Raw genomic sequence first — 122,981 nt, 5'->3', positions numbered from 1 at the left:
ACACACCCCCATGTGCAGGATGAGTCATCACCAATTCTAGGAAATGAAAAATACCCTCAGGAAGACATATTTTTTACCCTTAGTGGGTCAGAAATTGACCTTTAGTTCATATAAAGGGTAAGATCACATAATTTCGTTGTGACTTAAAAATCATTCCACTTGATCACTTAATTATTTAAGTAATTTATTATCCAAAATTCTCTTTTGGTTAAAATTTTCAACATGTTATAGATTAAATATTGATTCATGAACAAAAAAAAAAAAAATGAATTTATGGGCTAATCAAAGTAAAGTACGCAGTAAAAGAGACGAGGAGGAGGAGGACGAGGAGGAGGGAGGGGCCTGAAAATCTGGACATGCCCCCCAGTGCAGGATGACTCATAAACATTTCTAAAACTGTTTTTCAGGAAATAACAATATAACTCGAACAAATAAGTCGAAAATAACCTTAGGAATACTTGAGAAAAAAACCTCAACAACATTTGTGGTCCCTGTTGGTTCAGAAACTGGCAAAGAGTTAATATATTTGAATCTAATTTATTTTTCAGTGTGGTTGATTTTAATGGATTAATAGTCTACTTGATACATCGGTTGATTTTTTAAAATAATTTATCAACCTAAATTTAACATCAGGGTTTTAGTTTTCCGTAGCTCATAGATAAAATACTGATTTAAAAAAAAAATAAATACTGGAGGAGGATAAGGAGGAGGGAGGGGCCTGAAAATTAGTACACGCCCCCTAGTGCAGGATGAGTCATCAACATTTCTAAAACTGTTCTCCTGAAACTCTAAACTACCCCTAGGAAAACCTTTTTTGTCCCCGTTGGGTCAGAGAGTTAATATTTAGTTTAAGTATAAAGTATAAAAATAATTAGATTTCATTGCAACTTGAAACCAGATATAAAAAATCATTAATGTTTTTTCAGTAGGGTTGATTTTCCTTTTTAAATCGTTCTACATGCCTTTGTGCCTTTGTGTGCATCACTTCAAACAGGATTATATTAAAGTGTGTTGAGGACTTTGGCTCCATTCACAGAATCTGAGAGATGTACATAGAATCATAAAAGTGTAAAAACACTATTAGGGATTTCTATGGCTCATGCAGAGCAAAGCTTCAGCAGAAATAGACTCTTTTGTGGCCAAACCTTCAGTAGCCAGAGGGGAATTTTGCAGAGTGGACGGCGCAGGTCATGAGCCATTGTTGCATTTTGGTGTGAAATTGCTGCGTCGATGAGGGCAGGTAGGTTGGGAGCGGAGAGGCTGGCTAAATGTACTTCCAGCAACTCCAACGTTCAGGACGCTTGTTTGTTTCTTCTTGTGGCAGCCGCAACTGGAGCGTCGGAAAAACAGATGCCGCCGGTTTGATTATGCAGAGTTGGAAGACAGAAACGTTCCACAGCCTGCAGGCATCTCCGTGTAAAATGGAAACATCCATTGATTTCAGAGCACTTTAATTACCACAAAAGACTTTTGTGAACCTCCTGATCAAGGCTTTCACATTTTTGAGCTGTAAAAATAAATTCTTTAAGTGTATTACTTGGTGTATTGTGAGGGAAAGGACATCCATTATTTCCATAGTGAACAACGGCGTTCAAAGTTTTGACGTCTACTTTGAAGAACTCTCTAAAGGACGTCCTTATCCCCAGACCACACTGATTGATCCAATTTTCTCATTAATGCCCCTCGCCCAGGATCTCTCAAAGACCCGCATACCCTCGCCTCGGTAGGTGAGCGATTTTTCCAGACAATCTCTCATAAGAAAGGTTTTTGTTGCCGGCAGCATCTTTGGTCTCACAGGTAAAGAACATGTGAGCAGATCAAGAGCGCTGCAGACCACGAGCGCTGTCTGCCCAAAGTCCTTTGGCAATGTCTATTATCCCGGTTTCATCAGGTCAAAATCCTGTTCTGGAGATCAAAACAGGCTTTGAAGGCTGAGACGGTCTTTTGATGTTGCAAGAAAAAAAAAAAAAAAAAAAAAAACTCAGGGATGACCGAAGGTTAACCATTCACGTCTTTAAACCAGTGGTTAAGAAGGAGGGGAGAAAGCACTCGAGAATTTCTCTACAGTGCTCTGGGGACAAAGTCTCTCTTTGTACATTTTATTATTCTTTTCATGGAAGCTGTCATTTATCATAAAGAAAAAAAAAATGAATCGACGCTTAATAAAAAGGGACAGTTCAAAGGTGCTGTTTAGGAATTTTCATAGGAAAATGTTAAGGCGCACCTGTTTGATTGCAGAAAGTACTCGAAGAAGCATTTTATATTTATATTATATCCACAGAAATCCAAATTATAGTAATTAAATAGAAAGTTTAAAAAGGGAAGTCAGGACCTTCAAGCATTGTTACATTGGTGGAAACTGGTAATTCTATTAAATATGTCTTAATCGATTTTTGCATTAGTGTTAGGAAAGGCTGAATACAATGAGATCTGAGTGGATCGTTCAAACACCTACAATTTAAGGTCGGATTTGAAAATGTAGATCATTTCTGAATAACCTCATGCTACCTTCATCACGATCTAATCAGAGCTCCTTCATGGATAGTTCAGGTGGAAATGACACTTCCAGTAAAACCTTGATTGTGGGGAGTTTTAAAGGTCGGGTCCACAATGATTTTGATCCTGCATCCCTGCTGCGCATTTAGCACTGAAAGGCTATTGATACATGTGGAACTCTATATGACCTTCATAAAAAAATCTATATATCCACTATCTGCTGAAATGGTCTAAGGTTGGAGTCTTCACAGAAAAATACAGCCTTAATTCCTCAACGAAATCAGGCAACCTTAAGGGCCGTGACACACCAAGCCGACGGTTGTTGGTGACCATTTATGGATGCAGCTTTGGCGGTATGTCACGCACCATTGCCGCCAGTTGGACCCAACAATGTCCGCCTTTCAGCGCGTTCAGTCCGTCAGAGAAGTCTCTTTGATTGGTTCGAAATGGAGAAAGAAACAAACATTTGCCGATGTTAGACCGTCGGCGAGCGTTTTGTTGGCGCGTCATGCACCGCTGGCGCTAGCCAAACCCCTGTCGGCAACATCGATGAAAGAGATCAGCTCCGATTGGCGGTTCGGTTTCGAGAACCAGCATACGAGAAGAAGGAGGAAGTGGCGAAAGTAAGCAAAACGACAAAGTTCAATGAGGCTAGCTATGTACGACGGTTTGTAGCTCTTCCTAGCTTCCTAGTTAATATTAGCACTTCCCGAAAGACTACTGCCACCTGCTGGTAGAAAGAGTTAGTTGCTTTGAACTTCGGCACTGGCCTTTATTGCTAGTAGTTCTGTCATATCACCCTGGTTTTGATCAAGTCTGTTTTGATCTGAGTCTGAAACGTTGCCGTGCATGTCAAGCCGTGCAAAGACTCGCCACAAAACAATAAGATAAGTACACTGGTGCACAGCTAGCTAGGCTGAACCTTTTGGGTCAATGTGCATGTCACAAGCCCCCCTACCCGACTGGGAAACTGCCTCACCAAGTGTGTTCAAGTGCAGCTTTGTGGTTTAGAAGCAACCAACGCAAGGCTGTGTCACAGTTGGCCTTTGTTGCTACTAGTCCTTTAGCGTCAGTTTGGAGTGACCACACCCTTACACTCAATAGAGCACCTAAACAGGCGACTGATTAACGGCAGGAACCTCGTGTAATCTGCGCATGCACAGCTGGACGTTCACAACAGAGTCACCACAGTCCGTCTGAATAAAACATGCCTCGTGAAATCAGTTAACGGGGACTTTTCCGGACCTCGTGGGCGCACATAAAAGTTCTACATCGCTGATAAACAAAATTAATTGCCCTCTCTCACTCCCCGAGTTAATTGCCTCCGGGCGTTTCATTGTACAGCTTAGCTCTGTGTTTGTTTTTAAATTATTCATTCGTACAGCAAGTTATCACTCTCCACGCTCCCCTCCTCCCCTCTCGTCTCTCTCTCTCTCTTCCTTATTTCTCTTTTCAGCTCTTGTGATTTTCTTTGCCGGCCTATTGCAAAAGGTCCAAGGTGAGCGGTGGTAGAAATTTTCTGCCATGAATAAACCATTTCATGGCCTCTGTCATCGGCACTATTAAGCAATTACTGTTTGAGTCGGCGTTGCTAATATGCCCTTGTGCACCGCCACGAGAAATATTTTTACATCACCTCCAGAAGTGGTCAGGCTGAGACATATTCTAGCGGAATGGACAAAACGACAGTGTGTTGTGAATTATCTGCTCTTATTGTGGGTCAAGGAGCTCTTCCTCATTCTTCACCTGTTCTACAACCCCGCCGCATCGGGTATCAGGTTGCAGGGTGTCTATCTTTTATTAAAGATTTCTCCAGCAGAACCGTCTTCTTGCACATACCAAATTAGTCCACGGCCGCCTTCTGCATTCTCGCAGCGTTCCAGCGTCGCACAAAGCAGCCTAACTGAATAATAACAACAGCAAAACGACACAATTTACGTCCTGTGCTAATTGGCTTGAGGACAGGTGCTAAAGAAGAAAATTACTGGAAAAGAAAAAACGAACAGAATGTGAGTGTCAATCTCCTTCAATCAATATCGTTTCGGCAATAAACCTCAAAGCAGATCTGCTCTGTAAGGCAAGCATTTCCCTTATTTTTCAAGAAAAAGTCAACAGTGTCAGTCTGTGTCTGTGTGCCAGTCTCTGCCTTCAAATACCACAAAAGCAGGAACGACAAAAACAGATAGAAAAGAAGCCAAATTCAGCTATCCATCTCAATTTACTCCACCGGCTCCTCTGTTCTCTCCTCAGCTCAGTGAATGGAGACAGAGTATTTGCATTTTTTTGTTTTTTTTTTTCCCCCAGCAAAGCTCAGCTTATCCCTTGTTTTCTCAGTCTGCAAAACCATTTTCAGCAAGAGACTTGTGCTACAAACGAGGGGGACGGTCATGGAGACGCATCAAGACGCTGAAAAGAATTTCTACTAGAAACAAGCCTTCACCCTCACGTACAGCTGCATGAGCCCACAAAAAAAAAAAAAAACTTTCTGCATCTTCCACCTGCATCGTTTATGCTCTGTTTGGGTGCACCCCGCAGGGCTATACCGTCTACGTTAATTCCCGCCGCTGCGTTATTACGCCGCTCCCCGAGCGTTGGTTAACGTGTTGCCGTGGATTTCATGCTGTTACGCCAAATTCCAGCAGCGGGGAGCAACCCCGGGAGCTGAATCCAACAGCAACTAAAAGTGCGATGTGATCGGAGTTGCTCACAGATCTGAAGCCGAGTGGAAAACAAAAAGAAGATTGTGGACTCATTAAGACTTCAAACAAGCTGAGCTGCATGTCCAAAAACTTTCTGACCCATTAGCTCATAAATGAAGCTGTTTTTACATGAGATTTTAATCTGTTAATCATCTCACGGCACATTAGATTGCTCTTAAAGGCTTATCAGAAGTGGCAACTGAGGCATTGGCCTTCATTGGCGTAAGTTCGGCACACAACAGTGAGATCAGCACAAGAGGTCATTGGTGCACTGCTAGCTGGGCTGGATCTCTTGGGTTAATGTGCATGTCACAAGTCCCGCTACCTGACTGTGAGACTCTATCATCACCTGTGCAACCTTGTGGTCCAGAAGCAACTAACATGAGGGGGCGTCACAGTTGCCCTTCGTTGCCAGTCGTCCTTTAACGTCAGTTTGGCGTGACCACACCTTTACACTTTACACAAGCTAAGCTGCATGTTCTTTTTGACCTATTATCTCATAAATAAAACTATTTTTAAGCAAGATTTTAATCTGTTAATCATCTCACGGTTTATCAGAAGTGGATTAAGGCCAAATGTTTGCTGCAGTTTGGACGTAAAAAGCCAAACTATTGCGATCTTTGGCGTTGCTGTCATACTTGTCATACGAACTTATCAAACTGGTGCTACGAAGATATTTGCAGAAACAAGACTACACGTTGTAGCTATTGGTTGGACAACCCAAAATGTAGGCTACTCTTGTACAGTTGTTGAAAAGAACTTCTTTGAAATGGAGAGAAAGTGTTTTTTTTTTTATAAAATCGGTTGATGCCGGATCACCTTGGAGCGATGCATTGATTGCAAACTGAAGACAAGTGCGTGTCTGTACCCTTCGTGTTGGTTGAATACCCAAAATCCTTCACAGACGGGACACCAACGCCAACACCATAAATCAGCCTTCGTTTTAGTTTTGGAGTTCCAGCAAACTATTTGTCTCCGTGTAATGAGCCATGTCCTTTGGTACAAATGCTAACACAACAGCGGCGCAAACGCGGAGGAACGTCGTAATCGGTCCACGAGTTTGCCGGACAAAATGTGACCCGGCAGTTTTCGTGCAGATTCCAAGGACGAACAATATGGACACGAATCGCAGGGGGTATCAGTTAAAACATGCTCAGTTAAACACTGCAAACAAAGAGGCAATCATTGCATAAATGTTAAGACTTCCTGGTGTTAAACAAGCTGCTGTTGCAGGGTGAAGCATGTATATTATATTAAACAGATGTACTCCTGCAGACGCTGGAGTCGTGATCATGTGGTGAGAAGCAAACACTCGGAATCATCCTTGTAGACGCTTGCTTCTTGCACAAACCGAGCACAGATCGATTCAGCTCCAGGGGCTTTGACCTTTCACCCAAGACGGGCAATTTCCATCAAAATAGAAAAAGCAATAAAGGGCAAAACATGGCAGGATAAACGGTGAGGTATCTGCATCTTGTCTCACAAAGTATTTAAACTTCTCATTTGGCCGCTGCAGCCCACCAGCGTCCATGTCTCGGAGTGATTAATGGTTGCTCGTCGTACCTCACACTCACCTGCGTTCAGCCGCTTGATTGATGGGCCTGCGCGCCTGACAGATGGACAGATGTGACACGGCGGAGCGCCCAAGCAGAGAGCGACACCTCGGTGCCGCCACCATCAGCAGCCACTTCCTATTTAAAGAGGACAGGAAGAGGAAGTTACAAGAGTAGTAAAAGAAAAGAATGGCTGTTTTCAAAGTGCAAATGGCTCGGATTTAGTTTTTTACTGTTGTGAGCTGGTCAAAACGGCAACTGCTTTAACATTTGGGGGGAAATATTATTGAGAAAATGTGAAACAAAAGTGTCTGGTGGCCGCGTTTATGTGCCCTCTGAGGCCTTGTTTTTCCTATGAAGCTTTTGATAGGAAAGGCTTTGCCTCGGGGCTTCCCGGTGACTCAGTTGGACTCAGCGCCTGCTGTACAAGAGCAACATCCTAAGTTTCTAACACTGGACCCAAAACCAGATTCAGGAGGAAGATGAGCTGTGATAAAAGAGACTTAACTTCAAACGGACCTTGAGGAAGGAAGGAAGGAAGGAAGGAAGGCAGGCGGGGTAACCACGCAAAGAAAATCCAAGGAGGAGTGAGAAGGCGGTCGTAGTCTTAGATAGAAACAGGGGTCAAACCCGGGGAGGGGAAGAAAGGACTGAAGACTAGAAAGCCGCAGGAGAGGAGTGAAGCTTTGAGCTAGCCAGGAATCAGAGGGAAGCTCACTGCAGCTGAGGAGCAGGTGAGGAGGCAGGTTGAAAGGTCAGCTGACAGGCAGGGGAAGTCAAAAACACTGAGGGCCACTAGTGGATAGGAAAGGTAGTTTGTTAGGTTGTTGTTGCAGAAGGTAGAGAAACAACTCCAGAGAACCAAGGGAAGATATTCCAGATTATTAACAGAGTAAAGTTGGTCGCTAGTGGATGTTTAAGGGTCTGGGTGGTCTTGTATATACCCTAAAAGAAGCAGAACATTGCAAAATATTGCTAGTGCACAGATGGAGCAAGCTCTCCTTTCATAGAAAATCATCTGGGTTCACCCAACGCTCCACTGTCCACTCTCAATGTGGTGGTAAGAACCAATCCATCAAATCATTTCAAAGTTGGGAGCTGAGCCATGAGGGAGAGCTTTCAATTGACCAGTTGTCTCAACGCTAACCTATGGTCATGAACGTTGGGTAGCCACTGAAAGAACAGCATCGCAGTTCCTCTTTAGGGTGTCAGCCTTAGAGAGCGCCAAAAATAAGCTAGCTGAGGTAGTTTGGGCATCTGGTGAGGATGCCTCCTTGGTAGCCTCAAATTGAAGGTTGACCAGGAATGGTCAGCTATGAAGAGACATCGCAATGGACCTAAAATTTGACAGAGAGATGACATATCTTGACTACCCTGAGAACATCTGAGGATTCCTTGTGAGGAACTAGAAGTCCTTGCTAGGGAGGGGTACATCTCCTCGTCGCTGCTAGACACTTCTTGTGGGTACGCCCCTTAAGAATTAAAATATGTTCTGAAATGTTCAACATAAAACTTAGCTCTATGGTATTCATTGTGCTAATGGTACGTGTAGTTTTGCTGCATTGGGTCTTTAAAGCTCTGAGATCCATCATTTGCGTCATCACCGCGCTGCAATAAAAGCAGAAGCCTCATGAATAAATCATTTAAAGTAAAGCATCAAATAGCTGTATTGTCTGGGAGTTTATAGTCGAGGAACTTGTTCAGGCTGACTGAACAAACTTACACCTGCTTCACGTTAGCCGTCCTTAAAAGAATAACGCCCTGACAGATATGGAGCAAGGCGGAACATTAGCCCCCGTGTCTTTATTTCCATCTATTTTTAAAGTCTTATTTAGAAGTTTGTGACACCGCTTCTCCAGCTTCGATCCGTTTGCGTTTGAGCTACCAGACAGAAGCAGAGACAGAGAGAGAGGTGGGGGACTCTCTGCAGCTGAGGTGAAAGTGGTGGTTTCTGCAGGAGCGCAGACAGAGTCATAAATCATATGTCTACTAATGGCAGTTCCAAATGAGCCCTCTCATCAGACAAGACAAGAGCCTTGCTTTGTGTGCTACATCAGGCTCCGCTATAACATCTGTGCGCTCTCAAGCAGCGTGCACGAGATGTGTGTCGCCCTTGTATTCATTAGGAATTGTCTACTGAGCCCTAACAGTTCAATTTGGAGCGGATCTGAAGAGCTGCCTGTGACAAACAATCAAGAGCATGTCCTCCGTTGGTTCTTCTTCTTCTTCTTGCCAAAAATTCGATTTTCAAAGAAGAAAAAAAAAAAGCAAAACGGTTAAATGCGTTGCCCCGGTCAGAGCGAGGGTGAGGGCTGCAAGTGCTTTCATGGCAAAATGAGGTTAATCCAGCAGCTGATACAACGCCCCACTCTGAGAAATTAAAAGTCATAGTCTGCGGCTTGCAAGACCATGCATGACACAATTTGACGTCCAACCCCAGAAAAGGGTCAGTGTCTCTTTTCTGAGTGCCAAAAAAAAAAAAAAACATTGAATGTTAGGCCTTTGTTCCATTTGGCAAGCGTATAATGGAGTTTGAGAGGGGTATGCCGGTGCTGTATGGAGATAGGGACTGAATGGAGGAGAATGTAATTACTATACCTGTCTAAGCAACAATGGCTAACCACCTCTGTCGCCCCTCACTCCACTCGAAGAAGCCGACAGCAAGTGCTGTTGGATTTGTTGGATCACAAAAGCCGCCCTTGCTGCGCCTCCCAAATCAGTGTCTTACTCGCCAAAGGATAAAGAAGTCCTCTTTAAGAGTGTGTCTATCTCCGTGTGGACTTTTTCTAACGGTTAGAGATGTGGAGTTTTGAGTGGGCTTGTCTTGTAACCGTTAGGTAACCGTTTAAATAGTGAGCCATTTGATTGCTTGTATATTTTAGCGCAATCGTTGACTTGTATTTTGAATCCATTGCATATTTTATTCTGGATCTGCTGCACCTAAAAGAAAATGTGAATGACTTAATTAGATGATCGTGAGGAGACTGTTTATTTTTCATTAATGCTAAAGCTGTTGTGTGATTTGATACGTGTCAGCCATCTAGTGGCGACTGGTGGTATTGCAACCCGAGTTTCTAAAATAAAATGCGAATAACTGAATTAGATGACTGTGAGGAGACCGTTTACGTTCCATTAATGCTAAAGTTGTTGCCGTTTTGTGTGATTTGATACATGTCAGCCATCTAGAGGCGACTGGTGGTATTGCAACCCGAGTTTCTAAAATAAAATGTGAATAACTAAATGAAATAATTGTGAGGAGACCGTTTATTTTACATTAATGCTAAAGTTGCTGCCGTTTTGCGTGATTTGATACATGTCAGCCATCTAGTGGTTATTGGTGGTATTGCAACTCAAGTTAAACTAAGTGTATCAAGTACTCATTTCAGTTTAGACTTGATAATGTGAGTACGATCTCAGCATCACACTTGCTAGTGCCTTTACAATCCATTATGGGATACCTGGCTGTCTCAAGTCCACGCACGTTACCTTCTGATGCAATAAAACGGATGGGGCAAGAGCATATCTAGGCATTTGCACTGCACGTGGCCAGATGATGAGAAATTTCCACTAACAAGCCTAACTAATAGCCACTAAAAACTAATTTAAACTGTCAAAAGACTTATGAGGGAATATAACTGAGGTTACACACTTGATTGTCCTCTGATTAAGACATTTATTGTGCAACTGAAAAGTGATTCTTTTAAACACTTGGCTCTCTGCTAGAATTTATTTTAAACTATCGTGGGTTTGACCACAGTTGGCCGCACAAGGTGAGTTTTGTGCAGCTTTTACCTTTGTCATCTGGTTTATTTCATGCTACGCCTCCTTAAACCCTAGTGAGCTGGGTCATAAGTGCGACCGAGAGAGGGATGTTATGTGTTTTTTAAAGGCCGATCTGGGGCTCAGCCTGCGCAGTCTCTTCACTTTGCGGCTCGGTTTTATCTGATATGTCAGCTCGGCCCCCACCCCCCTTTCTTTGTGACTGGTGAGGGAGCAGCAGAGAATAAGGTGCTCCCCCTCCAGGCCATGGTCATGATTTAGTGTGAGATGAGATTATATGAGTCTTTATTTAAATATGAAATTGCATCATTAACTATGCCTCCCGTCCCTGCGTTGCACGAGAAGGACGAGCCGCTCATCAGGTGTCACCCCCCACCCCCCAACCCTCCCACGACACTCCAAACAGCCAGTTGCATCGTCGACACTTTGCGATTAAGCGGCGTGATGAAGTGGAGGGGTAGCAGGATAATACGGGTGATGTAACTTCATGAAATATTAAGCAGGATCTTAATCTGCGAGCGCTCTTGTCACGTTCCCTGTGATGTTAAAAAGCGCTCACACTGAATGAAAGGCCAAAGCGGAGGAATTTGAAATGGAAAATAAAATCTCATAGCTGCTTCAGTCAGCACTTGGGGAAAAAAAAAAAAAAAAAGGATCAGGACCAGATGCTGCGGCTTGGCAGGTAAAAACCACTTGTCTTGTAAACTCGGAAAGAGTTTGGCTCCACAGTCCAAGTAGTAGCTCGGTGTTTTACAAGATAGTCAGCGATCACAGATGGTCCAAGTGCTGTCTGCTGGCACGTGCAGTCAAACTCTATCTCTTTTACATTTTAAGAGTTCTGCTTATTCCCTTAACACATCCAACGGGCGCTAATGCGTTTTATAAAAAGACACAGCAGCCGTTAGATGGATCAAATAGGTGACATTTCAATAAGCTCTTATCATTGAGCCTCTCTCTGACTGCAGCTCCTCGCCATAAAACCTTTTCTTTTTTTTTCTTTTTTTTTATTGCCGCTTTGACTCATTACAAGATTGATTTCTTAATGCAGCAGGTGAATTATGCTGCCGCGCGGCGAGGAGAATGATAAAGCACCCCTTATCCCCGTGTACTTTATTTAAATACAGTTTTGACAAACCTCGTTTGGCTGGATTAAGCTGCAATTTGGAGTTTAATTTAGTTTTTGGAAGCCCGAGGAGCGCGGCGGAGTCGGCCTTTGCTTCATTCTGCCACCAGAATCAAGAATTAAAGACAGACTCTGCTACGGCTGCTGTGTAGACAAATCGTTGCTAATGACGCCTAAAGTGATTGGTTCAATGGGTAAATTAACAGCAGGTGAACAAGACACCGCCAAGATGCAAGCTACGTCGCAAGCTGCAATACCACCAGTAACCACTAGATGGCTGCCAGTTTTTGCTAATAACTAAACCTAAAGGAAACTGGATTTTCTTGAGTTTTATCTTAATTACTTTCTCCCTTCCATGATGTCTGTGACTGACATCGCTCGAGCATGCAGATACATGACAAGCAAAAGTTTATTTCAATTTAGACCCAGGTTCAAACAGTAGGGGGACAAAGTCAGCAAGGGGTTATAACTAACTAAGTGGACAAAGTGCTGGATCCAAGTGTAGAAAAAAGCGTCACTTACGAGGCCACCATTGGTTGTTGTGCTTTCTTAAAGGGGAACTACTGTTTAATTTGCTACTGCTATGGTTCGTCCACAACCTCAGAATCAATCAGTCAATCTACAGACCCTAGATGATGATAACAGCTAACTTTGGACTCAACGGGGAATATATTGGTGAAATGAACGGGTTTCGTGGCAGATAATGCGTTATTTAGAGGCTGTGTTTTGGTGCCCCATTCACTCCCACTATATGGATATACACGGATCTAAATGTCTCCTGACTGACTACAAATTACACAAAAGTTATATGGGTGAGTAAACGATCGTATTTTATGCCAGAAATAAGGTCCAGGTTGTAAAAAAACAGTAGTTCCCCTTTAAGTTGCAGTCTGCCTATCAGGGCCGAGATTAGCAAGACATCACAGACATAACAGCGTCTGTGAGAACGCCTGTGGATGTCTAAAGAGTTGTTTTGAAGTCTCCACATGCACCACTTACTGTTATGTTTGTGAGTCGCGGCAGCCAGAACGCCCGACATCCTGATTCACCTGTCAAAGAAACAACACGTGGAATAAAATCTCAGAACATGGAATAACACAATCCTCAAATTTGCATGATCGGGTCGAGATTTATTTAAAGTCTTTATCTAACAAAAGAAAGTGCTTGTCTCGAACAAAACTTTAAAGCAACTTAACGAATTTTTCAAATCCAAACTTGCACCAAAGTGCTGACTTTTTACTTGACAGGACAGTTTCCCACCTTCTGGCAGCCATCTGCACGTAGCCACAGCGCTATCGGCTTGTTAGCATCCTTGCAGAAGCTGGAGGTTTCTTGCTCGAGGACACGTCAGCGAGAGAGGACGGGGGACTTGAGTCTGGTTCCCTGTTTTGAGAGACAAGAGCCTGTTTACCCGCTGGGCCACAGCAGAGCCGCTTCTCGTTTTTTTATTTATTTATTTTTATTTTTTGCAGTTCTTGCAGCTTGAGAAAGTGTCAAGCAAGAACAGATTTCTTTTCATACTCTGGCCTTCCTCGTCTTTTAGGTGACAGCTGCTGAGTTGACACATGTGCATCATGCTCTTAAGCATAATCTTAGCCACGACAGCAGCGCTGACGGTGCACAGACACAGAGGACACCCGGTGGATCTTTGTGACTCTTTGTGATTGGCGAAAAAAGATATCAAGTGGAAGGACCAAAGCAAAAGCAATTTTCAGGAGCTGAGGGGAATATATTGAGGTCAAGTGAACTTCATTCTTCGCCCCATTCCCTTTACATGAAGTCTGGTCTCTAACACATTCATTATATCTGAACAGCAGACCCATAACAGCTCGTCCGTCGCCCTGAATACTGATTTCCTGAGCTCCCGTGATGTATTCATGCAATAGTAATGTTACATGTGGTGGTCTCACCACGGGGGTGCTGTCAAAATATAAAGCCTATTTCCTTTCCCTTTATTAAAATGAATGAGTGTGAAAGGCCGTTTTTACAATTGTCTGTTTTACTCTGTGATTTCAGTCTAATCTGGCGATGTTTTAACTTTAAAGTCAGAAATAAACAATCGAATGTGCTCATCAAGTCACAAGGAGGAAAAAAAAACAGCTTTGAGGCTTTAAAATGAGAAAAAAAAATAGATAATTGCTCAGATTTTGAGCCGTGGGAGCTTATTTCCATAAGTGTTTACCAATCCTTGAAGAGCCCTGAAGAGCCCTCGACGCGTCCCCCATCACACCCAAACACTCTCAAAGACGGAGAAGACAGGACGAGAGCATAAGGTAAAATGTGCCTGGATGCATGATTTTACAGCCCCGCTTTAATGTCTGTCTGCGAAAGGCATCTCACTCCCTGGGTTTATTGACCAGGCCCTCCCTGCCTCGGCTGCAGCGGCGGCCATCAGATCAGCCATCCTTTGCTTCACAGTTTATGAACTTCAAAGCCGCGCGGCCAGAAGTGAGCCGATGATGGACTGCGGGGACGTTAAGGAGAGATGGCAACAGAGCCGAGGCTGTTTAATTCCAAATGAGGGGGATGACAAGGCATCCTGCGAGCGGAAAGTATGGGTGGGTAGTAAATAAATCAGAGCGGTGGCACGCCGAGGCACAAGGGCCTGTGACGCTCTGTGAGTAATAAGTAGGAGTTCCTGATCGATACATACATTTACAGGGAAGCCAGCGAAGAGGAGGGGTTGTTTGTGTCTTGCATGGAGAGTTTTCAGCATGCTGGATGCTTATAAGTATGAACGTGAAGCGGCAGTAGAGTGGTGTTTTTCAGTAAGTCGTAAAAGAATAATTTCCCCTTGGAAATATTTTGAAGTTGGAAATAGATTTTTACTGATCCAGACAGAAATGAATGGTTTGATATTTTGGATCATAGTTCCTTAAGTTGCTTAGGGTACAATTTAACAAAAAAAAAAAAATATGCCTAAAAAAAACACAGAAAAACTCGGAGGTTTTCGAGTTTGAGGCTGCAGTTCCTCAAATGGCCACTAGATGCTGGCTCCGAAAGTGAGTCAATCCCTAAAGACCTCCATACTTAAATGCACAACTTTACAGCAGAAATAAACATGTTTACAGCCTGGTAAAAAACAAAAATTTCAAACAACAAAACAAAAAAAACATTAGCCAAGCGACAACTTTCAAGTTTGAAACTGCAATTCCACAAATGTCCACTAGAGGCTGGCTCCGAAAACGAGTCAATCCCCGTAAAACATAAATATGTTCATAGCCTGATATAATTTCACGACAACTGTACGAGGGTGAATCTTTATATAATCCCATGTAAATTATATTAAATCTTAAAAGTTATGCATGATTAAGGGGCGTGGCCTCTTTGATTGACATGTAGCCATCGTCTCAGTTTCCCTCAGCTCCTCTCACACTTTGCATATTTGACCATTTCTGGATTAGCCAAGATGGCGATGGCCAAAGTCACCCACGCTGAGCTTCAGATTTCTTCTGGGTAGCTACGCCCAGTAGCAGTTTGGTCCTAGAATTGTAAACATCAAGCCGGAGGCAACAAATTGTTAGCTTAGCATAACAAAAGTTTAAAAACACAGGGAAAGAGCTGGAGTGATTCAGTCCAGAGGCAACAAAACCTCCCTGCCGTTAAAAGGTCAGTAATTTACATATAATATCTCATTTGTTTCCTGTCCTTATGCTAAGCTAACCCCCTTCTGGCTATAGCTTTAAATTTGCTTTGTAGATATGAGTGTGGTATCAGTCTTCTCATCTGACCCTGGGAAAGAAAGCTAATACGCCGATTCCCCTAAAAGCAAGTTTCTGGATAAACAGAAAGCCTTTGTTGGCCCGGGTGTAGATTTAAAGTCTCCAACAGCTTAATGGCTGTTTGTTCTACAACCCAGTCTCTGAATTTATTATTTCAAAAGATTAAATTCTGTGTAATTTTTCCCACAAAGCAAAATAAACTTTTAAACATCCAATTTCTTATAATTAGAGGAAAGTGCTTTGATAAAGCATGATGCATGGGAGATACTGAAAATCCCATCAGCCTAAACCTCTCCAATAATAATAATAATAATAATAATAATAATTGTGGGTAACTCAGGGGACAAACACTGGAGGAAAGTTTTATAACTAATAAACACCGCCGACATTCAGAGTTGGACGCCAAAGATGTGTACGTGTAATTTTGTCCTGAATAAATTGACTTTGTCGTAAGATCTTGATTGCTAATTTCAGCCAGACAATTGGACAACTGGAACCGAGGGACCTGTTGCACGCATCTCTATGACGATTGTCAACGGTTTGTGATGAATTTAATGAGTCTAGTCTTTGTGGAGAAAGATGACCTTCTAAAAGGACATTGCCAGATAAAAAAAGAAAAGGAAAAGAAAGGCTTTGTCTCTGCTCGAACAAAATAACAGCAAACGTCGCCTCCGAGGTCCAGACGCTGATGATAGGTTTGATCTACCTGGTGGCCCATGCACAACCACAACAACCACATTCCGACTGAACAGATTGGCTCTCATAAAAAAATAAAAAAATAAAAAGTTTCTGTTGTCAGCAATTCACTCCTCGCTCTAAAAAAGCAGAAAATTTACATCCCGCACGAAATGAAGTGATGCAGAGGAGCAAAAGGTCCTCTCACATCTCTCTTCACAACGCTTGCGCTTGCAGTGCTCATCAACATTACGATCTAATCTGCATAAGCATATTGCACTTTGATACGCCGACTGGCTGCGTGAGCCATTATGTTTACTATTAGAGAAAAAAAAAAAAAAAAGGCTAACAGCTTTTGTCGCCGCCCGCAAAAACAAATCTCACGCCGCCGACAAACCGCGTCCGGGTCAGGTCTTGAACTGAAAGGAGTTGACTGTTTGCTAAACGCCCCTCCTGAGCTGCGAGCACACAGCGGTGCAGCCTTAACTGGGAACAGCAGGCCTGTCGAGCTTTGAGTTTCTCCACGTCGTTGAAGCTGTGTGAAGTGCAGTTAGGGCAATTCTGCCGGAGTTTGGATGGTGACAAACAATTAAAGTGTGTATTTATCTACTCTGAAGTAAGCTTTAAGACCTAATCAGACCTAGGTGACTACCTAACCGACACTTTTTTATGACCAGCACATCTAACTATTACACACTTGTGTTTTCTGTTTCTGACAATGTTACCCAAGGTCTACACTTATACCTTAGCAGTACTCAAAGTGCATGAGTGCATTGTCAGTAATGCGTTCTCGTCTGTACTTGTTTTTCTAGTGGACTTGTGAAACGTTGCCACTCGCCGTCCAAGTACTGCTCCAGTTCGCAGCATGCACCTGCACCAAGTACAGTCCAAATGCTCAGATGTGTTCTTACCCGTTTTATCCAGGATGCATCAGGAGGTAACTTGTGTGGGCTAGGGACAGTCAGGTATCCCAGAATCTACTTACTCTCAGGAGTCCTTAGGTACGCTACTGTTCCAATGTTGTCTGCACTGTACTTCAGAGATGAACGTGTCAAGTCCAAGCTACTAACCACTATCAATAAGCACCCACCGTCTTGCCAAGGGCTTCTTTTGGACTGCGAGCAGACTATATTTGTATGTACTATTTCGCTCTGAAGAACAACTGAAGGCGGCAAAACAAAGATTCTTGTATGGTTGAAGTTCTGGTGGCGTACGTACACAGCCGTTTGCCAAAGAGCAAACTACTTGCCGGCTTGCAACGCCCAAAGGCAACCAAGAAACGATTGGAGGAGACGATACAAGGCTAATTAGCTCTAAGTTTGTTCGGTTATTTCCGCGTTTTCTATGTGGATTGCCGCATGGCGCTAGAGAGATGTAGCATTAGCTTTAGCTTCACTCTTCCAACCCAGCATGGCATCAGAGTTTTTAACCAAGTCAAGGAGATAAAGGGGATCTACCGTTTTTTTTTACAACCTTTTTTACAATCGTTTACTCACCCATATAACTTTGGTGTTATTTGGAGTCATTCGGGAGATAGATGTAGATCAGCGTATATCCATATAGTGGGAGTGAATGGGGCACCGAAACGCAGCCTCTAAATAATGCATTATCTGCTGCGAAACTCATTAATTTCAGCAATATTTTGTTAAGATACGCTAGTGCTATTCCCCGTTGAGTTTGGAGTTACCTGTTATCATCATCCGGGGTCTGCAGATTGACCTACTAACTTCTGACGTGGAAGGTGTCATCTCTGAACGCCGCACGCACCCGCGACAGCTGGTTTGTTTATCTGTAATTTATATGAATAGTAATTAATCTACAGACCCCGGATGATAATGCGTTATTTAGAGGCTGCGTTTCGGTGCCCCAGTCACTCCCACTATATGGATATACGCTGATCTAAATATCTCCCGAATGACTCCAGATAACACTAGAGTTATATGGGTGAGTAAACGATCATATTATCAAAATAAACTGTAACTATGACGTGCATGAACACCAATATTTGACAGGCAGTGGAAGGGAAACTGAGGGGATTCATATTTAAGATATTAAGTTGTGGCGTCTTTTTTGGGCTAAAATCATTTTTGGGGCGAAGCTACTACGACTACTTCCAGCTCCCACACAGTGTGAAGCAAATCTAAACTGATGGACCCGCTGGAGTGGAAAAGGGTGTTAGCAAAGCCACAGTCTGATTAAAGACTCTGAGATCCCGACAACTGCCAAGTGATTTTCTATTCAGAATTTCCAAACCTAGTTTCAGAAGGAAATCAACCAAGTGGATAACACCAGTAAAAAGTCCTGACTCTGGAGGTCATTTCATGGGTTAGCTTTCCACCCACGCAAGCGCCAAGTTACTGCACTTCCAGAGGACGCACAACAGCCTCACCACAGCCCTGTTGTGATTCTTCTCAGGCGATGATTTCAGCCTCTCCTCACCTCCTCTTTTCTGTAACAACACCAGCCGCCGATTAAACTCAGCTCCGAGAGCAGTTTTCCTTTGGAGCACCCACGCTCAAATTACTTTTGATTTGCTCATTTCACATCTGGCCTCGCGGTATCGGGTTCACAATTGGATTGGATTGCGAGGACCGGCCACTGGAACGGTTCCTGAAACATCACAAAGAGGAACGCAGGTACCTATTGATTGAGATGAGTGCAGCTGTCCGATTGCAGGGCCCGCCTCGCCGCTGTGAGCACCGAAGTAACGATTTGCCCCTCCAGTTCCCCAGGAAAGTTTCTGCGCTGAAACATTTATGATCTTTTTAATTTGAAATACACAAGCTGTCATTGATTTTATTCGAGCTTGTGACCTCATGTATTTCTTTTCTCTGCAGACATTCCCCCACCAGGCGGCTACAAACAAGATCTGGACTACTGTACACACTAGACTTCGGGGAATAGGGAGTATTGCAGTCGCCGAGGCTTCATGCCAAGGGATAAGGAGAGTTTATTTCCCAAAATGTCAGTCTCAGTGCAATGACTTTATCGCCTGTAGGTCCTAAAATCTTGGAAAGTTATATTATTTTTCTCATTATCTCTGTTTATCCATCTTTTATTTGGGGACATATTTGCAGCTTATGGCTTCCTATTACTAATTTCTAAAGCATGCAGTGTGTGTGCAAGTGTGTGTACTCTAACTCAGGGAAAATTCATAAATGTGTGGTTCAATAAATGTTGTATTTTGAAGGGGTTTCACCTTTTGCAGTATACATTTATTACAGTACAAGAGGACAAGCTTTTAAAGCTAATGATAATAAGCCTGCTTGCTCCTCATGTGAGTCCCCGTGTCCAGGGTCTGAACTCTATTTTATCTGCCAATTTGCAACGTCTTTTCGTTCCCCCTTCTGCTTCCCGATCATTTCTTTCTCTTCACAGCCCTGTTTTCCGCTGCTGTAAATAAATCCAATTTCCGAGGCCTTCCGGTGACTCCGGTGAAAAGCCAAAGATGAAAAGTGTGTCTTCGACGCACCTTGTTAGATGTCCTTCCATTTGAGGCGGCCTACATTTTGGGGCGATGTGATTGCGAGGATTAGACATGTGGGGTCGTGCGTGGTCGCTGAACCACGTGAGCCTGAGCGAGTATTTACGCTGTCGAGTGTTGGGAGAAACCGACGTGTGGATCAACTCCCTTTTTGGGCAGATTTACTCTCCATCTGTATTTATCAGCACCTTCAGTACCTTTCCAGCCAACTGTTTGCTGCTTCTTGTCAGTGTCAGAGCTGTACTTCCCTTAGCCTGTTGCTTTCATTCGACAGCGGTCCTCTGCCTTCATCTGCTCTCAGCAGCAGAGCTGTCCACCGCCCACATTCATCATGTAAAATAATGAGTTCCCATTTCATCTTGATATTTTTCAGGGCCGTGTTAAAAAATCTGCAACTGTCTCTGCATACTTTTTAGTTCCTTTTTGGAAGATGTGAACAGAGGTCAGTTGTAGTTTAAACCGCACTATTATTATCTGTCTTTTTATACAACTACGGCTTAAAGGGCAAGGCTATGAAAGCTCCTTTTAGCCTCTTTTATCTCTTTATATCTGTGTTTGGTTTTAAAGTCTGCAAAGATGTCATTTCAGTCACTTTACCTAATTTTCAGGAAGCCATTTGAACATAAAAACTGCTCCGGTCAACCGATTTTAGCACCTAAGCACAAAGTTAGCAATTAGCCAGTGAGCTTTTGGCGGTTAACCAGATAGACACTTGTTGAAATTTTACTATTTTGTTTAAGTTTCTCATAAGTAAATCGTTGGCAGTAATTTTAAGGAAAAAAGACAGTTTTGATAAACCTCTTGCATCCATTTTATAAACTCACTTTAAGCTAGCTCCAAACCCTAGCAATTAGCTAATGAACACTTAGCGCTAAACCAGACAAATATAAGGAGTCCAAAACTTTACTGCTTTGTTTCCGTCTGTTATTAAACTTTGAAGTTCTTTAAAAAATACAGCTCTGCTCAAGCCAATTCTCACCAATACATCCATTTTGTAAACCCGCTTTAAGCTAGCACCAAACAAAGCTAACAAAAGTCGGCTACTAGCTGGAGACAGTTTAGCAGCTAACAAGGCAGGCTTTAGTTGAAATTAATTAAAACAGACGTAGAAGACATTCATTAGTGATTCTGAATGAAAGCTAAAGTTGCTAACATGTTAGCCACAAACAGTGACAGTGCAGTAGCAATGTGTTTTGCACTATAGTTGGCTAGGCTGCAAAAACAAAGGATGTTTTACGAGTTAGCAAGACAATAAAGTTGCTGTTTTTGAGAAATAAACTGCTTGATAATACAGTAGTATTACATTTTAGTATTTTAAAGAGTTCAAGCTCAATGGTGGGAGTTTTATTTCATATACTTGACTTTTATTTGTTTATTAGAGCTTGAGGTGTTGGTGCAGGACATGGACAAGTAAATGTCTAACGTGAATTAACCGTAATCTGAAATTTAAAGCCATTAGGAGCCCAAAGAGCGGTGTGGATAAGTTATATAAAAGACAAATAGTGGATGAGGGATCATATCTTCCTCCATGTGCTCCAGCTGCCCCGCAATACGCTCGCACTTGCATCATCCCGGCTGCAAATCAGTCGGCGACTTTGTTGGTTTTCACCTCCTCTCTCTCTCTCTGCCCCCTCTCTCCCGAGTGCAAAGCACTCGCAAAGCAGAAACGCTTAAAAACAACTACACCGTCGCTTCGAAGAGCACAAAGACGACTGACATCAGAGCGTTGTCGGTAGCTGACAGGTCCCTAATGATTTCTTTAGGCTTTCCTATCCTCCACCGTCTGCTAGCAAGTAATTACAGCAGCCCGACTCAGACCTTCACCGGCAACGGTATCTCCTGTAAAAGTCACACTTTAGATTAATCTCACTTGCGTGCACGCTTGCACGTTTAAAGGCAGGTTAGACGGAGATGAGTACATACACCCGGAAGGACGCTCGCTTCTTCATGTCATCATCATACACAGACACATGGCAGCGTTTTCTCACCTCCATAAAACGCCCTTGATTCCTGTAAGACACCCTCTCTAATCAGCAGCTCTGTTGGGTGCATGAAACAATCCTTTCCCTTACGTCTCGGGGTGAGAATACGGCGCATATTGAGGCGTCCACAGATGTGCTTTAATTAAATCTGTGCAGCACGGACGACCTGTTGAGGCCCGGTATTAAACGCGGAGACGCAATGGAGAGTGAACCCCCACAATCTGCCGATATATTTAGGAGGCAAAATAGAGGTTTGCGCGACAGCTGGCGGCGTCGGACTAATGGGCGTGATGGGCTTATCTTATCACGAGTGCAAACTTGAATCAACTTTGCAGAAAACTGTGAATCCTTTCGAGGAATAAATTTGCCTCGGCGGCGCGCAACCTCTTGACCTTTAACCGGATAAAAACAAGAGCAACGCGAGCAGATTTACATTATAGCATCGAAATAGCACAACACATGTGGAGATTGTTATCCGGGTGGACGTCGGGAGCACACCTGACCTCCTTTTCACCGGGAAGGACGGACTCTGCGAATGCACAAAACCTCGTGAGAGTCAGAGAGAGAGAGAGAGAGAGAGCGAGAGAGACGGTGGGGTGGTTATCAAGAGAGCTTACAGTAATCCTGTTGGCACGACAACGTGGACGGTGGAGTAAGCAGCAGGCATTATTAGATTAAATGACACTGAGATCGACCCGCCGACAGGACAGCGGCTGCTGGTGGGAGGCCAAGCGACTGACGCAAAGTTGAGGCGAAACAATATCAGGTTTGTCCGTATAAACAAGAGACAGCGGCACTAATTCTCCATTAAACTACAACTCAAACTATGAATGGAAATCTACAAAGATGGTTTATTATAATAACTTCTGAACTGCGGAGCCCTAAAAGCTTCCCTTTAGCAATTTATTAACTCTGTGAGTAGGAGTGAAAGGGAATTAATTTGACTCTTTTTTTTTTTTTTTACTTTTAAAAGCCCTGAAGCAAAACAGAGCATTCATGCAGTCAGGTGTGGGGAGCGTTGCCGTCAGTCCTGACAGTCAATCATCCGTCGGTCAGATTTGTCTGCTGACGTTAGCTCTTTAAAAGGAAAGTGTTCCTGGCTGAGACAAAGCCATGCTCGCATCCTCGCCCTCACATCGTCCCGTCACTCAAAGGCCTCGCCCTGTTACTCCACAGATACCGCACCTTCTCTCTTTATCTCCGCTCGTTTCTTCCCCAAATTCCACCCATATTGTCCTCCTCTATCCTCTATCCTCTATCGCTCCAACACCTCATTATCCCTTATCTGCTTTTTCTTATTCTCTCCCCCGTCCTTCTAATCTCTCCCTCTCCTGCATCTCCTTCTGCCATTTCTTAACCCAAGCTTCTTTATCTCGCTGACCTCGCCGAAGCCTCGCATTGCGCCCGCGCCAGGTGCGCCCGCGCCAGGTGTGGATCAGAAATTATATTACAATGCGACACCAAAACAGGTCCGCCGTTAGCACAGCCGAGGGCATTTGCAGACGAAGAGGCGCTAGGTGGCTTGGGCTCGAGTGCTTCGCGGGGCAGGTTCCTTCATTTGCACGGACTGTATTCGTCGCCGCCGAATTGCTTTTGCGTAATCGAGACCGAATGTCGCGCGCTCTGAGGCCAGAGAGTTGTTAAAATGTAAGAAATGAGTTCCCGGAGCAGAGAGTGGCATCTTTGAAACCAAGAAACAGAGCACATTTGAGGGTTTAAAAAGATTAAGGGCCAAATTTCAGAACTGGACAGCCTGATTAAAACCATATGGACCTATTAAAACAGAAGATATTCTAGCTTATATCGTATGAATCCAACATTTATAATTATTTGTCCACTTAAATTTATTTAAACCACGTTATTACACTTAACGCAAGCTTTGGTGGCTGCAGAAAGCTGCAAGATTAGACCAAAAACATTAGTTTCTGCTATTGAGGAATAAAAAAATAACACTTTGATTGCTTGCAAAGGGGTCAGAAGTCCACATTGCTTTGTATGAAGTGGCCACAGATCAATATTGTATGTTGGGCACCTCCGATCAGCTGATATTTACCCATAGTGTGATATGAGAGCTCAATAAGGCCTGACCCTGTCTGGTCTAGGCATCTCAAACATAAACACAGCTGTTTTTTTATTTTTTCACCCTGTGTCATATATGTCTGAATATCTGCTCCTCTTATGATTCCACTTTCCTTCCCCTGCTTGGTTACGCAATGAGCCGTCACATTAGAAAAAGCCCGGCGCTCTTTTGTTGAAAACCAGCCCCGAACACGTCATCCCCGAGCTCAGACCAAACTCAAAAGATGCCATTCACTCCACATAAACAGCGAGGCTCGCGGTCGTTAATAGTGTCACAGCATTCCCAGTCGTCTCGTCCGGGGGAGATCGCCGGTGCTGCATTGCCCTCTGCAGGCTCCGTTGATAAATGGCTTGCAGGGTGACAACCAGAGCAGCAGCAGTGATTCCCCACGGATTCGCTACCCCCCCACCTCCCCTGCAGCTCACGAGCAATTACCTGTTCCCTCTTCTATCCAGATTTAAAGACAGACGCGCAAACAGCAAACCGGAACATGTTCATTAGTTGCTCTTTATTTAACCCTCTGGGTTTAAAGGCAGGTTGCAGACAACGCGGCGCGCTGCAGGCTTGTTTTAAAACTTGTTACAAGATGGTGTCTATATGGTAGTGTGTGATCAAAGGCAAGAGACGTACAGTGATAACGTATCATTATATGATGCCCTAATGCTACTCTCTCCTTCAGATGTGGGTTTTTTGTCTTCTTCACTGCCTTTTTTTAAAGCCACAGCGACCAGCGATACAGTATGATGTGTGATACTAGCATCTTAAACAGATGCCAGAGAGATATACCAGATGAACCGACAGCTAGGGATGCTCGCAGGTATAAAAATATTCCGCCCGAGCGTCTTCCCAAGATGTCCAGGCTGCAGCTGTAAAGAACCAAAAAACCTGAACAACACATTCCCCCAGCTTTACTGAAAAGATCAGAATATCCACAAACTGACTGGCCTCAGGATTGAACTCTGCATGCAGCCAGTGCTTCCAGCTGCCCACGCGTCCTTGAGTGAGACACTGAACGCCTTTCTGCTTATTTATTATAAGCCGCTTCACAGATAGGAGCCTTGGCGCTACTCGTTCGAGGCGTGATAGGGTGCGTATAGGCGCATATACGGAGCTGTGGGAGCCTGGAGGCTGGAGCGCTGCCAGTGTTACTAAATAATGAAATTAGACGGTCATTTAAAATACTACAAACATATTGTTAGTACTTGTTCCGGAGAATATCAACCAGATCAACTTCCTCGCCCACAATCTCTTTGTGGCGGAAGGTTGATCTGGAGTCTCTCCGTTGGGAAATGATCACGTTCCAGCAAAGATCTGCCAGGCCAATCAAATCGTTTGGGCAGGGCTTTGTTCGGTGATGGACGGAAGAGTAACAGCGACTGAGCGCCATGGAGTTGAATTTGTTTGCACAAAACGGCTCTGATTAGTTTGAGGACTATCTAATTGCTTGCAGAGTTTGGCTACGTCAGGCTAACGGCAAACTACAAACATCACACTGAGGTTGGGTCCTTTAGGGACTGCTGTAGTTTAAAGTTTGTCAGCCCTTGGGGGCCCCCTACTGGCCTGCGGTGTGTTTTTCATCAGCTGCCATCAACACGCTTAAAGGGGAACTATTGTTTTTTTACAACCCGGACCTTATTTCTGGCATATAATGCGGCCGTTTACTCACCTATATAACTTTTGTGTAGTTCACAGTCCTTCGGAAGATAATAAGATCAGCGTATATCCATATAGTGGGAGTGAACGGGGCACCGAAACGCAGACTCTAAATAATGCATTATCTGCCAATATTTTGTTATCGCTAGTGCTATTCCCCGTTGAGTCTGGAGTTACCTGTTATCATCATCCGGGGTCTGTAGATTGACCTACAGACCCCAGATGATGTCTTCTGACCTGGATGATGTCATCTCTGAGCGCCGCACGCACCCGGCCGGCTTGTTACCTGTAATGAACGAGTTTCGCGGCAGATAATGCGTTATTTAGAGGCTGCGTTTCGGTGCCCCATTCACTCCCACTATATGGATATATGATCTAAATATCTCCCGAAGGAATACGAATTACACAAAAGTTATATGGGTGAGTAAATTACCGTATTTTATGTCAGAAATAAGGTCCAGGTTGTAAAAAACAATAGTTCCGCTTTAAGACTGAAGGCACAATTTGATAAAGTTTGGCATTAAATAACGACTTTCAATGACTCTGTTTATCACGTTATGTTGTAATTACACATGAAGCGGAAGCAGATGTGAGGGAAGAAACAAAAAGACTTGAATACATGATCATATCAACATTAGCTGCTGTTAATTGAGGTCATTTTTTTTTTTTGTACACTAAAGGAGACAATAACAACATCACGCCAGCTCCACTTTTTCTTCCTCTCTCTCGGCTCTAATTGCTCTGTGGCTCCAGCTGGCAGACAGACCGATGCAGAGGTGAAAACCAGGTCACGCTCTCAACATCACATTCAGGAAACACACCAGCGGAGCAAAGCCGATTTTCTCATTTTCCTCGTGATTTGCTTGCTTACCCGTTAATCCCGACGTGGCGAAGGCTCCTCTTGAGGACGGGGCGTCGATTCGTGTGCGACACCTGCGCAGGTGGGATAACGGGTCAGAGCCAAGTCACAATCTCAGAAACGTTTTTAGCTGCGTATTAATACACTTTTGGTGGTCTATATTTGAGAAACCTTCCCGCAAGAAATGCTTCGAGGACAAAAAGTAAAACAAAAGAAGATAATTTCAACTACTTGGCTTCGTTAGCTTGGCTGTAAATGTCTAGACATACCCAACATGTTCAGGAAGGGAAGAGTCGACAAGCACCAAACTGAGCAATCCCCTTACTGCTCGCAGCGTTATTTCCTGATGTTATTAACACTGCTATATGACAGGGCCCAGAGGCCTATGTGTGACCAAATCCAACACGCAACGCCACCAAATGAATGGTGGCCCTACAGGCAAAAGCACAAGCGCCCCACGAAAAGATCTCATCTCAGTTCATGGCCCTTTTTTGCCGCTCGCCGTTGCCAAGTGATTTAACACAACACTGACTCAACCTATTCCCCGCTCGTGAAAGCTTTTATGTTTGCTGTTTTAAACGCTCACAGCCTGACGCCACGGGTCAATCCCAGGAAAGATGCCGGGGTGCTCGGGAGAGGCGATGTGCTTTATGTTTCCAGCCGCCGCGGTTTTATTTGGAATAAACAGAAGCGTAAAGAAAGAGTTCTTTTCATAAATTGACCTCTAAATTCAAGCAAAGACGAGCTGCACTCTCATACCTGGATCTGATCTCAGGCTGTTCATTAAAAATACATGTGCAGTGCGGTTTAACAACACTTCCACTGTTTTGAAGGTCTTTCCAGAATTCTTAAAGATCCACATGGATAAAAAAAAGTGTGTTAGATAAAAATAAACCATTTTATCTGAAAATTACGTTTGTATATGCTTTATTTCACACATTAAAGCACCCACGAATAGACGAGCAGAGTGCTGTTTACCCAGTCTGCTCTGATTGGTCAGCTCCAAAGCACCGCCCCCAACTTGCTGGAGCCGAGTGCTGCTGGTGAAGGAAGAAGCAGGGGGAGGGCGGAGCACAAAAATTAAAGGAAGCCTTTAATTGGACACGCCCACAAGTGCTGGATGAGTCATCAGTCATCAACTCCGCCTTCCAAAAATAACAGAATTAATTACTGACTTCCCCCTCGGTCTCCACAGACACCCAGATTTTAATAATGTAGGACGTTCATATAATTTTAATAGCGGCTCAGTCACCATTGCGACTGGTACTTTAACTGTTCTCCAAGCCCCACCCCCTTTGTTGTTTTTGCTCCGCCTGTAAAGCGTCACATCCTTGAACGTAACAATGCTAACCACTGCGGGGTTTACCGTTTAAACTGTTAGCAAATTGTGGAGTCAATGATCATTAAATTTGTTGGGTACTGAGCTAGTTAGCCACAAGCTAGCCACAAGCTAGCCACAAGCTAGCCACAAGCTAACGTTTGAGCCTAATTCTTGACTATACATGAATGAATTTATAAAGGAGAAGCAGCAGGAGGGCGGGTCACAGAAATTCAAGCAAGCATTTAATTGGATCCAAAATAAGCACACGCCCACAAGTGCAGGATGAGTCATCAACATTTTCAAATAGTTTTCCACTTACATAACTCTATTTTGCATTGTTACCCTTGCTATATACAACATCTATATGTATTTTCTTTCTCCTTAACTGAGACTTTAAGGTCGTACAGCAAAGTCAGTGGCATTTCTGGACAGATTGTCGAGTCCAATAACTAAATTTTGTGATTTTATCAACAGAACTTTCTTACATGATTCAGTGAGTTCTTGTGCCCTTTATAAAAGTACGTTCCTACACTCGTTATTTCGTCTTAACCTTTAATTTGCCACCTCCATACTGTACGTAGGCCAATATATAAGCATATAGAAAGGTAAAAAAGTATCTGAAACTGCCATTTCTTATGCTCACAGACTACAAAACGGATGTCAAGATTAAGCATTTTTGATGCAGCCACAAGAGAGTCTGATAGGGGAGCGCTTTTTTTACACTATCAAACTCTGCACGTACATTTGCACAACAGAGAGACATCTTTTGTTGATGAGGAAGAAGATACCAATTCATCCACCGACAAAACAGACCCAAAACGCAGTCTGACTTTATAATCCCGCAGCTTTTCCAATATCCACAGCTGTGTAAGCCACACAAAGGGAACGCTTACTCCCTCTATCCTCGCTGTGTTCGATTTGCTGAAAGGCATTTTGGGCCGTCTTGGAAAATCAGTAACTAAAACAGATGCAGACAAGGAGTTTTTTGGGGGGTTGGTAGTAAATTACAACACTTCATCACAAAATCGCTCCTGGAATGAGACGAGCGTCACGGATTGATGATATCAAAGTGTGCGAGCGTAATGAGGGAGGGGGATGGATGGTTGGAAGCACCTGCTTAAGGGCACCGGTGCATCTGCCGTCGTCCTTCTGCAGGACACAGATTCAGTGCAGCTGCTGCGCCACGATATCCCTCACTTAAATGAAGCCTGCCTCTGTATCGACAACGGGGGGAACAGTAACGAGACAGCACATTAGTGCAATGTTCTGCTTGTAAGAGACATGGGCTGTAAACTAGACGTTTGACAAGATCAAAATGAGGATGCAAAACAGCCGGAAACAACTATATTCTCGTTAGCATCTCATTTTTTAAGCTACGCTATTCCCCTTATTTTGGTTGTAATTATAAAATCCTGGTGCATATGTGTCTCCTTGTTGCTTTGTGAACGTGTAATTACTTTGACAACGGGGGGGAAGCTAAGGCGACTACAATGCGTTAAAAAAATTGGCATACTTTAAGATTTTGTGTCGTCCATTATTTCGGAGCAGGTAGTTTTCATTTCACCGCGAAGCTTCGGTTGTTTTACTCTGCCGCCTAATTCCACAATGAAATATGTTTCTACCCTGGGGAGCTGCATTTGTATTAGTGACAGATCACTACTGCACTGCCGTGTGATGAGAAATAAAGAGATGGTGTTTCCAGGCTGTGTGCGTGGATGGGTTCATTCAGTTTGTTGTAATATGAGACAGAAAGGCCTAAAAATTTGATGTATTGCTTTGCTCTGTACTAAAATTGTAAAAACTTGAAGCAACTTTTAATTTATTTTGGTTACTCATGTGAAGCCCTGTTGTATATCTGCCCATGTAATGTCAAAACAGCAGATCTGCCACAGTGCCTAATGACAATTTAAAGGGCCATTAAAGCTGCAGTCTTAAAGATTTGTTTCCTCTCTTTGGCGACCCCTGTGGCCATATGTGGTAATTGCAGGTGTTTTTTGTTGACTTCCTTCTCTAACACACATTTTTTAAGAACACATTTTTTAGCACATTCATATAATTTTGCCAATCCATACTGACTTATATACTTTAATTTGTAGCCGACATCACTGCATAACTGTTCTCTAAGCCCCACCCCCTTTGTTGCTGTTGCTATTGCTATTCACGGGAAGGCTTTGCATGCTGTTGCTAACGATGCTAATATCTGCATCGTTAGCGACAGCTGTTTTTTCGTTCATTTGTTCATTTGCTAAATGAACAAATGAACAGCAGGCCTCTCGTTTCTAGCCGGTGATTTTGTCAGGTGGCGAGCTAGTTAGCTGCAAGCTAATATTTGAGACATATATTGAACAGACTTTATTTGTAATAAAATGTTCGGGATTGGCAATTTAATTTTTGGCTAATTCTAAAATTAAGAGTGTGACGTTAACCTCACCAACTTTGTTGCTGTAGAGCTCTGCGCGTGGAAAGCTTTGCATCCTTGAGCGCTACATGCTAAAATCTGCAGGCTTGATATCTTTGGAAGAATGTAGCCAGCTAGTTAGCCGCAAGCTAATGTTTGTGCCTTACATTTAGGATCTCACACGATTTAAAACACAACAATCACCAACAACTTGTTATGATTTGAAATTCCGTCCGTGCCTACTGTTGCTACGATGCTAACGCTCTACCAGTGAGGTGTTACTAAGACTCTGTTTGCCTCACACCTTCCCTTTCCCCAAGTCTCATCTGGTTTTAAGTGTTTGCAGCAGACAGCTGTGAGTGTCAGCTCCGTCCTCAAGATAGAAAACCTGATTACAGCATTACGCTAATGGTGTAAGATCCATTACCAGAAATACTGACTAAACATCGGCGGAGGCTCGGCGCCGAACCAAAACCACAAACACTCGACGGTAACAAGCTCTGCGATCCAACCGCAGCTGCTCGCGATGTAGAAACAGAAAACAGATGCTAATCAGTCAATTGTGTATTTAAAACATCTTTAATTGAGCCGTTATAAAATTCAGACTGTGTAGAAAAAATATTTTTGGGTCATTATGAAGAGAGGAGTGTCGCAGTATAGATCTGAGATACAATAAAGTGGTTTTAAAGTGATATTTCATGTGTTGTGCTACACGTATTCTCATGTGTTCTGACCCAGTAGCGGCTGTTCCAGGTGCTGATGTACCGACGTACGCTCTCCTCCCCTTTTTTTCGTCCCGCTGCAAACTCCTCCAACACGCAAAAGAAACTTAACTGGGGCAGCGGAGTGTTCCAAGATCCAGATTTGTGTTTACGCCTCTATTTTTTTTTTGTTATTTCAAAGTGAAAACGGGTGCTGACGAAAAAGAAGAAGAAGAAGAAGCTGGAACAACAACAGTGTGCTGGCTGGCGCCTCCAGGGGATGGAGGCGAGTCTAAAGTTTATAAAAAACAAAAAAATAAAAAATAAAAAAAAAAGGAGGGAAATATCACTTTAAAAACAGATACACAGTGTAAACAGCAGAACGCGTAAAAAGTCTGTAGCCCTGTCGACAAATAAAGACAAATATATTTCTTTCAGTACATACAAATGTTTTTTTTTTTTTTTTTTTAACGACGACGCTGGCTGGAGGCGAAAAAAAAAGTAGTGTACAGATTTGTGTTTACGTTAAAAGTCGAGACATTTACGACTAAAACCGACCGTTTTGACGGTGGCGATGTAGTGTTGCGATGCTTTCCTTTTAAAAAAAAATGCTCATTTATGACCACAAATCTCAAGATGCGAAAATAAACGGTCGTTTTTTAAGGGCGACGTGTGTACAAATACATTATTCAGCAATAGACAGACACATATACTGTATGTAGTGTTATATTTACATTCGTCGTCAGTTAAAAGCATTTCATTTAGACACATAGAGTCCAGACTTACTAACACTGATATTAACAGTAATATATATATATATATATGTATATATAAAAAAGGAAATATCAGTCTTTTGTTGCGCTTCACAGTGAATTGTGAAATCCCGAGCAGGTCTCCGCTTTCGGTGGCCACCGGATACCCGCTGCGGTCCGCCCGCTTCGCCCGGTTTGTCTACACCCCGCCCGCTTGAGACACAAAAAAAAAAGGGGAGAGAGCCGTGATTGGTTCGAGAGTTTTAAAAAATGACGTCGTGAGTGTCGCCGTTAGGCCGCGGCCTGTTGGCGAGGGGCGGCAGGGGCTTCTTGAAAAAGTCTGTGGGAGGGGAGGAGAGAAAGGTTTGGCTGCGTTAGTGAACCCGTCGGGGGGCCCTGGAATAAAAAATAAATAAATAACAAAATGCATGCTCAAAGCAAGCCAGGGGAAGATGCTGCACGGCGGTGGTATGTAGAGAGGGGGAAGAAATGTGGATGAGTAATGGTTAGGACGTCTGCGAGGATCCACACAAACACTGGTGACATGCAGGGGGGAAGAAACAGCACACAGCGAATGCTCGACGCTAATCAACAGTCCACACACGTTCACCCAGGCAGACAGAGTTCAGTGTTCCCCTCTGAGACCTTCTCATTTGGAAGCTGCTCGAGGAAACGCTGATCTCGCGACAGTTAAGTGTGTGAGAGGTTAGTGGGGCGGCGGCGGCGGCGGCGGAGGAGGAGGAGGAGGAGGAGGGCTGAGTGAAATGAAACGGTGGTTAGGACGCAATGCCGCAGGCGGCTTTACCGGAGTGCCTCGAGTCCCCGAGCGGCTCTAGCTTTGGCAGCCTAGAGGCTTTAGGCGTCGCCCATCCCACTGAAGAAAATAAAAGAAAGAAATGATCATGATCGTGGACAAAGCCAACCTGGAAGGAAAAGAGTGGGCGCTCAGGCTCAGGGCTGAGTGTTTTTAAAGACTTGATCCGCTGACTGAACAGCTGCACGCGAGGCCACAGCTGCTTCGAAAGGAAAAAGGCCTCTCTGAGGCGAATTAGGCTCCTAAGTAAGAACGCATCCGCTCACCTGGAGGGGGCGGGGGGGTGGGGCTCTCTGCTGCGGCATCCTCCGTCCTCAGCGGGTCCACCCTGTGCTTCCTTTTCAGGTGAAGCTTGCTCGTCTTCTTCTTGCTTTGCTCGCCTGCCGAGGCTGAACGTACACGGACATATTAGGCACAAGAGACAAATCCATCCCCTCCCTTCCCTCCCGCTTCCTTACATCTGAGCATCCACACGGTCGTGTCAGGATTCAGAGCCACTCACCTGAACTTGCGTTTTCCGGCGTTTGTCTTGTATCATCGGGCTCCTCGTTCTCCTCGCCCTCCTCTTCCTCTCCGCCGCCCGCCGCCGCGCTGTCCGTCCTGCTCGCCTGGAGCCTCTTCCTCTCCTTTTCTTTCTCCTCAGCCTGGACGCAAACCGTGAACGCTGTTGACGTCTTAAAATCAAACAGAGCGACAGACTATAATCTGACCTGAACACACCTCAGAGAGGACGCTTCCTATCGGCTGAAACGGGCTCTGGACGCTCTCGTCGTCGGGCTCCTCCTCCTGGATCGGCCTCCCCTCTCGCTCCGCCTCCTCCCGCTCCTCCCGCTCTCTGTGGACATGTCGGCGAGTCAGTTATTCCAAATAAATTTGCTTCGCCGTGCGTAGGGAGTCGCGCCTCCCGCCCTCACCTCTCCTCCCGTATCCGCCGCACCCTCTCCGCCCGCTCCTTCTTGTCCTGCTCCTCCTGGGCGCGCTGCTCGGCCGTGTCCTTCTGCACGCGCTCGGTGATGGCCTCGTAGTCTTTGGCGATGTTGTTGAGGAGCCAGCCCAGGCCCTTCTTTATGGACTTGTCCACCTTCTTCCCGTAGCCCAGCACGGCCGAGCACGGTTCCTAGGGGCAGGAGAAAAAAAAAACTCCAGACTCTCCTTTCTGACAACAAATGCACTTAACGTCACTCAGCTGCTGCTCCGCAACAGGTGCAGGAACACTTACGATCTGACACAGACACTTGTTCTCGTTAACGAGCTTTTCTAACGACAGGTTCTCGATGATGTCCGCCTCAGCCAGCGCTCCCTCCTGATCTTGCTTGTTGGCAAGTCTGCGGGGAGAGATTTAAAACAGTTACCGCTAGCATCTGGGGTAAAGAAGAACTTTTATCTCTTGTTATGAACTCACTGAGGCGCCGGAGGGAAAAGGGTAAAGTGGCACCAAGGACAGCGATCAGACTCAATTTTAGAAAATAGTTGTAGAGGCCGGAAATCTTATGGAAATGCGCGTGTGTCCTGATTGTGGATGGTTGATTAGAACGCGCCGGAACACCTGAAAATACCCTTTAAGACTCTCCGCTCCCCAGCCTGCGCTTTGTGTCCTGATTACTGATTAAACAGATGCCTGCAGGAATCAACCTGCAGCGCACGTACCCAACAAATTGGACCAAGGACTCAGACTTTTAGGCCGGGCAATTACTCCATTATCTCCGCATCTCTGCGTACTTTCGCGGGCAATTCTCCTCTCGGAGTCCCGGCACGTCGTGAGAGTTTACTCGCACTTTTTCGATTTTCAAGGGAAGGGGGAGCACGTACACCAGGACGGGTTTGCCGGCGATGCGCGGGTGCTGCAGGACCTCCGCCATGGTCTCCCGGGTCTCCTGGATGCGCTGCACGTCGCTGGAGTCCACCACGAAGACCACGCCGTGCGACTCGGAGTAGTAGTTCTTCCAGATGCCCCGGATTCTCTTCCCGCCGCCCAGGTCGAAAATGGTCACCTCGAACTTGCCCTGCTTCAGGTCGACCTTGGAGAAGCCCACGGTGGGGGCCACGTCCTGCGGGTTTTCTGGAGACACGCGAAGTATAAAAGCAAAGACGCGTAACTGCGAGCTGTCGGACGTGACATAAAATATACATGGAGGTGAAGTGAAGAGAGGCAGTTTATTTCGGGTAAACGAGACGGAGAAGCCTGGTTTACAAACTACTTCTGGTGCACAACTCCTCCGATGATGCATTATTAATATATATATATATCACAGAGGATCCTAACCTCCCTGGATGCCTCGCACCGTCGCCGTCTTCCCTGCATTATCCAGTCCCACCATCACCAGAGTCACTTTCCTGTAAGGAGAAAAAAAAAACAAAGAGGGGGGAACATGAACGCACGTGCGCACCTCAGGCCCGAGACAGAGGCCACCTTGCATTAGCTATGATGACGCATTTCGGGGGCAGAGATAAGCCCATTAATAATCCGAATGACGAGCGCGATCAAGGATTCCGCCCGGTGAGTCAGCGCCGGTCACATGAACCCGAATAAACCGAGGCGCCGCCTGGCCTGAGAGAGCCGCAGGCGTCGGACAACACGACGCACACAGGATTTCAGTAAATAATCCTAAAAGAGCTGCACACTCAGTCACTTCTGCAGGAATGAAGCATGCACACGCCTCGGCGGCAGCCACAGCAAGTCACCTCAACATCTGAACCATGATTTCCTGTAGAATAATTCAGTTTCACACACAATTGCTCCCGAATTTAAGCTTAAAGTTGCAGCTTTCTTGCAAATCTATATGGCTCCAGGCGTTAAATACTGTCTGGAAAGAAAATCAACAAAATATAAAACAAAAGAGAGCACTGTGCAAGCTCAATAAACCGAATAAGAGACAGCATCAAGCACCTGCAGCAAGAAGAGATGCCAATAGAGCTGATTCGGACACACAAACAGCCCGATCCTCCAGCCGCAATACTTAACTTTGACACTTGCGCCGAAAAGACATCAACCTCACTATCCATCTAACCGTCTTCTGGAGCCAGCCGGCTTTCATCGGGGCAGGCTCCGGCTGCGAGCCTCCAAAGGGCGAGGCGCCGCCGTCTGCTAACCCATCGCCCGCCGTCCTCGCGGCCACAAGCTTCTCCTCCTCCTCTCGACTGCAGGGCCCCCACGAAGCGAGGGCGACCCACTGAACCAAGGCGGCCGCGGGGATTAGGGCGAGGATTTCTGGCTAAGTCCAGGGAGGGATCAGGTGGCCTCAGACGCACCCACGTGGGGCACCGTTAATGACACTTTGCTGATTGTGCTGCTTCACACTCTCGGGTTGTTTTGTGTCATCAAGAATAGTGATTAATGTGTGGTTTTTGAAAGCAAAGAGACACACCGTGCCATTTCTGGTGAGATCCACGATTGGGATAGAATCTAAATACGCAGGTTAACAACTAAAAGTGATGCTCAGTTAATTAAAAATGTCAAAAAGAAGGTTGTTCAACCGGCAGACCAAGAATAAATAGGGAAACTCAACAGAAAAGCAACAAATCCTCACATTATTTTTTATTTATAAGTTGATTAAAGCTTGAATATTGATTCTCAGAACTATTTGTGTCAATCAGTCATGGATTAAGCCATCTTTCCAGCTCCAATAACACGTGTAAATCACCTAACAACACAACAAAACCATCTTAGTTTGCAGTTTGTGTTGTGATGGGACTAGATCATTCTGACTCTGACACCCAAAGTCACACAAAATGACTAAAGCTGCAAATAAACCTGCATTTTCTGCCATAAAAAGAAGCTAACACGTGAGTTACAGTGAGATCTGTCAAAGTGATGTGGCCCCCCGCCTCCACAGCAAACTTTACCAGCTGCTAACCCAAACAAACCGGAGCTTGTGCAGGACCGGGTTTTGGGCTCGTGGCTCCACTCACCTTGCGGGCTCTCGCCAACGTTTCAGCCAGTTGCAGCAGTTCGCCATCAGGCTGAACATCGCAGTCCCGAGTCCAGGTGACTGCGATCAAGTGGTCATCCAGCCCGGAGCGCCGAGCCGCGCCGCGCCGCTATCCAGCCCCCGTTGCTTTTAGCCAGCTGATCGTTTCTTAGCCTAAATCTGCTACATGGCGAGGCTAACTCATAGTAGTGATAATATTACCAGCGTTTAAGATGATTCACCCAATCAGCGCCGACGATCCAAGCGGCTGTTACCATAAGGTATCGATAAACGCTAGCCGGTTTGTGATCGATTGTAAAATCCCGTTAGCTGAAGCTAATGCTAGCTAGCAATAACGGTACCCTGTTAACTCGTTTATTTTCAGCCTCGGGAATATAAGTGATTCCGTTGCCATGAGAACGGTGTCTTTACTCACCGATAGAATGTGCTCATGTCTAACTTAACGCGGCCACATAGCGCGATTTACCTCAAAAAAAAAAAAAAGGCGATAGCTACTTAGGGCTAGCTGGTTTTGAACTGCCTGCTCGCTTTGTTTACGCCGTCTTTTTTCTGCTGCTAGGCTGCGGACGTGCTTGCGTCATCGCCCGCGGTGGACAAATCAGCGTCGAGAGCGACCCCTGTGGCCAATCAGAAGCCCTGCAGCCGTCACCATAACAAACAGTGGTCCGGCATGAAAACAGTGAACCCATACATTACAGGCATGCTGTCTTCTTTCTGTTTCTCCCATAAAACTATCTCATTATAAACATATTTACTATTTAACTTGTGTGTTTTTATGTTATTTGCTGCATCCAAATCCACTACTAATGCGGATCTCTTTTTAAAGTATAAATACGAGCTTTCAAACCTATTGAAAATAGCAATTTATCCCCCCCTTACTCTTCTAGGGATGTGGTTTTATGTGGATCTCATTTCTGTATCATAACGCTGGCGTGAACTGACTACACGATTCTTTTCTTTGTCAGAGTTACTGATGCCCCTTCATTCTGCCAAACCAGAATGTTTATTAGATTATTTTTCCCGGCTCTTTCCCGGGCTGATGTGACAGGCTGTTTCGACCGTTTGACTGATTGTCAAGTGCCTGTTAAGGGAAAGATGGATGCACTTTAGTCCGCGGGCTGAGTTATTGCCCCGCTCTGTCTCAGCAGGTGACTCAGAGGTGTGAAGAGTGATAAAGGATAACTGTCAGAGGAAATATTCTAGAGACAACTTTATTTTTATGAGATCTATCTGCTGCTGTCACAACACCACAGTATTATGTCTTATTTGTTTATCAAAAAAAAAAACAGAATGGACGGTAAAGACTTCCTTTTTTTTATTAACGAGATGCTGAACTCATGAATGAAGTTTAAATCATTTAGTGTAATTGTTTTTAATGTCCTCCTCTGCTATAAATATTATTGTTGCGTGGCCCTATATTTTTTTCTGTTACGTTAAGTGGTTTTTAATGGAGCCAACAGGGTAAATTATAGATGACTAATTACCCTGATTTGCTTTGTTCCATTTATTTACAACCCTCTCTGCAAAAGCATGCTTAATGAACTGGTAATGGGAATGTTTGTAGCGTAGTAGAGAATACGTATGTGATTATTTAATTGCTGTTTGACATATTATTTGGTTGTTTTTACTTCTTGGTGGGTACTTAAATGTCCAGATATGCATACGCGAGCAGTATTTTCATTCTCACTTGTTTTATCTGACTATTAAAGATCTTTTTCTTTTTCTTTTTGAAATTTACAACAAGTCCTGCAGCTTAAACAATACGTATTTTGTCTGCTTATAGTCTCATTACTATATTTGAATAAAATAGTCAAATATAATACGCTGACAACTTGGGAAGTTAAGTTTTGGAGCAAAGCAAGGCTAGTCAAATATGAGTATATCTGTATAAAACAGGTATTATTTGGTTAGCTTCTTGCGCATGTGCAGTGGGTCTCAAAACACGGAAGCGAACCCGGAAAAGCAACTTTAATTAGGAAAATTTTTACACTTTTATAAGGAATATTTGTATGTCATTTTATTGTTGATTTGATTGTTTTTGTTTAACGATTGTTTTTGTTTTTGCATTTTTTAAATTTAAAAATATTTTAGCTCAACTGACTCAGCTCAACGCGTGCTTCGGTTGCCCTGGCAACGAACCATAGCAACCACCGTCTGGCGTCGTGTGGGAAACGCTAATGCTAATTAGCTCTGTGTTTTCTTGCGGGACTCCATAGCTAACACGTTTTTTTTTTTTTTTTTCATTATTATTTTTATTATTAATATTGTATCTTTCACTCAGATATTACCAGACTGAACACAACTTCTTATATTGACACTAATGACTCTTCTTCTCTCTTTTTCTTTTATCACTTTAGCGCCACCTGTTGTTTCCGGTTTCCGCTGGTTTATCTGAATGGGTTTTTTTTCTGCGCATGTGCGAGATGTTACGCCACGCCTGCTTGGGCTGTTGCACTTCCGCAAACAAACCGTGACTGCGGAGCGAGTGTCATTCATTTTCGGAGCTGTCTCTTCGTTTCACGGTAAGAATTCGCTCATTTATCCATTTTTTATGCTAATTGACTTGTGAAAACACTTTTTTATTAGTCAGTGAGTGGTTTAATTATGTTTTTATGTGCTTATCGTTTTACACGGTTACTCATTGACTTGTATTCAAGCTTGAACGATCTGACTCAGTAATCTCTCACAGTGAATTAATAATTGAGCTGATGTACTTTGTAGTAACAAAGTCCAAAAAGTTAAAGTCGTTCCGGACTTTTAGGCGGCAGAGATGCAAAAGTAAAATAATTGTGAGCAGATCTAGTTTTGTTTCTATTAATATTAAATACGCCCATAATATGTGTGCATGTAACACTGCCAAGATATAACATGTTCAGAGGAGTTTAAGCCACACCTGTCAGCACTCTGAGTTTCTGTATTTTTAGATCCGTTTACTGTGATGCACTCTTATAAATCAGCTGAAATATGTCTGACTTTTGTTTTATTTGACAGGTGTCTTCCCTCCTCCGTCCTCATGATCCGTGTCTTCGTCTATGGCACCCTGAAAAAGGGGCAGCCCAACTACCACCGCATGTTCGACGCCGCCAACGGGAAGGCCAAGTTCCTCGCCACGGCCCTCACCGCCCAGAAGTACCCGCTGGTGATCGCCGGCAAATACAACATCCCTTTCCTCCTCAACATCCCCGGCCGGGGCCACAGGATCCACGGGGAGATCTACGAAGTGGACGACCGGATGCTGAAGTTCCTGGACGACTTCGAGAGCGTCCCCGCCATGTACCAGAGGGCCGCGACGCAGCTGGAGGTGAAGGAGTGGGTGGCCGGGGAGGAGACGCCGTCGCCCGGGAGCATCACGGAGGCGTTCGTGTACAGCACGACGACGTACCAGCCGGACTGGCCCTCGCTGCCCTGCTACGAGAGCTACGACGCGTACGGGGACCACGGCCTGGAATACATGGCCAGAGAAGCTCGAGACTGATGTAGGACGCTGCCGAGTCCTCCCGTCTGCTACCTCTGTAGAGATCATCTCACATCAAGACACACTCCTGATCCTAATCCTCAAATTTAAATGAAACACAAGCACATCTGTCAGATTGTGTAGAGGATTTTGTCAGATTATGTCTTAAATGGACGATTAACAATGCAGCTGACAAAAAAGTTTATATTTTTATGATTTAAGGTGAGCAAGGATTGAAGTAGGAGTCTTTTATTTTTGTTAGCATTAATAATTAAATCCAAGGGCTGATACTTTAACCATCTCATTAACTATTTACAGTTTACAGGGGAAAAAAGTGGAGAAATGCATCTTTATGTTTGGGTAAAACATTCCTGATTATCGCTGTAACACTATATGAAATCTTGGGTGACTTTCTGATGTGTTTTGTCAGATTTTCCTTTTTGTTTTACCGCTAGAAATCTCATTTTAAAATCACTTGTCTGTATGTGTAAATGTGTACCTGCTGCTGCCGCAACCGCGAGATTTAAAGAAACCAACCAAACACAACTTCTGACTTGTCTCTTTTTTTCGTACGTTTCTTTATTTAAAATAGTCAAATCCAGAAAAACTGGAGGAATACTGGAGAGAGAGAGGGGGGTCGTCGGCTGAGCGAGCCAGCGACCAGCGAAATCTCTGTCGGCTTTGGAAGAAGGTTGAAATCGTTCGAACGAGACAAAACTCGGTGGAAAAAATAAAAATAAACAACAGTAGAAATAAATGAGACATGACATTTCACAGTGTATCAAGGTATTGTACAAAAAGGCGCCTTAGAAAAAAAGAAAAAGGGGTGATTTCTGATTGGGTCCAAACTGGCGTTCAATTCAAACTATATATAGGCGTAAAGTGTAGTTTATTAGCGCGGTAATCCAGGTTCATGATAAGAAGACGGTCGCTGCCAGTTTGGCACCGAGAAATGAATCACGTCGACTGGCGCAGGAAAGCGTGTGATGAGAGGGTGAAGCTGGGACGGCCTCCGAGCGTGGAACCTCAGAGGTGTCGATTGGTTTCTGCTGTGTTGCAGCGTGATTGTGTGCAAGTGAGAGGAGTCTTTTTGTGCAGTTTAAAGTCCAGATGTGAACCCAGGCGAAGAGCGAAAAGAGGAGGAGGAGGAGCAGAGGAAGGCTTCAGTAGAGGTCTTTCCTGGTGCTCGGGAGGGAGCGGCTGGCGGAGCAGGTGGCGCTTCGGATCACCTCCATCCACCTGGAAAAGAAAGAAAGGAAGGAAACAGTCAAGACGTTGGTTTAGATAATCCACTGCGGGCTGCGTGGAGGAGGAAGTGACTATCTGAGCGAACGCCCACCTCTCAAACGTGTACTCGCTCTCTGATCTGAAGTAGTAGACGTGGGACTTGAAGTGGAGCTTGAAGACGTAGTCCTTGTGGATGTTTTCCGACTCCGACGGGACGGTGACGGAGTAGCCGAGCAGCGGGAGGCTGGCCAGCGGGTAGTCGTCCTGCGGGGAGGAGGAAAAAAAAAAAACGTCACTCGTCTGTCGCCTTTGCTCTCGCTACGAGACTATCGGCGCCGCTGCTGCGCCTCTAACCTGGTGGGACTTGTAGAAGAAGAGGCTGAAGTTGGTGAAGACCACCCAGAGCTTCTGCCAGCCGTTGCTGTTCTTAAACTTCCTCAGCAGGTTCCCCGACAGCTGGTTCTGCAAACGAGACAGAGACGTTAAATAAAACAGTTCAAACGGGAAAGAAGAAGCTAAACTGTCCCTTCATAACTCCATTTACACTCTCATCTGTTAATTCTCCTGTGGTGCAGTACCTCTCTGCTCCAGCAGGTGTCACTAAAGGACAGGCTGTGTGTCCTGCACCAGGCAAACCACAGACAAAGAGAGAGAAAGAGAGAGACAGGGGCCCCTGAGGTCTGCTGAGGGGCCTCATCAACTCACTACTGGCCTCTATCAGTGTGGACACACGGACGGACGGAGGTGAAGACGGAGACAGATGGAGAAACACGGAGCGGCGGGAAAGAGAACGGGACAAAAAGCACAAGACACGAGAAGAAAAGACACTGAAGTACCTCCACGGCAACGCTGAAGTCCACCATGGAGACGCTGGTGTTGCGGTGCCAGCACACGTGCACGGTGGTGTTGCCGCGGTGACCCTGGCGCTCCAGGGACGAGCGCGAGCCGCAGAGCTCCTCCTCCGACTCCTGCTCGGCCCCGCCGTCTTCCGAGAGCTCTGCGGGGTCAAACAAGGCGGTTAGCGTCCCCGGTTCAGACGAGGGAGGACAAAAACGCGATCAAACCCCTTTTGTTGTCACTCGTAAGTTAATACTCTTTAAGCGTTTGATGTAAAAAATACACTCAGAGGGCTATTTAGCCGAGACACAATGGAGACGTCAAAGTAAAGGTCGCCAGGTGGAGGCCTCTTTGAACGCCGTGACAGCTGAGGGCGTGGCTCTACACGTATCAGGTTCGGACCCCGTGTGGGAATCCTGGGAAAACACGGGAACGCTCACTGTTGTCGGAGAGGCTGGCGGAGAGCAGGTCGGAGCTGCTCTGCTCAGAGAGGTCGATGGCCATCCTGATGTCCTCCACCCAGCGCTCCATCTCCGCCGCGCAGCTGGAAAACCAAAACCAAAACATTTTGCGTCACTTTCAAGACCGGTCAAATTCAGAGGGCAGTTCGGGGACGTTCTGGGACGCGTACCTAGCGGCGACCACCACGGAATGCCGCTGGCCGAAGAGGGTGAACGAGTGCGGGACGCCCCACTCCTCCTCGCTTTCTCTGATCTGCAGGAAACGCACATAGTCCTCATCAAACTGCATGTTTAGACACTTATTTTAGGCCTTTTAATAGCTAAAGTTTAAAATCTGGAGCATAAATTAACAGAACAAACTAATTAATAACCACTGATTGTAACACCGGGTTCTCCGATTTATAGAAAACCACCTTAAATGTGCGTTTCTAAATAAACGGAGCGTGATTCGTACCGTCATGCCGTAGAGAGGTAGCTGCCCGTGAACTTTAAACTGGTTGGACGGCGTCATCCCTCGACTGGTGTACACCAAGGAGTCGCTGAACTGGAGGAAAGACAAAGAAAAAGAGAAGATGAAAGGGTTGTTGTCATTTTTTGGATGCTTTGTTTTCTCCGTTTAAGTAATTCCTACCAGGAAGAACATCCGCTGCTGGAGGCCTTTCCCAGAGAGCTTGCTGAGGCATCCCAGCCTGATGAACTCCTGGAAGACAAAGACACTTTAAAACGACATGAAGGCGACAAAGAGAGGAACGGGTTCGGGGTGTAAGCAAAGAAAAAGAGCCGGACCCGCCCGGGTGTGACGAGGTTGTCGATGCCGGTCAGATCTTTCCTCAGCTCCAGAAGCTTCTGGAAGTTCTCCATCTTCATCATGGTGCCCTGGAGCTGCAGCACCATCTCCGAGATGTCCGCCAGGGCCGCTGGAGGAGGGCGAAGGGCGCGTTTAAGTAAAAAAGAATAAAAACAGTTTAAGGAAAGGGCGGAGATGTGGAGGTGTACGTACCTCTGCAGTCCCTGAAGTCGTCGTGCGTGGGCGGGTAGTGCTTGCAGAGCCTCTCCAGGATGAGCTTGTAGTGCAGCAGGCGGTGCAGGGGCCGCAGGAGGAAGACGTTGAGGGGCAGGTAGCAGACCCTCTGCTGCTCAAAGTCCCGACACAGAGACTCCACCTTCCGACTGGACCTGAGGACGAGTTGTTTTTCTTTAACACACACCGAGAAAAGAATAAACCAGGAAGGCGTGAATGGATTTCATGGCGTCACGCACCGACAGGCCCGTTCCAGTTCCACCAGACACTCCGAATGTTTCTGGAGATGAATCGTCAGCTGCTGCAGATGCGGAAGAAAAATCCAAATCAGACAAAACACAAAGCGCAAAAAAAACGTAATAAGAGGCAGAAACTGAATAATTACCCTCAGGCCCTGAATGTTCTTCAGTAAAATGTCACCGATTCGCTGATAGTCTCCTTTAATGTGAGCGTTAGATCTTCCCTCCCTGAGAGAGACGACAAGAGTAAAAGTTTTATTTCATGTGCAGTGACATTTATTGACCAGTAGATGGCATCAAAGAGCTGAGCGTCTCAAAGCAGGAACTGGAAAGCTTCGTTTAATTCCCACAATCCCATTCATCTCAGCAGTGTCCTCCTGTCTTTCATAAAAGCATCAGACACCACCCTTTTCTTTTTTTTTTACCATTTCATTTGACCCTTTTTACGTGTGTTTAAATACAGAGAGATGAACAGATGAGTAATGACCACTGTGCCAGCCGCTGCTCCGTCTCTTTGAGGAACCCCTGGTGGAAGTTGAAGACCGGGTCGTAGCTGGACGAGATCAGGCTCTGGACCGAGTCTGGAAACGCCTCGTCTTTCCCCACGGCGCTCTGGAAGGACTGGAGCGGAAACAGACAGACCACTCGTTAGATGAAGAAGAAATACATAAAGAAAGGATGGATGGCTGAAGAAAGAAATTACATAGAGAGGCAGACGGAAAGAAGAAAACAAAAGATGAAGAAAGAAAGAAAGAAATGATTTCATCTCTACAGCTGCATCTCTGTCTGGTCAGGGGCTTGTAGTGCCTCTGACTGGAAGTCCCTACAGAGGGTGGTGAGGACAGCGGAGAAAATCATCTGGACTTCACTTCCTTCCATCCAGGACGTTGCCAAAAGACGCTGTCTGACAAGGGCCAAAAACATCGCCTCAGCCCCCTCACACCCCCAACATGGACATGGACTGAGCAGAACAGTCCGGTTCAAAAACAGTTTCATCCCGTAAGACTGCTCAGCGCACTATAAATAGTACCCCCCTCCACCCACTCCCATTACCCTGCAATTAAAAAAGTGCAATAATATTTATCTACATTTTAAGTTTTTTTAGATGTATATTTATTCTATTCTTATATATACTATGAGCCATTGTACCGAAATTTCTTTTTGATGGAAATCAAAATGACAAATAAAGTCTGTCTAAGTCTAATTAAAAAAGAAAGAAAGAAAGAGATAGATATAAAGGATGGAGAAAGAAAGAAAGAAAGAAAACAAGACAGATGAAGAAAGAAAGAAAGGAAGAGATAGAAAGGATAGATGAAGAAATAAAGAAAAAGAAAGGATGGATGGATGAAGACAGAAATGATATAGACAGACAGGCAGACTGAAGGAAGAAAAGATGAAGAAAGAAAGAGAGAAAGACATTTAAAAAAAGAAAGAATGGATGAAGAAAGAAGGAAGGGATAAAGAAAGACAAGAATAGATGAAGAGAGAAAGAAAGAAAGAAAGTGAAGAAAGGATGTAGACAGACAGAGAGAAGGAAAGACAAGATGAATGAAGAAAGAAAGATGGATGAAGAAACAAATAATGAATGGAGAAAGAAGCTAAGGATGAAGAAAGAATAATGGACGAAGAACGAAAGAAAGAAAGAAAAAGATAGATAGATAGATAGATAGATATAAAGGATGGATGAAGAAATAAATGATATAGACAGAAAGGCAGACAGAAGGAAGAAAAGATGAAGAAAGAAAGAGGGAAAGAAATTATTAAAAAAAGGAAGAATGGATGAAGAAAGACAACAATAGATGAAGTGAAGAAAGAAAGGACGTAGACAGAGACAGAAAGAAGGAAAGAAAAGATGAATGAAGAAAGAAAGCAAGAAAGACAGATGAAGAAAGAGACAGACAGACAGACAGACAGACAGACAGACAGACAGACAGACAGAGGTGTTCTATTCCCTTTCAGATTAAATCTCTCAGGACGATGACAGCGAGTGCAGACAGGACACCGTCCAGCTGTTTCTCAGCAGGACTCTCTGGTAGAGAGGAAGAGCGACGGAGCGAGGAGACTGGGTGTGGGAGCCGGGGCCCGGGGGCCGTGCCAGCCAAAGAAAATATTTAAGAGGTTTTATAAAAAGCAGCAGCACACGCCTTCCCTCCACATCAAAGAGCACGGAAACTGCTGCCAAGAGGAAAAACAGCTGAGAGGGTGAAAAGAGCCGGAGAGAGGAGCACGCACACCCCGACCCCTCTCCATGGACGAGGTCAGAGGTCGAGCTCTCCGGGTCAATGACGGGGTCTTTGAGGAGGCAGGTGCCTGAACCTGCATTTCCATACTGGTGATCTTAAAGATCTTATTTTTATATTTCATCTGTTTCGCACTAAAGCGCTCGGAAGCCGAACCTCGGCCTTTAGCTGTCGGCCAAACTAAATTCACATAAAAGCCCACGCTCAAATATGATCAAGTAACACTGGAAACGTCTCTAATGTGATATTAAAGTCACACTGCAGAGATAAATCACTGTCAGCGTGTTAGTACGGTTCAGGGGAACCAAGCCTTGAGCTACTTGTTGCTGTATTTTGTCTTTAAAAAGACCAAAACGTCAACTCTGACTCAACCAAGATTAACCAGAATTGGCAAGCAGCTTTGACTCACAGTAGTTCCCGTACGGAGGCTTTTAAAGAGGCCTCGCTTCAGGGAATTTGGGTCGGCGCTTTGGAGGGAAAGCACGCCCCGCCAGCTTTCCAACCTCCAGATAAGACGCAGAAACGATCCAGAAACCCTCACCTCTGTGACGACCTGCAGGTCTTTGAGGTAGGTCCGCTCTGTGGTCAGCAGCTCCTTGGCTATGAAGTACGCCTTGTCCGTGGGATACTTCTACACACAAACAGGAAGAAGATAAGCTCGACCCAAAATCATCAATCTACCCTTTTGAGGAATTAGGCGACACCATATACGGTGACTTTAAACGACTCCAAACGCCCACCTTCCTCCTCGCCTCCTCTTCATCCTCGTTCCGGACGTACCCGGCCTCGGTGAGCAGAGGGCTGGTGAGAGGAGATAGCTGCCGCCCCTCGGGGCCCACGCCCAGGACGCCGGCGTCGCCCGCCTCCTCCCCGTTTGCCAAGCCGTTCCCGTTGACGGCCGCGTGGGGGCTTCCCTGCGGAGAGTCCTCTGAACCGGGACTTCCTGATGGAGGGGGGGGGGGAAATAAAAAATGGAAAGGGAGGCAGGTAGAGAGAGATAAGAGAGGAGATAGCAGAAGAGGATAAGGAGCAGAGTTAAATGAGGTGAAATAAAAACTCAGATACTTTCATGAAATTCACTGCCAAGCTGTATTTTTTTCCATTTCAGAACATTTTTAGCATTTTCAATGTGTAACATCTCAATTTATTCCTCAAATTATCACCGTTGGCAATGAATTTCAAGACAAGGCAACAAATCTCAAACCCACGAACATCTATTCTATATATCTACTTTGATCTGGGATAAAAAGGAGGAAAAATATTGATGCAGATGATTAGCAAGGAGATAATCTGTGAGATATTTAAAATAAAGGTCATATCTGTGCATTATAAGGGTGAATAAAAAAGACATTTAAGGCGGTTGTGTGTGTTTAAAAAGCTAATCTTTGTCAAAAAATTAGTAATAATAGCTGCAAATTGTGGTAGTTACGACACTTAACGAGCGTTTCCATTTCCCTTACAATGCACTGTAAATATGAGCTTCTACAGATGTGCAATTACGTGTTGCACCTAAAATCGGACGTTTATTAACAGGAGTCTGGTTCTGGCAGCTAGAGTCACTACAGGTTAAGTTGTGACTGAATACTTGCCCAAGTTTCCAAAGAGTCCACTGCTATACACCAAACTGGATCATGGTGTAAAACCATGGCAACCACTGAGTGCAGATCTGTGAGGGGGGGGTGCTATAAAAGAACTAAAACCACTAAAAAAAAAACTACTACGACTACTACAACGACAAAAAATACAAAAATAAGAAGCTACAAAACATGAAACACAGACAAGAGACAAGTGGGATCATGCGCCACGAGACAAACAGCCGCTACGCTACGGACTAGCTACCACAACACAAGACACGACGGTCCGAACGGGTCCGACACCCTCTACAGAAAATTCTCGAGTCCCTTTTTTCTTCTGACGTACAAAGTCGTCGTTTTTTTTTTTATTATTATTATTGAAACTAGCGAACACAGTCAGTTACAGTGTTAAAAGGAGAGATGAAGGGTAAAGAACAAAAGAAAAAAGTAATAATAAAGGTCCAGAGGTGATGTAAAAAAAGATGTGCAGGAATACAAAGTGTTACAACAGAAGAACCAGTGAGAACCAGTGAGAACCAGTGCGTCTTTCAGTCAGTGTGCGTTAAGCAAAAAACATCAAAATGCCTTTCTTTTGGGAAGACTTGTCGGCAGTTCTGCGCTTTCAGTATTTAGTATAATTTCACAGCGTGCCACAGCCAGCCACCGGGGAAAATAAAAAAAAAAAATAAGTAAATACAGAACATGCGAGCTTAAACTGCCACAAATCTTCATATTTCAACATTGCAAGCAGTTCCTTTCAAAGAAGTGAGAAAGAGAAGCATAGACGTGGCACTGAAACACCACTTTTAACCCTTTTAATAGTCCCAATTTAAGGAAAAACGGTTGAAGTTTTTTTGGAAAATAGGCTATTTCACTTGCTTTCTGACTGACACCACTCTCATGTCTGTGCTGTAAAAGCTTAGCTTAGCATAGCTCAAGACTGATAGCAGCTAGCATGTTTACAGGCAACAAAATGTAAATAGAGACAAATATGTTGCTTTTATGATTCGTTAATGTCTCTACAGGCTGAACAAATTAAATATAACAAGTAAATTAATGAGCAAATGTTGCGTGAATGGGTGAATTTTGTAGCTTTAGCTTTACGGAGAGCTAGGCTAGCTGTTTTTTCTGCTAAGCTAAGCTAAGCTACACTAAGCTAAGAGGCTTTTGGCTATAGCTTTGTATTTACCACACAGATATAAGAGAAATGCTATCAATCTTCTTATTGAGACCACACTTATGTCTGTGTTATAAATGGGATGTGAGTTAGCTTAGCGTATCTTAGCGTAGCTTAGCTTAAGACTAAGGTGAAAAAAATATACATACAACTACGGACTGAGCAAGTCAATTACCAACTTCTCGAGGTGCTAACACGTATTTATTTTTAGCACTAGCCCAAACAGAGCTAGCTAGCGTTTTTTTCTTTTAAACTAAGCCAAGCTATGCTAACAGGCTGCTTAGCTTAGCAAAACCCAAATAAAACCACCACATTTTTAAAGTTTAAACAAATAATCTACGACAATTTAACCTATGAGCTCTGTAGAGATGAACAGATTTAGTTACCTCAGTGTGGAAAGAGCTACGCTAGCCGTTTCTGCTAAGCTAAGCTAAGAAGTTCCTGGCTCTCGCTTCGTATTTACCCCACAGATACAAGAGTGGTATTAATATTCTCATCTAAGTCTTGGCAAGAAATCCAACGGCACATTTTCAATTCCCAAAAATGTCAAACCGCTCCTTTAAGCAACCGTATATCAGCATATATCAACACATCATCACAGTGTGCATGTTGCAGAAGACGCTACAATTACCTTTCGTTTTAAAGTAACTATGAAAGTTGGCTCTGATTAACGCCATACACATTAAAATTACAATATGCATACAAAATCACAACCTAAGATTCTGTTACTGTGCGTACAGTGTATTAAAATTACACACAAAAATATGGGAATGACTCTTCAAGTGCTATTTGGTGACAGGCAGTGAAAGGACGACAAGGAGGACTCAACCCCAGTATTCATGTATGTGTGTCCAACTTCTGTCAACGCTCAAACTTTCACGTTTTTTCAAAATAAAATGCCACGTCGCTCAAAGACATCTTTTGTTTTTTTTTTTGCACTTGCGTTACGCATTAAACTTAACTTTACTTGTGTCTGTCTACTTTCGCCCTCTCTCACTGAGCACTGGAGTTGAGTCGGCCATGTTTTGTGTGCGCGAGGTGAGGAAACCCGGGGCTGGAACAGAAATGGTTTCTGGACGTTTAAAACGAGAGATGACCCAAAACATCTGGAACCATTTCAAGCCCCCACCGTGACGGAAAAAACACCAAAGAGTGACAAAGTGAATAACAGCGGAGCAGAATGACAGAAAAAGCAGGGAAATCTTACGCCTGGTTAAAAACATGCGTTCACAGTAAAGAAAAGGAAAAAAATAAAAATGTAAGAAAACAGTGCAGAGGAACATTTTAAACTTTTAAACAAAGCACATGCTTAAAAACACAAGAGCATTGTACAAAGCGTGAAGCATGAACATTCGTTTCAGGAAGAAGCAGCAGCTCTGAGGAAAGAGAAGGTACGCGATAAATAAAACCTTTAGTCCCGTGTCGAGCCGACTTGTAGCTTTGACCCCTGGCAACAGTGTTTTATCCAGGAAGAGGTGGCTGAATATGCAAATTAAAATTCTTTATGTTAATTGTAAGTGTGTGTGTTCATTAAAAAAAGTGCTTTAATTCACAAAAGTGAGCTAAATGCTAAGATTAGCTCGCTAACAAGCCATGTGGTGGCAAACTGATGTTGCTAGTACGCCAAAAATAGCAAAACACAGCTCTCGAATCTTAATCTTTTGTGTTTTTTCTGAAAAGTTTGTTGCAGTGAGAGCCAAAAAACAAAAAAATAAGTGTTTAGCCAGCCAGCTAATGACAGAGATGGGTATGGAAAGCCTTAAATAAACAGCATTGCACTGTAACATGTGAGAAAACGGCGTCCAGAGATGAAAAGGTAACTGCGAGTTACCTTTTTCCCCGCGATTGTGGTTGCATGCCAGGGGCCAAGCCAAGCAAAGCAGACAGCTACGTATGGTGGTTTAAGGACGTGTTTGTGTGCGACACCGTGAAAAGGAAAGCCCGTGACGAATCAACAAAAGTGTAGAGACACGCAGAGCTTGAGTTATTATCAAAAATACAAGATATAAAAGTTAGGGTTGTGTTCGTATCCTCCCTAATATCTCAACTGATGCAAATCTATTTCAATTCTTCCGCTACGGGTGAAGACTACAACAAAAAAAAAAGAGTCTACCACAAACATTCAAATTACAGTGCAAGTCGCCCACAACAGACAGACGGGAAGAGATCGACAGGGGAAAGTGCTCAGAAGGAGGGAAGGACGTCAGCTCGGCTACGGCCGAAAGAGAAAGGCAGAGCGGTTAGCCGTTAGCATTCCCCCTCCGGCAGATCCCAACAGATCAAACACATACTCCTTTCTACGACTCCCTACCAAAGAACGTTCACATACACTGTACAAATAAAAAGGGACTACCTCTCAGTTCTCGGTTTGACCAAGCAAACCCTGATCTGAACTCCGACCTACGACGTCCTCTTTAAAGAAAAGAAATCCCTTAATTAACTCCAGCTATTCTCTTAAAGCCCTTCTATTGCACGAGACAAATAATTATAAAAGTTCGATTCAGGGGAAATGCTACACGGGGACGCTAAACGAAGTCAGATAAGCTTTCAGAGCGAGCTACCAATTCACCTACAATCAACGCCACCTAATATTCAACCACCTTAACTACAAGAAAGACATTTTTTACAGGCTACAATGAGCAGATTCCTAATTTTTCCTAAACGTTATCAACGCTAACGACTTATTTTTGTTGCCGTTTAGAGATAATCTTCCAGTACAAGAAGATGCAAAGGTTTTCCTCAAAGTTTCTGTCATTTTTTTCTCCTCTTGTACAAGTTCTCAAAGTTATGGCACATCGTAAGGAATAAGGACTTTCCTTGAAACGTCATCTATTCTTTCACTTTTTACAAAAAAGCTGACCGACATATAAAAGTACTCACAGCAGTCCATGAAGTTAGCATCGTTTAAAAATTGCGTACGTTGGGTTTAGAAAAAATGGACGTAGTAATCAGTACAGCAGAAGCTTCCGTTTACTGTTAAAAAACAAATTTTTCTTCCCAAAACTTGTGTTAGAAACTTCACGTACATGTGAAAATGTGGACTAGATTTGTAGTATTGTGTATTTACTCTATTTCAAATATTATTTTAGAGAAAACTGGCTTTACGCACGAATTTACGCACTAATTCACGCTAAATTTCCGTTTCTCGCTCAGCAGCTAAAAACCTGCCCTCCTATGTCTTCCTCGTTGAAGCGGTAACACCCCTCCCCCTCCCCGTCACCGTCGTCCCCCTCCTCCAGGTGCAGACTCCCGAAGGAGAACTTGCTGCGAGGCAGCGGGGACGAGTGCACGCCGTTCGAGTTGACCGAATTCATGGAGCTCACGGCGGCCGGGTTGCCGTACATCAGCGGATGGCTGTACGCGCTGCTCCCGGTGTCCGACTCGGTGTCGCTGGTGTCGGAGCCGCTGCTGGTCGAGCCGTCGATCATTTGGACGGGCTGGTTCGCGTTGTTGTCGTTGTGCCCGGGTTTGCCCTGACGGCCGAACAAACGCTGCACCGTGTTGGACCGGGCCTGACCTGGAACTATGAGGTTCCCGTGATTGCCGTTAGTTATGATCATCCTCCGCTCGACTGGGGCGGAGCAAGGGGTTTGGATGTGCAAACCGGAGCGGTGAGGGTCGCGGTGGTGGTTGGGGGTGGAGGTGAGCTGGCTAAGAATGAACGGGTCGGTATCGGATCGGTTCCTCATGTTGTTGTTGTTGTACGGTTTGGCAAAATGCGGCGGAGTGCGGTTGGAGGTGATCGGGGAGTAGCTGCCGTAGTGGTTCGGCGGGTGGGATGACGGCGGGGCAGTTGGGGTTTCTACTTGGACCGCTCCGGGACGTTTACTGAAATAATGCCCGCCGTCGTCCCAGCGCGGGGGTGAGCGCGGCTGACCGTGGCCGTTTGTCATCTCAGCGTGGCTGAGGGAGCTCGTGCGATGGTGGAAGCTGCTGATCACCGGGCTGGAGCACTGACTGCGAGTCCCGGTCCCTAGCGGCCGAACTATCGCTGCGCCTCGCTTGTCTCGACCCTGAAAGATTTCATCCAGCAGCGTGCTGTGGAGCGGGAGGCGGCTATGGAAGGAGCCTCCATTTGATAAAATCTCCTCATCCGTCAGCTCCTGACTAAACTTGTTAGACACTGAGGACTGATCTACAGCGTTTCTGTTACCCAGCGCGCCCTGCTGCATGAGACCCTGGTGATTGGTGTGGTAGAAACCATTTACAACCCCAAACAGACGCCCTGCTTGCCCCCCGTTGATACCACCGCCGTCCCCGCGCCTATCATACGCGCAAGGCTCATCCTCATTGCCGTCTTTTGCATTGCCGTGGCCCCTGGTTGCCCTGTTGCTCTTTGTCACATCACATTCACTGTCAATGTCGCTGCAGTCTATGTAAGGAATAGAAGAGCTGCTGCCTTTGTTTGCCCTGCAGGATGGACCTGGGTTGAGGAGCTGCTGGTCCGCCGCCGATCCCGCGACGCTGTGGTTCTGACGGGGCTGAGCCGGGGGGTCCGGGTCGTGGAAACCGTTGGAGGGTTGGTGCGAGAGCGCCGGCAGCTCCTCGGAACCGTTGGAGTCGGCGTTGTGGCCCAGTCTGGCTGAGTCGGGCTGGTCTGCTAACGGGAATGAGGTGGCACTCTGTGAAAGAAGAAGAAGACTGAATTGCTGACCCCAGAAAGCCGCAAAGACCTTATAAATACAATTAAAGCCGCAAGAAAAATGCAAGAGCTTGAGTGCGTTTTACCTCTTTTGGCACTTGCGATCTGAAGGAGGACGAGTGAGGAGACACGCCGCTGTTGGACAGTATCTTACTGTGCTTCCTGAAAAGAGGAGAGGGCACACATGAGGTCAAACCACGTGCAACTGATCAGCAAAACCGAGAAATCCGATTACTGTTTGGAGCCCGTTGACAGTGTCACATGCAACGCTTCACCTTTCAAACGGAACTCTCTTGACCTCCGAGTCTTTCACGTAATCGATGATCTGCTTCTGGGTTCGACCGCTGCAACCAGAAGATGGATAAAACATCAGAACTCAGAAAACGAAACAAAAACGAATCTCTTTCTTGCTTCCACACACCTGAACCGGAAGGAGGACCCTCTCGTGAAGAGGATGGGCTTGGGTTTGGGCTTGGGCTCCTCGAAGAGGCGGAAGAAGGCGTGATACTCGACGCAGATCTTCCAGAAGACCTTGCAGCAGTCCCGGCTGGCCATGGCGAACTCCAGCGTGTCATGATGGGCGTTTTGCTGGAAGGCGCAGGAGGCGGACGTTAGACACAAGGACGGAAAGGGAAAAGGGGCGAGGGGAGGAACGTGGACTTACACTGGGGTCGGCCCTCAGCTTGATGAGGAACCTTTTGCGTTTGAAGCTGAGCTTGCGGATCTTGGACCAGTTAAAGGCGTTAATTCTTGTGTAGCCCTGAATATGGAAGAAGAAGAAGACGACGTGTTATAATTTCTAGTAAGAAGACTAAAGCACATCTGTAAAAAAAGCAGCATTCAGTACATTCTGCCCTACATGAGAGATTCTTGAGCTGGGTGGAGGCTTCCCACAAAACCTCATGAATCAATTAACCAAGTCGTCGCATCAGCTGAAATTTTAAAGATCCCAGCGCTTTTTAAATAAATCAGAAAAGGCGCAGACTGGACTTAATTAGAGTCAAGTCTGGTGTAAAGATGGCGCATCTCGTGCTTGGCTTTCAAACATACCGGACAAAGCATGACAGGAACACATGCTCTTGCTAAAACCGCTGAAGCTGTGCTGCAGCAGCTGGATTTAAAAGGATCGGTGGCCTTGTCTCGGTTTAGTTTTTAAGGAATTTAAAGCTCACGTCAGGTTGCCTGAACCGACTTGTAAAGGCCTCTGGATCAACCCACGTTTTTTGCGTCACACTTGAAGAATGTCAGGTATGTGGGAAGTCAGAGACACGTATTGACGCTCATGACTTTTATAGAGGTTTTCTTAATATTTCACCCTTATTTAGGCTTTATAAATATCTTAGATTGGTGATTTCTTCCCTGAAACTTCCCTGAATCTGTGCTGCAGATGTAAATCTTTGCTAAGTCAAAGGCTCCAGTTATTTAAGGTTTTACCTGGAAGACAAGAACGCCAGTGTGCGCCACGGCCAGGCTGAGCTTCGTCCCCTCTCTGTCCTTCGCCGGGTGCAGGCGGACGCCGTACATCTCCAGCCGCCGGGCGATTTCCAGCAGCTGGTAGTCCGACTCGGCCGGAGTCTGCCCGCTGAAATCAAGCGGCAGCTTATTTCTCCAGAGGGAAGCAACACAACATCCATCTCGGCTTCTTGTTTTAATTGTCTACGGTGGCTGTTCCTATGGTAACGCCCTCTCCAGGATGATTATCAACCAGCGTTTGGAAAGTGTGAGTTCTCGGTTTTATTACGGATTTACTGTTGAAGGTCGAAACATCAGCTGATCTTAAGAACACACGCCACCGGATCAGATTGCGGAAAGAAATCGGCCACAAAAGAAGAAGTTTGTTTCCTCGCAAAATCCGAAAATAGTTTCCTGTTTCCTGTATAAGCTGGTGAATTAGCCACTTCCTTCCTGCGTCGGCTGAGGGGAGCCCAGAGAGAAGAGGAGGAGGGAGGGAGGTTTCACAGCGCCCAGTGTGAACGTGATGAATAATCAACAAGTTAGTGGTTTTGGTTTTTAAGCTGTGGGTTTTTTACAGCTTTATGTCTGCAGCCAATAAGGAAGTAAACGCTCCTGATATCATTTCTATGAGAAGTGAGAGGTGTGTGCTTGTACATGTGTGGTCCCTGGGGCACGGAGGGAGTGCCAGCTGTTGTGTTTGGTTTGCAGATAGCCACCTCTGCAGGGAAGAGATTTAGAAGTGTGTGTGTGTGTGTGTGGTAGTACATTAGTTGTGGTTGAAGAGATAAACCGTACTTCTGGGTTGGGTATAATTGTGTAAAGGGCGTGTGTTTGTGAGCGGTGCATTTGAATAAACAGATAAATATCTCAGCGTTTTTTTTTTTTTAGATTTACCGCGGCAGTACGAGCGCGTGTTTACATGGGAAACAATCTCTCCTGACACCTCTGAGCTACCGCCGCCGCTACACTGACCGCCACTGAAGCTCAGCTCGCTGGTGTTTTCCCAGCAAGGCTAATCTCCACCAGCTATTTCCAGGTAAACAGAGCAGAGCTTGCATCGCGTTTAGAATAACCTGAAACCTTCCCGATGTTACTTCGGTGTGTTTATGTGGCAACAACATGGATTTGCATGATAATAAAGAGCAAACTCACGCATATCAATCATAAAAAACATCTGTATTTGCTCTAATGTTGTGGTTGGATATTGCCACGCAGCCTGCAAGTGACACAAGTGCAATATTTGGCAAATCTGGGTTAAAGTTACTTGTGTAACCCCGGTTTCTGTGAGTACGACGACTCAACAAGTTGCGAACCAAACTTATTTAAACAAAAGAGTTTAAATTGACGTTTTATTCTTAAAACACGAGCGATTATTCAACTTTCTGTGTCATTTTATGTGCATTTTCACAAACAACGCACTTGTGCAAGAAGTAAATGTGACTTCTGCGTGCAGTAGACAAAAAACTCACACATGCTTGCGGTGGCAGTCGGTGATCTTGTCTCTGATGGCGTCCTGGTCGGGCAGGTACTTATTGTGGAGGAGGTGCTGCCAGCTCTGGGTCTCGTCGAAGTCTCCAATCTCGGCTGTTGGAGGGGAGGGGAAATTAATATTTAGCTGGAGTGAAAATGGAGATGATGAACGTGGGGTTTCTTTAAAAAAAAAAAATAAAAAATCCATCCCTCGTCTGCTCTATTGCGGATGACATGAAGTGTGCTGATGCGTGTGTCTCCATCTGTTCAACGCCAGCAATAATAACACTGTACCACCCCGCAGGTGCACACACGGGCTCGGCGCTGGCAGTTGCCATGACAACCAAGATATCCCCCTCGGCATGCCGCGCCGCAGACGCCGCCGTATCTGTTTACGCCGCATCCTGCATCTACATTCAGGGAGGGCGTCTGCACAGTTAGGAAATACTAGTGGAATAAGATGATTTAAATGTGAGGGATTACTGCGGCTCGGTGCATGAACCGGGATCATGGCCCCATGCTGGCGAGCATCTGCCCTCTGAAGTGAGCTGAGGCAGTTAGATCCTCTTAGAGAGGCTACGTTTATTAAATATTTGACATTTATTGAGTAAGAAGTCGACGGAATTGGATTAAACGCGAAGCTTTGGGTGGCGACACACCACCCAAAGGTGACGCAACGTCGCTCGCTTCGCAGAGGTGTTTCGAGAGATGGCTTTTTAATTGAAAAATATGCGTCCGTTACGGCTTTATTCAGACATTTACTGAAAGTCGCAGCGCCCTTCTGTCTGGCATTTGTCTCCTGGTACATGAAAGGAAGAACTGATTTTGGAGGCTGATGACAAAAAGGTTATCTGCTGCCATTTAGCTGCAGAAACCTTGATAAAAGACGATCTTATAACGTCTTTAATTTTCTCATACATCTGATAATTCTGCTTTCGAGTCCTATTTAATTAAATTTGCACATGCAGTTTTTTTTTTTACCTGGCACCATGAAAGAAAAACAAATCTCCTCAGCATCCTTTTAACATATTATCTCGTTTTCTAAGTAGATGAAAAGTGAACTTTTGAGGCGGCCGCAATTAAAACTCTTCTACTCACACTGAATGATGTGGGAGACCATGAGAGCGGCGCTGGTGTCGTTGCAGATGAGGCGACCGCAGGCCAGGTCGCGTTTAATCTGCAGCGCAAACAGATACCTAGGGGGAAGGAGAGCGGGGAGAGAGGGAGAGAGGGAGGGAAGGAAAGAAAGAAAGAAATATGGAAGAGGGCACCGGGTTAATGCACGCTCTATGAACTCAGCGGCTCACAATGTTAGCAGCAGATTCCATTAGCGTCAAATCTTTGGCGTCTACTGCGCGTTCACTCGATACCGTGCACGATAAAGGCTTTAGGGTCCTCATTATGGAGCTACTTAAACCACGATGATGAAGGCATGACGGTGCATTTCAGTCAAGAAAAAAAACAGGCTTTTAAACCGTGTGTGTGCGTAAGCTTGATTGCCGCTAATAAAGTTAATGGCTTCTGTGATTATAAAGCTGCACCGATTCAGAGCAAGACACGTCGCCGCCTCTCTCCGTTATGAGGATTATCAGGAATCGCAGCGTTCACAGTGTTTAGAGGGCCAGTGTCCCGTTTCCAAGCCTAATGACAGCTTGACACGTCCACAAAGAAGCCTTTCTTCCGTCCGTCTACATATTTTTAGTCGGCCTGTGCCCACATTACCCATCAAAGGAAACACTGACAACAGTGGCAGTGTGCGAGCCAAACAAAAAGGCTGCGGGCCCACTTCCTGTTTAACGCCGGAGTCAGCTGGCGCACTGTAAGACGATATGAGGTCAGTGGAATAATTGGGAGGCTTGAATGGGAAATATTGTATGGACAGCAGTACTGGGGAGGGTTTTGTGCTGTGAAATTAAAGTTTTAATCCTACATAATTCTGTCAAGGTCGATTTAGTGGCGCAAAACTTTAAAGGTCCACTTTAAAATTTTGATGACTCATCCTGCACTAGTGGGCGTGTACTAATTCCCCTCCTTCACTGACAGCACAGCTGCGGCTTGACCGTGAATGGGCGGAGCCTGCTCAGGCCATCAGAGCTGACCAATCAGATCACACTGAGCTTCTTTTGTTTTTGGGAGAGGGGGGAGGGGCGGCTTTCTTGGCTCCATTCTCAAAGAAAACGCGTAAATATGTGAAATCAAGCCACTGACTCGCGATATTAAGAGAGTTTTTTAAGGCTCTGTGAATTCCCCCCGCTTCCTGCTTGGCTCTTATCTCAAGTGCGTCCATCTGGGCAGCTGAGGGAACCGCGGCATCATGGGAAAATGTGGAAGGTCAGCTCGCTCTCCCGTCCGTGTTTTGATTACAAGACTCGACCGTGGGCGTCCTGAAACGGGTCAGAACGCAAACAGCGGCGAAAGACTAAACAAAACAAAGAGGCAGACAAGATGGCCGCTGATAAGTTGCACTTCACAAAGAAGTAGGTGAAGAGAACAGAGGGAAATTGATGGGAGATAATCTAGGCCATCTGAGATCACACTGAGATTAAAATACGTCTTCTACAGTAGCAGTGATTTTACAAGGAAGCTGCTGGTACGCGCATCGACTTTCAGCTGGTTTAGAAAAAAACAAAGGGTTTCACGAGCCCAGTTCCCAGAGGGCAGACTTGTTTGATGTCGACATAAATGTGTAATAAGTGGTAAGTCTCTGACCAAGAACAACTGAAACTGCAAAACAGTGCAGCGAGGCCTCTGTTTCGTGCTCAGATGCAGATGTAAACCATAAAAGGTCCTGAGAAACACCCAGGCCAGACAGGAAACCGGCACGTCTTTTAATTTGAGATGTTCCTCTTCAGACGGGCGTGGCTTACTGAGACGTACCGAGTCAGCTCCTCCAAGAGCTGTGTGTGGTCAGGAGGGAAGAACTTCACCACGAAACGAAGGATGGTGTTTTTAGGCCCTGGAGGAGGGAAATAATGGGATATGTTACAGGGAAATATCATTTTATGCACTTGTCTCCAACAGATTGACTACAATTCTCAAAAACTGCCTGCAGAGATCCCCAAAGTATAATTTTTTCCAAGCAAGGACCAAAATATACCCAGTCATTTCACAACGTGGTGTCATTTACTGCAATGGCAGAGTCACGCTTGTGAAAAAACCCACAGAAATGCGTTTGAAGGATGAAAGGGAGAAGCGGCGTCGCCCGTGAGCTACTTACGTCTGATCTGCTTCAGCGTCGGCTTCAGCAGATCCAGCCACACCTGTTGGAGGACAGAGAAGGGCTTTGCAGTCATTACAGCGTCTTATAGAATGATACCTGGGGATTTTCTCCTGCCACTCTGCAGCGCTGCTTCTGTGAAAAGCTGAGTTTGTGCAGCAGGAGTTAATTTGTACTGCGGGTGGTAGATAAATGAAAGTAAATGTTGATCCTAAAATGACACATGTGCACATATAGTTGTTAAATTTGCATAATTACCCAACATGCTCTGCACAAATAACTCCAGCTTACACTAACAATTAGCTAACGTTAAGTATGTTGACTAAAACTGTCTTTATTTTCCTTTAACAAATGCAAAATGCCGCATGTTTGACGACATCTGACACCGCTTAAGCCTCCATTAGCATGGAAAATTACTACTTGCAAATGCAACGCCGGCCACTTCCTTAAAAAGCACAATGTGAGTTTTGTGGTAGCGCCGTTTAATTTGACGCCGAGCACATTTAGAGTCTGGGTCATCTGCTGGATGTAAAGCTCCACGTATCTGCGCGTGGGACAGTGTGGTAATTATTTCTCCGCCGTTTTATATAATTTGTTCCATTGCTCCACTTCAAAACAACAGATCTCAGCACCGGAGGCGATGAAACGCACAGTGAGCGCCTGTGTTTTCCGAGCACATTGAGGCGTTTGTACGTATCGACGGAGAAAATGGCTCGGCCCATGTGTGAGCTGCAATAAATTCCTCTTTCTTTCCTCTAATGCAGACTTAAAGGGGAACTACTGTTATGTATAACATGAACCTTATAAAATATAATCGTGTAGTCACCCATACAACTTTTGTGTAATTTGGACTCGTTCGTGAGATATTTAGATCAGCATATATCCATATAGTGGGAGTGAATGGGGCACCGAAACGCAGCCTCTAAATAACACATTATCTGTTGTGGAGTCCCCTGGAGTTACCTGTTATGATAACAGGTAACTCCGGGACTCAAGGGGGAATAACACTAGCGTATCATAACAAAATATTGGTGAAATTAACAAGTATCGCGGCAGATAATGCGTTATTTAGAGGCTGCGTTTCGGTGCCCCATTCACTCCCACTATATGGATATACGCAGATCTAAATATCTCCCGACTGTCTACAAATTACACAAAAGTTACATGGGTGAGTAAATGATCGTATTTTATGCCAGAAATAAGTTCCAGGTTGTAAAAAAACAGTAGTTCCCCTTTAACTCCTTGAAACATGCAGCAACGTCTGGAAAAGAGAACTGAAAACCTGAATCCAGGTGAAAGCCGTCTTCAAATCTACATTAACGTCCATGAAAACGGAGTTCCCCCTTAAACACCGCCTACGCAGCGTGCACCCATGTGATTAAAGTTATCTTGTGGGAAAGGGAGAAGGAAATTGTGGGAGATCTGCCAAGCTGCAGGGAGAAATATGCTCTGAATGCACTGTAAATTCACTCAACGCGATAAATCTGTTTAGTGCAATAAGGCTGTTGGTGTCTTACCGTCATCTTCCGCTGGTCCTGGTACTCCAGTCCAAAGTAGTCTCCCTCTGTCAGGTTGAGATGGACACACACCAGGTCAAACAGCGCTTTGCCAGGTGAACGTTGCTGGAAAAGCAAGAACAGAAATGTAAAAAGTTAATTGGATAGGAATAAAGATGAAGCTAGAAAAACAGCGGCAGAAGAAGAAGCGATTACAAGCCCCTGTGAAATGTCATTTGATTAAACTGCTCAATATTTTCTCTAACGAGCGTCTTCTCACTAACAAGCGGCTGGCCTTTGACTCACACCAGCATCATCATCTGTGTTTGGGCTAATGGATGCAGCTACACCTTTGCTGGGAGTGCGGGGAGTAGCATTGCCGGGGCCCAAAATAGACGCAGGCACGAAAGCAAAACCCAAAATTAGCCCAGAATAATTTCTCCTCGGCAGCTAAGTGGCACCACCCCGTCAGTCTGCAGGGCTGCTGAGAGGTTACAGCGTGCTATTATACGTTTAGAGCCTCTGATGGGGCTCCAGTCGGGTTTAATGTGTAGTTATGGAGGCAACACATTCCTGACAGGCAACAAAAGAAAAAAAAAAAAAGACAGAATTTATTTTGAGGAATTGGCCAAGACACTGACTTTAGTTGGTGACGTTCTTTTGGACACATAAAATAGATGCAGGGTTGCATCCTGCTTAATTCTGCATTTACATCTACTTAATCTTGCGAAAAATCCAAGCAGCAACCTCCAAAGCTAAAAAATTTATAAAATGCCAAAAACTGCAGTTCCTCAAACGGCCACTTGATGGCTTGAGTCAAAAGCGAGTAATTTCTCGTCAACCTCCATTAAATAAAATGTTTAAATTTACTTCAGAAGCATGTTTACAGCTCGGCCCTTGAAGCTAATGTCTTAATTTATGACAACTGCACGGGCGAGAATTTTTTGAAATGTTAGCTAGGATGTTAGCTAGCTTCCAAGATGGCGTCGACCAGCGCCACCATACTGAGCTTCAAAACTGCTCTTCGGAAATCCTTAAGAGACAAAATCCTAATCTTAAAAATGTATTTCCCAAATTATTTGACAATTTATTAAACCATTTGTATACTATTTTTAATTTTGTACTCTTTGGGACTCCGTACTATTAACGCAAACCCGTAAAACAACAAATCATTAGTAGAAATAAGACTGACTGATGCAAGATACAGAAATGTAGGATCATTTTTTTACTTGTGGCGCTTGCTGTAGGTGGAAAAGGAGCAAGGCAGTAAGAAAGGAAGGCAAAAATGGGGGAAGAATCAGAGCAGTGAAGGCCAAGGTGTGAGCCAAGTCTGTCGCCATCTGGCTACCGCATGCGTGCCCGAGTCCAATCTGTCTGCAGGGACACGCCCACAAACCGTACCACCCACCCGAACGCACACAAACATGACAAATCCGGCTGCCGTCGGATATGCATGTCAAATGTGCTTCCACGAGGCTGACTGACAAGACGCCGCCATCACGTGCAAAAGCTATCCTGGATCTCCAGGAGTTTTGGACGGGATCCAGGTCCCGGTAATCTCGGTTTAAAGGCGGGAGAGGAGAGAGGGAGAGAACCTGAGAAGGAGATGGCTTAAAGGACAGGAAAGGAGACAAAGAGGAAATCAAGATAGAAAACCAAGCCTTTCTCTTCTTCGCAGGCTGCAGCCACAAATAGAGGCTCATTCACGTAGCAGTCCAAGCCTTTAAGCCTCATGACTGGCCTGTTTGTCTGCAGCTGGTTGTGTGAAACAGCTACGTGTCCCTTAGCTGCACTATTTTCTCTCTAAAACGCGCCCATTAACAGAACCACAAAATGTCCAACTCCAACAATGCGAGGTCCAAGCCCGGGGACTTGGACGGGACGCGGGAGTTTTATTATGTGACCCAGATAAAAAGAGGCTCAGAGAGGTGCCAAGGCTACGGGGGGAAAATCCTGCACAAAAGGAGGGACGAGGCTGAGCGACAAGAGGAAAAGGAGGTGCAGCAGGTCCTCTTTGTGCAGGAGAATGAAATCTGAATTCCAAGTATGTTTTTTGGGAGGGAAGCAATTTCCTTCAATATCAGCAGACCCTTCTCCAATAACTAAAGAAAGCCTGCGTGTATCCACTGGGGAGATAGGCCGTATCGCGTTCACGTAATGTAACGCACAGGAATGTAGAGGGGAATGCCTCCAGGGGGAGAACGGTGTTGAAATCTTTAAATATATCAATAGCAGTTATAACAACACACGAGCACACGACGAGTCTCCTCGCGGGTTGAAGACGAAACGACTTCCAGGTCGGTTTTGTGAAAGCTGGCGGACAGCAGCGATGATAAAGCGCGAGCTGGATCCCGAACGGACCACTACAGGCGCCGCTTTTTGTTGTTTTTGTTGTAAAAACGACATACAGTAGCTGGGAAAGAGTCCGGGAGTCAGACTTTATGCACACATGCAGCAAAGCAAAGTGTCTAGGATCATTTTTGAACCGTGGGAAAAGTTCACCCAAGTCAAACAGAAGCTTATCTTTTTTTTTTTTGATGTTGTTTGTTTGCTGCAGATTTGCACGGTTTTGCTTTAACTCAACTGTTTCAAATGCAGGAAGAGAAACAGGGAAGTGGGAAAGAGACTCAGCCTCTGGATACTGGAAAAGGAGACTTTTTTTAATACATCTTATCGTCTATGAGAGGTTTGCGTATTAAACTTCTCACTTCTCGCATTTACTGGCATTTTAATGTTTTATCGGTGGATAAAGCCTGGGAGGGTTCACCAAGCTGCCAGTTCTCATGGACTGGTATTGGGAACTGCGTCGGCGCAGGAAATGTCCACCGGGTCGAGGTCAAATATGATATATATAGGTTTTATTTGGAGTGAGACAGTGCAATAAAAATAGGCTTGTTGTCGCTTGTTGAACAGAGAGGGAGGGAGGGAGGGAGGGGATGGATGGCGGAGAAAATCTCCCTGCACATTTCTGAGAGGGCCTAAAAATAGCCGGAGCGCTGAAGGGTTCCAGCTGATCGGAGCAGACGGAGATGCCTTCGCGTCAAATCATTCGGCCCCTTCCATCAACGGGGCTCTCTCAGTCGGCCGCTTACACAAAGCTTTCAACAATGAGAGGTGTTGTCAGGGTTCATGCAGAACTTGACGAAAGCAGAGGTTCCTCAAAGGTGCTGCCCTTCTCTTTCATGATAATTAAAGGGTCGAGCAGAGGGCCGCCGGCGCTCCGGGCTGGAATCTGAACTCCGAGGCCGGCGGCCGTCACCCAAACACGCGAGGCCTCGTGAGGAAAAACAGCTCCAGACAGCACGGAGGAGCAAAACAGCTTGCGAGCAGCGGCGGCGGCAACTGTGACCGTTTCCTCTTTCTGTTTACCTTTCATAAAATGACTCAGGCCTGGCTCTTTTTTTTTTTCTCAGCGCACTAAATCACCGAGAGAAAATGTGTGACACAGCTCTGGATGAAAATACCCACTGCGGTCGGCTGGCAGGTTGATTGCGGCGGCTCACATGCAGATCTGGTTTGCGTTACTGGCGATAAACAAGGAATCAGGCCTCACTCAAGAAGGAAAGACTTATTATTTCTGTCCCTCTCTCCCTCTCTCTCTCTCTTTTTCTTTTTCTGTCTCTGTGTCTTGCATTTCCTTTGGAGTCCTTCCATCACTTGTCTATAGTCCAGTCTCCACTCAGGCCCTTTGCCAATCACCACTTTCCAATAAGCTGTCAGCGTTGCCGGTCTACTCGTCGCCCTGCCAAACGGACTCCCGGCCTCACACACACTTCCTCTGCTACTTTCGCTTCTTTTAAACCGAGACTTCTCTAAACAGTGAACGAAAATGTTTCTCCAGAGACATATTTTACCCCAACTGTTATTACATCTATCCTCTTTCTTTCTTTCTTTCTTTATTCAGCTGCTTTCTAACGTCCCGCGGCCCTCGCCATCTGCCGCGGTGAGCCGAAAGTTCACGGAGAGTCCCACGAAACACGCCCCCACCTCTTGCAAAAAAAAAATAAAAAACTACCCGGGCATGTATTATTGCGCACGTGTTTCGAAACAAATGAAAAAGTCTCTGAGCTTTTTTATGAGGTACTTCTGTCTCTCTCTTCTCGTCCTGGTCCTGGTCTACGGAGGTAATGTCGGCAGGGATGGAAACCAGATGGGTGAGACTGATGATAAGAACTCTCCACGGGGGGAAAGACACGAGAAGGAAAAAAGAGAACACCTCAAAGCTGTTCAGTTTCTTCCTACGGTCTCCTGCTATGATTTCCAAAATGTAGAAATCCTGGAAAAAGTGGCAAAAACTCTGCAGAGGCAGAACCGGGGGACTCGTTTCTGACTGTGAGGTGTAATTCAAGCTGTAAACCTGAGCATGTTTTCTTTCTCTCTTCATGGTCAGCCTTATCACGATACTCTGAGGGCTTCATACCAGAGGACATGCCGCGTCCTGCTGCTAAACTGCACGTCAGCGGACCGAAAAATCAACAGAGGAGGCGCAGCTCGAGTTGCAGAGTCACCGCTAGCACTTGCAAGCGGCGGCACAATAACACGGATTTATTCCACGCATGTGATGTGAAAAAGGAGCGCCCGCGTAGAAATCTGGGTTTAGCGGCGCTCAGAGTGCTCCGGCTTCAGGATTGATTGTACCGCCTGAGGCCCTGAGTAATGAGAAGAGGGATCAGAAAGGGCCCCCGCTGTTGTTCCTCACCCCGCTGAGCGCTGTACGCCACTTATGTGTTTTCCCCCGACTGAAGGCGGACTTTTATGGCGGATGGGTGGTTAGCGGCGCTTGTTGCCACAGAGCCCGTTAGCCTTTATGTGTGTACACCGATATGCCACGAAATTGGAAACCGGTGGATGCTACTGATACATACCACCACCTGAATATTGGCGTCCATTTAACCATGGTGGGAGCTTTCAATGGTGGACAGTAGAGGTCCACTGGCCAATTTCTGCCCTGTCACAGATTCACCACTTTTCCTTCCTTGGACCACTTTTCTGACAGGTGCTGACCTTGTTGGAGTCGCTCAAATCCCTCCACTTGTCAATTTCAACCAACATTGTTCACCTTCATAATATTATGGCGTATCGGTGCAGATATCTTATACACAGGTGCGGTAACCGCTTTTAAACTTGACAAAAACTCAACCTGGGATCAAAATGTTCAACATCTAATAATATGATGCAATGCAGATGCGCATTATGGATAAAAGAATCACGTTTAAAGTCGGGATGCACCGAAAATTGATGCGGTTGTTGCTTGCGTGTGTTGTTTCGGCGATAAAAGTCTGAAGATTTTTGGCCGAAAACCGAAAATGCCGAAATTTATCGCCGAAACAACAAGGATGTTGTGATGATGCAAGCAACAACCGCAGAAATTTTCGGCTGAAAATGGCCCAAAAGTGCATTTTCGGTTTTTCAGCCAAAAAATTTTTGGTGCATCCGTAGTTTTGGCGATAAAAGTCTGCAAATTTTTGGCTGAAACAACGCGGACGAAACAACACGGCCAAAACAAGGATGTTGTGATGATGCAAGCAACAACCACAGCAATTTTCGGCTGAAAATGGCCCAAAAGTGCATTTTTGGTTTTTTGGCCAAAAATTTTCAGTGCATCCATAGTTTCGGCGATAAAAGTCTGAAAATTTTTTGGCCGAAAACTGAAAATGCCGAAATTTATCGCCGAAACAAGGATGTTGTGATGATGCAAGCAGCAACCGCAGCAATTTTCGCAGGAAAAATGGCCCAAAAGTGCATTTTCGTTTTTTTCGGCCAAAAATTTTCACCGCATCCCTAGTTTAAAGTCAAACAAACGCGGTTAAATCAACATTACGACAATTCATGTTCTACTAAGACGTCAGCTCTAGCGACTAATTCATCCACAGCTTGCACATCGTTTCTGCCCCCGATCCACAGAAGCAGATAAATATCTAAAATCCATCTGTTTTAGATTTGCAGTATCCGTGCGGCGTTCAGTGTCAGCCCAGGGCTAAGGAACGTCGCCGGCCAGAACGGTATCATTTCCCCACAATAGAAAGAATAAAAAAAAAAGAAGAAGAGGAGGAGGAGGAGGACAGCTGGGAGAGGCTTCCTCCCTCCTCGACTGTCCACCAATCACGGATTAGGTTAAACGGCTTAACCTAGTGGCGTCAAGGACGTCAAAGCCAGTTCCTCAACAACGCCAGAAGGGAAAGGCACATATGCTTAACTGTTAAATGTACAGCAAATACCTGCCGGCAGCATGAGGCTGCAAGGCACTGTGGGAAATCAAACCCGGCGACACCCCACATGAGGGGGCTGGGGGGGGGGGGGGCATCCACGCTTGCCTCTTTGTGCAAGCGTGGATGTCACGGCTCACGGCACACTAGAGGGAGACAATTAAATTGAACAGCGGAGGGGAATACATGACAATGATGTACCAGTTAAAAAAAAAAAAAAAAAAAAGCAATTAGCGTCTCGTGTAGGGTGGCGCCGAATTCGCTTGTACAGCGCCTCGTGGAATAATAAGAGCTGTAAATCTTTGTTTCCTACGATTTCTCCATCGGGAAACGATCCTCTAAACACTACGGGCTTTTATCCAAAGTGTCTTGCAGCTCTTAGGAGCAGACTTTAAGGTAACAAAGCAGTCTCTAGCGGCAGTTTGGCTTTGAAAGAGCGGATTTATGCTTCCAAAAGTTTGCGTCAAAACCCGAAATCACCGTTGATACGAGAGGCCTTTTTAAAAGCTCACCCCGTTTAACCTCGCTGCGAAAACAAGGAGAAAAAAAAAAGAAGAAAAAACGCATTTAAAAGCAAGTCACAGATGCTTAAGCTTGGCATGCGTTCTTGTTTGTGTGTGGGTCCATGCACGGGTGATTTATAAAGTATTAAGAGGGTGTGGAAAACCTGATGGAATAACAGGGCTCGCCGTAAACATGAGGGGAGATTTAGCAGAAGAACGGCGAACACGTTTGACAAAGAGCCTGAGAAAAAAGAAGGAAAAGAGACGGATAATAAAGGTGGAGAGAAGGTGAAACTTCTTTTCCACCCCCCCCTTCCACCTACACATCACATTTCGGGCCACATTCCTCCGCCGGTTTCTCGGAGAAACAAGCGGCTGGAGACTCGACAGGCGCACAGCAGGGGAGACGCCATTGAATTCCACCGAGGCTTCTGGGAAGCGTCCAAACGGGAGACGAGGGGGGGGGGGGGGGGGGGGGGGGGCGAGGACGGAGATTAAAAAAAAAAAAACACTTCACCTATTCACACACAACATCCAAAGAGGAGTGAAGTTCCAGGGCCTGGTCCAGATCTGCGACAGAGATTGAGCAAGGCAGTTCCATGGTCAACACTCGGCAAAGGGAGGAAAACTCATTTAGGATATTGGAGCTGACAGTTTGGGCTTAAGCTGCAGGATAAAGTCTTAGCATGGCAGACTTTCATGCTGAGGAATAGCTTAGCAAGTGTACGTGTGAGCTTTTAGACGGTAATGCAACCTCGGTTAGAGACTTAAACGGATATTTAACGTGATAAACGGGCACAAGATTTGATTCCACTGGTGTTAATGTACAGATTCGCCAATAGAACTACCGGGAAGTGAAGACGCTGCTTCACTTCACCTGTCTCTGGACCGAAACCAGTACAAACACTTGCGCTAAATGAAATAACTCTTCATAGTCGTTACATAGACTGTATATAAATATGGACTATGCGTCCCCACTTCTTTGCATTGGCCAAACTTCACGCCACTTTCCTGGGGATACCGCTAGCGCCATCTTGCGACTTTGGAGCCAGAGTCTGATCAGCGCGATCCAAGAGTGGAGTCATGCGAAGCCGTGATATCGATGCCCCGCCCACACTTCCTCCAGACGAATTCGCATTTTCGTTTAATTAACACTGCGCTCTGCTCTACCTCCACCAGTTTATAAGGAAATACACGTTATTATTAGCCTGGCTGACGCGACTGCACATCTCAATGAGATGCTGGTCTGGAAACTACGTGTTTATTTTCTCGTATTTGAGGCTTGGTTTTACAAATGCCTAGAGCCGTTTATTGGGCGCTACGAATGTCTATCAAATGCGCCTGGTAATTCCCATGCTGCCTTGCGCGCGATTCATAGCCAAAGCCTGTTGGTAGCAGAGCAGCAAACACATCCTTCTTGGCAATGAAGTCTTTCAACGCCAAACGTTGCTCTTTTTTTAAAATAAACTTGCGTTCTAAGCTACTTAAAACACTGTCTAAGGCTGCATCGAACGGTAACGTTAGGTCCGCTGCCATGTTGGATTAACACACTACAAGCTTCGGTGTCGCGCATAGACGTCGTCATCGTCTTGCTGCCCCCCCCCCCGTTCTGTGATTGGTTCCCTATCTCAGGAGAAAATATGGGCGATGGTTTCCAGACTGCTTTTGCAGCGAGAATGAAATCGCGCGCAAACCAGTATGGGAACACCCAGGTTACGTTATTATTTATTTTACTTTTTAAAACTCTCATGGTCCCTCTTTACGGAGCAGTTGCCATGGCAACTGGTGGTCATGATGTCACATCCTGTTTCTTTGGCGTCAAATAACTAGCTAAAACAAAACTTATCCAAAAAATTGACACTTGGAACATGCATCGACGTGTATTTAAGTGTTTTAGTTTGGCCCAAGTCCCATCCGCTAACATGGAGGAGGCGGAGCTTATGACCTATACTGCAGCCAGCCACCAGGGGGAGCTCTACTTGCTTTGGCTTCACTTTAGAGGAGCAGTTCCGCCGCCCATCTTTATACTGTCTATGAGTCATCATTCAAAAGGGGAAACAGGGAGAGTAACTATTAGCTTGGAGGCCAGGAAGCTATGAATTGTGTATGTTCACATCAGAAGCCGCACGTCCTGAATAGCTGCCGACACAGGTCCGACTGGTGCCAACCGTGCGGGACACGCCTCGGAAACCAGGGCCAGACACGGTGGCAAGCGGCCAACTTTTGGCTTATTTGATTTTCCGCAGAAATCAAACCCTCCTTCCTCAACAGAGAAATAACTTCATCACCTCACAATCCCCAACTCTTATCAAGTGAGGATTCGTCATGTGATGTTCCAGCTCTGCCTCACATGAACCAACGAGAACGTCACATGTCAAGCCTCGCAACCAGGGTGATCTGATTAAACTAGACGTCTCCATCCAGCAGCAACATGCATCTATGTATTGTACTATTCTGTTAAGAGGATAACCTCATCCAGATTTCAAATGCAACACAAGGTCCAAATTAGCTGTGGCTCCCCTCCAGAGCGTCTGATGGTGGCGATGATGAGGATGATGATGGTAAAAGCATTTGTCTCACAGCTGATGTTAATACTGAGGTATCCCTCCTGCCAAACTGGAAGCTGACATATTACTACAGCATGTCAAACAACTACAAGTACAACAACTGCCATCAAATATAGGATGTACTTAAAGAGTAAAAAGGGCCGTGTAAACTTGTAAAAGTGTCACCACAAGCCCACCTCAACGAGCTACTGCACGCTGCTCCAGACAAATACTTGTAATCCGCAAAAGCTACCGGATTGATGGTGTGGTTTTGTGCAGCGCGGAGGAAGCAGGGGTACAGTCATTACCCTAAATGGGGCCCAGCGCTTCCACTCTTGGCTTGACTAGCCTCTTCACTCTGGACCTCGTTCGCTGCAATTACAAAAAAAAAAAAAAAGGGATACCATCTGCAGCCAAGCAGAGCTAACAGTGTTTGCTCATTCACTGGCTGTCTGCGTAATGTAAAAGGCTTCTGTGGGAGACGGATGTGCGTTTCTCTCGCCTACTGCTGCAAGTTTTTTCCCCCCCAACACCACGTCCCTCTTTGTGTCTCTTCCACCCCCATCCTGTTCTACTTTAGAAGCAATCTCCCAGTAATCGTCTCTCCATCAACAAAGCTCATCCACTCACTAACCAGCAATCTCTCGCATGCTCAATCTCTCTCCTTCCTCGCTCGGGGGCAGATCCGTCTGCGGCCCCCGTCTTTGAACTCGGCAGGTCTAAACGCTTCCACGTGGCTCCACGTGCACAAACCCACCTTCATGGGGAAGTAACAGACGGCACGGTGCAGCAGCAGCAGCAGCAGCAGCAGAAGCACTGCACAAACTTGTTTATGTGCAGCGCTTCTGACCAAAACCAAAGCTTGGAAGAAGCAGCTGAAAGGAAAGTTAAAAGTCCCTTTCCGAGGTCTCTGACCGCAGGAATGAGAAAGTCAAATCCAACCATTACGTAATACAGTTTGAGACTCATGCACACACGCTGCATCCACATGTTTCTGCAACTTCGGGGTAACACGCACACGGAGGTCGCAGAAAGAACAGCGTCGCTGAACACAAGCTAAATGGAGAGCAGATTAGTTCTGCTTGTCGGTCAAATATTTCGTCTTTCTTTGATGCTTCGGTGTTGCATTGTGGGTCTTAAACGTGCAGATTACGAGCACGTGTGTTGTAAAATAGACCGAGGTTGAAGTCTCCTTGAAAGCAAACTGCTTTCAATATGATGTGTCTGGTGCAAAATGATCCAAAATGGTCGATGACTCGTTCTGCACTTGGGGGCGTGTGCTAATCTGCACCCAATCAAAAGATCTTCAGGCCTCTTCTTCCCCCTGCAACTCTCCAGCTGGAACACTGGAGCTGACCAATCAGAGCAGAGGGGCGTGGCCTCTTTAACTTCCTGTATTTACATGTAAATACGCTGACTCATTTAGCACCCCGCTAGCTATTTAATGGGAATTTAAAGCCACACGATGCAGTAAGAGCAATATAAAAAGACATTTACTGTAAATTAGACATGGTATTATCATCTTATTAGTAAGCTATTAAGGTTTATTTGTTGTAAGATAACATTTTTTGGATGTTTAATATGGAAAAATACCGCAATAGGCACCATAAAGTAAGGTTCATGCTTACTTTATGCCAGTATGTCTTATTTTAACCTTTAAAATAAGGGCTGATTAATAAGTTGGACAGCTAACACCATGCTAAAGTAAGAGCTTTGCTGCAGGCCGAGGAGTTTCTCCCCAATATAAACCTTCATACCGCAAGCGAAAGCAGTTAGCTAATGATATGTTTGTTGGCTTTGGGAGTAATGCTGGCGTTCAGGTATGCATGCTAGCATTTAGAGCTTACTCTAGGGCAGATAAGCAGACGTATTTGCATGTATTTGTGTTTTTGGAAGCAGGTCAATTGTTCCTCCACGTTTTCCTTCGCGACTCACAGCTGAAAGGAAGATGATGCATGGCTTGTTCATTTAACAACTAGGGGAAAAAGAACAATGCATCATTTAGCCACGCTCGTTCCTCGCTCCCATCCGCGAGACAGTCATGAAGTGGAAGATATTACATCCGCAAATCTAATTAAATATTTATTATTTAATAGGGCTGTAATTAACTGTAATCTTGCGAGTCTGTGTGACTGCAGGGCAGGTTTTAGCAGGGACGCACATGCGCTGCTTGGGCGAGCCTATAAACCCCACCACTCCACTCCACTCCGCCATCTAACACGGTTTTAATGTGGCCCCTGTGAGCCCATGCAAACGCCATCAATACAGGTTACAGAGCTGGGACTCCGGGGGCTTTAGCACACACACGGAGAGAGAGAGCGAGAGAGAGAGAGAGTGAGCGGATGGTGATGAATGAGACCTGTCAGAGTTACTGTTAGTTCTGCAGGCGCTCCAACAAAGCAGAAAGAAAGGGGGAGATTACGTGGAAGATCAGAGGAGAGAAGAGAGAGGTTCGCACGGCTAGCGTTTCGGGCCTCGCCCTGAAAAGAACCACACTTTACTGTCTTTAAACATCACCTTGGTTTTTTTTGCCCACACTCTCAAACCACTGCCAGGAGTCCCGCCTCCAGAGTATCCAGAGTATCCAGAGTATCCAAAACACACATTTTCTCATCTCTTATCACTCCCGTGCTTTTATCTCTCTCTCTCTTCTCTTTCCAGTGTGAGTTTCAGAGACGGCGTTCAAACAGGCTTCGGGGTGAAATGAAAAGAAAATGTTTAGACATATATATTTATATATATATAGTGAAACTGTCTGGTTCTTTGCATGCTAATCCACTAATGGAAGGCTGCATTAAAGCTAATTTCCTCCGCTCTTGCTGGAGCCAAATAGCCGAGTTTCTTGGAAAGAGTTTGCGCTCAAAAATGAAACGTTTTCCCAGCTTCCGTCCTCAAATCCGCTCTTTCCACGCTCCCGAGGCGGCGGGCAGAGACAAAGACCCATCCATTTCAAATGTCAACCGCTCCGCATCGACGCTAAGGGATTGAAAGAGGGCATGTGTGTGTGTGTGTGTGTGTGCCTCTGCATAATGTGGCGTGGGACTTGTGGCTCATTTATCACGGGCCTCGGGGACTTCAAGTCCATCAAATTACGCTGTCTATTAAACAGTTCTCGCACACAGAGTCTCTCAATACTCCTCTCTAGAGCTCTCCGTTTTTTCCCAAGCTCTCTTTAAGGCCACAAGATCTGCACTTCTGCAATCAGAGAGTGTCTTTTAAAGCTTTTGCGGATGTGTTGGATCGCCTTAGGGGGATTAAGGTCAAGCAAAGCGTGCTGGACGAGACAGCACAGGAAAAAAATATCCAGACGCCATCGATCGGCAGATGAAAAGAGAAGCAAGCTCTGCATTTAAGTCATCTCGGAGATGGGCTAAACGGGACGCGACAGCGAATGTGGCTCTGCATGTGCAGGTCTCAACCACTTAAAGCATGACAATGGCCTCGTTCGGAGCAGCGGGGTTTCCAGGCGAGGTCGCGCTGCTCTCCAGGGAGGCAGGAGGCCCCCCGGATTCGTCCAGTTTCTCGCATCCAAACAGGTAGAAGCCACTCAAAGCGAATGAATAACATAAACCGCTCGTTATAAAGCATGCATGCAAATACACACACACACACACACACGCCCACATCACATCCTGCTCACTTTCAATTATTTACAAGTAGGGAGTGAGCGGCGGAGGCGGCGTTCTGCTCTCACTGATCTACCTCCAGTCCACATTAATAATGAAGCCTGAAAGTGCGCGCGTGTGCGGTCGCTAATGCACTGTGTGCACAATGTCATGTCTGGATGTTTTATTAATGTCATGTACTCGAAAGGGAAGGAGACAACGGCAGCGACTGACAAACAAATGCTTCTCGATATGCAGAAGACGAATAGTTTATTTATTTCGTTCAGTGAAGTGGTTTTAATGCCGTTCAAAACATCTGCAAAGACTCATGGGAGTCCCCGACTGAAGGCCAGCTGATTTCACCGGAAACGTCTGGAAGGACAAAGACTTCTGAGAGAGAGGTGAACGCCAACCACCTGGATCTCATAACGTTTCCGAGGGCGCAACCTTTTTATTTAATCAAGAATTAAATATTAAACGCCGCACATGCAATAAACCTTCCTCTGAAGTCCTAAACTAATTCAAATAATGAGCCTGTTCTTCCTGGTGTGCGGTCGCAGACTCCGACTGGAAGAGTCCCTCCATTATTGAGTGGATTTATTTAAGTGGATCCCCGTCGCTGCTCATCACCACCTCGACACGCTTCAAAATAAATCCTTTCCAAAGCGAAGCTAGTCTCAGGCCTTTACTGTTAGCAGCTAGCTAGCACGGCACAAACGTTTATGTCAAATGGAGGCGCGTTTATCGCGTTCACAAGAAGTGAATATGAATGGCGCCCCCTTGTGGCAGTAATTAATTATTAGTTCACGAGGTGTGACGTGTTTGTTGACGTTTTAAGAAATGATACAGCAATTTAGTTGTATAGAGGTTTCTTTGTTTTGTTTTGCCTCCAGCTCAAGAATGCGTGGGCGGGGCCTGATCAGGACACTGGAGCTGACCAATCAGAGCAGACGGAGCTTTTTCCAATAAGGGGAGTGGCCTCTTCAGCTTCCTGTATGTCTCACATTAAGTCATGTTTGTTGTTAGCTTACCAACTGTTAGCCTTAGCTTGCTTCTAGAAGTTTTCTAGAAGTTCAAGTTACTTTAAGGTTTGCTACATCGTTTCTGAAGGTCATTTGGAGACTTAGCACTTTTTATTAGCACATATGTAGCGTTAGCATAGACGGTCAGGCTTGGTTTGATTACTTTATACAAAAAAAAAGGCCACGGTTTGCTTATCTGAACTCAAAATAAAGTTCAGAGATCATTCACTTTCCTGTAATTGGTCATTAGATTCTTTTAAAACGTATAATAACAAAGGCGGAAATCCAAATAGCTAGCGTAGGAAGCGCTAATCAGCACAACAGGATAGCTACAGTTTGCCAGCATTGTTACTTCAAATGTGAAAATATGTGTTTTGGATCTTTAAAAAGAATATATTGCCCCTTATTCCATAGCACCTGAGGCTCTCAGATAACGGGCCGGTTAATGAGCTTCGACTTTGCCTCCGCGTAGTGAGGGGGGAAGCGGTGGCCGATCGAGCGCCGCCGTTAGCGCAAGCTGCAGGCTTTATCTCTGGATTCACACGTTAGACTACACCTACTGCACAAACACACTGGGAGGCATTGTCGCAGGGAAAGACAAATTAGGTGAGTCAAGCCTGACGCACAATGGCTCCCTTTCTTTCCCACTCGGATTTGTAATAAGCAACTGAACTGTTTCTTCCTTCAATTTGGTTCACACTTGGCTTGAAGCAAACCAACAACCACTAAACGGTGTATTAGTATTATGAGATAGCACTGCTGTTGTTGTCTTCTGCTCGACATCCAGATGTGTCCCCGCAGAGATGGACAGAGGGTAGAGGAAACACGAGCTCGGTGCTCTTGCATCAATTCGGGATGTTTTTTTGAAATATATCCAGATTTAGACGACACCGGGCCTCCGTCAAACCGTCCACTCAGCCACAGACGCATCCTCAGGCGCTAACGACCGCATGCATTCTTGGCATTCTCGCAAGGGCCAATTACGGGCCGCCTGGACCGGCAGCTCTGGAAGCTCACCAAGGCGGCTGAGACGGTGATTCATCCGGGATTCTTTCTTAATCATCATGATAAAAAAATAAAAAATCCCCCAAAATCTGAGCTGATAACGGCGAGCTAACGGCAGAATAGGGTACAAAAACAAGACATTACAGCTGGGAGCGCTTTAGATCGACAGGGAGCCTGCATTCGATGCACCCCTGACATGCTCGAGCTAACTAGCTAGAATCTGACTGGGTAAAAGGAGCATTTTTAGCAGTGTCGGTGGGCGACCTGTCAGCATTAAACCAGAAGAGAAGAGGCTGCAGAGAGCCGTTAGGCAGGATCTGTAGGAGTGGCTTGGACAAGACAGGAAGCTGGCCGCTGTCCTGCTTCCTGTGTATTTCCAGGAAGTGGACCCATCTGAGATATGGCTCAAGGTGAATGGAACATGTTGAGTCATCCCAAACACAACTAGAGATGGATTTCATTTATTTGAATGTGGCAAGAGATTGCAAAAGAAGTCAGGACCCTGAAGGCAGCGCTGTCACCACAGTGGGATCGTTTGCATGCTTACAGGTTTGAGCAGAACATCTAGGTGTGTTCAGTGACAGATATCCAACATAAGAGAACTTATTTATACGGGAACAATTAGTCCATTATTAGACTCAGATATGGATTTGTCATCATATATCTTTAAAGAACAGCTGTTCAGTGTGATCTGTGAGGTTTCTGTCCTTACAACAGACCCATAATCCAAGCGAAATTTGTGACAAAGGTCGACAAAAACCACCACAACCACTCACCGATATCTGGAAGACTTCCTGCGTGTCGTCGAGCATCTGCACCCGTATGGAGACCTGCCGCCCCGGGGTCTGGGCGGGAGGACGCAGGCCCGGCTCCAGGGTGGACACCCCGAAGCTTTCGGGGGCGCCCAGCCTCTGCCCGGCGGCGGACGGCCTGTCGGCTGGCTCGACCATGGCGACGAGACGTTACGGCGAGCTGCAGCAGGGACTTGTGTTCACGTCTGGTGGAGAAAGGGAAGAGATTCGGGGTTGCAGTTAAAGCGTTTCTAGAAAGCAGTCTGTGATTTGGGGTATTTTTGATTCTTAAATACATGGTAGGCAGCTTTAAACAAGAGGGAGCGGACATTTCTGCATCCACTTTCCTTCGTTTGAGCTGCACGTAAAGTCCGGCAGCAAAGCAGCTGAAACTGAGACGCTCCATTGACCTCCTTTAAATAAATAAAGGTTAAAAGTGAATGTAAACACACAACTTGCAGGGTTTTAGAGTTGAGCGAGAGGTTCTGTTGTGGCAATCGACGGGAAAACCCCAAGGCTTAATCAGTTTAAGAAGACTGTGACGCATCCTCCAACATTTATTTGGTTAAATTGTTCGAAAAAACCCACAAGAGCATTTGGTATGTGTCTCAGCTCGGTTGGGAAATGAGCGTGGAGTTGTCCGGATGCGCGGAGGAGCAGACAGACATGTGTCATTCTGGCGGCCTCGGCGCTCGCAGGTGGGATTCACAACGTTTCCTACGAGGCCAGTTCAGACATGAATCAAAGCTTTGGATGAGATACAATCAGAGTACACTTCAAGGCACTCCCCCGCCCCCCGCCACCCCTCCTCTCTTCATTCAAATACAAACTTTTCAGAGGCGTACCCTCCCCCTCCTCCTCCTCCTCCCTCCTCCTCCTCCATGCCACACTTGATAAACCTCAACCCCAGACAATAAATATCCCCGCCATGACATCATGGACGAGGAATGTTTGAGAAGACACTCAAGGGGGCAACGCAAGGACGAGGGGGTTACGCTCTCCTGCACGGCCTCCACGCAAAAACACACTTCTTTTTACGCGTGCATGTGATTTGCCACAAATCATTGAATCCAATAAACTCATCAGCTGGAGATTGAACCCGCCAGCGCGCGATGTTGTTCCGAGGCGTAAAAAAATCCAGGGTTGCGACGAGCCACGGTGAGAAATGTTCCCAGAAACTTCACCGGCATCCGGATAAACAGGCTGCTGTAAATATTTAGGGAGCAGTGGGCGGCGCGGCGACTTCAAAGGCGGCCCAGCTTTGAGAAAGTGCGATCCGTGCACCGCGGCTAACGCCAGGTCCGTGTCCCGGGGGCTAATACGCAAGGTCTCAATGCGGACAGTACGAGGAAGGCGTAATTCGTCGTTGGACGCGCAATGACGGGACGGTGAGGCCTCTACGGACTGGAAAAAGTCCACAAATTACAGCTGAGACAAGCGATCGAATAAGGAACATGAATTTGCACCGTGAATAAAAACATTCTGGGCAAAAGAAACGCGAGTTCGGAGCATGTTTTTGCGCATCGGGACGTAGCGACCGACCGAAAAGGCCGAGGCTACGTCCACACCGATCTCACACCGTTCTCCTGCTCCATGCGGGGACGATAACGCCGCTGGACACGTGAAATAGCCTCTGCACGTGTAGTTGCATGATAAAAATGCAAGTTGTAGCTGCAGAAAGGCTACTAGGACTAAGTTTGGCAGCTCTTCTAAGTCATGTTGAGTTAACCTCTGGCAGCCAAAGCCAACGTCTTTGTTTGCTTTCAGAGAAGTGTCACACAACCAGGAAGTGGACGTCCGTGTCTGTTTTATGGGGCCTAAAACAAGACGGGGAGTAGCACAGGTATTAGGGATTTTAGTAAAGGGGTAGTACGGTATTAGTTTGGCTGTAGTCTGGAGGTGGAGGGCCAGGGAGTAACAGGGAGTCAATGGACGCCTCAAAGCTCCAGGGGATCCGACCTCTGACTCCGGTGTGAAAGACAAATAAACGAAGTTCACACTTGTTGACACAATTACGTATTGTTTTCCTGGTAAATGCCTACCTACACAAGCCTTTTATTACTTAATCCCTCCACCTGTGTTTACAGGTCAAGTGCCTCTCCTCCCCTTCGGTGACAAAAGCTGAAACTGGAAAGCGGAGCCTTGCCAGGGAAGTGACCCGACGACGCAGGGACCTGACATTCAAGTTACTCATTACACCTGTGGGAATGTTTGTTCTCGCGCGCTTCTACTACTACTACTACTACTTCCTCCTCCCCTGCGCTGAAATGAAAGCTCACCTCCGGGGCCGGTTAATGGTCGCCCGGTATCACTCGATCTCACCTGAGTCACCGTTTTGCAAGAAAATTTCCAGAGCTCCATCGAGAAGAAGAAGAAGAAGGCCGGCTCTCTTCTTCTTCTTCCGCTGCCAGTTCCTCTAAAAAGGGTCACGCTTCAAAGGCAAACAAGCGTCGACTCAAGAACCAGTTTTATAGCTCCTCTGCCTAATCGCCGGCTAACAAACATGTGCCAATTACCCTGACAAACATCATATTCTGTTGACAGACACGGCTGATTTGTCGCCGGCGTGTCTTCATTCTTTCGGCAAGAAGAGACGTTACTGGGCACCGAAAGAAAACAAACACAACAAAGCTCCTTCTTCCACTTCCTTTAAATGAGTTTCCCCCCCCACCACCCCCGAACGTCACATGCGAAAACTTTTAACCACCAATTAAGTTTCTGGAGGAAAGAAGGAAAATAAGTCTCGTCCTCGGCGAAGGGGCTCGCTGGGAGGATTAGACATGGAGTTGCGAGAGGGGAATACAGAGCGGGCTGGTCGCAGGGGCACAAAGGAAGCTAGTGTGGGAGCTTCCAGCGGCGAGGCTTTAACTCAGAGGGACCTCTCAGGCAGCCTTTGAACTGGCGCTGGTTGAAAGTTTCCCAAGAGCCTGCGAGAGGGAAGCCAGGCCCTGGGAATCGGATGTGATGTGTCTGTGCATTCAGAGAGAACGTTTTATGCTAACGCTAAAAACACGACACTGTGCAACGTGGTGAGGTTGATTAAACAGTGACGCCATCCGGCTATCAAACAGGCCTGACAATTAAAACTTTGATAAGAAGATTATGATTAACGATGAGTCAAAAAAGAAGAAGATAAATTATTGACAGGGTAGCTACACCGCTAAGCTAACCGTGCTAGGTTTGCGGGAGTGCTTCTGGTAGACATGTCCACCCGAACCGCCCAAATAGACGGACTATTCGACCAAAACAGGTGTGGAAGCTGCTGCTCCCGTGCAGGTGTCCTGCTCTGACCGGAAGGCGAGGCTTTTGCAAAAGCTGCCTACGCGTGTAAACTGTAACACATGAGCGATCAGATAAGATATACGTGTGTTCACACGCCCTGAAACATCAATCACAACGCGATTTTTGTTGATATGAGCGAATGGGTGCAGCGTAGAATCCAGAAGCATGCAAAGTTGCCTTTGATCTTTGGGAAATACCATAAACCCGGTTGATTGAGAACCTTTACAGGCAACTTTATTGGCAACGTTGCTTCCGGCAGTGAAACACGAGGTGTTCAAATCTCAGCAACGAACGCAGACCTTGCAAGATCCGATCAATCCGCTGGCTTCCAGGCTGTGTTTCTTCTTCATGACTCACCAGCCAGACAGGTGAGATAAGGCCACCTGTGGTCTCCTGACAGATCAATGGCTCGCTTTATCAAGGTGACACTCTCCGCCGGAGCCATTAAACCCCTCTACCGCCGGTCTCTGGAGACCTGTGAGCTCGGGGGGGGGTAAGAGATTGCCAATTCTATTGTGCGGTATTGATTGGAAAATTAAATGAGGCAACAGGGGAAGTGTTGAGCACCGACGCTCGGTGCCATGTGGTGGAAGATAGGAGATAGTGGGGAGGGGGGTGGAAAAAGGAGCGTTAAATCAATGGTGGATGCATTTTTTGGGTTTGACCGGTGACATGAAACACACATAGCAGAGGCAGCACATTCGGAGCAAAGCTGGCAAGCCTCAGAATGTAGGTTAGCGGAGTAATCCTTTAGGCCAGAGCAAAGATGTCAGTAGGCTAAGACTCACAGTCAAGAGACCAGGCTGGTGTTTATATATCTGTCTATATATAAATGTGTGTGTGTGTGTGTGAGTCAGTCTGTGTTAATGTGCATGTGCTGACAAGCTGTTGCAAAGCTTGTAGATTGAAATCCGTGCACACAAAGAGAGCAGAGGCAATAAATTGTGAAATGTTAAGTTTGCTGAGTGCATTAAAAGCAGGCTCTTCTTGTTTATCATTAAGCTTAAGAGTAAAATAAGCTGGAGCTCCTAAAGCTCAGCCGATTAGGAAAACGAACAGGCTGCCTGGAAGCTTTGAAGATACCGAGACCGTGGAGCAAATCTAAAGAGAGCAATATCTTGATGCAACAAAAGTGCGAAAAATCTCAATCTGAGCTTGCATTATTACACGGAAACCGGAGAGGCAACGTGTAACCTCGCTTTATAATCCGGATAGCACGGTTTCTTACCCCCCTCCTCTTCTCTCTCTCTTCCTCCGGGATCCACAGTCGTTTCGGGTAAATCCGCACGCACGGCGCTAAGTTTGGGTTGGATCGTCCTCTTCGCTTCGCTTCCCCCGAACCGCTCCCCTCTCAGGTGGGACGTGGTTCCTGCTCGGGAGCCATCGAGACGAATGTGGCGAGTCGTCGTCGCCGCCGCCGCCGCGCAGGGAAGCTTTTTTTTTTTCTTTTTTTTTTTTCCACTGGAACAATAAAGAGAAGCACACACACAGACACACACACACGCAGAAACCACACCGCCTCCAGCGCTGCGCACCCCGGCACCGGCGCACTATCCGGGTAGAGAGAAAGTGCAACGTGGTGCGGCTCAACAGCGACACCCCATGGCGGTTTGGGGGAATTGCACTTTAATCCGTCACTCAATACTTGTAGCTTTTTCCTGAAGTTACGTCAGTTTCTATTGATATATATTTTTTTAGTAAGTAAAATGTATTTATTTAGAAAGAAAATGCCCAATCGACGATGCCGTTTGATGCACATTAAAAAAAATAAAACTAATTTTTTTGTAAGAAGAAAAACAGATGATGGCCCGTACGGGGATCGAACCCGCGACCTTGGCGTTATTAGCACCACGCTCTAACCAACTGAGCTAACCGGCCACGAGCACAAACCTGCAAACATCGTGTCTTACACTTCCTATTACGTGTAGCATATTAGCTTCATGCTCGCTATGGAAATGCGTTAGCGAGCTAGTCGGAGATCGGGTTAGTTAACGAAAAACTAAATTGACTTATGTTCATACGCTTTGGCTGTTACAATACCAGAACACATTACACTTCATACTGAGTTGATATATTATGTTAAACATAAACTTTAAGCCCGGAAAGACGACGTCTCCTTTAGCCGCGAAGTAGCATCAGTAAGATCTGTTGCCATAGTTACTCTGGACAGAGAGAAAGAGAGAGAGAGGGCGAGACTGGCCACGTGACCCAGCAAAGATGGCGACCATAATGTAGAATGGATGTGAGTACTACGTTTTATTAGCTAACCTTTAGACCACATAAATCAGCCTATAGTTTCACATTGCTGTGAGGCGTGGTGGGCGAACTTTCGCCGTATTGCAAAGCGAAGGTTTTCTTTATAATATGCCGTAAAGAAAACAGGGATCGGTTCCGTTTTATCCTCGGATAAAGCTGCTAACTAAAGTAACGCTAACGCTAGCTCTCCTGTAGTCTTGATCAGTTATTGTTTATCGTTACTCAGCTGTTATCACTTTCAGTCGCCGGCTTTCTCGGTGCAGACGTCGGTGGCAAACTTTCACCTAATTCTTCTTTATTTTTATTTTTTATTTCCTCAGCTTTTTTTTTTTTTTCAGGTTTTACACTGAGTGGATCCGTTTGGCTGGAAATTTGGATCTGCTGGTTGATTGTTTCATCAAATCTGGGAATCAAGATGGCCCTAAATGTGTTTGGTAAGCAGCATCAGACCTCAGAAGATGGACATTGTAGTTTTATATGAGTGTGTAAATGCTAAACGTGTGCATTTTGTTTGATTGTGGACATTTCCTGTTAACATATTTTGACAAAACTGGTGCAGCAGCGGTGGCTAAAGTCATTTAATTCTGCAGAAACATTCATATATTTAGATGTGATTAAGAATATAGCACCAATGCTCCACTGCATTTCATTTCCTGCTTGAGCTGGATATGCAAAATGCACTTTTAAATATCATAAAATACAAAGCGTGCAAGAAGAATGCACCTATGCAAACTATTATTACATTTTTATATAGTTATTGCTGATTTATTGATGCATAAGAAGCATTTTACAGATGCATCGCTGCAAAATGAAGGTTAAAAGGGTAAAATGACCTTTCCAGAGATGTTTTTCATCATAATCCTAAAAGGTTGGGATCTAATATAAGATTACCACGTGCATTTTGATGTATAATCTTCAAAAAATTAAGTGTTTCTTGTTTAGATGCATTATTTCTGCACGTTGGTTTTAATGGAAAACTTTAATCTGCAAGTTAACTAGTAAAAAAATGAGGTTGCAGCCTTATAAAGCCTTATAAAGCCTTATAAAAAACAGGCAACACAGTTATTCTTGCAGGACTTGAGTGCAAGCGCTGGAGTTTGGGACGCTGTGAGCGAGCACTGCGAATGTTATGTCTGGTTTGGTTGTTAGTTTGTCTAACCGTGCAGCCGAGTCTCCTTGAGAAAGCAGGGAGAGACGCTTGCCCCGGGGAGGGTTTGGAGTTATTTTGAAGACAGGATACGGGGACGACGAGTGTCCAATAGATAAGGCTGGTGGAGCTCACATAGACAGGAAACGTGGCTGTCAGCTTTACACATGCAGAGAAGATGGAAGTGTTTCTTAATCTGCAAGATGCTGAACAAGGGATATTAACGTCCATATAATAATTCTGTGTATTATTAGTGAAGCCCTCAAATAAGGCATCCAGGGCTGAATATGTATGATTTTTATTATTGTTTTGAATGCAGCCGTTCTTTCAGAGTTCAGCCAAACTCCAACTGAGTGCCTCAGGCTGAAAAAATGTTCCGCTAATATTAATGTTTGTGCTTTTTTACGGTCTGCTGCAGCCGAACAAACAACGAGGAAACGCAGCTATAATGTTGATATCCATCTACAATTAATTAATTCCATACGGGTAGACCCGGGGGTGGGGGGTGGGGGGGTACGGTGACAGCTTGTCGGCGTAAGAAAGATAAACATTGCACGGCTCATTTCTGCAGCGCTACATAAATTAATTTCTCAGCGCTTTTTGTGCACGGCGGAGTGGATTTATCTGTTGAGCCATTTAGTCACCATTTATGCTGTTGTGGAAAAGGCATCCGTCAGTCTGAAACCCCAAAGTAATTGCACACAAACACAAGGAAAGAAGAAAGTCGACTCCATGTGTCATGTTAAACTGTTCACACGGTATTAAAACTGCTTCAACACACTTTTAAATACTGGTTCGGCTTTTGAACGCATTTCAAAAGGTCCGATTTTGTTTGTACACTAAGCTGCCCCTCATTTAGACATTATCTTCTGTTAAACTGGTTTAACACCAGAGAGAAGATGAAACGACTGCACCCTAATCCGGTTTTATCTGGCCGATGGACTCCAGCCAAAATTAAGACAAAGAGCTGGCAGAGTAGTGTGGCGTTTTCTCCACATGGTGGCACTGTTCAGCTGTTTTTAAAAAATATATATATTTCTGTCCTCAGATCATGATGAATACAGGCCGCCAGTGTGGAAATCCTACTGTAAGTATCAATAAAACATAACACACGTCAAATTATATGATAATAAATGTTTGCCTCTTCTTCTACAAGTGACTTGCGTCATGTTTTTTTTCCGTCACAGTGTACCAGCTTCAGCAGGAGGCGCCTCACCCACGCAGAGTCACCTGCACCTGTGAGGTGAGTACGCGCTTCCTGACCGTCCGTCACCCGGGACGGTTTTAATCGGCCTGTCTTTTCTCGGGATATTTCAGTTTTGATCCGCGTCACGCTGCAGTGATTAATAGAGCTGTTTCCGCCCGAAGTGCCCAGAACTTTTAGACCAAGAAGCTTTAATTAAGGAGCTAAAAGTTTCCTTCAGGCGCTCGGAAGATCCACAGAAGTTCGGTAAATTAGTCAGAAGATGCTAATTTTATGCGCGATTATACAACAGCCTGCTTAACTGCCTGCGGTGGAAGCACACTTAATTCACTGGAGGTTCCTGAAAGGCCTAGCCTCCAGGAGGTTTCTAAGGTTCCTAGTCCCTAGGAGGTTTCTAAGGTTCCTAGTCCCTAGGAGGTTTCTAAGGTTTCTAGTCCCTAGGAGGTTTTTAAGGTTCCTAGTCCCGAGGAGGTTTCTAAGGTTCCTGGTCCCTTGGAGGTTTCTAAGGTTCCTGGTCCCTTGCAGGTTTCTAAGGTTCCTGGTCTCTTGCAGGTTTCTAAGGTTCCTAGTCTCTAGGAGGTTTCTAAGTTTCCTGGTCCCTATGAAGTGTCTACTGCTCCTAGTCCCTAGGGGGTGCCTAAGGTTCCTGGTCCCTATGAGGTGTTAAGGTTCCTAGTCCCAAGGAGGTTTCTAGGGTCCCTAGTCCCTAGGAGGTGTCTAAGGTTTCTAGTCCCTTTGAGGTTTCTAAGGTTTGCTAGTCCCAAGGAGGTTTCTAGGGTCCCTAGTCCCTGGGAGGTGTCTAAGGTTTCTTTGAGGTTTCTAAGGTCCCTAGTCCATTGGAGGTTTCTATGGTTTTTAGTCTCTGGGATGTTTCTAAGTTTTCTGGTCCCTATGAGGTGTCTAAGGTTTCTAGTCCTTTGGAAGTTTCTACTGTCCCTAGTCCATTGGAGGTTTCTATGGCTTCTAGTCTCTAGGAGGTTTCTAAGGTTTCTGGTCCCTATGAGATGTTAAGGTTCCTAGTTCCAAGGAGGTTTCTCAGGGTTAGAGTCCCTTGGAGGTTTCTTAGGTTCCTGGTTCCTAGTCCGAAGGCGGTTTCTAAGGTTCCTAGTCGCTGCACATGCCCATTTTAATACATTATTATAATTATTTGGTATTTGCAAAGTCATTTATGGCAAACACAGAGGGATAAACAGGAATTGTCTATGACTGCTACATGTTTCCTTTGAATTAAACCAAAAACACGCTAACGTTACATTAGCATCACATGGACAGCAGTCTCTTTTCTTGGCTTCAACAACAGAAACACATGTGGTATGGATCAGGGGCTGTAGCAACTTCATTTCCACCTCCTCAGGGACTACATCTGCTGACGGGGCTCATAGGACGCCTGATTACTTTTGTAGTTCTCCGCTCCTTTGTTTTCGGTGGGGGCATCCGTTAAGCTGACTACGGTCTTAAAATCTAAAGTGACACTGGTGCAATTAAGAGTCGCAGCCGAGCGTGCGCAGGTGTTACGGCATGTGCACTAAACGGCACGCACCAGCAATCCTGGACCACCCCCCCCCCCACCAGATGTGTGTTTGCACAGAGTTGTGGGGGATCCGAGGGGGATTAAAGTCTGGTGTCTGGTGTTTGATGCCAAATGCTGTTGGGTTTGATGCCCTTGGTCTGGGAGAGTCGGTGCTGACCCAGTTACAGTGCCCAGACTTGCAGACAGACTGAGCAGAGGAGCACCCCCTCAATCCACCCTGCTACCAGCGGCCCCATGCTGTCTGCTGGGACTTCGGCCATATGCGGTTTAATGATGCACCAATGACCACTTATCTGTGGCTGGTACTTTTTAATTTGTGGCATGTAAGGGTGGCACGAAGGAGACGAGAGAGAGAGAGGCAGCTTATTGATTAATTAGTCCACAGAAATTAAATTAGCAACGGTTTCAGTAGCACTTCCCAAAAGGAAGAGGTTTCTTAGGTTGTTTTGCACTAATAATCCTCCTCTAATAGGTCGCCTTTTATTCCCCTGTGAGTCGGCGAGCTTCTTTGACTGAGAGCGCCAAGTTAAATGTTGTTTTTCCTCTGCTACCGGTGCCTAACATAAAAAAGGAAGTGTATTTCCCTGATTTAACATCCTAAAAATGGGATATATTCTCACAGGCTCATTCAGAAACAGTTCTTTCCCTCTCATTCAGCGCTGTGTAATGTGCACTCAAGGATGTCTATTGAGCTTTAGTAATGGGTTTTTAGTCTGGCTGCTCGCTGTGGGGCCTCGGGGCCGTTTTGGTAAGCGTCCAGAGGTGCACGTGCACGTCTGACAACTGCACACCTCCACTCTGCCTCTGCCTCTCTCAGTTTACCCTCTCTACCATATTGCACTGCAACAATTTTTTAGCTTCTCGACGAGACCTTGTAGTGTTTGCAAACACCTGCCCGCGTCCGAATTAACATTCACCGCCGTTCGTCGGGTTGATTTATTGGCTCGGCAGCAGTTTAGCCGTTTAACACAATGTTCTGCCGCTTTTTTTTTTTTTATCTGACTCGTGCAATATTCTCCTCGCCCACACACTCACGCACTCGCTGGGTTGAAAACAAGGTCTACAGATGAAAGTCTGTAAACATGGATTTAGCAAGCCTCAACTTTACCTTTCGTTTTGAAGTGCGAATAAAAGACATATTTTGTGAATCTGTGTCTGCCTTTTCTTTTCCCCCCGCAGGTGGACAACCGACCTAAATACTACGGGAGAGAGTAAGTTCTCTGTTCGTGAATTCGTTTCAAATCGACTGAAACATTTCGATTTTTTTTCTGACTTCAAATGTTAATTCTTTATCCAGGTACCATGGGATGATCTCGAGAGAAGATGCCGACCAGCTACTGAGCCAGGCCGAAGGCAGCTACCTCATCAGAGAGAGTCAGAGACAGCCGGGCACGTACACGCTGGCTTTAAGGTATGTTTTTGAGTGTTGAGGTAACCTGGGGAGACGTTTAAGACAAAATGAACCACTACCAGTAGCCGTTGAGTTGAGAGATTGACAGAAAAACAACTTTAAAGGACGAACGGAGTCTGAAATGCACCCAATAATTAAATCCAAACTGCTGGGAAAAGTTCCGTTGTTTTGTGTAATTTGTAGTCCTTCGGGAGATATTTAGATCTGCGTATATCCATATAGTGGGAGTGAATGGGGCACCGAAACGCAGCCTCTAAATTAGACATTATCTGCCGCGAAACTCTTTCATTTCACCTGCTATGGTTTGTCCACAACCTCAAAATCGGAAAAATATTCAGCCATGTTGCAAAAAAGTAGCACTAGCAAAGTACAGGTAAAGAAGCCGACCGTCGCTGGTGCGCGTGGCGCTCAGAGATGGCATCATCCGGGGTCTGTAAGTCAATCTACAGACCCCGGATGATGTCTCCAGACCCAACGGGGAATAGCGCTAGCGTAGGATAACAAAATATTGGTGAAATGAACGAGTTTCTCTGCAGATAATGCGTTATTTAGAGGCTGCGTTTCGGTGCCCCATTCACTCCCACTATACGGATATACGCAGATCTAAATATCTCCCAAAGGAATACAAATTACACAAAAGTTATATGGGTGAGTAAACGATCGTATTTTATGCCAGAAATAAGGTCCAGGTTGTAAAAAAACAGTAGTTCCCCTTTAAGGAAACTTGCTAGCTGTGTGCACAGGTGTCGTGAGGTGTGAGGCGGTTTATCCCTTTCAGCGAAGGCGCCGGCCGAACTTTAAGCAGCTCAGGGGAGCTCATCCCTGAACTCACATGCTTCCTCACACCAAGCCTTGTGAAAGTATGAGTGGGAAGGTTGTGAATGTCTTGTGCAAAGGCATTTTGGTCGCTCAGAGGACTGGTAGCATTAAGTTTCTTGCAGTTTTCTACAGTAGTAGTATTAGTGGAGACCAGACTCCAATAAATTGCAATATTTAGCGCTAGAATGATAAAATCAGTTGCTTTTTTAAACCTCTAGGTGGCGCTTATTCTGGTGAGGACGCTGCACAAAGATCAGAAGAAGAAATCAGAAAGATATTGTCCGCGTTTAATTCAAATGTTTGGACTTGAATTGGATTTTATTTAGTGACTTTAGTTGAAAAAGGGAAATAAATTGCAATATAGGAGCCTTCCCTGCTCCACACATTTCACTTTTTTTATTGTCTGTCAGTCCGACTCCTTTGCGAGCCATCATTTTTCTCAGAGTAGGTGTCACACTTTTTAAAAACGGGTGCACGGCTCAGTTTGAATTTGGGTTTTGGGTCAGCTCGGTTCTATTCATAGCCGTTCGTGACGCCTCTTCCACCTGCACAACTTTCCCTCTGTGTCGCTGTCACTACCCTGTCCCCGTGGTTATAATTACCTACCATAAATAAACCGAGAGTCCCAGTCTGCGTGGCAGAAAAAGGAAAGGTTGGATTTTGGGTTAATGATCTTTAAGTATGCTGGTTTTGTCTTGCGGTGGTTTCTGTGTGGGGCGCTGAGAAGCAGATAGCCCACGTTGGCCCAGTTCAGTCTGTCTATCACGTCTCCGCCATTTTGTGCCATTTTTCTTATACGTTTGTTTGATTTTTGCCTTAGAGCTTCATTTTTTGGATCCAGACTGTTTAGTTTGACTTCATTTTGTTCATATTTATGTGACTTTATCGATCAGAAAGCGAACGCGAAAAAGCTAAATCGGATTTTCTGCATCTTCTTCTTCCTCAAACGCGTCCTAGGTTTGGGAACCAGACGAGAAACTTCCGCCTCTATCATGACGGGAAGCACTTTGTCGGAGAGAAAAGGTTCGAGTCCATCCACGACCTGGTCACAGACGGCCTCATCACGCTCTACATCGAGACAAAGGTGCGTCTTTGGCCTTTTAACCCGTCTTCTAGCAGCAAAACTCTCCTGGAAACGTAGAATGCCGACTAACATATTCACGTCGACCCTTTCTTCCGTTCCAGGCGGCGGAGTACATCGCTAAGATGACCATAAACCCGATCTACGAGCACGTGGGCTACACCACTCTGAACCAGGAGCCCACCCTCAAGAAGCACCTGCCGCTCAGCCCGGAACTGCCCGATGGACCGACGCCGGCCAAAGACGAATGCAACTCGGAGGAGAGGGTGAGGACACGTTTTCTTTTTTGATCGTGTAAATGGTGTCGACACTCCTCTAGTAGTGAACGTACGTATGTTTCTGGCAAACTGACCTAAAGCCTTGTTTGGTTGTTTAAGGGGTTTAGTTTGAATAAGATATTGAGTTTTTGGCTTCAGACCAGAGAGAATATTCCTGGTAGGAGTAGTTTAATATTAGCACCTAGCTGACTCTGATTGGCCGATCAGCTCAGGTGGCTAGTGCGCAGGAAGAAGAAAAAGGAAGAAAAACATTAAAATACTCAAATATTTTCACAATAACACGATCACAGTAGACACGCTAGAACGTTTTGTTGCTCCTCCTAGCCTCCTAGCTAATAGTAGCTCTTCTTGACTACTGCCACCTGCTGGTCTGGAGAGTTATAGCAGAAGCTGAATTGGTTGTTGGGTCCAGCAGCAACGTTGGACTCAAGTGCAACTCATGGGACGTGAGGCAATGTCTCAACAGGCATTGCCGGTAGTTCTTTTAGCCTTTATTAAACTACTATCAGTCAGTCGGTGCTAAATCTCCGTTAATACACAAATTAAGGTTAGAAAGATTGAAGTACCGTCGAGAGGAGTCTGAGGTTTTTAAGCTGAAATGATTCAGAAGAGGAGAGAGAGACGAGGACGTTAGATAACATGAGCACAAGATGTTACAAATGAATGTTTGAGTTGATCGGAGGGAGGAAGTTAAATCCACGAAATAACTTGTAAATGAATGGAGCAGTGGTTTATAGAGCATGGAAAGTGAAGGGTTAAGGAGCCCTGGAGATAAATCAAATAAGGCTAAAGGTGAGGAAAAGTGCTGTAAATGCAGCAATAGGATGAAGAACATGGTGAAAGGAGGAGGAGGAGGAGGAGGAGGAGGATGGATGCAGAGCAGCGATGGCCTGCAGCCAAGGGCTCTGCAGTAAAAATTACATAACAGCGGTTCGCCCGCAGAAACCTGCGATCTCTCCCCCAAAAAGCCGTCCCAACTTCCAAAGTGTTTAGGAGTTTGTTGTCGGCTCATTAATTTCCACCCGGCTGGGAAGTAATTAAGAGTTTCGTTCCAGAGGTTTCTGTCTTGACGCCGCTCCGATGCTAATTTGAGTTCTGCAGCTGCAACGCTTGGGGGGGCATGCACGCAGCGGCAATGCGCCCGGAGGCCTCGTATGACCCGCAACACCTACGCTGCACCTCATACATCACTGTCCGTGTGTGTGGGATGGGGGGCGAGGGGAGGGGGGGGGGGGTCCCGTGTACGCTTTCATAATTGATTTGCAGACAAAGCAGTGCGGCTGTGACATTGAGACCCGGGGTGGCTCTCTGCAGGGGACGCACGGGGACACGCACGCGGCCCGATCAGCTTTTTATTAGGGGTTAAACGCAGTTTTATTACGGCCGTGGGCGTGTGTTTGAAACGTCCCTTATTAAATATTCATTTTTACGGCCTTCTCATTAGATTGAATTTACAGGAATTTACATTATTGTGTGAATATTTCATGAGGCCACTCGCCGTTAGTCGTTAAATATCCGTTCTCAGTCGTGCATGTTCACTTTTAAGCTGAGGATTTTTTGGTCAAAGAGTCGCAAAACAAGACTGCTGCAAGATTTCTTTGTCTTCAGCTTCAACGTGCTTGTACGTCTCCTCTAGAGCGGCATGTTTTTTGTTTGTTCGCGGTGAGAAATGAGCCAAAAAAACGTCAAAAGGTTCCTTTTGAAGTTCTTATTTAATGCTGCTCATATGATCTGAGGTAATGGATTGAATTAGGAAGCGTCTGAGGACATTGGGTTGTGTACAGAAGCTGCAGGTGCAAAAAAAAATAAAAAATGTGAAGGAGCTCATTCTTTCTCTCCCGGGACGTTGGAGGTGGCAGAATCGGTGACGAACAACAGGCAATCGCCGCACCCCGATTGGCTCCTTCTCCTCTCGTTGTGACCTGTTAAATTCACCCATTACTGCGCCGTAGCTCCCCCTCCTCCTCCTCCTCCTCTTCCTCTTCTCCTCCTCTCTCTACCTCCCTCCTCCGCTAGTGAGTGTTTAGAGGATTAACGCGCACACACTCCGAGCCATGTGGGCTGAAGAGGCGCTCACCTACACGAGACCGAGACCGAGGGATTCTTCTTCTGTCGCAGACACGTCGCTCCGGTGCCGAGGATTTTACATCTGTCGGGGGAAGTTTTGAATCTCGAGGCACGATTTATTCATCGTCGGCTTTTGTTTTGTTTTGTTTTTTGTTATGAACTGGAATTGCAGCATGCAGCCCCCATCAGTATGCAGCGCTGATCTGATTGGCTGATCTCCGTGGTGCTTAAACAGCAGGATTGGTCCTCGGGTTGGGATGTTGTTGTTGTTTTCAGATGGAGCTTTGATTTTTTTTTTTAGTTACTTTACCTTCCGTCCTCTGATTGGCTCTGTGTTTATTAGAGATATTTAGATTTTCTTTCATCCATTCATTCATTTTATTTAAAGTACAAACTCCCAGAATGCCGAGCCGAGAGTCGTACGCCGTCAGAAGGCGCAAAAAGCAGTCGCGCCGGCGAGCCGAGAAGGAGGCGTCCCAGAAGGGGTCTCTGTTCACCGCCGCCCTCGGCTTGAACGTGAGCGCCGGCTCGATCCCGTCCCTGCCGGTGGCTTCCGCCGGCTCCTCGGACCCGGGCTCGGGCTCGGGCTCTTGCTTCAGGCGAGCCCCTTCCAAGCCCGCCTCCCCTGCTTCCACCTTCTGGCAACCAATCCGATCTTTTGCCCTTTCGCAGCTCACGTCCCTGGTGCGGCGGGCCACCCTGAGGGAGAGCGACCTGGCGCCCAAGTACGAGAAGGTCCACAACTTCAAGGTGAGACGCTCTTTCGCTCCTTCAATCCTGTTTGCTGTACGTGCGTGCCGCTAGAGTTGCTGATTCAGCTCCTGGGGTCTTATTGGAAATTCACCTCAGAGAGCGTCAGGATTAGGGAAACGCACACACATCTTCAGCCTTTGTTTTCGACTTATTCAGTCTACAAGTAGCCATTAGCGAGGAGCGCAAAGGTCACCGCCGCCGTCTCCCGAGCTCCTATTTGCATTTCATTACACCGAGCCAATTTGCGCAAATAAATGAGGAGATTAAAATTCTGTTCCTCTTATTGCTCCTTCAGCACTCCTATTGTGCCTCGGTCATTCTTTTGTCAGAGCCCGTCAGGCTGTAATAATAATAAAAAAAAAAAGATTACTGCTGGTGTTCAGGCATCACTTGACCCAGACCAAGTCGACGGGAATCCTTTCAAATATAGTTTTGACACGTTAACACGCATTTTTTTTGTTAAATTTGTATTTTAAAAAGTCATTTCTTAACTTTGTCTCCTCAGGTTCATACGTTCAGGGGCCCCCACTGGTGCGAGTACTGTGCCAACTTCATGTGGGGCCTCATCGCTCAGGGAGTCAAGTGTGCAGGTAATACTCGCCGCCGGGAATCTCCGTTAAAAAGGGATTCATTCGCCTCTGATGCATGAAGAGCTTCTACCTCCTCTGTCTTACGGTGACTCAGAACCGGGACAGCAGGCTAAAGTTAGTCACCGCTTGACTCATCGGCGGTGTTTCGTGGATTTTTTAAATGTTAGGAGACCGGTGCCAGAGAACACGCTGTCAGTGCGATCGCCGCATCAGAGCGTGGGCGATGACGCCGCCTACGCTTAAAAGCGACTTTTCAAACTTGTCAAAACATTCCCAAAAGAGTCAGTTTTTAAAAATCTGCGTTCTTCTCCGTCAGATTGCGGCTTGAACGTCCACAAGCAGTGCTCCAAAGTGGTGCCCAACGACTGCCAGCCCGACCTCCGGCACGTCAAGAAGGTGTACAGCTGCGACCTGACCACGCTGGTGAAAGCCCACAACGCCAAGAGGCCCATGGTGGTCGACATGTGCATACAGGAGATCGAGGCTAGAGGTGAGAGAGGAGGCGCGGGTCGGCGGTTGTGTAACGGAAAAAAGGGGGGGGCTTTAAATAAATGTTGTTTGCCGCAAGAGATGGAGAGAGAGAAATAGAGAACGCCCACGAGGATGTGAGCGTCGGCGACCTGAAAAAGATTAAATCCATAATTGTGCGTGTTGAGTGACGGTGCTGCATTTTCCCCAGAGGACCTGAGTGGGAGACGCCACAGACAGGATTTTATTGACTCAGATTCAAGCCTCGAGTGAAACTGATATGTTTAAATCAATGAAGACACCAGACTTGAAGAGATTGAACTTGACTGGAGCAAGAGAGCCGGGTGAAATCACCCCCCCAACCCCCACTCTTTATTTCCTTTTTTGTCTATAATCAAGAAACATTATTATTGCTTTGTCTTAATAACTAGAAAGACCTAATTTAGTTTAAACATCCCACTAACACGTAATAAGAAGATAATGAGCAGATATTATCATTTGAGATGCTATTTTTGCAATTACAGGCGTTTTCCGTGATAAACATTTTGATTTTTCACTGTAGGGAAATCACAGTTGCGTTAATGACTGCTGCGTTTCACCCCCCAGGTCTTCAGTCGGAGGGTTTGTACAGAATATCGGGCTTCAGTGAGCTGATTGAAGATGTCAAGCTGGCCTTTGACAGAGGTGAGTGCTGTTCCCGAAACAATTTTCCATCCAGAATCGATGAAATCTTGCTGAGAGCTTAAGACATTCAATCCAATTAAACAGTCTCAAAGTAAAATTCTGTTTATCTCGCACTATATGTTACCGATAGACACGCATCTGGCCCGACATTGACAAAAATAATGTTTTATAGGTGTCCTTTATGGTATTTTACAGTTTTTAATTTCCTGGAAAATGATTGAAAAATGTTGATGACATCATCCTGCACTAGGGGTGTGCACAAATTTTTTGGGTGGGCGGAGCTTTAAAACACAAATATGTGAATCTTTATTTATACCGTGGTCTGACATTTATATAAAACACTGCCGTAGTTTTGCAATGTTGAAAATCTTGTAAAAAAAAAAGCGTTTAAAAAATGTTGATGACATCATCCTGCACTCAGGGGCGTGCACTAATTTTATCAGTGGGCGGAGCTTTGTAACATAAATATGTGAATCTTTATTTATGCTGTGGTTTGACATTTGTATAAAACACTTTTGTAGTTGAGCAATATTGTAAAGCTTGTAAAAAAGTGTTTAAAAAATGTTGATGACTCATCCTGCACTTGGGGGCGTGCACAAATTTTATAGGGGGCGGAGCTTTGAAGCTTTGAAACGTGTATCTGAAACAGTGCTTTATTTATGCTGTGGTTTGCCACTTGTATGAAGCGGTGTTGTAGTTGAACAGCGTCATTAAGTTCGTAAAAAAAATCTCCACGACTCACCTTGCATTTGGGGGCGTGTACTAAATGTATAGGTGGGCGGAGCCTGCTCAGGCCATTGAAACTGAATAATCAAAGCAGGGGAAGTGAATAGCGCTGGGGTTTTATAGTTAAATATTGACCCATTTGTTGGGTTTTAACCGATTTATTTCCTCCTCAGACGGAGAAAAAGCGGATATTTCCTCAAACGCTTACGAGGACATCAACATAATCACCGGAGCCCTCAAGCTCTACTTCAGAGAGCTGCCTATTCCCCTCATCACATACGATGCCTACCCACGCTTCATAGAAACCGCAAGTAAGTCTTCACGCTTCAAGTGACGCAGAAGAAGCAGTCATTAAAAGAAAGAATGATAATTGATCCAGTTTAATGTGTTTTTTTTTTCTTTTTTAGAGATTACAGATGCAGAAAAGCGACTGGAGTCCCTCCATGAGGCGTTGAAGCTGCTGCCGCCAGCTCACTGCGAGACGCTGCGATACCTCATGGCTCACCTCAAGAGGTCCGAACTCACAATTTTACATTTAAATTGTCATTTTATTCTCGCTGTTTTAAGATTAACGCGGCTTCCTTTCTTCTTTCTCCGTTGTCGCCCAGAGTGACCCAGTGCGAGAAGGAGAACCTCATGTCCAGCGAGAACTTGGGCATCGTCTTCGGCCCGACGCTGATGAGGGCCCCCGGGCTGGACGCCATGACGGCGCTCAACGACATCCGATACCAGAGACTGGTGGTGGAAGCGCTCATCACCAACGAGGACGTGTTGTTCTGAGTAGCAGGAGGGAGATCATAAAAAATAAAAATAAACTTCTACAAGAAAGTGAAGGATGCCAGACGTGACCTGACCTAAAAACAACACTACCTGTTTTTTTGTGAAGAGCTATTAAACGGAGCAATGAAGGAATTGAAGATTGGCCGGGAAGGAATTAAAGAAAAAGACTGACGCAGTGTTTCCCTACGTTTTATAGTAATTTTATTTACTAGAACACTGAGCCCTGGGATGAGAATTTACAGTAGCATTGCAGCAAGACTACTTTTTTTTTTGTCTGTGTAGAGGAAACACTGTGGAACCTGTCCTTATGTAATTCTCTTTATTAAATGGACGTCTTTTTTTATTGTTTTTTTTTCTTGGCTGAAGTTTTCTAACCTTTAGTGACACCAAAGGTTGCAGTGAAAACCAGTTTTATCGCTAATTATTTGGTGTTTATAGGTTATAAATGCTTTAAGGCGTCCATTTAATCCACAAGAGAAGAAGAAGAGGCTTCGTACAGCAACGACAGACAGCTGGATGAATGAATGGAAAAAAAAAAAAACACTCACTCATTCCTCAAAAGTGATTTGGACCTATTTTTTATTTACAGCTCCATCTATCCAGCTTTCATTTCCGCATAATTCCACAATTAACACTTTACCTTGCCTGCTATTTCTTCAGCTAGGTGACGCTTTCTCACAATAGTTCGTCAAAAGGGGGGGGGACATTTTAACGTGGCGTGTTTTTGCCATACTTACAAGCCATCCAGACGCTCATCGAATGCCTGCGAACGTGAAACTGTGCCAGAAAATACAAGATGGCAGCGTTTACCGGTGTCGTCCGGTTATCATTCTTTTTTCTTTAACCAGCAGCAGGCGATGGAGACGGCGCCGTAACTTGAAACATGAGTATGTGAAGCAGTGCTTTATGATTTATTTTTTTTTCTTTGTTTTTATGCCTTTTGTATAAAGCAGTATTGTAATTAAGCAGTGTTGTGAAGTAAATACTAACAGAAGCTCTCGCAAGGCGGCGATTCAACAAGCTTGAGATGCACCTTGCTGCTGCTTTATTTCTTTGGAGGGGATCCGCATTTGAAATTTGGCTTAAAAATATCCATTTGATGCCTTTTTAATCTTACTGTGAAACCGCGGCGAATATTAATAATAATAGTAATAAGAAGAAGAATAGTCAGGGGGGCCATCGTTTGTTCTTTTTGACCCGTTTTCCTCTTTTACGGACATTAAAAAAACGGAGAAAGTTGAGATTTTCTTGTGTATGTGCCATGGAAGCAACTCTGCTACGATTATTTTACTACTAGTGATCTAATTTGAAGGATTTTTTTTGTACTTTTTTTTGTTATTAATCTAGTGCCATTTAAAAATACGGAGGCGTAGGATGGCTTCTGCATGTACCTCCACCTCAGCTAACACACACTAAAACCCCACTTTTACTCCGCGTCTACCTCCATTTTTGTCGGGGGTGCTTAACTTGCAAAATAACGGTTGAGGTTAAACATCAGCTGATATTTGAGTGTAAATCAAATGGATAAAAGCATTTTTTTTCCTTGACTTGTCTAACCTTGTACTAACTATCATGAGACTAACCCAACTTGTGAACCTACAGTGATGTGTGACATCTGCTTTTTTTTTTTTTTTTTTTTTTTTTTTTTAGCATCATGAAATGTCTTTTTTTTTTATTATTATTATTATTCTTGTCATTGCTGTAAAGTATTTTCTATATGGTTTATGCATGGTGAAATTAAATTATTAAACATGCAGGTCTGCAGTCTGTTGTTATTACTGCCGTAAAGTAAAGAGGTAATAAAGTTTGGTTGAGAAGTCACGTTGTTGTTGTTTTTTTAATGATTTCACCTGACCAGTGCTGCGACACCACGTGATCTCGATCCGCCTCTCCGATTGGCTGCTGCTTAATTGAAGGCTCCGGGATGTCGAGAGGTCGTGTGATGTCCGGAGGTGGCGAAGAATATTTTCACGGAGATATGAGAAACGCCTGCGTTTAATCCCATGTTTTTTTTTTTAGCTCGTTAGCTACACTTATTTTCCGGAAGACGCGATAATTTTATGTTTTTCTGCAACAACGTTTCGGCGAAGATGAGACTCGGAAGATGGGCGGTTCTCCCGGCGGTTGACTTTGATGGAAGTGGTGCCGAAGTCCGTTTGGAGAAAAAAACAAAAGTCGCGAAAAGCTCCTCGAATAAATCCGTGAGTTGTTTTTAAAATAATTCCCCAGCGTTTATTAAATGTACCGTTTTCGCGATGGTTTAGAGTGTATAGCGTGCTGATTAAAGCTAATCGTTGATCGCTAGCTTATAAGCTAAAATGTTAGCTTAAGGGTCGAAATGTTAGCTTGAAGTCTCAAATGTTCGCTCACAAGCTAAAACCGGATCTGAAGTCCGGTGAACAACTAGATTGTATACCGAACATATTACTTCTTGATTTTTATATTTTATTAATATAATTATTATTATTGTTCGATCGGTTTTGTGCGGCTGAAATCCAAGTTCGAAGGCAGATGAGAAGTCTCTGCTACGCACTATATGAAGAATAAACCCCTCAGTTCTCTTGGTGTTAATAGAAATATGCATCATTGTTTAATTTTTAGGAAGCTTGATTGATTTCCAGGAAAATTAGTATAAAATGTGCGCTTTTTCTTCGATTATATAAATGTTGTGCGTGTTGTTGAGAACAAAAAAAACAACGGAGAAACGCTTTGCCGCCATCTGGTGGACACGTAAAGTACCTACAACTGACCGAACGCTATATTTTGAACATAATCCAGTTTTATACCAGGTGTCAGTTAAACGTTTCCCAGTTGCCAGATGAAAACTACTCTTTCAATACTGTGACTATGATTAGTAAATAAGTCGACTGCTTCACCCATGCGCTGTTAATATCTAATCCTAGCTCAGTTTATGTAATGACAACCTTCTTCTTCTGTGGTGTCTAAAAAAGGCTTCCTGTGGAATGGGGTCCTCAGGCCTCGTTGGCGCAGTAGGCAGCGCGTCAGTCTCATAATCTGAAGGTCGTGAGTTCGAGCCTCACACGGGGCATGTATTTTTTTTATTTTTAGTTTTTATAGTTGTGGTTTTTATTTGTGTTTTATTGTGAGAGGCAGATGTCTTGTCTGTTACATGTTAATATAGCAACAGGTGGATCTTGGAGGTCGCTGGCTATTTTTTTATTATTTTTTTTAATTGTTTTCCATTTCATGTTAGTCGTGACCACGAGGGGTAAACCACAAGGGTTGAATAATCACTGTTTAAGAAGTAAAGTATAAAAAGCCTAGTTTTTGAACACGTTTCTAAGCCCGGCTAGCTCAGTCGGTAGAGCATGAGACTCTTAATCTCAGGGTCGTGGGTTCGAGCCCCACGTTGGGCGCATAACCTTTTCAATTTGAGTGTTTTTGTCTAATGTGCACTGTCGCTCACTCTCCGGTACCGCGGGCGTTACTTGAAAAAGTGAACATTTATCAACTGCGCCAGATGGGCTGACTAGTACGCAATAACACAGTGGACTGACGCTCTATCAGGTCTACGTCTTGACAACAAACTACACTTGCAGAACTGGGTAAGTAACCGATATCTTGTATTTTTTACATACGTGTTATATGTGAGATAGATAGATAGATGTTTGATGTTATTTTGGTAAATGAACAAGACAATGGATGTTTTGGCACTATGGTGTCAACTAGATCTGAGCCACTGCTCAAAAAGCCAACATTCATTGCATTGTGTATAACATTGTGTATGACAGATTTTCAATGCGAGCATTTTTGTCGAAATATGTATTGTCGCTCACTCTCCGGTGCCGATAATTCCCCAGCGTTTATTAAATGTACCGTTTTCGCGATGGTTTAGAGTGTAAAGCGAACTAAACTAATCGTCGACCGCTAGCTATGAGCTAAAATGTTAGCTTGAAGTCTCAAATGTTCGCTCACAAGCTAAAACCGGATCTGAAGTCCGGTGAACAACTAGATTGTATACCGAACATATTACTCCTTGGTTTTTATATTTTATTATTATAATTATTGTTATTGTTGGATCGGTTTTGTGTTTCTGAAATCCAAGTTGGATGGCAGATGAGAAGCCTCTGCTACGCACTATATGAAGAATAAACCCCTCAGTTCTCTTGATTTTAAGAGAAATATGCATCATTGTTTAATTTTTAGGAAGCTTGATTGATTTCCAAGAAAATTAGTAGAAAATGTGCGCTTTTTCTTCGATTATATAAATGTTGTGCGTGTTGTTGAGAACAAAAATAAAACAACGGAGAAACGCTTTGCCGCCATCTGGTTGACACGTAAACTACCTACAACTGACCGAACGCTATATTTTGAACATAATCCAGTTTTATACCAGCTGTTAGTTAAACGTTTCCCAGTTGCCAGATGAAAAACTGCTCTTTCAATACTGTGACTATGATTAGTAAATAAGTCGACTGCTTCACCCATGCGCTGTTAATATCTAATCCTAGCTCAGCTTATGTAATAACAACCCTTCTTCTTCTGAGGTGTCTGAAAAAGGCTTCCTGTAGCATGGGGTCCTCAGGCCTCGTTGGCGCAGTAGGCAGCGCGTCAGTCTCATAATCTGAAGGTCGTGAGTTCGAGCCTCACACGGGGCATGTATTTTTTTTATTTTTAGTTTTTATAGTTGTGGTTTTTATTTGTGTTTTATTGTGAGAGGCAGATGTCTTGTCTGTTACATGTTAATATAGCAACAGGTGGATCTTGGAGGTCGCTGGCTATTTTTTTATTATTTTTTTTAATTGTTTTCCATTTCATGTTAGTCGTGACCACGAGGGGTAAACCACAAGGGTTGAATAATCACTGTTTAAGAAGTAAAGTATAAAAAGCCTAGTTTTTGAACACGTTTCTAAGCCCGGCTAGCTCAGTCGGTAGAGCATGAGACTCTTAATCTCAGGGTCGTGGGTTCGAGCCCCACGTTGGGCGCATAACTTTTTCAATTCGAGTATTTTTGTCTAATGTGCACTGTCGCTCACTCTCCGGTACCGCGGGCATTACTTGAAAAAGTGAACATTTATCAACTGCACCCGATGGGCTGACCCGTACGCAATAACACAGTGGACTGACGCTCTATCAGGTCTACGTCTTGACAACAAACTACACTTGCAGAACTGGGTAAGTAACCGATATCTTGTATTTTTTACATACGTGTTATATGTGAGCTAGATAGATGTTAGATGTTATATAGGCAAATGAACAAGCCAATGGAGGTTTTGGCACTATGGTGTCAACTAGATCTGAGCCACTGTTCAAAAAGCCAACATTCATTGCATTGTGTATAACATTGTGTATGACACATCTTGACAACAAACTACACTTGCAGTGTAGCTGAGTAAGTAACCTGTATCTTGTATTCTTTACCTTCGTGTTTTTGGTGCTACAACTAGTAGCTACTGTTTAAAAAGTCTACATTCTGTGCGTTGTGTGTGTGTCAGGATGGCCGAGCGGTCTAAGGCGCTGCGTTCAGGTCGCAGTCTCCCCTGGAGGCGTGGGTTCGAATCCCACTTCTGACATATATCTTTTGGTTCACATCAGCAGTATGCCGGTGCAACGTTATTTTATTGCTCCGGTGTTTTCCGCTTTTCGATTCAAAAAGCCAAAATTCATTGCGCTGTATATGTTTCAGGATGGCTGGGGTCGCTGTCTCCCCTGGAGGCGTTGGTTTGAATCCCACTTCCGACAGCTCATTTTTGAGCCACATTAGCAGTATGCCGGTGCAACTTTATTTTATCGTTCCAGTGTTTTCTGTTTTCCTGTTCAAAAAGCCAAGATTCAGCGCAGTGTGTATGTGTCAGGATGGCCGAGCGGTCTAAGGCGCTGCGTTCAGGTCGCAGTCTCCCCTGGAGGCGTGGGTTCGAATCCCACTTCTGACAAATATTTTTTGATCCTCATCAGCGGTACGCCCGTGTGCAACCTTATTTTGCACCGGCATCTGTCAGGTACTTTACTGCAGTCAAGTTACTTCATGCAAAGCCTAACAGCAACAGGAACCATCATGTAAAACAGTAGCGATGCGAGGCAAAGATGTCGACTGATGTTAATGATTTTGTGTCAGGAGTGATACGTAAGCTACATTACTGTGCTATTTTATCTTACTACTTTATGGACAACTTGAATGATGATGTGCATACATCAAAGCTAGGAAGCTGTGCCTTATTTTATTTCCAAGTTCAGATAGGATCACAATGGGTGTGATACAAATTTTAGTTTTCTCTGTGAAAGTTCTCAGTCGTCCAGGTCATGGTATATCCAGAAAAGTGTTTAAAAAAGGCAACTGGGCTTGTAGAGATTTTTGGTATACAAGAAACGCCTGCATTAAATCTCTTTTTTTGTAGCTCGTTAGCTGCACTTATTTTCGATAATTTAGTGTTTTTTGCAACAACGTTTCGGTAAAGATAGGACTCGGAAGATGGGAGTTTTCCCAACGTCTGACTTCGACGGAAGTGGTGCAGAGCTTCGTTTGGGAAAAAGAATAAATCGGTGAGTTGTTTTCAAAATAATTCCACAGCGTTTATTAAATGTACCGTTTTTGCAATGGTTTAGTGTGTAAAACGTGCTGATTAAAAGCTAATTGTTGACCGCTAGCATTTAAGCTAAACTCTTAGCTTAAGGGTCAAAATGTTATCTTAAAGTCTCAAATGGTCGCTCACAAGCTAAAACCAAACTTGGTGATCTGAAGGCCGATGAATGAGATTGTATACCAAACATATTACTGATACAGTAATTTCCATTAATGGTTTGGTACTTACCTGTTGTTGAGGGGCGACTGTCCTCTTTTCCGATGAATGGAGTTCTAACGACGCTTGTCAGTCAGAGGCTCCAGTCTCAAGGTGTGAATGGGTTTGAAACTTTGTCGGGACAGAAGTTAAAACTGCATTATAAATAGATGGCAGGTTAAATCTCAGTCCACCTCTTCTGTTTAGATAAGATAGAGTAGATAAACTTTATTGTAATTACATGTACAGCTACAGAGTAACTAAATTCAGTTTAGCATCTAACCAGAAGTGCAATAGGCAGTAAGTGCACATGGCATGAATAGTGTGATGTATAAGCAGTATGGTACAGGTTGTTTCTACAGCATATGGACAATATTTACAGATGTACAGGTGAGACCACATATACAGGTGAGTGAGCGAGATATACACAATGATGAATGAGGTACTGTAAACATTATACAGATGTATTTGTGTGTAAAATGTGAGTAGACTATAAACAGGAAGTATAACATAATTTACAATAAAGGAGATAGGCAGATGATAAATCAGGTGATACTAGATACAGGTAAGTATCCAAAAAGGTTCAAAAAGCCAACTGGACTTGTATATTTTATTATTTTTGAGAAAACGTTTCACCACTCATCCGAGTAGCTTCTTCAGTTCTAGGGGACTGGTGGGAAGTTTTAGGTTTAAATAGGAACTCCTACTGAAACTCCTCAGCCTCTCCGGCAAGGTCTATGCCAGGGTGCTGGAAAAGAGGGTCCGGTCGATTGTTGAACCTCAGATCGAGGAGGAACAATGCGGTTTTCGTCCCGGACGTGGAACCATGGACCAGCTCTTTATCCTCACTAAGGTGCTGGATGGGAAATGGGAATTTGCCCAACCAGTCCACATATGTTTTGTGGATCTCGAGAAGGCTAATGACCGTGTCCCCAGAGGCATCCCGTGGGGGGGTGCTCCGGGAGTATGGGGTGGATGGCCCCTTACTAAGGGCCATTCAGTCCCTGTACCAAAGGAGTGCGAGCTCGGTCCGTGTAGCCGGTAGTAAGTCGAATCTGTTCCCAGTGAGGGTTGGACTCTGCCATGGCTGCCCTTTGTCACCGGTTCTGTTCATAATCTTTATGCACAGAATTTCTCGGCGCAGCGTGGTGGGGCAGGGTGTCGGGTTCAGTGATCGGAGGATCTCGTCCCTGCTGACGTGGTCCTCTTAGCTTCATCGAACAACGACCTCCAACTCTTGCTGGGGCGGTTCGCAGACGAGTGTAAGCGGCTGGGATGAAGATTAGCACCTCCAAGTCTGAGGCCATGGTCCTCAGTCGGAAAAGGGTGGATCAAGTGGAAGAGTTCAAGTATCTTGGAGTCTTGTTCACCAGTGAGGGTAGGAGGGAGCGGGAAATCGACAGGCAGATCGGAGCGCCATCTGCAGTGATGCGGATGTTGAACCGGTCGGTTGTGGTGAAGAGAGAGCTTCGCCTTTCGGCTTAGCTCTCTCTCAATTTACTGGTCGATCTACGGTCCAACTCTTACCTATGATCATGAACTTTGGGTAATGACCGAAAGAACAAGATCGCGAATACAAGCGGCCGAAATGAGTTCCCTTCGCAGGATGGCCAGGCCCAGCCTTAGAGACAGGGTAAGGAGCTCGGACCTACGGGAGGAGCTCAGAGTAGAACCACTGCTCCTCCACGACGTCAAGAGGAGTCAGTTGAGGTGGCTAGGACATCTGGTAAGGATGCCTCCCGGACCCACCGGAAGGAGACCTCAGGGCCGACCCAGGACACGATGGAGGGATTACATCTCTCGTCTGGCCTGGGAACACCTGGGGGTTCCTCCGGAGGAGCTGGCTGAAGTGGCTGGGGAGAGGGCCCGGATAAGCGGGAGAAGACGAGACGAAACGAGACGAGAATCCTACTGAAACTAGCGTGTTGTGTTAACAACCAGAAAACGGTGCAGCTAATTTCCATTAACCGTTGGGTACTTACCTGTCGTTGAGGGGGGGACCGTTTTTGTCCTCGTCCTCTTACCTATGAATGGTGCTCTAACGACCCTTGTCTGTCAGAGGCTCCAGTGTCAAGGTGTGAATGAGGTTGAAACTTTTTGAGGGCGGTCCTAACGGCCAAAGTGTCATCCTTTTGCAGTCTTTACAGAGAAAGTGAACAATTAAGCAGTGCATAAACAATAGGCTCAATTTTTAATAAAAAACTATTTATCGCTCCTCCCATAAAATCGGGCCATTTGGATGTCGAATGCAGATCCTCTTTTGCACATGTAAAACACCAACCAGTGATATACCACTGGAAATGTCAGGATGTCTTCTACATGGCACAACAAATTTCAACTCCTCAGCTTATATATATATTTTTAAAAAATATCAATAAGTAACGAGGACGATAAAGGTGAATGAACATGCCAGTGGAGGTTTTGGGGCAATGGTCTCAACGAGACTTGAGCCACTGTTCAAAAAGCCAACAGCCATTGCAGTGTGTATGTGTCAGGATGGCCGAGCGGTCTAAGGCGCTGCGTTCAGGTCGCAGTCTCCCCTGGAGGCGTGGGTTCGAATCCCACTTCTGACAGATTCTTTTTGATCCACATCAGCAGTATGCCTGTGCAGTTTTGTTACTCCAGTGTTTTACGTTTTTCTGGCTTCAAGCTTTTGTATATTTGCCAACTTTTAGATCCAACCCAGCAGGAGGACTGTGCATCTTTTAAATTTTTATATTATTACACCAGCGCTTTGATTTCACTTATTCCAACTGCTTCCGTTCCACGATATGAAACCGTAGTATTTCCTGTGTGCTGTCAAAAAGGCATGCCGGGAATGTGCTGGTATAAGCATTGGTGGTTCAGTGGTAGAATTCTCGCCTGCCACGCGGGAGGCCCGGGTTCGATTCCCGGCCAATGCATCATCCTTTTTAAATTTTAATTGATTTTTTTAATTTTGCTTATTTTGAACATTTGGGTTTTTTTCTTGAAATAGTCCTTTGCCAGGGATTGGGCCACAAGAACACAATTACAAGCAAGAATACCATATGGAGAAACGCCCCATGTGCCGGCATGAAAAATTGTCCATTGTGTATTGTCAAAATAGAATTGTGTCTAAAACCTTAAAACTCACTTGGTGAAGGGATAAAAGGCAAAGATAAAGTTGTTGTCAGACCTCTAAAACTGATTGTTCAAGGAGAAAAAGCATGTGCACTCCCCGTCGGGGAATCGAACCCCGGTCTCCCGCGTGACAGGCGGGGATACTCACCACTATACTAACGAGGAGATGTTAGTGTCTTTCAAATGTACTATTTTGAACTATCACTAGCATAGCACTGACTAGCATATTGTATATCGTTTCCTGTGATCAACCGGGGCGGTTGTACCACTTTGGAAAACAATTGGGCAGGCCTGACACCATCCCCCGTGACACCGTCCAACAGCTCCAGCTCACCAGCCTCACCTCCCCCACCATTGTCTTACAGTGGGGGAGGTACCTTTTGTTGGTATTAGAAAGTTAGAAAGTTTTTTGTCATTACCTTAGTCTAATGACTTGCACTTGGAATCAGCCAGGGATGCATAGTCCTCACAGTAGCTGCTGGTAGCCAGCCTCGAGCACACTTCCAAATAATCATCAGTCATAGTGGAACAGTATTTGGACTTAATAATTTTCTTGAGGGAAAAGGCTTATTGACATGAGCCGAACAATGCGGTCAAGGAGGTAGCACATTTCCCCATGTTGGGTACTTTTCCTCTGTAAGTTCCAGAACTGTCCATGAGCCCTGGACTTCAGCTGAATGTCATCCATTGTTGGACTTCTGTGCTTGTCACAGATTGCCCATAACAAACGCTATTCGGGTAAGGAGAGGCGCAGTAGGCAGTGTGTCAGTCTCAGGGCCCGTCCACACGTACGAAAACGATCTTTTCCCTCTCCGTTTTCGATCATCGTTTCAAGAAATATCCGCGTCCACACGGATCCGTTTCAGCACGACCGAAAACGCTACTTCCTATTCCAGGCCTATAAGTGGCGCTGTTTCGGTTTCAGAAATTCACCAAAAATGGAGAGGAAGATGCGGAGCATGCGCATAAAGCTTGAGCGCTGTTTACAAATCGCCTTTTTTGCTCAGCGTGGTGGCACAGGAGCATGATATTTTGCCCGAGTAACCCTAATAGGCTCAATATCGTCTCCAGCATGAAAACTAGCATGTAGTCCGCCATTGTTGTTGATGTTGTTACGAGACGTCTCGCGGGATGTGGAAGGCTGCCAGGGAGTGTGGCGATGACGTCATCGTTTTCCCCGTATTCGCTGTCCATACAGAAACGCAAGAGCTGTGTTTTCGAATTTCTCCACCCTGGGACCCGTTTTCAGAAAAGTGCGTTTTAGGGCAATGCGTTTACAGGATACGTGTGGACGAAAGGCCAAAACGATGAAAAACTTATGCGTTTCGGCGTTATGCGTTTCGGACGGGCCCTCATAGTGCAGTGGCAGACCGATTTGGTGGTGCCCATCTTCAAAAACAGTGGCCGGTTATGTCTAACTTCAGGTTTAGGATGAGCCATGTTCTAGTTGTGGAACAATGGACTGACTCCTTTTTTCCTCCAGTGAATGGTTCTGTAACGACCCATTAATAGACAGAAACTCCAGGTGTGAACACAAGTGAAAATATTTGGAGATTTTTCCATTGTTGCACCACTAAAGCGCAAGATGACAACTAGTCAGCTGAGTGGAATTTCACTGTGTGCCTGTGACATGATGTAGGTGCGAAAAAAGGTAAATTTTTTGTGTTTTTTTAGGCCTCGTTGGTGCAGGAGGCAGCGCGTCAGTCTCATAATCTGAAGGTTGTGAGTTTGAGCCTCACACACGGCATCTATTTTGTTACTTGGATGGCATGCTACCGATTCCAAAGACATGCTCGTTAGGTTACTTGGTGATTATAAATTGGCCGTGGTGTGCATGTGAGTGTGAATGGTTGTCTCTCTGTGTTAACCCTGCGATAGACTGGCAACTTGTCCAGGGTGTAACCCGCCTCTTGCCCGATGACAGCTGGGATAGGCTCCAGCAGACCCCGTGACCCTTAACAGGAATAAATGTTTCCAGAAGATCAATGAATGAACGAGTTAACATGACCCTTGTCCTTAACACATGTTGTAGGTCCAAAAAAACAGTGAATTTTAGTGTTTTTTGTGCCTCGTTGGCGCAGTAGGCAGCGCGTCAGTCTCATAATCTGAAGGTCGTGAGTTCGAGCCTCACACGGGGCATGTATTTTGTTACTTGACATGCTACCGAATCGGTTGGCAAGTACTTTTTCTTATGGCAGATTAATCTGTCTCTTGGGACCACAGTAAAGGTGAAAAAGACCTTCGAATGAACAACAACTTAAACATCACGGTGGAAGAAAATACAAGTATGTCTAAATGCTCCAGACTTAAGGCAATCCCAGACTCTAAATCATCCCTGATAAAGTTTGATTTTTTTTCAAATGTTTTATTCACTACTGAGCTACAGGACATATATGTTTTGATAATGTTAAACAGACTTATTTGTGTCTCAAAGCTTAATAAGCATTTGAGGCTTTGTTGATAGTTATGAAGTCGTTTCGCCTATTGTGGACAACAATCAGGCTATTAAATCTAGTTTTCCGTTTCACCTAGCTCAAGGTGTGAATGGAGGTTAAGCTTCATGAGTAGACAGTTTAAGGCTGTGCTGTATGTGGCTGATAATCCTCCTGGCCTGTTTTTCCATTGTTACATCACTAAAGCAATGTGATGACAACTTGTCAGCAGAGTTGAATTTCACTATGTCCTTGAGGCATGATGTTGGTTGCAAAAAAAAAGCCCAAAATGCATTTTGTACATGTCAGGATGGCCGAGCGGTCTAAGGCGCTGCGTTCAGGTCGCAGTCTCCCCTGGAGGCGTGGGTTCGAATCCCACTTCTGACAGAGATCTTTTGATCCACATCAGCAATATGCCAGTTCTTTATCAAAAGCACAAAACACTCCCAGAGTAGTTCGCGAGAAGACAATACACAGCATTCCCAGTCACTTCAAACCTGGTAACAAACTCATGCGGTCCAGAGCACTCAGGAATGTGCAAATCGAAACATTGAGCAAGTCTAAACATCTGTCCCCAACTTTCGCCCATTATCACACCTTAAGGCTGTAGTGTGATAATGGGTTGTTAGAGCACCATCTATCTATAAATCAAGAAGCGTCTGTGTCTGTCTGTCTGTGGCACGCATATCTCGCGAACCGTTGGCCCGATTGATTTGAAACTGGGCAGGTGTCTCGCTACAGGCACGAAGATGTGCACTGCTAAGTTTGACGTTGTTTGGATAAGAAATGTAAAATATATCGGTAAAATAGGTTTTCTCCGCTCTAATATTTCCACTATTCCGGTTGCCATGGCATCAAAAACAGCCACTTTCAGAAATTCACCAAAAACGGAGAGGAAGAGGCGGAGCATGCGCACAAATCTTGAGCACTGTTTACAAATCGGCTTTAGAAGAAACCAAACTCAAGGAGAAATTATATTTTGCCCTGGTAACCCTAATAGGCTCAATATCTTCTCCGGCAGGAAAACTAGCATGTAGTCTGCCATCTATCTATAAATCAAGAAGCGTCTGTGTGTGTGTGTGTGTGTGTGTGTGTGTGTGTCTGTGGCACGCATATCTCGCGAACCGTTGGCCCGATTGATTTGAAACTGGGCAGGTGTCTCGCTACGGGCACGAAGATGTGCATTGCTAAGTTTGACGTTGTTTGGATAAGAAATGTAAAATATATCGGTAAAATAGGTTTTCTCCGCTCTAATATTTCCACTAATCCTCATACACAGCACCTGTAGGCTCCCACTATAGGAATACATACTTCCGACGGGCACTGCACTAGTTCAGATAAAGGGAACAGGATCGCAATTGTTTCTTCTTTTTTGTCTCTCCTTTTTTCCTCCAGTGAATGTTTCTGTAACGACCCATTAATGGACAAACTCCAAGGTCAAGGTGTGAACACAGGTGAAACCATTTGGAGATTATTCCATTTTTGCACCGTGAAAGTGCGAGATGACAACTCGTCAGCTGAGTGGAATTTCACCGTGTGCATGATGTAGGTGCGGAACAAAAAGTAATTTTTTAGTGTTTCTTCGCGGGCATTGCCAAGAGGATGACAAAGTTTCTGCTACAGAATGACTACATTGACACAAGCTGCCAGAAACCAGGTGTCACAGGGTTTCGGGTTGTTCGGAACATGCAACAATAATCTGGAACCAGATCCAGAGGGCCAAGAGGGAAAAGAAGGACCTCAGTGTTCTATGGTTGGACTTGGAGAACGCATACGGGTCTGTCCCACATTGGTTGATTAGCTTTGCCCTAGACTTCGTCCATGTGCCAGTATGGGTCAAGAACATCGTAGAGAGCTACTAGGCAGATTTGAAGATTTGCCACACAGTGCAGAGCTATATAACTAACTGGCAGCACCTAGGCAGGAAAATAGCAATGGGATGTTCCAACTGGAACCCTGGTGCCAAGATCCGGACAGGCAGAGCATGGAAGGCAGAAGACTGTGATCACCAGGTTCTTCCTTTCCTTCAAAGATGCTTTGAACCACAGCCTCAGTGGCTCTCCCCAGCCCAGACCACGTCTTCCTTACTGCGTTCTTCCCACAAGCTCTTGGTGCTGCAGCCTTGAGATGGCATTGTCAACGCGGAGGTGGCAAGGATGGAGAGTGACCTGTGGAAGATGCCTCAGACAAGACTCATCTTTCTTATCTTTCTAGTCCATCAGTGGTATGGTGCAGAGGAGACTTGGAGTCTGTGCAACACAGCCCCGGGAAATCTCCATCACATCCTGTGTGGCTGCCAGACGGCTTTGGCACAGGGTCGCCATAGGTGAAGGCACGACCAGGTGCTAATGAATTTGGCGGTGCATACAGAGACCATCCAGCAGAGGCGTTGTGTCCAGTTTGTACCAGCAGGGCATGCCTCCCAAAGCTGCCCACATCAGGACAGAACATCAGTCCTGACCCCAGGCAAAGACAGCAGAGATTGGTAAGCAGCTACGTTTCCCTACTGCGATAACGATCACCACACTGAGACCTGACAACAGAGAAGCATGTCCTGTTAGTTGAGCTGACTGTGCTATGGGAGCAGGGCATCCAGGAGGCATATAAGAGGAAGAAGTCACTGTATGCTGACCTAGTGACAGAATGCCAAAAGAAAGGTTGGAGGGCAACAATCTACCCAGTCGAAGTCGGTTGCCGTGGCTTTGTGAGTCTCTCAACCAATCGCTTCCTGAGAGACTTTCTCGCATCAGGTAAGGTCAAGAGGGTCGTTAAGGACCTCTCAGAAGAAGCAGATAAGGCAAGCTTCTGGCTCTGGTTGAGAAGAAATGATAGGAGTTGGGAAAGCAAGAGGCCACGTGTTAAACTGAATATCGAAATCCAGCTGCAGGGAGACATCCCAGGCCGCTGCCCCACCATCCTGAGATGTTCTGGGGCCTCATGTACTAACAGTTGCGTAGATTTCCTTCTTAATCGTGACGTAAGTTCAGATTTAGAAGCATTTCGAAGCACATTTCCTTTGTACATCCCGATTGAACGTACCCGACTCCTCCCTGTCCACGCCCCTTTTAAATATGCAACTCCCTGTCCACGCCCATTTTAAATATGGAAATTATATTTAAATTGACTCTACACTTGAGATTCCCATCTCTGCGCGATCAGAAAACGAAAACATAAGAATGAGTAAGACTGGAAAGAAGAAGAACTTCACAGAAATAGAATTGGAGACGCTACTCACTGGAGTGGAGATGCGTGAAAATGTGCTCTTTGACAGCTGCCACAATGTTTACGTGCATTTGCGCATCACGTATGATCTGCACACTGATCGAATGAAAATGTTTCCTGTTGACATTTACAAATTCATGCGATGGCGCTGTTATATCAATGTGTGTGCCGTCGATAGCTCTGATTACTGTCAGAAAACCGTCTCTCGCTGCAAATTGCTCTTTAATGTTGACCAGTTCAGATGCATTGTATGGGAATCTGATATACCTGGCTGACATGCGGATAATTCCGTCCCACGCGGCTTGCATGGATCTGCTCAGGGTCGACCGGCACAGTCCCGATCGGTCGGAGTAATAGTTTTCACATTGATGACAGTTTCCCGGCATCACCTCTAAGTGTCGCCAAAGGATCGATATCTGTAGAATCCTACTTACGCCAGCCACGTCGTTGGCTGGCGTACAAAATTCCCGGACATTTCACTCTTGATACCTCGGAACTTTTACGTGAGCGAGTACTTACGTAACGTTTTTGTACTTAAGCAACGTTCGTACATGAGGCCCCTGGTGATTAAAGGGGCGAAACATCAGTGAGGGATGGCTCCCAGTGAAAGACCCTCCAGCTGGTACGTAAGCACTGGCGGAGGTGCATCAAGCAGAAATGCTGCGCAGGTACCAACTGGGGCTGGTCGATTTTGGAAAAAATGAGAATCACGATTTTTTTTTGGTCAAGATTGAAATCACGATTCTTCAAACGATTCTTTTTGAGTTGGAAAATAAAATGCATTTATTCGGCATTTCGGCAAAAAAAAAAAAAAAAAAAAAACTCACTGTAACCCCCCAATTTGGGAGAGACCCAGAGGTGAACTGTCCCCCGCGCCCCCCTCCTCTTTCCCTTTCTCACGCACGTCTCTTTCAGGAAAAACCTCACAGACAACGGAAAATGGCAAAAGAATCGTTCCAACTCGATTTTATTAATTTGGAGATCGTTTGAACCAAGAATCGAAATCGTGATCAAAATTCAATTAATTGCCCAGCCCGAGTACCAACATCTGCCTGTAAATCATTTTTTTCGAGACATACACATATTTGAGACAATCATTTGAGGATTTGTTGATAGACATTAAGTAGTTTTGTCTATTGTTGACAACATCAATCAGGTCATTAAACCTAGTTCTTCGTTTCACCTGGCTCCAGGTTTGAATGGGCGTTAAGCTCTCTGAGTAGACAGTTTAAGGCCGTGTTGTATTTGGCTGATAATCCTCCTGGCCTGTTTTTCCATTGTTGCACCTCCACAAAGCACTATGTCCTTGAGGCATGATGTTGTTCCAAAAAAAAGGCCAAAAAATACATTTTGTACATGTCAGGATGGCCGAGCGGTCTAAGGCGCTGCGTTCAGGTCGCAGTCTCCCCTGGAGGCGTGGGTTCGAATCCCACTTCTGACAGAGATCTTTTGATCCACATCAGTAGTATGTCTGTGCATTACATTCTTCTGGCTTTCTCAAAAGCACAATACACTTTCCCAGAATAGATAGCAAGAAGAAAATACCTTAGTATTACCACTTACTTCAAACCCGGTAACAAACTTAGGCAGAAACCACGAAGATACAAACAGCAAACAGCGACAGCAATGTATTTCACACAGTTCAGAGCAGTCAGGAATGTACAGATCGAAACATTGGGCACACCTTGTTCACACCTTAGCTCAAGCCTCACACGGGGCACCATTGTGTTTTTGGAGTCCATGTCTCTCAGCTTGTTGGATGGTGGACTTGGACTATCACGCAATTGAATTGCTAAATGTCTCCAAGGAATTCTTCAAGGAAAATGCTGCCTTGGTGCAGAGTTCTCACACTTTTTTTTAAACTCAAGCACTGCAAGACCAGGGTTGTTTATGTCCCAAACCAAAATAAGCATTCTAGGATTTGTTGATAGTGATGAAGTTGTTTCACCAATTGTTGACAACAATGATCAGGTTAAATCTAGTTTTCGCAGGCAACCTCGGCCGTCCTCGTCCCCAAAGGCGCAGGCCTGATTTTTAACAGTGCATATTTTTTTTTTATTTTATTACTCAGTCTTCAGGCTTTTATGTAGCTGACAACTTTTAGATCCACCCCAGCAGGATGCCTGCAGGATGCCTGTACATTGTTTTAATCGTTATATTATTACACCAGCACTTTGATTTCAATCATTCCAGCTTGTGCCGTCCCAAAATATGAAAACTCTTGGTATTTCTTGTGTGCTCTCAAAAAGGCATGCCGGGAACGCACTGATGTAAGCATTGGTGGTTCAGTGGTAGAATTCTCGCCTGCCACGCGGGAGGCCCGGGTTCGATTCCCGGCCAATGCATCATCCTTTTTAAATTTTAATTGATTGTTTTAATTTTAACACTTTTGAAGTTTTACATATGATTAACATTTTATCATTTGGCAACATTAACTCAATATATGCTGAATGTCTTGCCATGTGTGCACCAAATATGGTACACAATTTATGCATTCCAATGTAGGCGTTCTTGAAACAGTCCTTTGCCAGCGATTGGTCCACAATAACACAATTTCAAACAGGAATACCATATTAAGAAACACCCTGTGTACAGGCAGGAAAATTCGTCTGTTTTGGCTAGTTTTTGGGCCTCGTTGGCGCAGTAGGCAGCGCGTCAGTCTCATAATCTGAAGGTCGTGAGTTCGAGCCTCACACGGGGCATTTGTTTTGTTCCGTTCTGTTGTTTATTATCAAAGCATAAGTAATTGTTACTAAAATCCAGAATCTCATTTGGTGGACTTTTTAAAGACAGTAAAAAAACAGGTTTAGTGATCTAAAATCAATTGTGCAAAGAGAAAAAGCATGTGCACTCCCCGTCGGGGAATCGAACCCCGGTCTCCCGCGTGACAGGCGGGGATACTTACCACTATACTAACGAGGAGATGTTTGTGTTTTCTGAATGAGCTCTTTTGAACTGTCACTAGCATAGCACTCACGAGCATATTATATACCATCCCCCGTGCTGCATTGGGATGGTTGTCCCGCTTTGGAAAACAATTGGACAACAGCTCCACCTCCCCCACTGTTGTCTTACAGTGCATGCAATGCCTTTTGTTGACTAAAATGATATGATACTGCCAAATCAGTCCATACCACTTTTTGAAGAGTTTCTTGAAGTCACTGGGCTTTTGAAAGAATACACACAGCATTCCCAGTCACTTCATATTCGCTAACAAACTGAGACAGAGCAGTCAGGAATGTGCAGATCGGAACATTGAGCAAGTCTATCTGTCCCCAAGTTTCTCCCTTGTTCAGGCTGGAGTGTAATTATGGGTCATTAGAGCACCATTCATTCGTAGAAAGAAAACATTCACAACTGTTTCTTCCCCATGTAATTGTTGCTTGATTATACATAAAATAGCCAGGAGGATGCATTCTCACAGAAAATGTTGAAAACTTGTAGAGTCCTTTTTTTGTCCAGTGAATGGTTCTGTAACGACCTGTTAATGTACAGAAATTCCAGGGTGAAGGTGTGAACAGAGGTGAAACTATTTGTTTTCGTTGTTGCTCCATTAAAGTGCGAGAAGACAACTCGTCAGCTGAGCTGAATTTCATTGTGTACTTAACGTGTGTGCAAGACAAAGTACATTTTTCGTGGTCTTTTTTTTTTTTTTTTTTTGGCCTTGAGTCGTTTCACCTATTGATGACAACAACGATCAGGTCGTTAAATCTAGTTTTTAGTTTCACCTGGCTCCAGGTGTGAATGGGGATCAAGTCCCAAACATTTAAAAAAAAAAAAAAAAAAAAGGCAACTGGACTTGTGAACGTAGAGTAGTCGTCGTAGAGAGAAGAAATAAGCAGTGCATAAACAATAAGTTGTAGCTACGTAACGTTACTAAACTAATGTACATAGTAACAGGAAATGATGTGGGACAAAGTGACAACTGCCCTTCGCTTGGCCTTGGCACCACCTATTGGTTTGCAAAAATCCTCATAGAAAGTCTTCACATGTTTATATGAAGTAACACAAATACTAACACAAGTTCATGCCAGTTAACAATGAGGTGATGTGATTTTGTAACAGGTCCAGGTGAGTTAACAATTGGTAGGTATTTACAAGTAGTTAAACATATTAATACAGAACAGTAATAGGAATCAGGTGAAGTAATCTTATCTCGGTTAGCTGACTTTGTACAAAGTGAAGTTGAGTTAACAACAGGTAAGTATTTTGTCTTTACAGGTAGTGAAACAATAACACACAGTAATAGTAAAAATCAAGTGAAGTATTCTTATCTTATCTCGAGGTCAGCTGACTTTATATGTACAGAGTAAAGGTGAGTTAACGACAGGTAAGTCTTTTGTCTTCACAGGTTTGTTTGTTTCTTAAGGCCACACTTCTTAAACTCCCCATCACTTTGACTTTCCACTTTTCAACTTTTTAGCCTAGCCACCTTGTCTCTCCTCACTTGGTCCAAGCATACTGCTCTCTGTGGCGCGTTTTGTAGTGTTGGTGAATGTTAAATTCTTTGAATACCGCTGCCCTGTCTTTGCAGATTAGACAAACTGCCCTTTCCCTGCACTGGACAAAAAAAAAGTCATCTGTCCACTGCTGTTTAAAAACTCTGCACTCTGAATCTGTTTTCTGTTTCCCAAACAGTTTCAACATTTTGTCGTCTCCCATTCTCCCATTCTCGAGTGTGAGTGTGACCAAGTCGGAATATACCATTGTGTGAGGGGGTGCAAATGCAATTTTAAAAAATTGACCATGTTTAGAGGGATTGTTTGGGATCGTTAAGTGGGCCACTCCAGTTCTTTAGGCGGGCCGGATGTGGCTCACGGGCCGTAGTTTGGGAACCCCTGGTTTAAAGTGTTCGTGTTCAGAACAGTCCAGTAGTGCAGTGGTGATGCCGTGTGTAGGGGTCATCAGGGGGATGTCCAGTTCAGTAAGGTCACAGCTTCGGGAAAAAGCTATTCCTCAGTCTGCTTCTTCTGGACATCCTCGATGGCAGGGAGTGGAGTTCCTGTGATGGGCAGGGCAGTTTTCACTACCCGCTGCAGTTATTTGCGTTCCGCGACAGAGCAGCTCCCATACCAGACTGTGACACAGGTGGTTAGGATACTCTCAATCACGCAGTGGTAAAAGTTCACCAGGAGGGCTGATGAAGTTCAACACAACAGCACACCTTCCCTTGTCGGCTGGCAGGATGGTGATGTCCTGGTCTCTTTGCAGTGGCCGTAGAGCCTTCCTTTCCTGGGTGGTGATGTTGGAAGGCGGTGTTTTTGAACTGGCGAGGGTTGCTGTTACCTTCAGTCTAAGTTGTTCAGCTTCTGTGTTGGTGAGTTTGTTGTTCTTTATGGCAGATTCCGTGGGAGTGATGAGGTCTACCACTGGAATTTGCTCTGGTGTAACGGCAAAGTTCAGTCCTCTGGCTAAGACATCTTTGTCTGGCTGAATGGGCTTTCTGTCTGACAGGTTCTGGACCCACTTCTCCTGGATGTCCGGTTGAGTGGTGTGGTCATTCTTTCTCCTCTATGTCAGTTTCTTAGATTTGTGTAAGTTGTTGTGTTTGCAAACACAGGAGAGCCAGCTCATCAGGAAACGATTCAGCCATCTACCTACACGTGAGGGACAAAGGGTTCTCCTTTGAAGATAACAATGTCCAAATCTTAGCCGGAGAAGACAGATGGTTCGAAAGAGGAGTAGAGGAAGCCATCTACGTCAGATTGGAAAAGCCTTATCTAAACACAGAAGGTTGACTGAGATTTAATCTGCCATCTATTTACAATACAGTTTTAACTTCTGTCCCCAAGAAGCTTCAACCCCATTGACACCTTGAGACTGGAGCCTTTGACGGACATGGGTCGTTAGAGCACAATTCATAGGGAAAGAGGACAGTCCCCCCTCAACGACAGGTAAGTATCTAACTGTTGATGGAAAGTACCTGCACCGGTTTCTGGTTGTTTACGCAAACAAGCAAGTTTCAGTAGAAGTTTCCTCCTTAAACCCCAAAACTTCTCACCAGTTCCCTACAAAAAAAAATGGAAAATAAAAAAACCTATGTATAAGTCAGGATGGCCGAGCGGTCTAAGGCGCTGCGTTCAGGTCGCAGTCTCCCCTGGAGGCGTGGGTTCGAATCCCACTTCTGACAGACATCTTTTGAGCAGTATACTAGTGTAACTTTATTTTAATACTCAAGCGTCAGGCTTTTGTCTGTCTGATAACTTTTTGATCCACATCAGCAGGATGCCTGTACATTCTCTAAACCTTTATATTATTACACCGGCACTTCAGATGTCACATGAAAACTCTTTGTATTTCTTGTGTGGTTTCAAAAAGGCATGCCGGGAAGGGGTGATGCAAGCATTGGTGGTTCAGTGGTAGAATTCTCGCCTGCCACGCGGGAGGCCCGGGTTCGATTCCCGGCCAATGCATCATCCTTTTAAGATTTTATTAAATTGTGTTTTAGTTTTGCTTATAATGACCATTTGCAGATTGACATTTCAATTTTGTTTAATCGTTTAGGAAGGCCTGGGTTTGATTCCAGGTTGATTCAACACATTTACTATTTACTAATATGGCAACATTAATTCAGTAGACAAAAAAAAATCATCACCAATTTATGGACTACTTTATGCATTCCTATTGATGTGTTCTTGAAACAGTCCTTTGCCAGTAATTGGTCGACGAGAACACAGTAACAAACAAGAATACCACATTGAGCATTTGGGCAATAGTATTGTTATGCTTTGATACACATAAGAATAAAAATAAGAATAAGAATAAACAGAAGTAATTGTGTCTAAAACCTTAAATCTCACTTGGTGTAGGTGTAAAAGGCAAAAAGGCAATGTTTTCGGACTATTAAAACCGATTGTGAAAAGAGAAAAAGCATGTGCACTCCCCGTCGGGGAATCGAACCCCGGTCTCCCGCGTGACAGGCGGGGATACTCACCACTATACTAACGAGGAGATGTTTGTGCTCTCTAAATGAGCTCTTTTGAACTGTCACTAGCATAGCACTGACAAGTTTCCTGAAGACTCGCACAAAAGTTATCCCAGAATGGATCCCTAAGATCCTCCATGTCAAATATGATGTTTTGTTGTTGGACTCCTGTGCTAGTCACAGATGGGTGGTGGTATCCAACTTCAAAAACGGTGTCTAACCTCAGATTCAGGAGGAACAATGTGGGTTCTGCGTTAGTCGTGGAACAATGGATTTCCTCCAACAACAGGTTAGTACGTAACCGTTGATGGAAATTAGCTGAACCGGTTTCTGGTTGTTTACACAACAAGGAAGTTTCAGTTTTGAACAGACTTGTTCCTGTTTCCGCCGAACCGGAATGTAGAGGCTCTCTTTGCAAGTCTGGCATTCGGCAGCCCCCCATCCGATCCTTTTATGGATGATCTCACTGTCACCACAACATCGGTGCCTGGAGGGTGATGGATACTGGAAGAGCTCATCTCCTGGGCAAAAATGAGCTTTAAACCAGCCAAATCCAGGGCCATGGTGCTGAAGAAGGGCAAAGCAACAGACAAGTTTCGCTTCTTTGTGGATGACAACAGTGCGTGCAGGGTTGGGAGCTTCTCCTCAGCCTCCCTGCAAGAAGGCACATGGAAAGGAGCACTCCAGCACATCCACAGAAACTGCCCGAAAGCACTGGGGGAGGGCCGCTATCGCTGGTGGCACAACCTGGTGCTGAAGGCAGCTGCTGGAGCCATCTCCAAGATTTTTATTTTTTTTGGGCCTCATTGGCGCAGTAAGCAGTGCGCAAATCGGTTGGCAAGTACTTTTTTCTATGACTTATTAATCTGTCTCTTAGGACTGCAGCAAAGGTAGAAAGACTTATGAATATAAAACAACTTAAGGATCACAATGGAAGAAAATGCAATTACGTCAATGTGTTAGTGGGAACCATTGCTGGAGATGACGAAAAAGCATTCCCATCTAAGCATGAAAGGAAGACAAAAGTATGAAGAATTATCAGGATGTCTTATGATCAGGATCATACAACATCAGAGAAATGTGGCTGAGAGTGAGAAATTAGCTGTATGAGTCTTTGAAAGGAAATAAGTGGAATATACTGAAATAGTAGAGACATTAAATCTCAAGCTGAGCAAGCATGCGTCGGGGACAGTACCTGTGGAGTTGCAGACCGGGGTGCCTGCAATACATCCGTCCTCTGCCTTGGTCTTGACTCGGTCTCGCCCCCTAAAAGTCTTGGTCTTGTCTTGGTCTTGGTATGCTCTGGTCTTGGTCTTGACTCGGTCTTGGGTTAGGTTGTCTTGACTACAACACTACAAAGTACTAAGAAAAACATCTCTATGTATTAGTTTTCACTACTGTACTCTTAACTTTTGAGTTTTCCTGGTTGCTGTTGAGATTGTTAAGCTCCCAGGGTCTAGAGTTACATTGTAGATGTGGCAAAGAAGTGATGTACGACTATTAATCAAACTTAAGCAGACAATGATGTGTACATTCAGAGAGAGGGTCACATCAGCCTTCTGCTTTTGCTGTGGAAAGATCATGTGACCAGTTTCGAGCAACGACGTCGATTTGCATCTATGTAAGCATTGGTGGTTCAGTGGTAGAATTCTCGCCTGCCACGCGGGAGGCCCGGGTTCGATTCCCGGCCAATGCAACATACTTTTGCATTTCAAATCCATTTCGTAATAACTTTTGGAAAAGATGGCCATTTGCAAAGCCAGTTTTTATTTTTCCCTGCAAAGACCCTGGTTCGATTTCCCTGACCCATGCAAACTCAACATTTCAGGGACCTAAATCCTTGATCAGTCTTTTATGGCTAAGATTTGAACAGTGTTGCAGTACTTGCAGATATTATCGGACGAGTGTTGCTTACACACAAGGGTTAGTCTGAATCAGAATCAGAATCAGCTTAAATGGCCAAGTATGTACACACACAAGGAATTTGACTCCGGCAACTTTGCTCTCTAGCACAGAAACAACTTAAATAAGTGAAAGCAGAAGGACAGAATTAAATGGTATAACCAGCAAAATGGATCATACTTATTAAAATGTGGCTAAGGTATGTTCGTCTGTGAAGGTTTCAGTCATCCAGCCAGGTCATGGTATGTCCAAAAAGGGTTCAAAAAAGACAACTGGACTTGTAGAGTTTTTTGAGCAGATGTTTCACCACTTATCCGAGTAGCTTCTTCAGTTCTAGGGGACTAGTGGTAAGTCTGAGGTTTAAATAGGAACTCCTACTGAAACTTGCTTGTTGTGTTAACAACCAGAAACTGGTGCAGCTAATTTCCATTAACGGTTGGGTACTTATCTGTTGTTGAGAGGGGGGACTGTTTTTGTCCCCGTCCTCTTCCCTGTGAATGGTGCTCAAACGACTCCAGTGTCAAGGTGTGAATGGGGTTGAAACTTTTTGGGGACAGAAGTTAAAACTGTATTATAGATAGAAGGTATGTTTGAAAAATGGAAGTTATACATGGCCAGTAAGGGGGTTGAACCCATGACCTTAGTGTTATTAGCACAATGCTCTGACCATCTGAGCTAACCGGCCGTTAAATGGGATTCTGATGTTGTTTTTTCCGCTTGAATTCATCTTCAGAAGAAGACAAAAACTGTGGCCCTTCCACCACCATGTGCGTCAACATTTTTTGTTTTAATTCTTGTTGGGGTGTGTTCCTATGATGCCAGTCTTGCTGCGCAAATAATATTGCCTTCAGATTATCCCAAGCAGACAGGGAATTTCAATCATGAAGGGATTCAAGCCTTTCCTCAATCGTCACCCATGTGTAGGCACGAAAAATCACACTTTTTCACCATTTGTTGGGCCTCGTTGGCGCAGTAGGCAGCGCGTCAGTCTCATAATCTGAAGGTCGTGAGTTCGAGCCTCACACGGGGCAGGTGTTTTGTTGTTGACATGATTGATACTGTGGAGTAAGTTGCGGTTTTCATTCATTCATCTGCATTTGTGGGTATCCACGCATATCAGGCATGAACTGTTTCTTTTTCCCATACTTGTTGGGGTAAAGTATTTCTTCAATCATGCCAGTCTGGCTGCTATCCAGTAACAACGTTGGTTTTCGATGACAAAAGGGACTGAAACCCTCAATCATCCGATCTGAAGTCAGACATCTTATCGACTGCATCCACTGGTCACACACAAGGGTCCCTTTGAAGTAGAATGGCAGAATTAAATGGTACAACCAACAAAATGGATCATACTTATTAGAAAGTGGCTACAGTGACGACTGTGATCAACTAATAATATCCGCTATGCATGCAGTGAGGTTGAGGAAGGATTTTCTGTTTGAAAGTAAGGAATGTTTGAAAAGAAGAAGCCATATATGGCCAGTATGGGGCTTGAACCCATGACCTTGGTGTTACTAGCACCACGCGCTGACCATCTGAGCTAACCGGCCTTTAAACTTGGTTCTCATGTTGTTTTTTACGGTTGAATTCATCTTCAAAACAAGCAAAAAACTGCGGCACTTCCACCACCATGTTCGTCAACGTCGTTTTTTTAAATTGTTGTTGGGGTGTGTTCCTATGATGCCAGTCTTGATGCACAAGTAATATTGCCTTCAGATTATCCCCAGCAGACAGGGAATTTCAACCATGAAGGAATTCAAGCCTTTCCTCAATCGTCAACCCACGTGTAGGCACGAATCATCACACTTTTTCACCATTTTCTGGGCCTCGTTGGCGCAGTAGGCAGCGCGTCAGTCTCATAATCTGAAGGTCGTGAGTTCGAGCCTCACACGGGGCAGGTTTTTTTGTTGTTGCCATGATTGATACGGTGAAGTAAGTTGCGGTTTTCGTTCATTCATCTGCATTTGTGGGTATCCACGCATATCAGGCATGAACTGTTTTTTTTCTCTCATTCTTGTTGCGGTCAAGTATTTCTTCTATGATGCCAGTCTGGCTGCTATCCAGTAACAACATTGGTTTTCGATGACAGAAGGGACAGGAACCCTCAATCATCTGATCTGAAGGCAGACATCTACTGCGTCCAATGGTCACACACATGGGTCACTTTGAAGTAGAAAGACAGAATTAAATGATACAACCAACAAAATGGGTCATACTTATCAGAAAGTTGCTCTCGTGACGATTTTGATCAGTAATGATTTAGGTATTCCTAAAGAACCTTAGCTCTTAAGAGTGCTCCTAAGGTGAGATCTGTTAAGAGCAGGGAGGAGGACTTTTAGAAGAAACCTAGAAAGGCCTAGAAGAAACCAACACTGCTTCTTCTAGGCCGGTTAGCAGTCACAGAAATTGGGCAAGAAAGAGCTTTAAACCAGCTAAATCCAGGGCCACGGCACTGAAGATGAGCAAAATGACTGATAAGTTTTGCTTCTTTGTGGGTTGCAACAGGACGTGCAGGGTTGGGAGCTTCTCCTCAGCCTCCCCGCAAGAAGGCACACGGAAAGGAGCACTGGGGGAGGGCCGTTATCGCTGGCGGCACGACCTGGTGCTGAAGGCAGCTGCTGGAGCCATTTCCAAGATGGCAAGCAACGTACCAGGGGGGTATTCCAGAAAGCAGGTTTACTGGCTTAACTGGGTATGTTAACCCAGAGTTAGCGGTAAACCTGGGATTTCAGTTCCAGAACGCTCAAATATGATCAGGCTATGTAAGTAACTATGGTAACATAGGCTCTGAATTTAACTGGGTATGTAAACCCAGAGTTAGCGGTAAACCTGGGATTTCGGTTCCACAACGCTCAAAAATGATCAGGCTATGTAAGTAACGATAGTAACATAGGCTCTGAACTTAACCTGATAGGGGTAGGTTTTGTTCAGGTTATGTTCGGGTATTTAAGTGCACGTTCAGCCAGGCTGCTGTTTCCACACTTGTCACACAATGGCGTTTCCTTTTGAGGAAGATCCAATTGACATTGAAGCACAAATCATTCGGGCTATTCACCGTGAGAGGGTGATAAGACCACGACTTGATATCCTTTCTTTTCCTAATGAGTTTTTGCGAGAGCGCTACCATTTTTCTGCGGAATCTTTAATATATTTAAACAACATTCTCCATCCCCACATTTCGAACTTTACGCATCGTGGATTCGCTCTCAATTCTCTCCAAACTATGTGCATCGCTCTCCGTTTTTTTGCGAGTGGGAGTTTTTTGTACGATGTGGGAGACGCAGAGCATATCGGCAAAGCAACTGTTTGTCGGGCGGTGCGTAAAGTTTGCCTTGCGCTAAAGCGGTTCCTGCGCAACTTCATTCGTTTTCCTGG

At 45.0% G+C, this 122,981-nt stretch overlaps 4 protein-coding genes across 7 annotated transcripts; 2 read left to right on the top strand and 2 right to left on the bottom strand.

The window, feature by feature from the left end:
- Positions 1 to 30,395: 30,395 nt before the first annotated feature.
- On the bottom strand, positions 30,396 to 36,553 carry arl13b (ADP-ribosylation factor-like 13b). 4 transcript variants are annotated; one of them, XM_084574266.1, is made up of 10 exons: positions 36,002 to 36,553; positions 34,356 to 34,426; positions 33,902 to 34,151; positions 33,312 to 33,417; positions 33,007 to 33,209; positions 32,813 to 32,927; positions 32,595 to 32,736; positions 32,359 to 32,481; positions 32,084 to 32,152; positions 30,396 to 31,618 (listed from the first exon to the last, which is right to left on the bottom strand). In XM_084574266.1, the coding sequence occupies exons 1-10, from the start codon at positions 36,058 to 36,060 to the stop codon at positions 31,542 to 31,544; spliced, it is 1,215 nt and encodes a 404-aa protein (XP_084430392.1). In that variant the 5' UTR covers positions 36,061 to 36,553; the 3' UTR covers positions 30,396 to 31,541. The 4 variants fall into 4 exon arrangements, with proteins under 4 accessions (XP_084430392.1, XP_084430391.1, XP_084430393.1 ...); XM_084574265.1 differs by lacking the exon at positions 36,002 to 36,553 and adding an exon at positions 35,056 to 35,971 and having other exon boundaries at positions 34,356 to 34,428; XM_084574267.1 differs by lacking the exon at positions 36,002 to 36,553 and adding an exon at positions 35,056 to 35,968 and having other exon boundaries at positions 30,396 to 31,491; positions 34,356 to 34,428.
- Positions 36,554 to 38,494: 1,941 nt separating this feature from the next.
- LOC311509078 (gamma-glutamylaminecyclotransferase-like) lies at positions 38,495 to 39,834 on the top strand. Its single transcript, XM_084574126.1, has 2 exons — positions 38,495 to 38,543; positions 39,013 to 39,834. The coding sequence occupies exon 2, from the start codon at positions 39,035 to 39,037 to the stop codon at positions 39,494 to 39,496; it is 462 nt and encodes a 153-aa protein (XP_084430252.1). The 5' UTR covers positions 38,495 to 38,543; positions 39,013 to 39,034; the 3' UTR covers positions 39,497 to 39,834.
- Positions 39,835 to 40,025: 191 nt separating this feature from the next.
- Positions 40,026 to 80,938, bottom strand: LOC311509077 (FERM, ARHGEF and pleckstrin domain-containing protein 1-like). Its single transcript, XM_084574125.1, has 28 exons — positions 80,720 to 80,938; positions 76,195 to 76,415; positions 60,553 to 60,657; positions 59,036 to 59,078; positions 58,696 to 58,774; positions 56,917 to 57,014; positions 55,818 to 55,932; positions 54,328 to 54,475; positions 53,558 to 53,653; positions 53,315 to 53,481; positions 53,169 to 53,237; positions 52,980 to 53,055; positions 52,675 to 52,873; positions 46,241 to 46,443; positions 46,042 to 46,131; positions 43,748 to 43,881; positions 43,407 to 43,488; positions 43,261 to 43,322; positions 43,001 to 43,176; positions 42,787 to 42,917; positions 42,632 to 42,700; positions 42,455 to 42,544; positions 42,171 to 42,253; positions 41,980 to 42,083; positions 41,539 to 41,699; positions 41,057 to 41,164; positions 40,815 to 40,966; positions 40,026 to 40,714 (listed from the first exon to the last, which is right to left on the bottom strand). Exons 2-28 carry the CDS (start codon positions 76,366 to 76,368, stop codon positions 40,639 to 40,641), a joined length of 3,090 nt encoding a protein of 1,029 aa, XP_084430251.1. The 5' UTR covers positions 76,369 to 76,415; positions 80,720 to 80,938; the 3' UTR covers positions 40,026 to 40,638.
- Positions 80,939 to 81,684: 746 nt separating this feature from the next.
- LOC311509459 (N-chimaerin) lies at positions 81,685 to 96,929 on the top strand. The gene is made up of 15 exons (XM_084574680.1): positions 81,685 to 81,733; positions 82,086 to 82,181; positions 83,943 to 83,981; positions 84,082 to 84,137; positions 86,809 to 86,840; positions 86,927 to 87,040; positions 88,817 to 88,943; positions 89,045 to 89,206; positions 91,958 to 92,035; positions 92,544 to 92,628; positions 92,945 to 93,118; positions 93,703 to 93,780; positions 94,680 to 94,817; positions 94,914 to 95,019; positions 95,115 to 96,929. The coding sequence occupies exons 2-15, from the start codon at positions 82,163 to 82,165 to the stop codon at positions 95,284 to 95,286; spliced, it is 1,380 nt and encodes a 459-aa protein (XP_084430806.1). The 5' UTR covers positions 81,685 to 81,733; positions 82,086 to 82,162; the 3' UTR covers positions 95,287 to 96,929.
- The last annotated feature ends 26,052 nt before the right edge of the window (positions 96,930 to 122,981 follow it).

Source organism: Chelon labrosus (genome assembly GCF_963514085.1).
Source record: "Chelon labrosus genome assembly, chromosome: 24".
In the NCBI taxonomy this organism is placed as follows: domain Eukaryota; kingdom Metazoa; phylum Chordata; class Actinopteri; order Mugiliformes; family Mugilidae; genus Chelon; species Chelon labrosus.
The sequence above is the reverse complement of the archived record's forward strand: the minus strand, read 5'-3'. Positions and strand labels throughout refer to the sequence as shown.

Excerpts from the sequence above, each read along its gene's own strand:
- LOC311509459 (XM_084574680.1), top strand. Across the intron at positions 83,982-84,081 it reads GCCAGTGTGGAAATCCTACT|TGTACCAGCTTCAGCAGGAG; the intron begins GTAAGTATCAAT and ends TTTCCGTCACAG. Across the intron at positions 89,207-91,957 it reads AATGCAACTCGGAGGAGAGG|CTCACGTCCCTGGTGCGGCG; the intron begins GTGAGGACACGT and ends GCCCTTTCGCAG.
- arl13b (XM_084574265.1), bottom strand. The coding sequence starts at position 35,127 with ATGAAAGCCGGCTGGCTCCAGAAGACGGTTAGATGGATAGTGAGGTTG. Across the intron at positions 33,418-33,901 it reads GCCGGCAAACCCGTCCTGGT|ACTTGCCAACAAGCAAGATC; the intron begins GTACGTGCTCCC and ends CTCTCCCCGCAG. Across the intron at positions 31,619-32,083 it reads CGGGGACTCGAGGCACTCCG|ACTTTTTCAAGAAGCCCCTG; the intron begins GTAAAGCCGCCT and ends CCCCTCCCACAG.
- LOC311509077 (XM_084574125.1), bottom strand. The coding sequence starts at position 76,368 with ATGGTCGAGCCAGCCGACAGGCCGTCCGCCGCCGGGCAGAGGCTGGGC. Across the intron at positions 52,874-52,979 it reads GATCGCAAGTGCCAAAAGAG|AGTGCCACCTCATTCCCGTT; the intron begins GTAAAACGCACT and ends CTTCTTTCACAG. Across the intron at positions 43,323-43,406 it reads AGAACATTCAGGGCCTGAGG|CAGCTGACGATTCATCTCCA; the intron begins GTAATTATTCAG and ends CCGCATCTGCAG.
- LOC311509078 (XM_084574126.1), top strand. The coding sequence starts at position 39,035 with ATGATCCGTGTCTTCGTCTATGGCACCCTGAAAAAGGGGCAGCCCAAC.